Source organism: Pecten maximus, chromosome 2, assembly GCF_902652985.1.
Source record: "Pecten maximus chromosome 2, xPecMax1.1, whole genome shotgun sequence".
NCBI lineage: Eukaryota > Metazoa > Mollusca > Bivalvia > Pectinida > Pectinidae > Pecten > Pecten maximus.
In genome coordinates, this window is record NC_047016.1 from 25,219,570 (window position 1) to 25,363,748 (window position 144,179).

The window sequence follows — 144,179 nt, forward strand, 5'->3', positions numbered from 1 at the left end:
GTCCCTCTGTCCGTAAACAATGCTTGTTATCGCTATTTCTGAGAAAGTACTGATGGGATCTTTCTCAAATTTCATATGTAGGTTCCCCTTGGTGCCTAGTTGTGCATATTGCATTTTGGGACCGATCGGAAAACAACATGGCCGACAGGCAGCCATCTTGGATTTTGACAATTGAAGTTTGTTATCTCTATTTCTGAGAAAGTATTGAAGAAATCTTTCTCAAATTTCATATGTAGGTTCCCCTTGGTGCCTTGTTATGCATATTGCATTTTGGGACCGATCAGAAAACAACATGGCCGACAGGCAGCCATCTTGGATTTTGACATTTGGAGTTTGTTATCGCTATTTCTGAGGAAGTACTGAAGGGATCTTTCTCAAATTTCATAAGTAGGTTCCCTTTGGTGCCTAGTTATGCATATTGCATTTTGGGACCAATCGGAAAACAACATGGCCGACAGGCAGCCATCTTGGATTTTGACAATTTGAGTTTGTTATCGCTATTTCTGAGGAAGTACTGAAGGGATCTTTCTCAAATTTCATATATAGGTTCCCTTTGGTGCCTAGTTATGCATATTGCATTTTGGGACCAATCGGAAAACAAAATGGCCGACAGGCAGCCATCTTGGATTTTGACAATTGAAGTTTGTTATCGCTATTTCTGTGAAAGTACTGAAGGGATCTTTCTCAAATTTCATATGCAGGTTCCTCTTTGTTCCTGGTTATGCATATTGCATTTTGAGACTAATTAGAAAACAACATGGCCGACAGGCAGCCATCTTGGATTCTGACAATTAAAGTTTGTTATCGCTATTTCTGTGAAAGTAATGAAGGGATCTTTCTGAAATTTCATATGCACGTTCCCCTCAGTGCCTAGTTATGCATATTGCATTTTGAGACCAATCGGAAAACAACATGGCCGACAGGCAGCCATCTTGGATTTTGACAATTGAAATTTGTTATCGCTTTTTCTGTGAAAGAACTGAAGGGATCTTTCTCAAATTTCATATGGAGGTTCCCCTTGGTGCCTACTTATGCATATTGCATTTTGAGACCAATCAGAAAACAAAATTGCTGACAGGCAGCCATCTTGGATCTTGGAATACATAGCAGTGTAACACTAAACAGTACTTTTGACCTATTAGCTTTATACATACAACTATAGCACTAAAAGGTACATTCTGCCTATCAGCATTATACATACACCTGTAGTATTAAACCGTACATTTGATCTATTAACACACTCACGGTTTTAGTTGATTGAAAATAGCGTTAAGATACTCGAGCACTAAATGGTATAGATTGTTTGGTACTAAAAGATGCATACCCAACTCGTTTGCTGAAGCGTTAAGAGTACATTCATTCAATCAAAAGATTAATGTTGTAGAGATGAATATATCATTTGTCCTGCAGAAAAAAAAATATATATATATAATAATAACTAGGCCAATAAGCGAATCACCACGAACCCCGATGAAATAAGTTTATAGTAAATCAACCTTTCAAATACATGTTCTCAAATGCGTCTCTCATACCATAATCCAAACATCAAAATAACCACACACTTTGGTATATTACGATTTGTTTATTTTGCTTATCTGCATATCAAAAAGCATAACTTACACATCAGAAATACAAAATACAGACTGAATTTACATTTTTACAAGGAAGGCACTGTGAGCACACATCCTACCACTGCTAATTAACCATTTATAATGTAATAAACAAATTAGAAAACATCTCTCTATTTACAACTTTTTGTCCGTGAAGGTATATATGCAGCTTTAGTATTTTTGGTGTTATTATCTCAGAAAATAATTCTATTGATTTTTCCTTAACACTTTCTCAAACAATTATATATCAGCGAACTTCTTTAAACGTCATTCAGGTAAGATATGTGTTATACATGATTTTGGAAGGCAAGATTAATATTCTTTGAACATAACAACATATGTATGTACAGGCCATAATTAAAATCCATGAAAGACACAGTGCATTTTAACAAATATGGACGATTTACTTGACACCACAATGAAGCAACAAACAACATACATATGACATTTCAAACGAGATCCCAGAGGGATCCTGACACCCACCATCAGTGATCTTTACTAGATCTCTGTAAGACTGATTTTTAGCCCACCATCATCAGATGGTGGGCTATTCAAATCGCCCTGCGTCCGTGGTCCGTCGTCCGTCCGTCCGTCCGTCCGTCCCTCCGTCCGTCCCTCCGTCCGTCCGTAAACAATTCTTGTTATCGCTAATCCTCAGAAAGTACTGAAGGGATCTTTCTCAAATTTCATATGTGGGTTTCCCTTGGTGCCTAGTTATGCATATTGCATTTTGAGACCAATCGGAAAACAACATGGCCGACAGGCAGCCATCTTGGATTTTGACAATTGAAGTTTGTTATCGCTATTTCTGAGAAAGTACTGAAGGGATCTTTCTCAAATTTCATATGTAAGCTCCCCTTGGTGCCTAGTTATGCATATTGCATTTTGAGACCAATCGGAAAACAACATGGCCGACAGGCAGCCATCTTGGATTTTGACAATTGAAGTTTGTTATCGCTATATCTGAGAAAGTACTGAAGGGATCTTTCTCAAATTTCATATGTAGATTCCCCTTGGTGCCTAGTTATGCATATTGCATTTTGAGACCAATCGGAGAACAACATGGCCGACAGGCAGCCATCTTGGATTTTGATAATTGAAGTTTGTTATCGCTATTTATGAGAAAGTACTGAAGGGATCTTTCTCAAATTTCATATGAAGATTCCCCTTGGTGCTTAGTTATGCATATTGCATTTTGAGACCAATCGGAAAATAACATGGCCGACAGGCAGCCATCTTGGATTTTGACAATTGAAGTTTGTTATCGCTATTTCTGAGAAAGTACTGAAGGGATCTTTCTCAAATTTCATATGTAGGTTCCCCTTTGTGCCTAGTTATGCATATTGCATTTTGAGACCTATCGGAAAACAACATGGCCAACAGGCAGCCATCTTGGATTTTGACAATTGAAGTTCTCAGAAAGTACTGAAGGGATCTTTCTCAAACATTTTTGCAAGTTCCCCTTGGTCTGTAGTTCTGCATATTGCATCTAATTCTTGGGACCAATAGGAAAACAACATGGCCGACAGGCAGCCATCTTTGATTTTGACAATTGAAGTTTGTTATCGCTATTTATCAGAAATTGCTGAAGGGATCTTTGTGAAATTTGTAGGTTGCCCTCTGTGCCTAGTTATGCATATTGGATTTTGAGACCAGTCAGAAAACAACCTGCCCAACAGGCAGCCATCTTGTATTTTGACAATTGAAGTTTGTTATCGCTATTTTACAGAAGGTAATGAAGGGATCTTTCTCAAATTTCATATGTAGGTTCCCCTTGGTCCCTGGTGTTGCATTTTGGGACAAATCCGAAAACAACAGACAGCCATTATCGCTAAATCTTAAATTTTATATATAGGTTCCCCTTGTTTGAAAAGTACTAGAGGGCTGTTTCTGAATTTACACAGATTAGTAAGACTTAGAGGAAGGGAAAAGTAGAGAAAAGATCAATCTGACATGGAACCTATAAAGATCATTCAATGGTGGGCGCCAAGATCCCTCTGGGATCTCTTGTTTTTCTCTACTTTTACCTTCTTCTTATTCATTTGAAAACAAGACAAACCTAAATATCAAATCTGAGAATGCTTCCTTATTAACTCCCTTAGAAAACTAAAACAAGCGGAATATAATTAGATCAATGAAATTCAAGAAATATCCATAAAGAACTTTGAGAAACAGTGATAACTTTAATTTCTGTCTGTTGGCTATCTTATTTTCCAATCATTTTCTAAATGGAGTACAATGTACATGTATACTGAACTAGGGGCCAAGGGGATCTTATAAACACAATGTAAAAAAGATCCATGCAATGCTTATGTCAAATAATGATAATAAACTTCAACTGTCAAAATTCACAATGGCCACCTTTCGGCCATCTTTTTTCCCCATTAATCTCAAAATTGGAACATGCACAACTAAGGACCAAAGGGAACTTACGGGTGAAATTTGAGTAAGAGTCCATGAACTTTCTGAGAATCGATAGCAATATCAATCTTCAACATTCAAAATTTAAAATGTCCGTCTGTTCGCTATTAGATCAGTCTCAAAATGAAACATGCACCACTACAGATCAAGCGGAACCTATAAGTGAAATTTGAGAAATATGCATGAAAAATTTCCTTAGAATTAGCGATAACAAACTTCAACCTGTCAAAATTTAAAATAGCAATCTGTCGACCAGTTTGTTTCTATTCAGTTTCAAAATAATTATACACAACTAGGGATTATGGGGAACCTAGAGGTATGTCAGATAGATCCATACTGCCCTTTCTGAGAAATAGCAATAACAAACTTTGCTAAACTTGTCAAATTTAAAATGGCCGTTTCTTGACCTTTTTGATTTTTATCAGTATCTAAATTCAATATGTACAGTTAGGGATCATGGGGAATCTTCAAATAAAATTTAAGAAAGATCCATTCAGTCCTTTATGAGTTGTATAGACGGACGACAGGAAGGCCACGTACGAAAGGCGATTTGAACAGCCCACATCATGAGATGGTAGGCTAATAAAATACATGTATAACACTATCAGGGATACCATGGTACTATAGTTTCTAACATATTTTATACATAAATTCATCTTGCAGGCAGACAGTGATATCATCTGTTTAAAAAAATCATTTATCTAAAATATGCCATGTACACTTCATCTGAACCAATTAGATATTTACCTTTCTTCAACCAATTCAATTGTTCTGGGAATTTGGCCATTGCTAAACATGAAATGTTGACAGTGAAAAAAAAACATTTATTTGTTCTTCTGGCAGGTGAGATATAAAGGTAAGTAAATATTGTCATATTGTCAGAGCGTCAGTTTAAAAGATAGCCACTTACATCTGATATAAAAGATAATATACCATGGTATCTACAATTAAATGATACATTGTGGTCATAATCGTATTCAAACGATTGAGAGATGTGTAATCTCCTGTATATCTACCAGAATTAAACACCTCCAGCCCGACAAGTTTTCCTAAATGTTTGTTGTATAAAATATATCAACAGTTACATAGGGTATAATACAAAGCAATATTTTGTACATGTGACATTGTTTTAGATTTTCTGGACAACAAATTTTGAAAATACTTAGTGTTTCATCAACTTAAGATGCTACATCTGTCTGTGTGAACACATGCTTTAAAATGACTAGTCTTTTTCTTTTTGCATTTTTTGTGAAAACAAAATTATGTCATTGCTATATAATTGGTTAAGAAATTCCCTTGTTTTGAAATTAAACAAGCTTACTGAAATGCTTAACAATTATAATTTTTACATACATGTCAACCTCTGAAACCACCAAACCAGTTTAAGTGAGAATTTTTTTTCAAGCTTCCATATCACTAACAACACTGTTTATCAAAAAAATGAATAAAACTATATTTAGATAATGCCAAATCGTGAAGAAAATTGTATAAACATCCAAAAAATGAACACTTGTGATGCATTCAGTTGCAAACTAAATATACAGGCAGAACAAGAAAGAATTTCTTCCAGATACAATTACATATTTATATTCACAGTTACATTTAAAAGGCAAATATATATATACAGTATATACAACAGCCCTTCCTTGTTTTCAGTCTAGCATAATTTCTCTCTGTACTTATTTCCAAAAACTCCTTGTTATAACTACATTTGTAATTCATAAACTTACTATGCAAAAAACTGAGATCACAAACCCTTATACACACCTCAACAATTTAGCAAGCACCAAAAACAAAACTAAACATAACTTTATCTAATACACACATTTGTAATTTTATTACATCAGTTAGTGAATCACTTAGTGGCTAAGTGATGATACAAATTTTGGTATTGACCAATCAGAATGATGTTTTCTATTTAATGCACTGAAATTTGCCAATTCTATTGGTATATATACAGCTGTATACAGTACAATTTTAAAGAACACTCATTTTATTACAGTTTTTTTTAACAAAAACTAATGATGTAACAACAGAAAAAGCTGAATGCATTCAGCAGCCCATTCAAAATGGCAAAGTTTTTTATTAGTTGATTTTATTACAATAAAACGTTAAATGACATTGATTTCCTGCTCTTTCTTATTTAAAAAATAAATAAATTGAATTTTTTTTTTTTTTAAATCAGACATATTTAGTTTCATTCGTATTACAGTGTACACAAATATTTTTACTGGTGCCTCACACTGAAAAACATAATATTGATATTTGGTCATATTTGTATCTGTTGTAACAGTTGTATCTGTAACAGGAGAGGAGAAAATGCAGCGGCCAGGTAGAGCATCCGGTTAGTGTTCGGAGGTCCCGGGTTCGAACCCCGGTCTGGCTGCTAAATTGTCTCCTCTCCTGTTACATATCACTACACCAAACTGCTATATCATTGAAAATCCATTACATCATTACATTCAACTATGTAATATATTATTACTACATTGATTGTTATTCTTTTACATCTATTTGATATATAATTACATCAGCTTCCTAAATACATTTTAAAAACTAAGCTAACAGTAGCAAAATGTACAACAAAATAAGAAAAAAAATCTTCATCTTCACCAGTATCATTATCCGGCCTCCATTATACTTATAATACTGTACGTGCAAACTTTTATTATGAGTGTGTTAGGAAAAAAACATGGAATGTAAAATTGTCTGGAAATTGCCTGGTAAATGTTCTGAAGTATTTAAAGTTTTATATAATTTGCACATGGGATACTTTCTTTCTTCATTATTACTTTCATTTATTTGTGAAACAGCTCTACGAATACACTTAACAGGTATGTTATGGTATATTATAATTGGCTGTTGGTATTTACAAGTAACCATGGTATCCCTATGATAAGAAGCATCCTTTAGATGTATTTAGGGAGTTTTCTCAAGTAACCATGGTAATATCCCTATGATAAGAAGCATTCTTTAGATGTATTTAGGAAATTTTCTCATAAACATTGAATCTTTAGTTGTGCAGTAATTTAGAAATATAAGTATATGATAGAATGTCAGGCAGCCAATGAATTCAATGCTATATACAAATGTTGGTCATGGAGTCTGCTAAAATGAATTTAAAAGATCTAGATCAAAGGATATATGTCACTTAAGTAATAGGTCAATACTTTATCTGCTATGTGATTTTTAGTATTCTAATTAACAATGCTTACATTCCAGACATAACTGTTGGTTTGTAATGTGAGTACATCAAGTACCTATTACTTTATAAACCTATCTATATATCATGTATTGTATCTATATACATGTATTGTAAACAAACAAAAATCATGAAACTTTTTATATCTACAATGCATAACATAAATACCTTACCATTTAGAATTAAAAACAAAAAACATCTTTATTTTGAAGGTACTAGAATATTTTGTCTAGCCCTTGGTTAAGACAGAAGTAATATGGTATACATTTTTTTATGAAATACTACTCTTCAAAGTCAAAAAAGATTGACAAACAAAAAATAATTCACCGACCCAATATAAAAGTCTATAAAAAAGTCTAAAACAAAAATACTCAAAAGACTCAATATTGGTTTTCAATATTCAAATTTTCATCAATACCATGCCTCTGCTGAACATTTATCTGTCTGCACTGATTTTTATGTTTACGCAATATTATTAAAATAAAAACACATCATCTTGGAAGAAAGTCATACTGGAAAACACAGCTGTCACATACAACTAGACTGCTTTGGATGAACATTGCAGAAAAACAACAGATAAGAGAAAAAAAATGGTGGAACATCTACATTTGTTTACGTAATCTTTATAATCAAATATAAAAATTTTGAATATTAGAATAACACAAAATTATTTCTGCAGAGGGAATACAAATAAATCTAAAGCCCCAATTTCTACTGGAATATATTTCCTGTCAGTGATAACTGCTTTAATATACTTTATATCTTTCTATATTTATACAGAAACATCGTGTCAGATATTTTCCCTATGATTCAAAATAGGACGGAATTAATATACATGTATATACTTTTTAGAAATCATACTCCAATTGAAAGAAGAAATTTTGAAGTGCAGAAAGCTTTCTTGGGGTGCAAAAACAGGATTATATCAATTGAAATCTTCAAAACTGATATGTTTGCCACCAAAAAGAATCATAACGTTAAATATGTCAAGGAATTTGATATTTAGTATTCTTTGTCAGCAGTGTCTGAGTTACCAGTTAGATAACTGACAACCATGGCAAATATTTATGGGGATGATACTTTACACAACATCAATATCTGTGCAGTTTTGTACAAAACATACAAGTTGATCTACATGTAAAACAGCATTATCATACAAAAAATAAATAATGCAAGCATGTTGATATCATAACATTAATACAATCGCAAGCTAGAATATGACATTCCAACACAAGTGAACAGTTGAGTTAAAATATCAGGTAAAAACAACAAAATCCTATCATACAAGCATTAAAAAAACATACAATTACAACTGACAATGGTTCAATGTCTTTAGATAAATTATCTTTGTCGGACATCATTGATGCTTCCTAATGAAACTTGAGGTAACATTCCTTCTTTGTCACTGGTATTTCCAGATGTCATTATATATCTAAATATGTATAATCGTCTTACGATGTCATTGATGTGTCCACGACACTAGATAAATAATGTCTCAGATGACATTGATATTTCCCAATGACACTAGATATACAATCTGCCTCTGATGACATTGATATTTCCCAATGACACTAGATAAATAATGCCTCAGATGACATTGATATTTCCCAATGACACTAGATATACAATCCTCCTCAGATGACACTGATATTTCCCAATGACACTAGATAAATAATGCCTCAGATGACATTGATATTTCCCAATGACACTAGATATATAATCATCCTCAGAAGACATTGATATTTCCCAATGACACTAGATAAATAATGTCTCAGATGTCACTGATATTTCAAAATGACACTAGATATATAATGTCTCAGATGACATTGATATTTCCAAATGACTCTAGATATACAATCCTCCTCAGATGACATTGATATTTCCCAATGACACTAGATAAATAATGCCTCAGATGACATTGATATTTCCCAATGACACTAGATAAATAATGCCTCAGATGACATTGATATTTCAAAATGACACTAGATATATAATGTCTCAGATGACATTGATATTTTCCAATGACACTAGATAAATAATGTCTCAGATGACATTGATATTTCCCAATGACACTAGATAAATAATGTCTCAGATGACATTGATATTTCAAAATGACACTAGATATATAATGTCTCAGATGACATTGATATTTTCCAATGACACTAGATAAATAATGCCTCAGATGACATTGATATTTCCCAATGACACTAGATATACAATCCTTCTCAGATGACATTGATATTTCCTAATGACACTAGATAAATAATGCCTCAGATGACATTGATATTTCCCAATGACACTAGATATACAATCCTTCTCAGATGACATTGATATTTCCTAATGACACTAGATATATAATCATCCTCAGAAGACATTGATATTTCCCAATGACACTAGATAAATAATGTCCTCAGATGACATTGATATTTCCCAATGACACTAGATATACAATCCTCCTCAGATGACATTGATATTTCCCAATGACATCGGATTTATACATTTGATATACAATAGCTGCAACAAAATCTCTAATATACCTAGTAAATTAGCTGTATCACAAACATGCAGCATTGTACTGGAAGAACAGATATAATCATGAATAGTAGAAAAAACGCTAGAGAATACAAAGGTGTCAATGAAACTGTTACCCAAGAGCAAATCATGACCAAAATACAGATTTACAGAGATCCTTGGGAGACCTTGGGAGACCCTTTTAGATGACCTTGGGAGACCCTTTGAAGACCTTGAGAGACACTTTGAAGACCTTGGGAGACCCTTTGGAGACCTTGAGAGACCATTTAAAGACCTTGGGAAACCATTTGAAGACCTTGGGAGACCCTTTAATTTGGAGACCATTAAAAGACCTTGGGAGATCCTTTGAAGACCTTGGAAGACCTTGGAAGACCCTTTGGAAGCCTCTGGAGACCCTTTGAAGACATTGGGAGACCCTTTAAAGACCTTGGGAGACCCTTTGGAGCAAGAATACCCTTGAGAAAAGCCAAATCTTCTGCATCATAATGACACCCATCACCTTAATCTTAGTCACATACTAACATGTTCTCAAAAGAGAGCCACAGTGACATTAAGCACTAGGCAATATGGTCAGCATGTGAATGTGACAAATAAATAGGCTATCAGCCAACTAGAATGCTGCAGAAAATTTGTCATTGGCCTTCAAAATGAAAGGGATCAGATGTAACAAATGGCCATTCAGAATGAAGATGAAGACTCCAGAGAAACCAAAGGTTGATGTGAAGCAAAGTGGAGCAACAATTGGTAAGAATTGGGAGTATACAGTAACCATACTAATAGTGTAGTTCATATATGTATATACATTCAATAATCATTCTACTACAATATGTAGTAAGAGAATACAACCAAAATGTGGTCTTCCGTCTAAGATAACACATAAGCATTTACATTACAGGAAGTATTCATCAGTATAACAGAAAAGATAGATAATACTGAACAGATTTCAGATAATGAATAAAAGGACTAACTTATATTACATATAAAACCGTGATCATAATTATCAAAACCAATAAAAACAACATACTCCATCAATTACAGGACATTTGGTCCCAACAGGGTAGTTTTATGGATTACAGATAATGGTGTCCAATTGTTTCTTAATTCCTATTATTATAGCGATAAAGAACAAATAAACAGGTATACTTTTCTTACCTTTTCAATAACAATGATGTGAACAAAAATCTTGCCAAAGGGAGGATTAACTCCAAAAGGTCTTTGATATACCAACATAAAATTAAATAACCAATATGATTATTATATCCAAATTGTAAGTAAACTTCCAAACTTATTAAGTACTTTGTATACAAAAAAACAGAACGCTTCAAATAAAAGCTCTATCTGTGTGAACCCTAATAGTACAAAAACCGTTTGTTTTATAACAGCAGTGTTTGTCTGATTTATTCATTTGCTACCAAGTCACATTTCTAAAAAAAATTCTCACATAAAGGCAGTGACGGGAATATGAAAGGGATAAACTAACAATTTACTTTAAAAAACTGAATAACTTTCATTAAACTTCTAAGCTTAATAAAATTAGCAAATTTCTTCACAAATTGCATAATTAGATATGGCACCCAACTTGCAGTGTCTGATATCAGACAGGATAGAGAGTAAATATCCATAAAATAACAAATGATACAACAAATTATACTTTATAGAGTACATACCCTATAGGAAGTAGAGGATAATGAATACAACCATCACATGTTAAGAGTAAATTTAACAAATAAAAGTTTTATTGTTTTTTTCTAAATTAAAAACTTGGACCAGAAACTAAAAATGAATAAAATGATAAAGATATCATCAGATTATTTGATTTTAAAATAATAAATATGTGGACTTTTTTCACACAAAAATATTTCAAGATTTTAGAATTTGTCATATTTCCAAATCATTTTTTTAAATGGCAACCTATATATGTATAATTAATGCAGACACTCAGCTACCCAAAGAGACACAAAGTAACAAAGGAAGAAGATACAGTGTACAAAAATATGCATGTACCCTGAAAGTGTACACAATATCTCCGGACAATATGACACAAAGTTAACTAAGGGCCATAACTCTGGTTGTATTGGCTTACCCAACTAAATATCCACAGATGAAATCCGACAGTTACAGATGAAAGACTACTCGAAGAATGTCTCTGACAAGGTGATCCATAGATTGACAAGGAGAAAGGATGAAATGTGGTTCCCTCCTTTAATGTGGTTGGACCAATGTCTGATAGGCTGACTAGAATACTGTTTAATTATAAGTTCAGGAGAGGCAGTAAGGTACCTCATCATATTGTTCCAGACAGGTAGAAAAAAATTTATAGATCTTCTCTAAGAGGAGAATATTTCTGTTTCCCTCGTTTGGACTTTTGTTTTTCATAGAAGTTCATATCTTCAACATGATTTTGAAGGTCGTCTTCAGGAACGGTACTGAAATTGACGCCTTCATGGTCATCCTGAAGCTCAACTGTCCAGAAGGGTTTAGCTGCTGGATGTTCCTTCCATTTCCTGTAAATGATTATTCCTACGATCGCCAAGATGACAAGGACCACTATTACGCACACTAATGCAATCACGAGAGTGTGAGTAGGAGACTTCGGCTTCAGGTCATCTACCCCAGAAAGAAAAATAAAACAAAAATGTATAGACCTCTAAGTACCTTAATCATCTCTGTGCATTTTACTTGATTTATTTGTTACCTACCTTAAAGTTAATACAAACTAGAACTGTCGCCAGGATGGCTGACTAATACCCCCGCAATCTGCACAAGTCAATGGTGAATTGGAACCGTTAATTAGAGGCTTACTAAGATAACCCAGTAATATAGTGACCAGTTGCCAATGCAACCATAATTAAAAAAAAAAAAAAAAGTGGCATGCACATCTACACATGGTCCTCTATATTTGTGTGAAGTTTCATTGAAATTGGCCATTTAGTTTAAGAGGAGTTGTCCGGACAAACTTAAAGTTATGGTTCTTATCAGAAAAACTGTTTATAGTGACCAGTTGCCATAGCAACCATAATTTTGAAAGAAAAGAAAGTGGCATGCACATCTACACATGGTCCTCTATATTTGTGTGAAGTTTCATTGAAATCAGCCCTTCCATTTAGGAGGAGTTGTCAGGACAAACTTAAAGTTCTGGTTCTTATCGGAAAACCTGTTAATAGTGACCAGTTGCCATAGCAACCATAATTTTGAGAAAAATAAAGTGGCATGCACCTCTACACATGATCATTGATATTTGTGTGAAGTTTCATCGGAATTGGCCCATCGGTTTAGGAGGAGTTGTCCGGACAAAATGTGTCTACAAACGGAAGGACGGAGGGACAGACAACCTGATTCCAGTATACCCCCCCCCCCCCCCACTTTGTGAGGGGGTATAATGATCAATTAGAATTATATTAGAATTATATAAATCCCCAGTATTTTCAATAACTAAAATGCCTACAATACTTGATATTAATCAGTACACACATGGCAGATGAAATTTAAACTGTTTTACTACAATGTTTGCTCTGTAGCTCATGCAGAAGTTTAGAAACAGGTATCAAAGGAGTAGTCTATATAATGGGAGACAAGGCCAACAGAAAAGTTTATTTTGGAATACCAGGTGAGGCGAGATCAAGATTTAAATATGTATTGAACATATTAGTATGTACCAGGTTTTTCCCTTTTTCACTTTGACAACACATCAGAGAGCAGGAGTTTTCTTTTTCCTTTTACACTTTGACAACACATCATGGAGTGTTGCCTTGTCCTTCTGATGACCAATAAGGTAAAAGCATTAAACTGATATAATAAAAGTATTGATAACAAATACACAATACATAACTTTTGCCTACATAATATAGAAAAAACAAGAGGCCCAGGGGCCTTAACGGTCATCTGACTCTAAATTAAAACCCTTATATTATTGTAGTATGCATTCTCAGTAGCAAGTATATAGTGGCACTGTTGGCCATGGTGGCCATCTTGGATTTCTGAACAACCCAATAAATAACAACACTTGGTGTGGACCATCTCAGGATCATTTCTGGTAAGTTAGAGCTGAATCCCACCGGTGGAATTTGAGAAAAAGTTTGAAATAGGTGTTGTTCAGGAAAACCATGATTGCGCAATCATGTTACAAAATGGCCGCCATTGCTGCCATGTCAAAGTTTTTACGAGGCCAAAAAAATAACAACACTTTGTTGGCCCTGCTTCCTTAACATCTTCACCAATTTCCAGCTCAATGGCACCAGTGGAACTGGAGAAGAAGTATAAAATGTGTTTTTCAAGATGGCTGTCATGGCAGCCATCTTGGATTTCTGGCCGACCCGATAAATAGCTACACTTGGTAAGGACCATCTCAGGATCATTTCTGGTAAGTTAGAGCTGAATTCCACCAGTGGAATTTGAGAAGAAGTTTGAAATAGGTGTTGTTCAGGAAAACCATGATTGCGCAATCTTGTTACAAAATGGCCGCCATATTGCTGCCATGTCAAAGTTTTTACGAGGCCAAAAAAAAAACACTATGTTGGCTCGCCTTCCTTGACATCCTAATCCATTCCCAGCTCAAAGGCACCAATGAACCTGGAGAAGAAGTTTAAAATGTGTTTTTCAAGATGGTGGTTATGGTGGCCATCTTGGATTTCGGACCGACCCGAAAAATAACGAAAAATAACAACACTTGGTCGGGATCATATCAGGATCATCTCAGGCAAGTTTCAGCTCAACAGCACTGATGGAACTTGAGAAGAAGTTTAAAATGTGTTTTTCAAGATGGCGGCCATCTTGGATTTCGGACCGACCCGAAAATAACAACACTTGGTCGAGATCATATCAGGATCATTTCAGGCAGGTTTCAGCTCAATAGCACTGGTAGAACTTGAGAAGAAGTTTAAAATGTGTTTTTCAAGATGGCGACCTCAGCGGCCATCTTGGATTACGGACCGACCCGAAAAATAACAACACTTGGTTGGGATCATATAAGGATCATCTCAGGCAAGTTTCAGCTCAAAAGCACTGGTGGAAGTTGAGAAGAAGTTTAAAATGTGTTTTTCAAGATGGCGGCTATGGCGGCCATCTTGGATTTCGGACTGATCTAAAAAATAACAACACTTGGTCGGGATCATATCAGGATCATTTCAGGCAAGTTTCAGCTCAATAGCACTGGTGAAACTTGAGAAGAAGCTTTAAATGTGTTTTTCAAGATGGCGGCTATGGCGGCCATCTTGGATTTCGGACCGACCCGAAAAATAACAACACTTGGTCGGGATCATATCAGGATCATCTCAGGCAAGTTTCAACTCAAAAGTACTGGTGGAACTTGAAAAGAAGTTTAAAATGTGTTTTTCAAGATGGCGGCTATGGCGGCCATCTTGGATTTCGGACCGACCCGAAAAATAACAACACTTGGTCGGGATCATATCAGGATCATTTCAGGCAAGTTTCAGCTCAATAGCACTGGTGGAAGTTGAGAAGAAGTTTAAAATGTGGTTTTCAAGATGGCGGCTATGGCGGCCATCTTGGATTTTGGACTGATCTAAAAAATAACAACACTTGGTCGGGATCATATCAGGATCATTTCAGGCAAGTTTCAGCTCAATAGCACTGGTGAAACTTGAGAAGAAGTTTTAAATGTGTTTTTCAAGATGGCGGCTATGGCGGCCATCTTGGATTTCAGACCGACCCGAAAAATAACAACACTTTGTCGGGATCATCTCAGGATCATTTCTGGCAAGTTTCAGCCCAACAGCAGTGGTGGAACTTGAGAAGAAGTTTAAAATGTGTTTTCAAAATGGCGGCTATGGCGGCCATCTTGGATTTCGGACCAACCCGAAAAATAACAACACTTGGTCAGGACCATCTCAGGATCATTTCTGGCAAGTTTCATGTGAATCCCACTGGTGGAACTTGAGAAGAAGATTGAAATGTGAAAAGTTTACGGACGGCGCACGGCGCACGGCGGACGACGACGGACGAAGCACGATGGCTATAGGTCATCCTGACCCTTCGGGTCAGATGACCTAATAAAAATTACCATCACTTCAACTGCCCTGCAGGTAGGGCGTAAGAATTGTACCTGCTGCCCCCATTGCATGATCGTAAGAGGCGACTAAACTTGGGATCTTATCTTTTCTCTTCTTTCTTGATAACTTTCTTCTTCCTAATGTCTCCCTTGACAATGCCTCACTTTTGGCCTTTAGTTGAGCGTTCGCCGCTGTGAGGAAGGTTTTGGGTTCTGTCCCCTAGCCGAGACATACCAGAGTCTTTAAAAATGGTAGTTGCTACTCCTGCTTAGCGCTCAGCATATTTGGAGTGGGACGACTGGTTGGCCCGTTGTCAGTATAATGTGACCGGGTGGGGTGTGCTGCTGGGTGTCTTCGGCAGTATGCTTCAGTGAGATAGCACTTTAAATCGGCAAAAGTTCCGGCCTATCACAAGGAGACTTAACACGAACATACCGCAGCCTCCCAAAACACACATACGCACTCACCACACTCATACATGTCGCACGCACGGGAGGCCGTCCTTAAATGACCTTAGATGTTAATAGGACGTTAAACAAAATAAACCAAACCAAACCAAACCATCACTTCAATATTTATATAAAGCTGGCATTTAATCCTCGTCTCATAGTTAATCTATTGGTATTTACCTTTGTGTGTGCAGTTTTTGAAAATAGCAGGATCCCCTTGATAGTCTTTCTTACACTTATCGCAGGAAAATCCTGTTGTGTTATGTCGGCAGTCAATGCACTCTCCTAAAGTAAAAACCATTTTGATTAATAATAATCCTTTTTAAAATCAAATTACATGACAAGTTTTTCTTTTCTTTTCTATTTCAAAGATTATCCTTCCTTACATTGTCTGTAAACATTATCTCTAATTAATACTGTATCCTTTGTGTATGTATCATTTTACCTGTATACTAGCTGTTCATATCATTTTACCTGTACATAGTTTGTACATTTTTAACAGCATACAGGTTGAACATTATTGTCTTAATAACTGTAAACAGGTTGTACATAATTATCTTACCTGTGTAAAGGTATAAAGGGCGCACATATAATCTTACCTGTTTACATGTTGGAGTTACAGATAGTTACATGCATACATACTCAGATTGTACATGTCTTCTCATCTGACTACAGATACATATCATCTTATATGGAGATTTGGGGCCGCGGTGGCCAAGTGGTTAAGGTGTCCCGACACTTTAACACTAGCCCTCCACCTCTGGGTTGCGAGTTCGAAACCTAAGTGGGGCAGTTGTCAGGTACTGACCGCAGGCCGGTGGTTTTTCTCCGGGTACTCCGGCTTTCCTCCACCTCCACATCCTGGCACGTCCTTAAATGACCCTGGCTGTTAATAGGACGTTAAACAAAAACAAGGGCCCAATGGGCCCAAATCGCTCACCTGCAATGCAGTGATCTTTTCATATATGGATCCTGCAGTTATTTGAAAGCATGCTACAGGACCAATATAATGTCTCTCTGCACTTTGGCTTTTCACTAAAAGTCATTTAAAGATTTAAGCATACTTGATTGACGTGACCTTGAATGAAGGTCAAGGTCATTCATTTGAACAAACTTGGTAGCCCTTCACCCCAGCATGCTACAGACCCAATATCAACTCCCTGGGACTCTTGGTTATTGAGAAGAAGTTGTTTAAAGATTTTAGCCTTTTTGACCCCTGTGACCTTGAATGAAGGTCAAGGTCATTCATTTGAACAAACTTGGTAGCCCTTTTCCCCAGCATGCTACAGACCCAATATCAACTCTCTGGGACTCTTGGTTATTGAGAAGAAGTCGTTTAAAGATTTTAGCCTTTTTGACTCCTGTGACCTTGAATGAAAGTCAAGGTCATTCATTTGAACAAACTTGGTAGCCCTTCACCCCAGCATGCTACAGGCCAAATATTAGGGTCTCTGGGACTCTTGGTTATTGAGAAGAAGTCGTTTAAAGATTTTAGCCTTTTTGACTCCTGTGACCTTGAATGAAAGTCAAGGTCATTCATTTGAACAAACTTGGTAGCTCTTTACCCCAGCATGCTACAGGCCAAATATTAGGTCTCTGGGACTCTTGGTTATCGAGAAGAAGTCGTTTAAAGATTTTAGCCTTTTTGGCCCCTGTGACCTTGAATGAAGGTCAAGGTCATTCATTTGAACAAACTTGGTAGCCCTTCACCCCAGCATGCTACAGGCCAAATATTAGGTCTCTGGGACTCTTGGTTATTGAGAAGAAGTCGTTTAAAGATTTTAGCCTTTTTGACTCCTGTGACCTTGAATGAAAGTCAAGGTCATTCATTTGAACAAACTTGGTAGCCCTTCACCCCAGCATGCTACAGACCCAATATCAACTCCCTGGGACTCTTGGTTATTGAGAAGAAGTCGTTTAAAGATTTTAGCCTTTTTGACTCCTGTGACCTTGAATGAAGGTCAAGGTCATTCATTTGAACAAAATTGGTAGCCCTTTACCGCAGCATGCTACAGACCCAATATCAACTCCCTGAGACTCTTGGTTATTGAGAAGAAGTCGTTTAAAGATTTTAGCCTTTTTGACTCCTGTGACCTTGAATGAAAGTCAAGGTCATTCATTTGAACAAACTTGGTAGCCCTTTACCCCAGCATGCTACAGGCCAAATATTAGGCCTCTGGGACTCTTGGTTATTGAGAAGAAGTCGTTTAAAGATTTTAGCCTTTTTGACTCCTGTGACCTTGAATGACGGTCAAGGTCATTCATTTGAACAAACTTGGTAGCCCTTCACCCCAGCATGCTACAGACCCAATATCAACTCCCTGGGACTCTTGGTTATTGAGAAGAAGTTGTTTAAAGATTTTAGCCTTTTTGACCCCTGTGACCTTGAATGAAAGTCACGGTCATTCATTTGAACAAACTTGGTAGCCCTTCACCCGAGCATGCTACAGACCCAATATCAACTCCCTGGGACTCTTGGTTATTGAGAAGAAGTCGTTTAAAGATTTTAGCCTTTTTGACTCCTGTGACCTTGAATGAAAGTCAAGGTCATTCATTTGAACAAACTTGGTAGCCCTTCACCCCAGCATGCTACAGACCCAATATCAAGTCCCTGGGACTCTTGGTTATTGAGAAGAAGTCGTTTAAAGATTTTAGCCTTTTTGACTCCTGTGACCTTGAATGAAGGTCAAGGTCATTCATTTGAACAAACTTGGTAGCCCTTCACCCCAGCATGCTACAGACCCAATATCAAGTCCCTGGGTCTTTTGGCTATTTAGAAGAAGTCGTCTAATTTTTTTTTAGCCTTTTTGACTCCTGTGACCTTGAATGAAAGTCAAGGTCATTCATTTGAACAAACTTGGTAGCCCTTTACCCCAGCATGCTACAGACCCAATATCAACTCCCTGGGACTGTTGGTTGTTGAGAAGAAGTCGTTTGAAGATTTTAGCCTTTTTGACTCCTGTGACCTTGAATGAAGGTCAAGGTCATTCATTTGAACAAACTTGGTAGCCCTTCACCCCAGCATGCTACAGGCCCAATATTAGGTCTCTAGGCCTTTTGGTTATTGAGAAGAAGTTGCTTGAATGGAAAGTTGACGCCGGCCGGACGGCCGGACGGCCGGACGGACGACGGACGCCGCGCCACGGCATAAGCTCACTTGCCCTTCGGGCAGGTGAGCTAACAAACCAAACCAAATATGGAGATTTATATATAAATCTTACCTGTATATGGATTGCATTTGTCACTGTTCCCTCTGCAGGCACATGGTCTACATCTGTCTGAGGTTCCATGACGGAAATAACCCGGAGAACACTTGTGACATAGATTCCCAGCATATCCCTGCTTGCATCTATCACAGTACAGGAACTCCTCCTCTGTAAACAATATAGTTAATACATGACAATTCTGTGTATTTTCATGATCAAATATAAGTCAGAAATAGACTGCCAGGACTATATTATCTAGTTATGATATACATTGTTTCAAACTTGTATACTACTTGCACAACTATCATAGTATTGCACTCAGAGAGAAAACAATATTTTTCAAAGTTTATCAAATTATTAATGACAGTACAGTCTTGACACACAACAGAATTTGTTTAATGCAATATAGTAATTATCTGCATGTAGTAATTATCATAAGCTAATATATTTATGGCACAGACATAGATGTAAAATATTATTGATGTTTTCCATAATTCATCATAGCAAGTAAACTCTATTTATTTAATGATTAACATATTTTCAGTTCTCCTGAAACTCCTACTTACTGAAATGACAGGAACTAGTGGAAGCATCCTCATCACAAGGACACTTCCAACAAGGGAGTCCCACAGCATTCCTGTAGTAGCCCACAGCACACTGCTCACAGAACAGGCCCCCAAAACCAGTGCGACATGGGCACCATACCTTTGTGGTGAAGTTACACATAGTGTTTCCAGGTTCTGTTCCAAATGTGTCACATCGACAACCTGTTAAAACACAGATTCTAGATCTGAAATATAGTTCAAGTCAAATACCTAAAACTAAAAAAAAGGTATTCTTTATATTATACATCCAACTGTACAATATCAAGTATTATTTCATACAAGAAAGAGGGAGAAAATTAGAAGACCAATTACGTGAAATTTTAGTTCCACACTATCTGTAAGAAGAGTTGTACTTACGTTTGGTGGTATCATAATTGGTTGTAAAATATGAGGTGTTAGATGTGAGAATCTTTTCCCCAATATAAACAGCAGACACATTGAGTCTGTAGGTAGTGTTAGGGACGAGTCCCTGTAGGTATAGTCCTGTCACAGTCTGATTCACCTCCTGCTCACTATAATTAGCTGAAATGTACAACAGTGTCTGTGTGGCAAATAAACATAATATGTATGTCTGTCATTATGTCTAGCTTCTGAAACAGAATTTCAAGATAGAAAATGTTATGTAACTAATTATAAGAAGATAAAAATTTACAGTCAATATATATGTACAACAAAGAGCTTTTTTATTAATATAAAAAAAGTGAGCGAAAAAAAAAAAATAAAAACTGGTTAGTTGACCTTCAAATCTAAACTGTAATGATAGGTGAATACATTAATCTAGTAATATATATAATATACTAAATTCAAATAAATATGTGACAAAAATGGAAACTATAGTAAACCACAATATATAATACATTGGATTTGGAGGATATGAATTAATATGGGGTTACATGCAACATGTAAAATGGTAATCCAATCAACATTTTGGTCAAGTGATCATGAGCTAAAAATATAGATTATATTAAAACCAAGAAATGTAATATAAACAGATTGAACATTATCACGTTCAAAAAATGAAAACTTACTTGACTGGTCGGGCCACCATTTCACAACGTATCTAATCAAATGACCACTGTGGAAGTCAACAACATCTTTTTCTTTGAGTGGTTGTTTGTTATCGGAGTCATTATACAAGACATATTTAGGTGTCCATGGTGTCCATATGGTAACATTGTGATGATGCTGTGTAGATGTATAGCCTGCTGATGAAGCATTTGTTTGTTGTTCAGAACCAGGTGCTGCAGAATCTACTGAAGGCAATGTTGTGTTTACATCCAGACTAGAACTGGAGTTTCCACTAGACAAGTCTACAATTGAACTGTTTGCAGACAAGGAATCATTGTTTGTCCCTAAAACAGAAATCACATCTGTTGTGTTATCAGAGATCTTGTTGTATGTGTAAGGCACTTCTTTTTGTTTGTCCACAGTGTTGATGTTTGTACCACTGTCTGTTTTACCTGGTGCAGGCTCATTGGGGTCTCCAAATGTGTTATTGATCTTCACATGGATGTATACTGGAGGTGCAAACCAATACACATAAGCATTCTTGTCAGCTACATAGCCAATTGATACATTCATGGGTGGATACAGCGTAACATAGACACCTACAAAGTGTAGAAAAAAAATCAGTTGAAAATAACTACATAAAAGTAATTCAGATTGTTTCCAAAAATATATTCTTTATGTTCAAATACAAGTATAAATACTAAAGAACTATTTTGCTATGAAAAGACGCTAAAATAAATCATGCTTTGGGCAATTAGAGAGAAAAATAATACAGTATTCTGTGATACAATCAGAGGCGATGTAAATGCCATCCTTGACCCCATGTGAAAATTAGATTATTTCTTAATTTAGGAAAATTAAGAAGCATGCTTTTCATCTGGGGTCAAGAACACTAAAGAAGACAATGGTCATTGTAAACTATACATAATATATGAACTCATCAATCCTTAGCATATGTACATTTTCTCAATATCCCGTTGAGTCTATTTTACTGTGAATGGTTCATGTATACGCCATATGGAATATTGCATACTGGAACATATGTTTTATTTATGAATTGTACAAATGAATTCAAATTAATTGGGAGTTTGGAAAATACATCTATTTCAAATAGATGTCGTATTAGGCACGGTATATCACGTCTATTTTGCGTGTTCATACTATTATTATGTCAATGCAGGAAACACATCATATGCATTACATTTACCGTGATCCTGATCATGATATACTACCTGGTTGTCTGTATTATATATATCACCGATGTACAGTTTGTAATCAAAATAAAAGACAAGTCTTTCCAAACATTTTCTTTGGAATGCTGACTTAAATGTATATATTAATTCTAAGTGTGCCCATACAAAATGGAACACAACTGCAACACATTTAAATCCAATTTTATCAGTAAAACATCATAAGTCATCATACACGATGACAATAAACGGATTTCGTGATGTGTATAAATAGGATTGACTAAAAACAAAATCATTGTATATAAGTTAACTTACCCGCATGTTCTCGCTGACATACGGACGGAACGAACAAAGTAACAAAAAAGCCACAAGCTATAGCAAAGATCAGAGGCATTTCGAGGATATGTCAATATTTATCACAATAAAGACAAAATGAAAACAGAGACGGCTGCCCGAAGGTTTTTCTGCATTTTTATCTTCAACATTGAAGAGTTCTACTAAGGATGACAACTCCCAGGACATGCAATTATGACAAATATTGGTTTACTATCGATATGTTGCTTTTATGTCTTGGTTGTTGTCTGGACTTCTGTTATGTAAAGGAACTTGGAAAATAATAGAAAATAAATAGAATCAATCAAAATTATAAGTGTTAAATATTAGGCCTTCTGTACGTAGCCATAACATAATAATCATTATTTTCACAGTACATGTCTAACAGTAATATAATATTTTGATTCAGCATTCAATTTATCTTTAAACAATGTTTCAATGGAATATCATAATCGATATCGATTCTCAAAAAAAGATCAAATAAAAATGTTGTTTTACTATTATATAGCTTTAGTAAGTTTGAGAATGTTACTTGATCTTGAAGTCAAAATAAGTGACGAGACAATTTCAATATGGAAGAATGTTTCATGGTGAGGTTAAATCTTTTTCTGTTACATTATATAATTTATCATTAACATTTCTTTTAAACCATGTCTTACTATTAATATACTATAATAAACGTGTACAGAGAACCTTTTATGGAAGTCATTATCTTGTCCCGAAAGGAGATTTACAAGTATTTTGTTTTAAAGCAATCGATAATTAACGTTCATATACTGTCCAAATGTGTAATCTCCATGCAACATTAAGCATGACTACTAGAAGGTGTGTGCAAAGAATTGTATCAGAACAACTACTGGCCATAAAAACCCATTAAACCACTGTATAATAATACCACAGCTAGTAATGGATTGGCGTGACGTTTCATGACTCACATTCATGAATGCTTACCAATCTGAAGAAAATGTTTCATAATACCCTACCTACCACGAAAGGATGAAGAGCTTAAACTACCATTTTCTAAGATATGGTAGAACCAGACGCGATATGAAGAAGATATAGAAAATGAAGAGAGGAAACAGAGGGTCTGTTACAACGGCAGCAGGACTTCAACTCACGTTCTGCAGGGACATATCCCCGGCCAGAGGATTTGCTCACAGAGAAAAAAAAACTGAAAAAATACACATTTACAGTAAATTTTCTTAATAATGAACCTTTTTAACCAAATATTTTTTGATTACATTGTTTCATTCTCCTTAACAGAATAACACCCAAAAAATGTCTCGGGTGATGAAATCTAGGGTGGGAGAGCTAGGACACCTCCCTTTACCATGGTCATTTCACTATTTTCTTACTAATTAATATTTTTCACCAAATCTTTTTTTTTATTATTACCTTCATTCATTCCTCTTGACACATCAACACACACAAAATGTCTTTGGTCAAGGAAAGGACCTGTTACAGGTTACATTGATTTTTGCCTACGAGCCAATTCAATAATTACCGGGTGATATTTGTAGTACTATATGAGACAACCCATGAACTATGTTTAAACAATTCAAAAGGTCCCAAGGGTCTGTTCTATGACCATTTTAATATCACCCTACATGGGAGTGTGACAGGGTTCCATTTTTAGTGAAAATAACGCACATTTAACTTTTTTTGCTTCAAAAAGTTATCATTTTCTTTAGAGTGATATTTACTGCAAATTATAGATGCATTTATGCAACAAAAAAAATATCTATTAGAAAAATTACACGATCTTAAACCCCCAAAATACCTATATTTTTAAGCCAATGTCAAGCCATGTTCACTTTTTACGGAATTGGTAAAACTACTTCCGGTTCTTGTACACCCAAAATATTTGGCAATTATTTGAACAATTATGTTAAATATCTATGGTAAAAATTGAAAACCGGTAAAATTGTCATATATACAACAATCTGCAGGGAGGTAAATTTTCAAAAAGAATCCAATAACCATGTACATGTGTTATTATAAAATAACTATTCAACTAAACAGACACCATGTAATGTAAATTGCGCATAAATTCTTTCAATCAATCCATTTTTTCCGCATAATGAGGCACATTAATAAGCTAATCTTGATGATAACACAAAAGGAACATTGTCAACATTTTATTGGCAATGTTTCAACTTTGTTTGTTTTTGTTTTGTTGTTGTTTTTTCAATGTCCTTTTTTTCTTATCAAAATATTGACAATGCAAAATAAATAATACAGCTTATATCTAAGTTTGGAAAGGTGGCAAGATGAAATGGACCTCCCTGCATGAAGCCCTCGACAACAAAATATTGTACTTGTGTGAACACTGTTCAGTAGTGTTCGCATTATCAGTTTAGTTATTCAAATTGCACTTGAGAATGAACACATCCTAACAGCAAATCATTAAGATGGATGATACATATATCATGCCTGGTTGTAAGGCAAGGTTTCGGGACATTAAAAAAGATTGCAAAACTGCTAGATCGTTAGACTCTCCACAAAATAATTGGTTGAAGTCTTTACTTCTTGCTGAAGGTCTTTCTGTCGAAAACGGCAGCAGGATGTGCATGAAATGCTATGTTCAACATGTAAGGAAAATACATCATTTAGAAACTCAAGATGAATCCCAGACTGATCAGGACTGGGAGGAGGAAGATGAAGTAATTGACGAACCCCAACCTACTGCGCAACATAGCAGATCTGAAATATCCATCTTCTTCCCATCACAAATGTTCGGTTTGCCTTCAGTACAATGACGTATGTACAATTATTCCAAGACCTCTCTGCTCATTAATAACAGACTTTCGTGTCCTCCTGATGCCCGCATTTGCCCCAAACATCTCATTGGAAGCTTTTTGCATCTAGATACTGAGGTCTCTATGCTTGAGCGAGTAGCATTGCAAAGTAAGCTTGACGAGGACAATGGCTCTGCGGTCGTAAATGACCTGCTTGAGATAATTCACGAAATATCCAAAGAATAGTGCCCCAAAATTAAGGTTAGCCACGCTCTCTGATTCTGACTGCCTCGCATGGACAGGGTGAAATGTAGAGCAATTCAGGGAAATGATTCCTTTTTGCAAACCTGACATGCTAAGTGTCTTGGACGATTTCAGCTCTGAAGACTTGCTTCTTTTCTTCTGGGCAAAATTAAAAACTGGCCTGTAATGGAGGAAATTGTCATATCTGACCACAAAATCCACAGCCTCGCTATCCAGGTAATTCCACAAGGTCATCGAGGCTCTGAACTTTTCCCTTGTGCCAAAACACCTTGGTATAAATCATATAACACGCGAGGAAGCAATGCACCATAACACAGTGTTTACAAAAACGTTTTTAGCGACAAAGTGAGTGTAATCCTAGATAAAACTTACATTTACCTCAACAAAAGTTTCCACCATGCTTTTCAGAGGTCATCATATTGTGGACAGAAAAAAACACATTAACTCAAGTTTATGTCCATTGTTTCTTGCTGAGATGGGGTATGATGCAAAGATGCCATCCTTTCTGCCTGCTGGAAAATCCCAAGTTGATACATTCCAGGCAAATGAAGGCAGAACGTGTACCAAATCTCGTTGGGTTGTCGAGGCATACCATGGTCGTTTGAAGAAATGGATTTTGTTTAAATGTTCTCGTGCCAATTATTGGCAAACTTGTTCGCATTACAACTGCATGTCTACATGCTTTCAGAGGACCAATACAGCGTGACACAAAAATGACCCAACGCATGATTTCAATGTCCAATAGTGACAATGCATGGGCCAAGCGTGTCGCAAATGATTCAACCATGACCCGTAGAGCTAAGAGTGAGTGGCAAAAGCTGGAGGCCTCACAATTTTTTAATTTCCAAGTCTGGACTTAGAGTACCTGGAAACTCTGGCTTGCGGTACATACCAACTGAAGTTTGCACCTGGTTATATCACAGAACATCAGACAAATGATGGTGATTACGAAATGTGGGTATACCAGCATGCTAATGACATCATCAGAGGGCAAATCCACTCTCGTCACCGGTCTCAAACAAAGTCCAATGTTTGGATCCAGTTTGATTGTGATGCATTGGATGATCCTGTCAATGCATACTATTGTGTGTGTCCTGCTAGAAAAAGAACATCAGGGATGTGTGCTCATGTGGCATCTTGTATTACCTTGGATATTATGTCCATTTAACAGATGCAAAAACTCTCCAGCCTTCGGCCCGAAAGTTCAGAGATAGCATTTTGTAATTTCATGAGGGTCGAAACTTGCACAGAGATTTGAAATTCAGAAAACAATACAACATAAACATTGGTATATGAACAACTACATGAAGGTGAAAACATTTTTTTGGATATCGAAGATAACCATTATCATTGATTTGTATAATGATAAGCAGAAGTCAAAACAAATTCGACATGAACATCAAGTAAGGCAGACTATGCGGATTTGGTTTCTTTTTGAAAAATACCTCACTGCAGATTGTTGTATATATGACAACTTTACTGGGTTTCAATTTTTCTATAATTTTCACCATAGATATTTCACATAATGGTCCAAATAATTGCCAAATATTTGGGGTGTACAAGAACCGGAAGTAGTCGCACCAATTCCGTAAAATGTGAACATGGCTTAAAATTGGCTTAAAGATATAGGCATTTTTGGGGTTTTAAATGGTGTAATATTTTTAATAGAAATTTTTTGTATCATAAATGCATCTATGATTTGCAGTAGATACCACTCTAAGGAAATGATAACTTTTTGAAGCTAAAAAAAGTTAAATATGCGTTATTTTGACTAAAACTGGAACCCTGTCACACTCCCATGTAGGGTGATAAATGGTCAAAGAACAGGCCCCTGGAACCTTTTGATTTTTTTAAACATATTTTATGGGTTGTCTCATATAGTACTACAAATATCACCCGGTATTTATTAAGTTGGCTCGTGGCTTTTTTGCTTCAAAAAGTTATCATTTTCTTTAGAGTGATATTTACTGCAAATTATAGATGCATTTATGCAACAAAAAAAATATCTATTAGAAAAATTACACGATCTTAAACCCCCAAAATACCTATATTTTTAAGCCAATGTCAAGCCATGTTCACTTTTTACGGAATTGGTAAAACTACTTCCGGTTCTTGTACACCCAAAATATTTGGCAATTATTTGAACAATTATGTTAAATATCTATGGTAAAAATTGAAAACCGGTAAAATTGTCATATATACAACAATCTGCAGGGAGGTAAATTTTCAAAAAGAATCCAATAACCATGTACATGTGTTATTATAAAATAACTATTCAACTAAACAGACACCATGTAATGTAAATTGCGCATAAATTCTTTCAATCAATCCATTTTTTCCGCATAATGAGGCACATTAATAAGCTAATCTTGATGATAACACAAAAGGAACATTGTCAACATTTTATTGGCAATGTTTCAACTTTGTTTGTTTTTGTTTTGTTGTTGTTTTTTCAATGTCCTTTTTTCTTATAAAAATATTGACAATGCAAAATAAATAATACAGCTTATATCTAAGTTTGGAAAGGTGGCAAGATGAAATGGACCTCCCTGCATGAAGCCCTCGACAACAAAATATTGTACTTGTGTGAACACTGTTCAGTAGTGTTCGCATTATCAGTTTAGTTATTCAAATTGCACTTGAGAATGAACACATCCTAACAGCAAATCATTAAGATGGATGATACATATATCATGCCTGGTTGTAAGGCAAGGTTTCGGGACATTAAAAAAGATTGCAAAACTGCTAGATCGTTAGACTCTCCACAAAATAATTGGTTGAAGTCTTTACTTCTTGCTGAAGGTCTTTCTGTCGAAAACGGCAGCAGGATGTGCATGAAATGCTATGTTCAACATGTAAGGAAAATACATCATTTAGAAACTCAAGACGAATCCCAGACTGATCAGGACTGGGAGGAGGAAGATGAAGTAATTGACGAACCCCAACCTACTGCGCCATTGCCACTGCTTAACATAGCAGATCTGAAATATCCATCTTCTTCCCATCACAAATGTTCGGTTTGCCTTCAGTACAATGACGTATGTACAATTATTCCAAGACCTCTCTGCTCATTAATAACAGACTTTCGTGTCCTCCTGATGCCCGCATTTGCCCCAAACATCTCATTGGAAGCTTTTTGCATCTAGATACTGAGGTCTCTATGCTTGAGCAAGTAGCATTGCAAAGTAAGCTTGACGAGGACAATGGCTCTGCGGTCGTAAATGACCTGCTTGAGATAATTCACGAAATATCCAAAGAATAGTGTCCCAAAATTAAGGTTAGCCACGCTCTCTGATTCTGACTGCCTCGCATGGACAGGGTGAAATGTAGAGCAATTCAGGGAAATGATTCCTTTTTGCAAACCTGACATGCTAAGTGTCTTGGACGATTTCAGCTCTGAAGACTTGCTTCTTTTCTTCTGGGCAAAATTAAAAACTGGCCTGTAATGGAGGAAATTGTCATATCTGACCACAAAATCCACAGTCTCGCTATCCAAGTATTTCCACAAGGTCATCGAGGCTCTGAACATCTCCCTTGTGCCAAACACCTTGGTATAAATCATATAACACGCGAGGAAGCAATGCACCATAACACAGTGTTTATAAAAACATTTTTTTGGCGACAAAGTGAGTGTAATCCTAGATGGAACTTACATTTACCTCAACAAAAGTTCGCACCATGCTTTTCAGAGGTCATCATATTGTGGACAGAAAAAAACACATTAACTCAAGTTTATGTCCATTGTTTCTTGCTGAGATGGGGTATGATGCAAAGATGCCATCCTTTCTGCCTGCTGGAAAATCCCAAGTTGATACATTCCAGGCAAATGAAGGCAGAACGTGTACCAAATCTCGTTGGGTTGTCGAGGCATACCATGGTCGTTTGAAGAAATGGATTTTGTTTAAATGTTCTCGTGCCAATTATTGGCAAACTTGTTCGCATTACAACTGCATGTCTACATGCTTTCAGAGGACCAATACAGCGTGACACAAAAATGACCCAACGCATGATTTCAATGTCCAATAGTGACAATGCATGGGCCAAGCGTGTCGCAAATGATTCAACCATGACCCGTAGAGCTAAGAGTGAGTGGCAAAAGCTGGAGGCCTCACAATTTTTTAATTTCCAAATCTGGACTTAAAGTATCTGGAAACTCTGGCTTGCGGTACATACCAACTGAAGTTTGCACCTGGTTATATCACAGAACATCAGACAAATGATGGTGATTACGAAATGTGGGTATACCAGCATGCTAATGACATCATCAGAGGGCAAATCCACTCTCGTCACCGGTCTCAAACAAAGTCCAATGTTTGGATCCAGTTTGATTGTGATGCATTGGATGATCCTGTCAATGCATACTATTGTGTGTGTCCTGCTAGAAAAAGAACATCAGGGATGTGTGCTCATGTGGCATCTTGTATTACCTTGGATATTATGTCCATTTAACAGATGCAAAAACTCTCCAGCCTTCGGCCCGAAAGTTCAGAGATAGCATTTTGTAATTTCATGAGGGTCGAAACTTGCACAGAGATTTGAAATTCAGAAAACAATACAACATAAACATTGGTATATGAACAACTACATGAAGGTGAAAACATTTTTTTGGATATCGAAGATAACCATTATCATTGATTTGTATAATGATAAGCTGATGTCAAAACAAGTTTGACATGAACATCAGGTAAGGCAGGCTCTGCGGATTTGGTTTCTTTTTGAAAAGTACCTCCCTACAGATTGTTGTATATATGACAACTTTACTGGGTTTCAATTTTTCTATAATTTTCACCATAGATATTTCACATAATGGTCCAAATAATTGCCAAATATTTGGGGTGTACAAAAACCGGAAGTAGTTGTACCAATTCCGTAAAAAGCAAACATGGCTTAAAATTGGCTTAAAAATATAGGTATTTTTGGGGTTTAAGATTGTGTAATTTTTTTTAATAGATATGTTTTTGTTGCATAAAGGCATATATAATTTGCAGTAGATATCACTCTAAAGAAAATGATAATTTTTTGAAGCAAAAAAAAGTTAAATGTGCGTTATTTTGACTAAGAATGGAACCCTGTCACACTCCCATGTAGGGTGATATCAAAATGGTCATAGAATAGGCCCCTGGGACCTTTTAAATTTTCTAAACATATTTCATGGGTTGTCTCATATAGTACTACAAATATCACCCCGGTAATTATTGAATTGGCTCGTGGGCAAAAACCAATGTAACCTGTAACGGGTCCTTTAGGGTGGGGCGGGACAATTCACTTTACCATGGTCATGGTAAAGGGAAGCATTTCCCTATTTTCTTACTAATTAACTTGTTCACCAAACTTTTTCAGATTACTTCAGTTTATTATCGTGCGCCGTGGCAGCAACCTTGAAAAATACATTTTAAACTTCTTCACTTTTAAAAGTTCAATGTAAGAACTAGTGAAATGCTTCATTTTACCATGGCCATTGTAAAGTGAAGCGACCTGAGCCACCCTAATTTGTGTTTTATCAGGTTTTTTTTCTACGTCAATTTTCACCCCATAGCTGCCCTGCAGGTAGGGCGTAAGAATTGTACCTGCTGCCCCCATTGCATGATCGTAAGAGACGACTAAATTTGGGATCTTATCTTTTCTCTTCTTTCTTAACAACTTTTTTCTTCCTAATGTCTTCCTTAACAATGCCTCACTTTTGGCCTTTAGTTGAGCGTTCGCCCCTGTGAGGAAGGCTTTGGGTTCTGTCCCCTGGCCGAGACATACCAGAGTCTTTAAAAATGGTAGTTGCTACTCCTGCTTAGCGCTCAGCATATTTGGAGTGGGACGACTGGTTCGCCCGTTGTCAGTATAATGTGACCGGGTGGGGTGTGCTGCTGGGTGTCTTCGGCAGTATGCTTCAGTGAGGTAGCACTATAAATCGGCAAAAGTTCCGGCCTATCACAAGGAGACTTAACACGACCATACCGCAGCCTCCCAAAACACACATACGCACTCACCACACGCATGCATGTCGCACGCACGGGAGGCCGTCCTTAAATGACCTTAGCTGTTAATAGGACGTTAAACAAAATAAACCAAACCAAACCAATCACCCCATAGATAATTGTCTGTTCCGGTTTAGTCCCGGCGAGGTACATCGGTAGTGTGTGATAGACCCCTTATTCCCGACGAGGTACATTTGTAGTGTGTGATAGACCCTTTATTCCCGGCGAGGTACATTTGTAGTGTGTGATAGACCCCTTATTACCGACGAGGTACATCCGTATTGTGTGATAGACACCTTATTCCCGGCAGGGTACATCAGTAGTGTGTGATAGACCCCTTATTCCCGGCGAGGTACATCAGTAGTGTGTGATAGACCCCTTATTCCCAGCGAGGTACATCAGTAGTGTGTGATAGACCCCTTATTCCCGGCGAGGTACATCAGTAGTGTGTGATAGACCCCTTATTCCCGGCGAGGTACATTGTTTGTGTTTGAGGAACCCCTTATGGGATTGATAGCATTATTGACACCTTTCAGCAGGTAATTGCAAGCTTTGGTTATACAATAGTATTCAACAGGATTATGGCACAGTTTTCCTCCTGGAGCAAAGTTGACTGATTGTTTCCCTTTTTCCTAGTTTATGATTAAGAATTTAAGTGTCTTATCAATGTGGAAGAAGTTGTCAAAATGTCTCCATTTGCCTCTCATCTAGTCACCAAGTGATAAACAGTACTTTTAATGGCGAAGAATTCTCTCTCCGTTGAACAAAAAAAACCTCAAAATTCTTAGGTCTGATGAACGTCACAAAATTTAACCATTGTTTCCCTTGTTGATTAAAGACACTATAAGATATTCTTTCTCGTGACACGTGTACATGGTAGTTACATGGCAAATATTTGAAATATGTGGGGATACATCGTCATGCTTATTATTACAGTCTGTACAGTCAGCTGATCTAACATTGAAGTCATCAGCCAGAATGATATTAGCTTTGCATGCTTTACAGGCTAGTGTAATCATCAGTATAGAGTTAAGATGATATAGGCAGATTACAAACAGTACAGTTATATATACTGTATATATATATCATATATCTATTGATTTCCTAACTTAATCCATAGTCTGTTAACCTATTGAGCTATTTTAGCCACATAGCTTTTTATGTATAAAATATTAACACCACTATGGATCATTGCTCTTCTGTTTCCCCTATGGAATTTGGAAATAGCCTTGTTGCCTGGGTGTGGTAATATTTTGAAGTTATCGCCCGTCCAGGTATTATTCTCAGGTATTGCTCAAAAGTAAAGAAGTATCTGTGTTCGTACCATAATTTTTTTTTCAGAGGAATTTTTTAGTTTTCCGGCTGTGAAAAAATTGTACACATCAGTTGTGAATACATACCGCCCGAAACAACCAATAAGAAATTATATCTTTATAAATAGATTAACACTAGTAAATTTTCAACCTGTCTTCAAAGTATTACACAATGCATACCATAAATAAAGCGAAGTGCTGTGAAATTAACACGTGTTTAAATAAATGTCATCTAAAAATGAGAAAGTTAATTATAATTGTGATTACGACGACAGCGCGCATGTCTCCAAAGACATTCCCTTCTAAATTACACACTATTAATAATTACCACAGGGCGAGAAAGTTGAACTTCGTGTTAATAGCAATCTGTTGTTGACAAAATGATGACAAGTAACCAACCATAGACAGACCCCCGTCTCTAGAATATCATATTTATAAATCATAAATAAGATGGAGCGCTTTATGATTTCGGCCTCGGGGAAGGGGGCAATAAACTAGTGTAAGAATTTTATTGGGTTTTTTTTTTTTTGTTATTTTTACAAAACAAAGGCACTGGTTACAAGTCTACAGAGTAAGATACAAGATTACCTGACCATAAAATATTATAAGCATTACAACAGAATATACGTCCATGAAAAGAATATTTCAATAATAATACATGCTAAATGTCTTGCTTTACTGTCTATTTCAAAAAAGGAATGCGCGTAACACGAATAAAATACTCATTTGTAGATACAGTAATCTCTTCTGATACTATTACGGCATACACAACTGATATCATGTGTTTTATTGTTTGTCATCTATCAATAACAATTACATGCTTCAGTGAAGAGTTGTAATGAAAATACGGCATTAAGGACTTTCACATAAAAATGTACTGAAATAGATACACACACATATATACATATATATATATGCGCGCGTGTGTGTGTATTTACTCGTAGAAATGTCCTAATACACATCTTTCTATACTTCATGTCATATATACAAGCACCATGCATAAAAACGACAATCTATTATTTTATCGCTTATGGCACAGATGCAAACACTTACCTGTCTGTGAAATACGGCCAACGTCGGGGAGGCGTGACATGGGGGCGTGGTCAGGGAGTCGTATTGGTACAAATTCTGGTGTCCTGGCATACCTCTAGCGCTGGTCCACGACGCGACATCTACTCAAAATGGAGAAGATTATTATCGTAAGTATGATGTTAGATCTATAGCATTTTTATCATTGATTTCATAATTGTTCATCAGTTTAATAATATAGTGTTGATATATATAATCACAACCTTGTACCTCGCATGACTCTTTTAGTATAACACTCAACATAAAACTAACGTGGTTTTTATCCTAAAACACTACAAATGTAAGGTACAACTTAGTTTCTCTTATTGTTTAAATCCTGTAGTCCATAAATATAACGGTTATTTTCTCTGTGTGAAAAAATCTACAACCTAATTGGGAAGAGTTTTGGTGCCACGTTCAAGTTACCTGTTGTTTATAATAATATTATTATTCTTATATTCTTATATTCAATCAACCAATTTAGATCAAATAAAATAAACCATACAAACATACATATATGTAACAGCAAACTTAAAAATAACAAAGTCGGGAACAACGTAATACTTTTAAAATGACTTGTAGTTTGCTGGATGTCGAGTATAAAGATTTAAGATTGATTTGGTAAGAATCGAAGAAGGTAAACTGACTAGAATAGTTATCTAATTCATAATTACATCAGTAATCTCTTAATATAAAGACACATGCAAAACAATCAAAAACAAAAGTGGCGGTAATCATGCAATCCTTGTTATGATTGCAGATTGTGGCCCTTGCTATGCCCTATTACTTATTTTGTTTACAGGTTAACAACGGGTTAAAAAAAACTGCCATTAAGTTTTTTTAGTCCAACCACGACGTTTTGACTATCGCCTTAAACCCTTGTTAAGGTGACTTATGTTGGTATATCATTTCGCTGCATCCAACAATTCCATGGTACGCGTCTGATTTGGACAACAATGGTATATCTTATGAAACCCATTGCCGTCATGGCATACTCTATCTAAACATAGCTACTGTACTACGATGTATCCAACAGTAAAGGACGGAAACCGATTTGCTTCTGAATTTCGTCACTTTTTGCCACAAGCAAGTATGGCGAGCCCATGATGTCATTTCTACTATTACTAAATTCATATTGATAGGAGGTGCGACTCATTTATATGCATTTATTTGTATAGTCATTTAATCAATACATTTTCTTGTTTGTACATATCAAGGCTTTTGGGAGTTCCTTCAGGGTAATTTAAAAGCGTGGCCATTGTAATTAACCTTCCATCGGGATAGAATTTCGAAGCATTCTGAAAGCAAACGGTATTTTATAATTATACTGTTCAAATTGTATGGTTTTTTTAAACTTGACAACAAAAGTATGGTGCCATGTTTCAAATTCATAATTTATATTATGAGGGTAGTTTTCTATGCATTGTGCCTTTTAGTGCAAATTATGCATCACGCAAATCTTCAGTTAGACAGCGGAACCGCCCGCCCTTATCATGTTTCAACTTATAAGTCATAAAATCATCTAACCAATTTGCATGCAGATATTCAACATCAGCTTTCAAACATTTTCTTAGTTCTAATCATTATTTGCGCCCTAAATATTTAAAGGTGTAGACAAATCCTAGGGTCGGAAATAAGTTTTACACAATTTCCTTGATATACAAATTTAGATTTGATGAACGAAATTATTTTCGTATATTTGTTCAAAGGTGGTTTAAACATGTTTCCTATTTTCCACTACCTCTAGATATGTTTTCAAGCTTTAATGGTGTGTTTTTCATTCTTGTGATATTTGGTATCGTTGATGAGTATCAAACAGGCTATGACGTGCAGTAAGTGTTAAAATTCCATTTCATTGTTGTCTCACTACTCTATAACATGTGATAGGTTAAGATCTGCAGTTCTTGTTACAATATGGGAAAATATACATCAACCATAAATAGAAAGTACAATTTATTCACTCTCAAATTGAGGCCTTTTCGTCATCTTTTTTATCAATAGACAGAAAAGAATTGTTTCATGCATTTTGTCATCACTTTTGTCACATTATTTTATACTGATTATGCTGCCTTCTATGTAAGTTTTTTTTATGTATAGCTATAGCTAAGCTACATACTTTGTATTCAAGTTATATATATATATACAGTTTGTGTATGTAAGTGTGTGTGAAAGTGTCTTTGTTTCTTTCTTTATTATATAATTACTTTATGTGGAAAATCTTGATAAAAATGTCGAAAGTAGAAAAAAAATATCTGCAGTCCTGTTGAGAAAGGCTTTACTTGGTCAGAATTGTTCTATCCGCGATGTTTTGGTCGTTGGTGTTTTACAGTCGACCCCATCACGTAACATCAGTGAGAATTTTGCTTTTTTGTAGATAATTTGTCACTTACATAAGCCATACCAGACCTGTCACCTACAAAGCTCAAACCGTATTTGGCGTTAGACCTGTAACCTACATCAGACACGTCAGATTTGGCTTTAGACCTGTAACCTACATAGATCATACCGTATTTGGCGTTAGACCTGTAACCTAAATAGCCCATACCGTATTTGGCATACCGGATTTGGCGTTAGACCTGTAACCTACATAATTGTACATAGATCATACCAAATTTGGCGTTAGACCTGTAACCTAAATAGCCCATACCGTATTTGGCGTTAGACCTGTAAGCTACATAGCCCATACCGGATTTGGCGTTAGACCTGTAACCTACATAGCCCATACCGGATTTGGCTTTAGACCTGTAACCTACATAGATCATACCGAATTTGGCGTTAGACCTGTAACCTACATAGATCATACCGAATTTGGCGTTAGACCTGTAACCCACATAAGACACTCCAAATTTTGCGTTAGACCTGTGACCTACAAAAGACATACAGCATTTGAGGTTAGATCTGTAAGTAACATAAGATTTTGGTTAGATTTTGCGTTAGACCTGTAACCTATATCAGACATTCCGTGTTGAAGTAAGGCATGTTACGTACATAAGACTTGGCGTTAGACCAGCAATACCCAATTTGGCGTGAGACGTGCTACCTACATTTGTTGTGGGGAAGGTTGTGGTGTTTTTCGTTGATCTATTTATGTCTCATCTATTTCGTTCTTTTGTGTTAATTTACTGAGATTTCTCCCACTTTTCCATTGAATGTTTACCAATGACACATTTTCTGCTGATAAGACAAATAATGCATGTTTGCTACTATATTCTATATAACATGTAATAATATATCTTATATTTTCTATTGATCAAAACAGTTCACAAGCCAACATGGCTTTATCAATTTTTCACCATATTGTGATGTCAGAACACGCTAACATACATGTACTGTACTAGGTATATTGGCCTGATAGCTATGTCACCGCATAGATTCATAGATTATATATGTTAATGTACTTTGCTACCTTTTTTTATATCCAGACAACCAACTTTCCAGTGATCGATTATATACACCACATGCCAGGAACTGTCGCTTTGCCAAAACTGACCTTAACAATTGGTCTATTTATGGGTATGGTGGCGAGTCCCACGGTTTACAGTATATATAATTAGGATTTGTCTGCAGGTATTATGACAGGTTCCTTGTCTGGATCGGAAACATCTTGTTGGATATCTGAAGTGTTTTGTATGCTCTTGTATCGTTTCCAAGGCTGATAAACAGGTCTCCCTTAAATTAATTAAATCATTTTTATATTTTTTCCGTATGTTGAACTTTCAATACAAATTGAGAATCCGATACATTCGAAATAATTAATTAAACAGAGCATACCGCTGTTTCGTCCTTCTAGGACTTGTCAGTGATGCTAAGGGCTTAAGGTGTTGATACCTATACCTTTTGAAGGCGACTGGAAATTTTAAAAACAAATAGAAATGTTGTGGAAGGGGGTCCTCTTAATTCCTTCATGATTTTCAATACATAAGAACGTATCAAACATGTGTACATTTAAAACCGCGTTACTAATGGACTAAAATGTGACGTACATGTAACTATAAACATCGAGGACTGAAGTCCACAAGCAGTGTCTACCACTTTCAAAGAATTGTACAAAGGCTATAAAAACTATTTTATATGATATATTACAGTCTACTGTCTCCGTTCTTGAAGGACACTTTCCATTAACTGTGCTGACCTTAAGCGTTAGTCGTACTACTTTATTATCTCAACGCACATGAGTTGTACAAACACACAAAAAACATGGCGTCGTCACATTTGGGGCTTTAATAATAACAACAACTATGGCTATGTTGCAGTAGATCCGTTTGGTATGAAGTTTCTTTTGTAAATTCGGAATCAAACAGTATCTATAATTTAGTTACAGTTACTAATAATAGTATCATCACAGTTTTACTCGTGAAATTTAATGTTTGGATTTAGTGTAAAATCAATTTGGTATTTTGTTACTCTGACAAAATGGCTTAAATTTGTACGCTGAATCGACCAATCAGGATAAAAAACTAATGTGAAATTAATATGGCCATATCCAATTTCATAAGTAACATCAGGAGATATTGATAAGCGTTTCCTTATTATTCGTCCTAATAAGAGAAGTCTTGTATATTTTTTTTTATATTTTGGCAAGCTTATAACTTTTTAATAAAACCCTAATTAACAAAATATTTCTGATTTCAGATTGACAATAGTTTGATATCAATTGTCGTTTTTGTTTGGAACGTATAGAAATACCAAAATATTCACTCGACCCGTGAAATAGCAATGCTAATTCATAAACAAACCAATAGTTTTTCCTTTATTCTTGTACTTTGACAGGCCCTTTGTGTCAATACCTGCACTAAACATGAATTTGATAATAAGTGATTATATTATATAAAAAAACAAACTATGAAAATATTGAAATTCAAAGTAAAATGTGTACTATCTTGTTAAAGTATTGTATATTGGTATAGATGTTGTGTAGTAGGAAAGTTAATTACACTGCAGTAACATGGAAATGCGTTTTTCTTTTGATCTATACAGTAAGAATATAGTTATAGGTATGAAAAAGGTTTATTAATTACAGTCGTTATGCGTGTGTCAAGTAACTCTTATTATCTTGCCACACATCATACGTGTGTCAAGTAATTCTTACTCACGATATTCATATATTGCGCATGTACATATTGCTCCGTGGAAGCGTTGAGTGAGTAGTATTGTTGTTTTGCACGTTTGTCGCTAATGAGATGTCAGAATAAGCAGAAGGATTAATTCATTACAGTCGTGATAATTATGACAGAGACAATTATCTCCCGGAAAGGAAGAGATATTTAACAGTTAAACTAACGCCAAAACTATGAAATTGCATTTTACATTTAATGTTATAATAATGTAGCGTTTGGCTCTTTGACCTTTCTATTTTTATGTTAAAGTATTTGTCACTGGTATGGCAAAGCGCACTGCCAGAAGGGGGTTGGTTTATGATACACCGGAAGTTTCGGCGTATACTGATGAGCTGTATTATTGTAAAGGCAATTTGTAAAGCATTTTTTCTAGCCAAAATTTAATGTATTTTTTATTGTTATTCACATTCACATTTCATATGCACACAACTTACAGGGTAATTTGTTGAAATATTGTCGTAACGAAAACACATTTTTCATGAACGAAAGATACGTTATTAAATATAACAATTACGAAGATTCATCTTTTTCCTGGATGTTAAAAAATCCTTTCATACATTCTCCCTCCTCGATTAAATTTAAAAAAGTAAGAAATCTTAATATTTTCTTAAAATGCCAAATGTTAGAATGTTTAAATGAGACAATGGTTTAATTGATTTGTTTCGTTTTATCCTTACAGCTGCTATTAGTAGTAGTCGTGGTGGTTTCTCAGGCTCAATCACAAAAACCGTCGTCTCGTTCAGGTCGGTTACAGCAATCTGGTAGACGGTCCAGTGGAAGAAGTGGTAGGCCATCTCAAGGTGCCGTTCTATCCAAACCGGCTTCTGCCGCTACAGGAAAACCTTCAGGCGCCAAATTAACTGCCAAATTAGTTACTGCCCCAGAAGCAAAATCACGACCCCTTGGCGCAAAACTCAAAGCAGGCAATGCCCAAGTAACAACAAAATCCGCTACTTCCGGGTCACCTAAAACAAAATGTGTTAGTATATTTCTTTATACTATTATTATTTTGCTAAAATTGATAATCTACGGAACAAGGTTGGTTAATCTATGTTTTTGGAACATATAATGTATGTACATATGCTTAACGTACTCGACTAGTTATTTAAAAGGAATTAATTAAAAGAAGAGTGTATGACCAAGATGATATCTCTAAAATTCTGAACTGGTACAATACTGCCAGACAGTAAACTATAAACTTGGAGGACATACATATCGTCAAGCTATAAAATTGTTCATCAAACAGAAACTAATCCTTTTTAGATACATTTCTGCAATAATAACGCACAAAAATAAAATGATCTATTAATTTTGATAAGTTGGAAACAACTTGAGCATTACGTTCTGATTTAATAACATTCAGATAGGTGCTTTATATATATGGCTAGTTGACAATCTCTTTTGTGTGTTCTCTGTTTAAAGAGAGGCTTCATTTGTGTTTCAGAAAGGAAGATGTAAATTCCCAAATGAGGTGTGTGTAAGAAAGGCGAGGTGTGCGGGTCCATCCTGTTTCTTCTGTGCAGGTAAATCAAATAACCACTTTTGCATATTTGGGGTTGTTATCAGTTTGCCAGCGAGGTTAAATTATTCGAAAACGTTTGCTATTGACATATATGACACCTGTTAAACGTTTATTAGAACGACCATATCTTCGGTGCATAAATGCAATAATCAGTGTATGTCTCTTTTACTCTGAACATAATGCTATTCTGACTTCGAATATGTACTATCATAATTACATTGAACACTTTGACAAGATTCTTATGTTTTCACAACTAAAGCGTTACCATCACTGCCTAAAGGTTCGGATCCTGCAGTATGTTACGCGTCACTATTGATCGTTTAGTATGACAAGTATGTTACTAGTTTTTTTAATATTTAATGCAATAGCATTATATATCCTTTGTTATTGACGAATAAAATCTATATAAAAAGAGGCAATTTTGTGCTATACATGATTTACTGATATACAATTAATGCTCAGTTTATGGTATTTATTAATTGAATACTGTAATATATATAACAAGTTTATTTCTATGAATCAAAAGTTTGTGCTATTAATGATAAGAACATATTAATATTACTTATACTGAACTAATTCTATTATCATTGTAATACGATAAAAATCATATTTTGATCTGAGCCTCCCGTTCTGTAAACTACAATCCGCTAGTGATTGTTATCAGTCCTAATTTAGAATAACTTTTTCATTTGATTATTAAATACTCTATCAGACATGATTATATGTAAATGTCATATGTTATCATGTAAAACAATTATAGGAAAACTCAATCGTAAGAGATAATTAATACATCGCTGTAGAAAACATCTTTTTTTGTGTTTCTAGAAACAAACAGCATTCCTAAACTTCCCGGAAAAAAGCCCACGCCGAAACCTGCTGTTGATATGAGCCCGAGGTTCAATAGTATGCCAATGAATGGTATGGGAATGTATGGCATGCAGCAACAGCCTACTGACTTTTTCTCAGATCTTTTCGGTCTCGGTAAGAACAATATATACTTAGTTTCAATATTAATAAGTAACGTTTAAATTTTTAAAATACATATTGTTTGTTTCTTTCACGAAAATTTCCCGCTGTATTCATAAAAAACTGCAATGCGAATTGATGGTTAAATACTGTATGAATATTACCCTGTTCTTGTTTTGCAGGGCCAAGCACAGGAGGATTCGACATTTTGTAAGTTATATCGAAACTTTTTTACCATGTCCGATTACATGACCTAAGTCGAACTGATCACCCATGGCAGTTATCGGTTTTTTTTTTAAATTGCTATCTTGATGATTCTAGTTGCTATCACCTTTTCACTTTTTTGGAAAAATTGCTACCTGCATTCTTTCTGGCCATTTATTCTTCTCACAGAAAACAAAATCAATCACTAAAGCATTTTGAATTTAATTATTTAATTTATTATCTATTATTTTATCGTTTCCAATATCATATAATATATCACAGCTCCGGCGTGGAGGTATCATCTGCCATTGCTGTTACTTACACATACGCGCCAGCTTTACCTACTTCATTATGAATTGAACATTGAATTTAGTGCAGCATGTTTCACGAAACTGGTAAAAAATATATAACATATAGCAAGAATGATTAGAAACAATTGCATTCTCTTGCAACTCTTAGTGTGTGCTAGTCAGCATGGGTGTCACTGTGTCACTGAAACAGTTATTATCATAGCCAGTAGATCAAACATTATATTTACGTTGAACTCCATACATAAAGAGCATTGTCAAGTGCAATGTAAAAAACGGGTTCAATAATTTCACATCCGTTTCGTCGACGTCATCATGTGTTTCAATGCACTTCATATCATTGATAAAAGCGTAAAACGCTATCACGTAACGAAATGATATACGAAAAAATCTTAATGTGAATGTTTAATTTGAGTTATGAAGCCCCTCCGTTTCTTGTGAAGTAAGCCTGACGTGATGTTACTCGATGATATGCTTGGTGTTTCGGTCATTACCCTGATTTTAATTTTGAGGTCTTTGCAAAGTCTGAAAGTGTTTGGTTTCCATGATAGATTGACTTTTCCATATACACCGTTATTGTGTGGAAAGCCCGTTTTGTCTATCTGGATTTACGATTTTGTTTATATATCTTTACCTACCTTAGTGTTCCATTAACACACGGAATTCGTTATTTTTGTAATAAAAATCAGTACCCAGTTAAGTAAAGGTCGTAATTTTACAGGTTGACTTTAACGTAGTCAAACCAGGTACATATATATATCTATATCAAAAATAATTCATCGTCCATATTAGCCACGATGTTTACCGATATGCCCTACTCATATGATAGCAGGCGTTATAAACTTCATCTTCCTATTCCAAATGTGCTGGTAATGAAGGGAAACCATTTAATAGGATAAAGTGTCATATTTGAATTTTATAATTTCCAATAGTATGGTATACAACTGTTTCATTACAAGAATGTGACATTTGATGTGTTTTGTCAATTTTGTCTCAACTAAAATCAAGGAATATATATTCAAGGAATATATACTGAATTTAATTACGAAGAAAACTGCAGATGATACCATAAGAATAAAGGATAGATAAGGTTTTTAGACGTACACTTTGGTTTATTTATCAGCGGAACACGTCAGCAACAGGTAGTCAGACAACCGGTTTCGTCAGGATTTCCGAATAGTTTTTTGTAAGTAATGTTCGGATTATTAACATAACTATGACATGGCTAACATTCATTCAACGGATCATTTTCAGTATATGTGTCAAATTTTATTGATAACGTATTCATGTGGTGTCATAATTTCCTCTCATAACTAAAATGTGTTTCATCATCACAAATCAATTGAAAAAAATAATCCATGTGTTTTATGAAACACCTCCCCCTTTCCAAATGTGTGGTGGTTAACAGACATCCACAGTTGTAGAGACAAGGGGCAGGACACATGTACAAAATTGTTTACAACGTCACGTGGTATTTAATTGTTCTTGTAAACGTTATATTTGGTGCTATATTTATTCGATGGACAATGGAATTGTATATGGATTATATACATAGATATTTATTCAAATTATGGTATTTACTTTAAAATGGTGAAAAACTTAAGCCAGTCAAACCTGGAGAACCAACGTCTATTCATATTTGTTTCAAATACATTTGATGAAAACTGTTTTATTCTATTCTATTCTCAGTGTATGATTACATAGAAGAGTTAATGTTAAGTTATGCTTTATACTCTAGAAATAATGAGCTAGTGTAGATACATGCATGTACTGAACGTATTGATGGTCATCAAAGTACCAAATCTTTCACTATTCGCTTATTTGTTGTCGACATGCGTAGTCCTAGAAACCCACTAACATCTGTCCCGGTAGCTGGAGACTCGCCCTTTAACCAAATGGATTACTCCCAGCCATTGTAAGTAAATCACGTGAATCTAAACTTTATGTTTGCAATTCCAATCATGCAATCAACGAACGCGATTTATCTTCTGTTTTAAACAATCCAAAGTAGCAACAATGAACAGACTTAACTTCTATGTCTACAAATGTTGGTGTTGTACTTTGTGCTTCAATGGAGGAGTTGCACAAATCTTATGTGTAACTGTATCATTGTCACTGTTATCATTACTAAAAAGTATGTACATTGTTATGTCTGGAAGCATCCATGGATAGGTAGATCATGATATAATGTTACATTAACAACTAACAATTAACGTTCTGACCAGTAGCTCTGGAAACTCCCAGTCTGCAGCTGGATCCATGACAAATAGTAACTCTGCTCCATTCCTGTAAGTATATCATTTAGAAGAGCAGAAAATAAACCCTTTATTCTCGTAATTTTACAACTGTGTTTCCCTTGTTGTTATGTCATTTAGAAGAGCTCATTCCAAACATATAAAAAACGTGCATAGAAGTTCATAATGAAAAAATAGGAATAACACATATTTTTGGAGTCGTCGTTAAGTAAAATAACTTTGGTGTACTCCATGTGCCAATAAACTAGTTTTATTAATGTTCTCCTGGTGTTGTCTGTATTCGGGGCTACTGAATGATTCAATGAACACGTCTTTTCTCTTTATATTATGTACATTTGTAGCTGTAAAATTGCTGGCTTAGAACAATTCTACCTTAAAATTAACAAAATGTCTTAAAATAAAGCACGACAAACCAATATCATAAAACATAAGAAATTCTTCTGTAAAAAACCCGATAAGTATTGAAAAACAACACAGGCGAATAATAAACAATAAAGCTAATACTACTACCAAAATAACAAAATGTCTTAAAATTTAGCCCTATAGGCCAAAAATTTAAAAATTAAAAATAAAAAATAATTTTACCGTAATAATGAAAAAGTTTTAGAACTAAACAATTTTGTCGAACAATAAACAATAAAATATAATGTAAATTTTTTTAATACAATAAGGCTGAACATGGCATTCATATCGTAATAGTTTTAATGATTACTTTTTAATGTTTATTTTGGCTTGAATTGGTCATTACTACTATAACGTAGATATATACGGTGCATATTTTACACACTATATATGTCAACAGAGAAACAGCTATAGACACTCGATTGCGTGAGAAACTACTCATTATATTGCTAGGGTGTACATTGGTACTACATTATATTATGCGTAGGTCTTACATGTAATATGCCATTAATGTCCCCTGTGGCTACATCAAACGGCTATATAACCAAGCACCAAGGCCGCTGTGAGCACATCATACGTGGCAGCTTTATGACTTTTGATTTTGACCTACTCCCATAGGTGTACAATACAGTTAACTGGGAGAATATCTGTGTAATATCAACATACTTATCAATATCCTACCTCCTGTATAGGATCAGAATACGCCGCCTTGTCTTTGCACATCAGGAATAGATGGATAACAAAGGACGTATATGACAAGACATAGTATCTCTATATTCGCATACCAAAATCTCTTTTGATATATGTAACATCTGTATATATTCATGCCTACATCTCTGTATATATGATCAACATCTCTATGTCGTTATATAAACATATATACATGTATATAAAACCATAATATCTATATTATTTATACCAACATTTCCTTTAGATATACCCAACATCTCGATAACTTTACCCCAAAAATCCCTTTAGATATATGTAGCATCTATATACATATCCATGCATACATCTTTATAGATATAACTCGTTACACCAACATATATATGTAAAGCCATAATATCCATATATCTGTTCCAACATTTCTTAAGATATAAAATTTACCTAGTATCTCTGTATCTTTGTAGATACATCTATATCTTTATAACACCATCTCTGTAGAAGTACCCTATATATATGTATCTTTGTAGATACATCTATATCTTTATAACACCATCTCTGTAGAAGTACCCTATATATATGTATCTTTGTAGATACATCTATATCTTTATAACACCATCTCTGTAGAAGTACCCTATATATATGTATCTTTGTAGATACATCTATATCTTTATAACACCATCTCTGTAGAAGTACCCTATATATATGTATCTTTGTAGATACATCTATATCTTTATAACACCATCTCTATAGAAGTACCCTATATATCTGTATCTTTATAGATACATCTATATCTTTATAACACCATCTCTATAGAAGTACCCTATATATCTGTATCTTTCCACAACACCTCTATAGCTGTATACCACCATCTCTATAGATATTCCAAATAGTCAATCTTAAATTTCAATATGTACGAATTGTCCTTGGTTGTTAAATAGGTTTATATCTAAGTCTTGCATTCACTTTGGACTACTAAGTATTTCAGAAACAAGAAATGTTGATATTCAATACCTGCACATATTTTTTAATTAAACCTGTTTTAATTAATCTACGTCTCCAGAGTATTATGTAACTGAGAAGATACTAATAGCCCTAGTCTCCATTCCTAATTACTATATAAATATGACTTTATGGAAATAAGGAAAAACTATTTTGGTTTCGGTCTACAACTTTTGAATTATTCTTAAATCATTTGCTCAGACGTGGACCCTCACAGATGACCTCCCCAATGTTACCAACCTTTAACTTAATGCGCGAGAGTCCAGCCATGGACAGAACCTCTGGACTAGCCAATTTGTTGTAAGTTGGGAAAACTCTGGCTATAGCAGTGTATGCACGTAAGAAGACCGCTAAGCAGATCGTTATTGGTGGAACAGTTGTCTTGAGGTGTATTATAACGTAATCGACTGTAATGATTGCTTTCCATTTCAATGATGGATTCGGTTGTATTTATCCATTTACTGAACTGCATTTGTGTCTATAATAACACTCTGATAACCATAGCTTGCTTTGCAGAATGATATCAATTTCACATACGCAAGCTTATATGTAACATATACCCATACGATATCCACAAGTGTTATTCGGTGTACTAACAATACACGAACGCTTCTATACAATAAAATAACACCTTCGTGCTAAGTTTTTCGATAATCAAACGGTACAATTAGCTTCATCAAAAGCTTGGCACCATTTTCCTCAAAATATCACAATGAACATTCTTTATTGATTAGATAATATGTGTTCATTCTATCCTCAAACTCGTCTCATTTATGTTGAGCTGAGCGATTCAAACCAGTATTATCGCGTTGTCATTAGAGCTTTGTATCGTTTCTGCTAACTTTGTGCGTACATTACAAAATTGTTTGGTTTTTTTTATTTATTTATTTTAGAGTTGAGTAACCGTATGCCTGTGCTGCATACGCGTTATCATACAAAAATGTTAATGATTCGTACTGTATTTCAAAATTGTCAACATTTGAAAAAATAACCTTCGATAGTATACCATCATATAAAAAATACACAATGCTTCAAGTTAACAAAGTTTTGCAATGTGCATAACTAAGGTTTGCATAATGTATAACTAGTTGTTAAACGGGACTACTACTTCGCAGTTATCACAGTCAGATCTAGTTCGCGGGTAACAAATATCGCGCGACCAAACTTTGTTAATATTCCGCTGTTAACACTTCTAAACATTTGTTTGTGTAATTGATATTCGCGCAGTATTTATTTTCGCGCTATATCTAATGACAGCGAAAATAGCGAAATTATATCCTACGCGAACATTATTAAGACAGAAGTCCTTCAATGGTGATATCCAATGAAAAGGATTACCTCATTTCAATGACGGTACGTTGTTTCAAACAACTTACTCTTTAATGTTGCATGCTCCTCCATCGTTTATTCTACTTCAGGGGATCGTCTTTTAACTGTATCAAATACCAATACCGTATGATTATTTCTTGTATTTGGAATCCAAGTGATTACAGGTAGATTCCATGTCGATATCTAATATCTAATACTAATAACGCATGATTAGTTGTTAGATTTAGCATCCTCTCGTTTGTAGATTGATTCCAGGTCGATTCTTCATTTTAATGCTATTTCTATAGCATATTTATATAATGAGTATATAACGACGTCAAATAGATCATTATAACCTAAATACATCCAGCATTAATGGTTTATTCGACCAAATACGTCTTCTTTCCTGATAATGAAAGTGATATATATAATAAAAGTTAATAAACAAGTGGCATTAACCGATATAATTTGCATTACATCCGTTATACAAATTTGTATGTTATCAGTGGTGGACTATTTGGGGGAGGTGGATCGGGAGGAATGAGTGGCGGAAATGGAATGAACTTTTTGTAAGTAAAACAAAGTGAATTGTAGTTATGTACTAGCGCATGTTATATTATTATATATCATCGTTTAGAGAACATTTCAATTTGTTTATAAAAAACAATTCATGTTGATCCATTGTTTTTATTAGAGATGCCTGAACTGATATGATCAATTGAATTAGGTCTCTATTTCATAATACATTTACATGCAATTATAAATGAAACCAGTTTAAACAGTATGTCACTCTTCGACTTTTATCCAACTAATATAATTTAATGTTGTAGGTCTATGGGCATGCTCGGGATAGATCCATTCCAGCTATTTTAGATAAAAGAGAATACAAACATCAGCCCGTAAGCTCGCCATTGATCCCCTGGGAAATGTCGACATGGGGTACCTTAGGTGGCACCTTCGACAGTTCACATCGACTCATGTCGTTTTCATCGTAAGAAAGACTAGCACCTTTACAAGATCATGAGAACAGCGCAAAAACGATTCTTTCGCGAAACTTGAGACCATACATGTAATACGTGTAAATGATAGTTAGTATTTAGGATGCCGCACGGTAGAAATGATTCTCATTTTTGTAACTCATGTATTAAGCGTTTTTTTGTAAGAAATAAATCATGTTAATTGAAATGGAAGTTTCCTGTTTTAATGGTAAATTACATTTCATAAACGAATATAAAAAGAGCGTTTCCAGAAGTTGAGCATTTAACCACGAACATCATACTGCCCTAACACCCTCTCTGCAACACCAATGAGGATAAAATACAACAAATAAAGGAGTAAGTTTGTATCCAACAAAGGAATATAAATGTTTAAAATATAATAGTTAAACAGTTAACAAACCTCTATATACATTTACACTAATCAGTTTGTCCAGACATTCTTACTCCTTTATTTACAACTCTCTTCCATACATCTGTCAACTAAGGAATAATACAACCAGAGTGGGAAAAGGAAGATGTAGTTGAAAATATATATTATAGACTAGTGTAAGATATCATGTGAGAAAATCAACTACAAGGCAGAGTACTAATGTAATTAGAGGGACAACAAGGTGGATCTGTGACTTCTGGAGTTCTAGGCACCAGAAAATATTTGTGGAGGGTCTAGCATTATAGACTGTTCCAGTACAATCCTCCATGTCTGCTTGTTAGGACGCATCATGGTCCTAAACAATCTCCCGGGATACGTGAAGTCATCTTCCGTCAGGTAAATTGCAGATAACTGCGTTCTGTATAGGAGATTCCACGATCAATTACAGAGGGAGTTTCAAACAACAAGCGTCAACTATTGTGTATCACAGACGACAAGCGTGTACCAGTACCTGGAGACTATGAAATCCATGGTCACAAGTTGTAAAACGTTATCTCAGCAATAAGTATATAGGAGTCACCATTCATACAATCTAGCTGGAGCATCCATGTATTCATTCAAGATAGGCAATTACACAGCATGTTCCCATTCAGAGGAATCTACACAACTGTTCTAGACGAACAAAAGCCACCCGGAAACTGGAAGCTGTTCAATAAATACCTTTAATGGCGATAGTAATAATACACATAACAAATACCCATTTGTGTTAATGTATAAAAAGGATACATCATTTCTGACACGGCCAATCTGGTGACATTTAAATAAAGTTTAGAGAAAAAACAAAACCCGTTTTCCCAAGAATGTCAAAGCAATTATCTGAATTTCGCCAGGTTAGGCAAATGTGAATGTGACTAACATCTGTTTCATTTCAACGATATACTGACAGCGAAAGATGGCTGTTACATGTATGTTGTCGCTAGCCTTGTTTTGGAGCTCTTTATTATGTCTGGTTCCCTCTTCTCTCCAAGATGGTATGTATGGTACTTAACATGCGCAATATCACACATGATTTTGCGATAAGGTTTTATATGTTATATTTTTTAGCAATGTTAAGGTAGTTGTGTAAGTCAGTGTGTCTCATCTCCTCAGTATCGTAAGACATGGCTAATGGTATTCCCAGTCTGGCTGTGATAAACAACTAAAAGCATGTGCTAAATAGCTGATATCTTAAAAGGTAGAACTGGTTCTCCCGTTGTAAGTGTGATGTGATCAGAGAGATATCTAGCCCGAGTTTCCTCTGGCCCTGTCACCATGTCTGGTGTAGGGCCCCTACACCAGACATGGTGACAGGGCCAGAGGAAACTCGGGCTAAGAGATATCATGGTGTGAAATTTAAGAGTGACAGCACAGTATTCCATGACACCGTCATTCAAACAATTTGTATTGCGTTGATAGTGACATAAAACAACATAAAACCAAATCACAAGCATTTTCGAGGTCAAGGAGGATATCTCAATAATATTACTAGATTAATGCAAACTTGCTTTTATTGATTTACATCGCAAACACTTACGAAAATAGCGCATTTTCAATTGCACTGTGTAAAGGATTAATATTTTTGTTAGTTATCTAAAACAGAAGTCTTTATCATTTATTTATTACAAGGGTCCAATTAAAGAATTGATAACAATGATAAGAAAAGTATAGTAAGCCATCAAAGATAAGAACATACATGGAATGTATAAGATTGATAATAGCATAACGATATGTAATACACAAACATGGATTTATTTAAAACGCACTGCCTTTATACGAGACTTAAAAGAAGTACACTCCAATATACAGTCGAGTGCAATGGCATTTCGGTTAAAAGTTCTTATTACACCATTATACGTACTGAATTTTCTACCATTTATCCTACAATGAGGACAATCAAATTGCAACTGAACAGAGGAACATAAACATTTTCTTGGAGCTAAAATACCAATCTTTTCTGCAAGATATGAACAGTCAAATAGCCCATGAACACATCTTTAAAAGAAACAAAGATCTAAATATTGGCGTCGTCTTTCTAGAGACTACAAATCAAAATGTTTACAAACATCGGAATAGGAAAGGCTATGAAAATCAAAGTTTGCTTTGAAGCATAAGATTTTTTTAATCTGGACAGTTTCAACGTTCTGTATTGAGTGTAGATTGGTACGGTGATCAGATATCGCTTATAGTACTCCAGCTGACTTCAAACTAGACTAATGTACAAGGAACTTATTAAAAAGACGTATGTAACAGAGTTACAGGATGGTTTTAAAAGACCAAGCGTTTTCATAGTCTTCGACACTACCTTTTTAACATGGTAGGAGAAATTCAGGTTTTCAGATAACCAAATTACTAAGTCCTTAACACATGCGACTTTGACTAAAAGTTTGCCACTCATAAAATAAGAAAACTGAAAAGGTTTGCGTTTAATGGAAAAGTTAATGGCATAATAACATTTTCAACATTAACCTGCATACGCCACTTCTTACACCAGTCAAAAACTAATGTCATCCTGTAGTAATTCACAATCTAACAGAGATATTATGTTTTTACAAAATTTACTATCATCAGCGAACATAAGCCTGACAGAATATTTCTAAACTGCAAGCAAGTCATTTATGAAAATGAAAAATAGATTGGGCCCAATTATAGATCCTTGTGGCACACCGGAAGTAACTTTACACCAGGCGGATGTCGCCAAATCAACAATCACTCTTTGCTGTCTCTAACTGCGGTAACTTGTGAACCAGTTTAAAATGTTACCTCTGAAACTATGGACATAAAGTTCCTACAATAACAACTTATAATTTACGACTCACTTTGTCAAAAGCCTTCGAAAAATCAATGTACACAGCATGACCATCGTTCTTTTTATTTAAATTTTCTCACACATAATCAGTAAAGCATGTGACATTTGTTTCAGTAGATTTTTTACGCATAAGAACATGTTGTTCCTTACAAATATGAGGATTTATAAAATATGAAAATTCATTGTCAACAAGTTTTTCAAAAATCCTTAACAATATGGGCAATATAGACAATGGTCAATGGTTTGTAACACTGTTTCTTTAACCAGATTTAAAAAATGGAATCTTGTTTGCCTTTTTCAGACAATCAGGAAAAACACCTTCAAGGAGGGACTTATTAAATAAATTACAAATTGGTACACACAATTCGTGAGCGCATTATTTAAAAACAATGTCAGATATAGTGTCATAAATGCAAGCTTTTGAATCCCAAAAAATATTAGTTTTATCGTTGTAAAGGGATTTTCAAGACAGTGTTAGGCAAAAATATAAGGCGTGTCATTAGATGTAATATCACTGCCACAGGTAAACACGCACTGAAATTTTTTTTTTTAATTTTGCACACTCAAGATTACAAGTAGACTTGTTATAAGAATTTGATATTAAGTCAGGAATTTAACCTTCTTCCTTTTACTATTTACACAACCACCAAAACGCTGAGGGTTACCTTTTATTGAATGTTTTACGTTTGATAGGTCATCGTTTTATAGATTGATAGAACTTTAAAGTCTTTGCGTAGACTGCTAAATGTTTTATATTCCAGATAGTCATTACGTTTTCTGCACCTGGCATATTCATTGTAGACTACTGACTGTACTGGGCCGTGTACCCAAGGACTGGTCTCATTTGGCAAGTTTATATCGCCGAGGTAGCAATCTAAACAAAGCAAGACAAGCGGTTTTTGCAAAATGGACCAAATCGGTTAGGGTAAGACTGTAGGGTAATTGCTGCCATTCACGATTTGGCTTTAAATTGATTGAGCATCAGACTTTCATCTATTTCCAAAACTGAAAACAGCTATTTCAGGCACCCTAACCCTAATCCTAACATGCAGTAGATGACTTTCTGAATAGCCAAGAAAAGGAGTTCTATAACAGAGGCATTGAGGCTCTTAAACACCACTGGCAAAAGTGTAGTATAGATACTGAATGGGATTATGTTGAGAAAAAATACCATATGTCCAACACAATTCAAATTCTTCAATACACTTGTATGAGGCTCACAACTTATCAATCAGCCCTCGTAGTCGTACCACTGAGGTAAAAACCCGTTTTACTCGTATCTTAGGAACACAAGATTTGATCTGAAAAGATACACTTACATTGTTACTATAGATAAAGGGTCATTCGTAGTTATATATTAGTTTACACATAACGGCAAAGTATGCACGCCTGTAGTTGAAAACAGTACGGTCTAGTCAAGTTCTAAGCATCCGGAGCATGGATACAGTATCTCAAGCTTTGTGATTAGCAACGCGTCACTGACCGAGAGTGTTAACATTAATTAACAGGTTAATTATCCACGGACCCAAGTATCCAGTCTAACCTCTGATCGGCTCACGGGCAAACTGGTGTAAATCGTGTTCACAAATTATGTTGAGAACAGCAGTAGAGCGGACACAGTCGTTATTACATTGGGGTATCAGAAATAGTTCATTACCCTCGGTAATCTAGGTAAAGTCAGGAAGGTTGAAATCATCAAAGATGATTACCCCGTAATTGTATGTGATCTATAGAATATAATAAACATTTACTGATTTCCCAAATTCAGATATGAAGTCAATAGGGCAATCAGGTGGCAAGTAATCAGAAGAGAAATACAAATTGCGCTTTGAAAAAAGTCAATTCTACCCATACACCCTTAAAATTGGCCTTTAAATCTGGTCTATGTACACATTGAAAATTGGAGTCCAGGGCAAGCAATATACCTCCACCTTCTGTTTTTGCAGAAATTGACAAATCTCTGTCGTTTCAATATACAATATATATACCAAATCTTAACCGGCAATTTAGATGCTCAAACATTTAAGAAATTCATAATAGTGGCAAGAAGTATCTGTAAGATGTGATGTTTTATGTTATAAACGCCTGTGTCACGCCTTATGGATGTCTATAAATAGAGTTATTGCAGTGGTCATTTAACATTTGAATTCTGGAGTAGGTATATATGGATATTTTGAACGAATGAGAAAGAATGTCTCCACTTTTTGTGATAAACCCTTAAAAGGCGCTTGTAAACTCTAGCCCTTCCGTAACTCCTTGTCTCAGCTGTATGTTCTTTCCAAGGATCCCCTTAAAATAGCTTGCTCTATTGATACTTTTTCCTTGTTCTTTAGCGTTTAACTTCATTGGTATTAGTTATGCACGCCATGATTATAAAACAAGGCGTTCAATACATATTTTTATTCTTAGGCGCAGCAGGAAATATGGACAGAGAATTGCAGCACATTTTACAGAACTATAATAAAGTTCTCAGCCCGGCTACAAGGGACAATCAGACAGTATTGGTTAAACACGGAATCACCGTAACACGGATTGTAGACTTGGTTAGTAGAGGAAGTTTATCCATCTCTATCCAGAGTTATCGTTCCTTATACCCATTATACAAGGAACGACAACTGAAAATTTAGACGATATTTTGGTGTCAAAACATCTGACTTTTCTGACTAATTGTTGAATTATGTTTAATTACAATGGTTTCCTTCATTGAACATGCTATCCCAGCGTTGGCTGTAATACAAAGGTATGGTGGTGCGTAAGGGCCAAACTTATATCAAATATCGCATTCTCGCGTTTTCGACCTAAGGTCGAGAGAGCGAGAATGCGATATTTGAAATTTGATATTTGGCCCTAACGAGTCATCATGCGCTAGGGCTAAATATCCTATCTCGCATTCATGCTCTCTCGACCCTATGTCGAAAACGCGAAATTCGAAAACGCGACGGTGAGGGAGCGAAAACCCGAGAATGAGTTTGTTCGCTCCCTCGCCGTCGTGGCTTTGCATTCTCGCGTTTTCAAACTAAGGTCGAGAGAGCGAGAATGCGAGATATGATATTTGGCCCTAACGAGCCACCATACAAAAGCGACCTGTTTCAGTCAAACTATGGAATTGGATGCCTGAAACATGTTCTGTGCTAATTTCTATTTTACTTAAATTATCAAAAACAGCCATTAATGACCAGTTCAAATATGTATAAGGATAAATCTCAATTTGTTTTCTGTACTTGTCAGGATGGACCACGTAGGTCACTTTGTGAAAGGTTTCTGTGGTCCTTGTTAACTTTTTTTCATGATGATGATGATGATGATGATGGTTTTTCTCCATAGAAAGATGACGTTATGACATTAGACATATGGCAGGATATGGAATGGACTGACGTTCGCCTACGCTGGATGGCTGATGATGTTTTACGTCAAATCAACATCGCCACGGATTTGATTTGGGTGCCCGACATTGTCCTATACAACAGGTAACCAAGCCAAAAACACTGATTCGGTCAGGACACCTCGCCATGCCAACATCTTCCCCCGCTTCTTGAAGAAAAAGAATCTATTTTTTTGTTGGTGTTAAACTTACATGCTTCCAATGATGAACAGGTCCAATCTTTTAAAAGATCGATATATCGATATACAGGTACGAGGGATGATTGATATGTTGTGAGCCTCCTATTTAAGGAGGTACGCAAGGATGTTCTTTTTAAGTTACTATATAGAGCCATGTACCCAAGGACTGGTGTCATTTGGTTAGTTTATATCGACGAGGTAGCACTCTTAAGTAAACAAGACAAGCTGCTTTTGCAAAATGGACAAAATCGATGAAAGAGCAGTGATCCAATATTTGCATAAAAATTGTTTAACACCTAGGGATATCCAAAATGATACGGTAGGGACACTAGGGAAAGATGTCCCTTCATATGTTACAGTGAAAATGTGGTTGGTGGAATTTAAACGGGACTGACAGAGCCTTGAGGATGACCCCGTCCTGGAAGGCCTGTCAATGTTGCAACCCCAGAAATGGTCAATAAAGCTCATGATATTGTCATGACTGACAGACGAGTCATAGAAAGATATATAACCAGTGGAGTTGCCATTTCACAGGAAAGAGTACATTCCATTCTGACCTAGGATCTTGTAATGAGAAAGCTTTCGGCCCAATGGGTACCAAGGCTTCTGATAGTTGATCAGAAGCACACCAGACGCACATTATCGAGTCCTAATCTTAACCTTTTTGAGACGTTCCTACCAACTTTCCTCAGAGATTTGTGATTTGGGATGAAACATGGGTCCATCATTTTACCCCAGAGGCCAAACAACAATTGAAACAATGGAAGAACCCTGGCTCTCCTCTGTCAAAGAAAGCAAAAACTGTTCCATCACCTGGGAAGGTTATTGCCTTGGTTTTCTGGGATGCAGATGGTATTCTGCTGACAGATATCTCCAAAAGGGACAAACAATCAATGACACATACTATGCTTCACTTCTGAGGCAGTTACGAGAAAATATTAAAATTAAGCGCAGCGGAAAGCTCACTAAAAGTGTGTTCTTCCATCAGGACAATGCTCCTGTTCACAAGTCTGTCATTGTTATGGCCGTCATTCGCGAATGTGGCTTTAAATTGATTGAGCATCCGCCTTATTCACCTGATCTCGCTCCATCAGACTTTTATCTATTTCCAAAACTGAAAACAGCTACTTCAGGCACCCACTTTCAGTCCAATGATGACGTCATACATGCAGTGAATGACTTTCTGAACAGCCAAGAAAATGAGATCTATAAAAGTGGCATTGAGGCCTTTAAACACAGCTGGAAAAATGTAGATACTGAAGGGAATTGTGTTGAAAAATAATACAATAAGACAAGCAGCTTTTGCAAAATGGACAAAATTCAGGTAAAAATAGGTGTGGTAAAATTCAAATCCTTCAATATGAGGCTCACAACGTATCAATCAGCCCTCCTAGATCACTCTCATGACGCCTAAAGCACCCCGCTTTATCCAAAAGGGTAGCTAGCCTGCAACTTGTGAAACGTTATTTGGGGTCCTTATTGTTTTTGTTTCCTTTTTTTGTCCACCTGGAAGTTACGAGTCGATTTTGTTTCCACATGGTCAGCTTAAATTCCTTCTCCATTGGATAAATATCAAAAGCTATCATTTATACCGAAACTCCAGTATATAATCAAATTGAATAGGATATCTTATTGTAACCGTTGGTGAAGAATTCAAGGAAACACCAGGTTCAGTAAATTGGTTCTTTATTATGCATAAAGACATACAAAACATATAACATGGACGTAGTACATTGACCGGAACAATTACAATATATTTACGCGACAATAGTACACAACGCGACCACGGTTACAATTATGCAATAGAAATTTACATTTATATAAAATATATATGAAGACAGACTTACCAGGACTAGCTACAATGTTGTCTGCTCTGTCCAATGGCATGATGGAGAATGAACAGGGAGCGGGGGACAGGAAGGATATGTGCAGGGAATAGGACGAAAAGTCCGTGCAACACTCTCATCCAATCGAACCTCTCTCATACGATGACGTTTGAGAAGAGTCCTTACACACACGGGACATACATGTAGTTGACACATGCATGTCCCGAGCGCCCAAGGGCTACATACTCCCCCTCCCTGATGAAATGACTCCTGGCATTACATAAATACCTGCTTAACATATATTACATTGGTTAACAGGTAAACAGATAAATTATTGCACTAGTAACAATAACATATTGTCCTAATACTCACCCTGATACTGTATTGACCACAGGGATACATAACTAGGAAAACATGACCAGAAGTTGCATGGGTACACTACACAGGATATCCGCAAGTTAACCTTCTCAGGTAAAACTATATCCTATATTAAGTTAATAACATGTGTAGTAATGGTGTATGGTATATACGCCTATATATATGACCCAATATATTCTTCCCCTCCCGCAGTATCTATACATACGTAGGTATAATACTATACCCACAATAATGGCACCACTTACATGTTACCATACCTGCTGGACAAGATCCTGGAGGTCGGCAGACACCAAACAAAATAAGCTAGTTTAACCAATTTTTACACTTTTTCAAGTATTGGTCTCCATATTGATCAAATGGGGAGAGCGGTTTGGGCAATCCATACCAACCCCAACCATCGATCAAAGCAGAGATATATGCAAATGATATTTTAAAATTGGTTAATATACAATAATAAAAAGTTTAACAAATAACAATACTAACTTTTGTACAGCCGCCCTGACGGTTGGGCCAATCCCTACCAGCCAGTCTATAGACTGTCACAAACTAGACTGTCACAAACTTAAAAGATATTAATTATTAAAATACAAGTTATAGACTAATACAAATAACAGTGGTGGTATAGAATTGTTACTTGCAATCGAAAGACATGGGTTGTTGTAGACAAGTACACTGGTTAGTTTACGACAGACATGAATGACTCTGTAGGAGGTAAACCCATTGCCCGTATAGATCAGGAGGCTTAGTTGTTCGTGTAGAACGGCGGGGCTGAACCGCTTAAGGGCTCCATTGATCTACCTGTTCTGAGCTCTCCGAGTTCACGAAAGAACCACATTCTGACAAGGGCACATCAACACTTACTTGTATATCCGACTCCGGATCTGGTGTGATGATACTGCCCTCAGGCTCAAACGTGTCTGAACCCTGTTCGATTTCTCTACTGGGCTCAGAACGGTTTTGATTAGAGTCTGATGTCAGATCCTCTCGGTTCGTTCTCCTCCTAGTGGAACGTCTTAGGTGCTTAAGGGGAAGCAACTCGGTCTCCGTATCGGAGTCTGATGAGGATGTTAGGCTAACTAGCTGTTTGGTTGGCCCGATCTTTCGAACAGGCACCTTAGGGGGAACTTCCAATGGAATGGAGTTAAAAGGTAGCAACATGTTACGGTGCAAGGTACGACTCTTACCTCTTGACCCTTCATATGTCACCTTATACACAGGGATATCACTGTTGGGGATATTAATCACCACACAGGGTTCCTGCTCCCACCTGTCAGCTAGTTTGTTTTTCCCTTTCAGACCTACCTTCCTGACAAGGACTCGGTCTCCGACCTCTAACTTAGAATCTCGAACCTTCCGGTCATACCGTACTTTATTCTGTTGAGCATTCTTGTTAGCCTCATTCCGAGCAGCTTTATAAGCTACATCCATCCTATTCCGGAGTTTTCCGATATAGGAGCTCGGATTAACTGCACCCTGCTGACCAGGGTCAGTTCCTAAGAAAGCGTCCACCGATAACCTGGGGTGCCACCCAAACATAAGAAAGTGTGGTGAATACCCCGTGGCATCGTTTCGGGTTGCATTATAGGCCTGGACCATTGGTGCTACATAGGACCTCCAATCCTTTTTCTGGGACTCATCTAGGGTAGCGAGCATCCCTATGAGTGTTTTATTGAACCTCTCAGCTGAACCATTTCCCATGGGATGGTATGGAGTTGTTCTAGTTTTCTTAACCCTGGCCACTTTGCAAAGCTGCTTGATAACGTCGCTTTCAAAGTTACGGCCCTGATCACTATGGAGCCTTTCTGGGAAACTATAGTACACTATGAACTTCTCATAGAGTGCTTTAGCTGTGGTGTAGGCTTTCTGGTTTTTACAGGGTATGGCTAGAGCATACCTAGTAAAGTGATCAGTGATTACTAGAACACTTTCTGACCCATCTGATGACCGTTAAGACTCAGGAAGTCAATACAGACTAACTCCATCGGTCTCGACGTCTGTATAGGCACCAGCTCAGCTGTAGGTTTAGTTGGAGTTTTCCTTCTAATGCAGCGACCACAGGTCTCTACTTTCTTGTTTACATCTTTCTCCATCCCTGGCCAGTAAAAGCGTTGTCTTGCTAACCAAAGTCTTTTTTCTTTCCCCTGATACGTTAAAGAGATATTTCAAATACTTTTCTTTATTAGGTATGTATTGTATATCTGATAAGATGTCATAACAAGAAAATGAGATATCTCAAGAACATCTATGATTTCTTATAAAATGCTAACTTGATTTACCGTGCTATAGAACCCTTATATTGATAATCCCTATTTTCACACCTATTAAAACCAGCAGTTTATTCAGTCTGTGCACATGTTCTTAACAGCGGAGGAATATCGTCTTACCTCCACCCACCAGATACTCGCCAGGCACACGTGTTGTATGACGGAACAGTGTTCGTCAGCTCCGCATTGCGACTCCATGTGTGGTGCGGGAATGCGAATGGCAGTTCACCTGTGGACCAAGATGGTACCTACACGTGCAATCTGAAATTTGGTTCATGGGGGTATGACGGCTTTCGGATGGATTTACATGGCCGTATGGATGACGTCGACCTCAGTTCTCTATCCGAGCACAGGCAGTGGAGAGTGAAAAGCACATCAATGACTAGGAACGTCGTTCTTTATTCCTGCTGTCCGGAACCATTCCTTGACCTCTCGTACACCATACAACTGGAGCCCAAATACGGACCCTGTTAAGCCTTTTGGAATTAGTCCATGCACTCCATACACATTGCACCAAAATACGGTTTGTCCTTGGCTTTTGTGAAGTTTAGTATTGTTCTGAAGCTATATATCATTATAGGACGATGTGGATCATTGGTCAGTCCACACATATTACATTAGAGCGAGTCCTTTTGGCTTTTGTAGAGTAATTAAAAAAAAAAATTTTATCTGTCATATATATTTTTTCTTCTTATTTGTATTGAATGTCAACATGCAGTGGCTCACAACATACATGAACACGTGTAACTGGTAAGTCTTGAGGGACAGTATAGCGGTAACCAATAGCTTCATGGAACGGATGAAGTCACAATTAGAATCAACTTACACATAAACATTAAATGTCTCAATCGCATACAGTTGTTTATAATTAGAAATACCATTTATCGGAAAAGAATCTTATTCTTATTGTTTCAGAAATTATCAAATGCTTCCCTCCGGCTTATAAACACCGTGTACACCCGCTACATTCAGGGGCATGTGTCATAGGAGGCCATTGATGCATGCTTAAGGTGAATGTGTCTAGGGAGGCTGCCGTATGTTCGTGTTGTCGCCTTGTGATCGCGCGGAACTGGTGTCGACTAGGTCAGTTTAAAGTGCCATCTCACTGAAGCATTTTTATAGACTGGTATGTCTCGTCCGGTGGACAGGGGACCCAAAGTCAACCTCACTGGGCAAACGCTCAACTATTGAGATTCTTTTAAGTTATACACATTTGACATGCGACCTTCGAAGCAGGTGAAGGTCATTCATATGTAACGAAACTTTGATGATTTTCCTGGCCAAACATCAGTACCCAGTTGCATAAAGTTTATAAAAGAAGTTAAAAGCCGATGGGAAAAGACCACTTCAGCAACATCACAAGCTCTCAGGCACCAATGGTGTCATGCGATGTGAATATTTACATTTCAATCAATCAAAAACCTCTATAACCATCAGAAAAGGATTTCTTTATGTTTCTATTTTCATACCACTTTTATCCAAATAAGACAAGCTCTAAATTTCAACAAATCGGAAGTCTACATCGAACCATTTTGTGGACAATGTCCAGCTTACAAAGTGTTATATCTATTCCACTAAGGACGAAATAGAACAAATGCAATGGCTCCAAATGCTTAAGTCAAGAAGAATACAGGGGACTTAATATCAAGTAGCAGTTAAAGCCACTTGCTTACTCCCAAATAACCTAATATTCTGGTTACAAAGTTGTAATCCAAGATGCTCATTCAGGCTCTCCTAACATCAAAATGACCACTAGCCTGGACGCTTGACCGGGAGATTCCTTTGAGACATCAGTGTATAAAAATAACTTGCTGGATTTATCTTCATCACAAAATTTGTAATGGAGCCGAGAACCAGTCTAGAACAATGTGCACTGCACATAAACCACACACATGGCTGTTCACATATTGAGTAGATGTGAACTTTGCCTATAATAATGCTTTCATTTAACATATTAACAGAATATTTGCATAATAACTGAACAAAATAAACAAACGCTTATCTAAATACTTAATTGTAAAATGTAGCAGAATTGGTGTTTTGGCAGGCTCACGCATTCAGCCATTTTGTAGGCTAACTACCAGTTGCATTATGGGACTATTTTGCAAAGAAACTTGGGTCTGTCCGACCCACTTGTTATTTTGATAATTTCCCGTAAACTTTCATAAACACATTTTCCTCCAGTTTTTGATTCGCGATAAATTTTAAGGTATATATATCAAGTCTGAAAACTGTTAAGAGCTCAAAATGGAAATGTAAACATTTCTTTGGGAGCATGTGACTTCGAAGAAACAAAATTTGACCATTCACTACATGGTTGCCTGCTTAATTTCTTAATAACTTTGCATTAGAATATAATACATATAGTAACATATCTAACGATTGAGATCAACTTCAATGCCACTTCTTGATGATCCTTTCTAACATTACCATGTTTCATCCAAATATTTGAAGAGGATTGTATAATTATCAAAAAAGCACTTTTTTTTTTATCAGATGTCTGAAAGGCAAATTCAATAATTTCATTTTATAACATATACACGAGATATCATATTATGTCTTAAAATAAACCTTGGTAGAGTGAGGCACAAGCAGTTGTTCAGATGTACAGACAATGCCATATCTTTGAAACTATACCCTCCCAGCTCAAAGTATAACACAACATGTAATCTGGGCATAGACAGATTTATTTATAGTGTTGATAGCACATATCACAGGGGTGAAGTCTAATCGTCGTCTGTCTCCAATGTTTTGAGGAAATGGGCCTTCCTCTGTTTCACACGGTCCTCCCTCTGGAGACGGCTCATCTTGGATCGGTTCCACCTGTAATTACAGAAGCAGATACAACAATGAATGTAGGTAAACATAGAACAAACAAGGATCCTATTGTATTGCCTTTTGTATCAAATATTAGTGTCACATACTAAGTCACAGACAAACGATTTCTAAGGAATGCTAGTTATCATCTGTCATCCATGATAAAAATGCTTTCACTTAACCCCCATTCTCAACCGTTTTATTTTTCCCTGCAAAGTCTCAAAATATCAGAAATCCTGCAACCTATGTTCCCCACCTTCCCTCCTTATTTTACACTTTTGCTGTGCAATCAATTCCAAAATTCAACTGGGTGGCAATTTCCAAGAATGGTCAGGAAAAACACTGGCTCTATATCAAATTTGTGGCCCATTAAAGATCAGGGGTTTTCTTCCTTATGTCTGCATAGCCTAATAAGGAGCATTGCAGAAAACAAAATAAATTTGCAGTCTCTCTCACCTCTTTACTTTGCCAGATGTTGTCTTCTTGGCCTTTGTTGCACGGTCAGGATTGGCTCGGATGGCAGCATGACCTTTCTTGTACATCTCTTCAAGCTATTCAAAAACAAGTTTTACCACATGTTATTAAAATGGTTCAAATAAACAGGAATACTTGCACTATATGACTCACATAATTCAATCCAAACAAACTTTTAAGATAGCTGAAACTTAGGTTATTGAGCATCAGAATCACATAAATCATGTCCCAAAGGTCACAACTGATCACCTTAACTAGCCACTAATAAAACATCAATGGTAGTAAAGTTACCAATGTTTACTCTAGGTCAAATGACACGCATGTTTTCATCATTTTGACTCAACATTATGTCTAATATGAAAAGTTTTGAAAACAAGTGTTTCTAGAACTGCGATTTTCATATGATTCATTACTTTCAGATTTATCATTATTATTTTAACTATGAAATAATTTGATGTACTTTTGCTTTGCATTTGTGTTTTTTCTTAATTGAATAGGAACTACCAACATATGATGACAAAATTCTGACAAAATGTTTACAACTATCATTAGCTAAATATGTATATATTATCAAATGGTTCAAATAAACAGGAATACTTGCACTACATGACTCACATAATTTAATTAAAATCAGACAATTACTTATAAGATACCCTAAACTTTAGTTATTGAGCATCAGAATCACATAAATCATGTCCTAAAGGTCACAACTGATCACCTTAACTAGCCACTAATAAAACATCAATGGTAGTAAAGTTACCAATGTTTACTCTAGGTCAAATGACACGCATGTTTTCATCATTTTGACTCAACATTATGTCTAATATGAAAAGTTTCGAAAAAAAGTGTTTCTAGAACTACAATTTTCATATTATTCATTACCTTCAGATTTATCATTATTATTTTAACTATGAAATAATTTGATGTACTTTTGATCTGCATTTGTGTTTTTTCTTAATTGAATAAGAACTACCAACATATGATGACAAAATTCTGACAAAATGTTTACAACTATCATTAGCTAAATATATATACATTCTATCATTAGCTAAATGTACATACATTTTCTGAGTTGAGGCCATTCTTGATGAACCTAGAGAACTGCCTCTTGTAGGCATCCTCATCCTCTTCCTGAAGGTGGGCCATATATCCAGCTACATGCTTGCCAAATATATGGTTACGGTGAACCTCGGGGTTGAACTCGTTGCTCTCCCCATCGTATCCAGGGAAGCGCTTTGTGCTGTGAATGAATCAATTACAAAATTAAAATCTCTCTTAAGTTAAATTCTCTTTTGATATTGCAAGCATCGATTTAAAAACATTTTTAGTAAAAAGAGTAATCAGATCATCTAAAATCATATCTGAAGGTTAATAACTGGACAAAAACAACAAATGATGACAAAACATCACCATTCATTTCCTGACCAGAACCAACCTCCAGTCAAATGACACGCATGTTTTCATCATACTTACTCTTTACTTTCATAAAACACTGCAAGACATTTGTTTCATCAATCTCGTTGTGTATCCTTATTATTTAACAATTTTGTGAAATTTCTTTTATTCTTTGCATCAACTTTCAAACTTGACATAAGTCAATATCAATAAGGCTTACAAACACTTAAATCTATGTTTTCTTAATTCATTTAATGTTGTCTAACAACTTTTAAATTTTTAACAACTTTGAAATGTGATAGAAAAAAGTCACTCCAAATATTTTGAGTGGGCACTAAAAATGAATGGATGATCAACCAATACTAGGTGACCGTGGGTAATACAAGATTCTTTCTCACTCAGTTTTATTATATTTATACTTCTTTCTATAATCTAATTAATCTTACAAGTGGTCATTCCTACCTTATTACAGTATAATATACAAGCATACACTACATATTATCAGAGGGCGTTACAATGACATTTTATTAGATGTATATATTCATCTGGGCAACTAGTACACTTAAGCTAGTTGGTAGTAACATTTTGTCCCAATAAATCCATATACGGTATGCCTTCTTGACAAAATGTACAAATACACAGAGGTTTTCCGGGATTATTGATACAACAGGACTCTGAAGAGGCAGTTTAATCAGATCATCCTAAATCATATCCTGATACAAATCACTGAACATCAGAATCAGCAGTGATAATACACCACAACTAATGTGAGGACCAGTGTTTACATCAGGTCAAATGACACGCATGTTTTCATCATATTCACCTGCACTCTTAAAAGAAATCTGATTATTTCAAAGATTACAATCTTGTGTTTTCTAGCTTCTCTTTCTATAATGAAACACTGATATTAACAAAGTTTTTAAAAATGTCTAACTTGTCCAAAAATTAAAAAATTAGAGGACCCCACTAACTTTCAGGAAGTCCATTTAAATCATACATAGAGACCATTTACAATCTTGAAAAGACCCAATTCATAAAATATGAATTGCAAACCCTGCTGAAAGCCTTAATTTGAAAATAAAATAAAAACTTTTGACAAAGAAATGCAAAACAAATACAGAAAATAATTTCAGTTTTGAACTTTTGACACATAACAATTTGTCTCACTGAAAATATCATTGCCATGCTGTAATGTAGAAATTATTCTATGCTCAAAAGGCGATTCAGTCTGTTCCCTCCAATCAATATTCGTTAACTATTCCAATGTAATTAAGATATTAACTACATTTACCTGTGGGGGATGTCTAATCCTCCATCTACGGCACCTTTCAATGCACCGAAGACGCGGGCACCAGTAGAAGTGCGGACAAGACCGGCATCAAGGTAACACCTGAAGGCTCCAGCCTCACCGTCCACATCTTCGACATAGTACTCATCACCGTCCACCTCCTCCTGGCCAGCATACACTGTGTCCAGTTTAAACTGCTTCAATAGCTGTAATACAGTGCATTAGAATGACATAAGTCACAGAAGGAGCAGAATAATTTATTGGGAAAACTTAACTATTTCTAATAGATCAAATTCATCCGCTTTAATTTTTTCTTTACTTTCAGTTATTTGTAGACTATCAAGCAGAAGGAAGAAACAAACTTTACTTTATCATATAATTCAATTTAAAAGAAATCAAAGAAACATGACAAAATAATCTAAATGTAAAACTTAAGTTGAACACAATACAGTTCTAACTCAATGAAGGTTTATTTTACTGTTTTGTTTTCCCTCTGCATAAAATATGGGTATACTATAAATTTCTTTTACTTACCCTTCTTGCGAGCAGCAATCCAGTACAGTAAGCAGCAGAATAGTTGGTCAGCCCTACCTTCACGCCGAATTTTGGCAGTTCATGTGAATATGCACTGCAAATAATGTGATCACCTTCGATCCTGGCGTATGCTACCTACAATCACAACAAATATTACTACATCAAGCTTGAATTGTACAAACGTATGCTACCTACAATCACAACAAATATTACATCATTTTGAATTGTACAAACAAGATTTAATACTCCTAGAGCAGAACTCTTGTCATACAGACGGAATTTATCTGTATACCCTTTTCATATGTAAAACTAGTAGCTATGGATAAATATCAGTGAACACTATAGGCAATATCAGCATATAAAGTTAAAGCCAATTGCTTTCACAATATTCCTGCCGACTGCACATTAATCTATGTTTTCCTTTAATCTGAGAGGAGCACATCTGAACAAGGTCCAATGGGCCTGTATTGTTAACCTATCCTATGAAATGAACAGTATTTGTGAAGAATGAATTGGTGATTGTGAAAAATCGTTGATGCCCATATCAATCCATACCCTTTCTTCCCAGATATTCTAACATGTCTAGTATCTTAACCCAGGTATTTGGGTATTCAGGAACAAATATTTTTAGCCGTGTACATTTTACCTGTGACATACAAAATAGAAGATCATACACAAGCACATCAAAAATTAATACATCACAGTGTTTTATATGTCAAAATCAGTATGACATACCACAGATACTTACCTGGCATATGATGTCTTTGTTGGTGAAGCGTACAATAAGCCTGTATTTGGGAGTATTGTACTTGTTTTTCTCTTGGATGACGAGACGTTTCCTAGCAAAGAAATCTGTCTTGCCCTCTAAAAATCAAAGAAAAAGACATTGTTACATACCAATATATCATTCCAAACTAGCTGATCACTATTGTTTGTGTTTTTTCTAAATGCTTTAGAAATGAACTTGTTTTATGCTGTCATATTGACAGGTTGTGAATGGTGGAAAACTGGTGATGGAAATCGGTTTCACTTTCAGAATTGATAATTGGAAACTTGAACAAGATTCTGATTATTATTATAATAAGTTTTCTCTGAAGTACATACATTGTATGTCTCAGCCTTTGCTATCAATATTTTTATTACTGAACACAAAGTATCCAACAGTTGTTAATATATCTAAACTCCTTAATCACTTGTTAATGACCCCATAAATATATCACTAAAATATGAGATCAACTACTTCTTGGTTTAGTAACATTACAAAAATATGTGAAGCTGAAGATTTACGAACACTTTCAGAAACTTAATTGCTTTTTCAAAATTGCCTTCAATTATTTTTTTTACTAACTTTCTATCATCAGACCACCACTATAGAACACCATTTCATATAATTTGGAATGCAACTACAGCAAATCTTATACTCAAGACATATGTATTAAATTCTTAGACAATACATTTCTCATTAATAGAAAAAATAAATCAACTCTGCCCAGGAATCAAGCTTGTTAAATGCATCCCTGTATATTGTCTCAACTTGAACCAAGTAACTTAATAAACAATATATTCCTGAAAGTAAACTTGCTGCTGGGTAATTTCTGGGTAAGTGGCTACTTAATGAGTGATAAACTGCACATTACACACTACCCTGGGGTAAATGGTCTTGTCAAAGGACAAAACTACAACACAGGAAAATCAATGAGCTCAGTACCATACACATGTAGCAGGGTCAATTGTCAACTGAGGTTGCTCCAAGGTAGACGACTCTTGTACTTTCGGATTGTAAGAAAATGCTATGATACCGTATGGAAGGTATGGCTGTAATGCATGCACGGAAATGGTTGATGAAATACAAGGTATTACTAAACTGATAGTTACTCAGTTTGAGTGGGAATTCATATCCTCAGTATTCTTTATGGACTGCTTTGATGTTATGAAAATCATGTTAATTTTCCATTGCAGACGTTCAGCCATAACCCAGCTGAAACCACATTTTTCTTTATCATAATTATGAATGATTAGTTAGATTGCCTTAGCATATTTTAATGGTATAACACCATTTAGATAATTAACTCGTTCATAATTTGTTTTCAACTCCATGTCTATGTACAATGTTTTTTACCTCTGCAACGACATCTTGTCTGGGGTTAACTACCCTGTGCTGGCCTGTAGTCATTTTCCGAAAGTCAATATGGGGGTCGGTATAGATGTTCAGATATGCCTGATACCATATGTATGGTGATGTGGAGTTATCAGAAATAAACTAAAATTGACCCGAAAATGATATTTTAAGAGTTGTTTCCCTTGTTCTATTTTTTACTTTATATTTAGTTGGCATCAGGAGTATAATTTGCTCAGCATAGTATTGTGCATGAACAAATGAAAATCTAGCTAACTGTTCACTTCAGTAACCCATGTATCGTTTCCCAAACCAGATTTCATTGGTGCAATAAATAATTTCTAATTTTAATTGACTCTGCTAACACATGTATATACTTCTCTGGATAGAGATTGAACTACACATCTCATATCTTTGCCACAGGGTGCATTTGCTTTACCAACTCCTACTCACCTCGCCTCCTCCTGAATTTCACTTGAAATCTCTTAAAGTAAGCCTTGTTCTTCACAACTTTAACGAACCCCTGTAAAATAGAAATATTTTATTAATATAAAACCACCACAAATTACAAACAATTATGAACTAGTTATTCTGTAATTAGCACAACGATTATGCTATACTGTCAATATTACACTTTCAAAGACTACTAAGTGTCAATATCATACCATGCATTTCTGATGTAATGTAAATATATATATTATTAATCATCAATATAAGTGTGATTTTGAAAATTGGTTGACAGTTTTCCATGTGAATAATATAAGTTACACGACAACTCCAAAAAAACGGATCCTAATTTCTGACTTCTCACGATTTTTGTATTACAATATATTTTTCACTGGACTCGATATTTGGATGTTATTATGTACCATTAGAATGAATTGTTAGCTATGTATTACAAGGGTTTCTGGTTATTTATGTTTACAAATAGCTGGTAAAATAAAATCTGATTAGTTTTTACTACACATATATACTAGAAATGTCAAATTTATATCTCGGTATCAGCACTACATCAAACGGACTTAGGACCACTTATGTCATCAAAACAGTACTTTGAGAATTTGCGAGTTAATTCATTTTAGCAGGAAGACCATACAGCACGATGTGTCATATTTTGCACAGCCCATAAGCAAATAATTCCTTCACTGTGTACCCAAACACACGTGTGACTTGCCACTTCTCGTTCAAGACGGATACCAACCGCGTTCGCAATCCACTTTAATCAGATTCATGAATAATCATCTGTATGAGTTTTTCACATATTACGGAAAGGAAATTATTAAGGTTTGATTTCATGATGAAACCGAGAGTAAACTCTCACCATGTTTAGGGTATTTCGAAGATAATCTTCGAGTAGCCCTCAGATAGCTTCGGTTGGGGGCCTTTTTAGGCGGAAAAGGAAGTAATCCATGATTCTGCGCATTAAGTAAAATTCTTGGTAACTTGAGCGCTTGCCATGGACTTTCAGTATTTTGGACTTTTCCCTTTGAAGAAAGAATTTTTCAAGTATAAACATATTACTGAAACAGCATAATTCCCGAATAAATATCATTGAATGAGTGTAACTTCAAAATTGTCCCCTCTTGTATACAAAGACAAATTTAAAGTTTTCTGTGCGAAGACTTTTTGTAACCCAGATTAATCTATTTTTAAATCCGCCAATCGCATCACAACGCGGCTGCATCTTCTATTTTCGTTTCTGCCAGAATCACACTTCATGTTGGATGTCAGAGGTAGTTTAAGCTTATGTCACAGTCTGGTCTTTGTATTTTCAACCCGCTTATCTTCCGATAGTAACACAAACTGTTTTTTTGAAATGTGATCGTTTCGGAAATTCGATGTTTACATCTCTCGTTCCAGAGTCACATGTTGCAGCATGTTTTCAACTTCTCTAAAGATAAACATTGCCTCCTCACACCAGGGGCCATGTGTGGACCTGGTTTGAAATGGTCCATTCTAAAGTGAATTAAAGTATACATCGGAAAAATCAAAATGGACGAATGCCAGCCACAAGTTTTGTTGATGCAGAACGTCCAGGATCTAAGAAGAAGACTGCGAGAAACTGAGAAACATCTAAACAAACTATCAAAAATAGAAAGGACAGACGAGTAAGTTTTACGAAGTGTTGAATAGACAACAGATTTGTTATGTTATTATATATCATTGGTAGTCACACACAATTTGCATTATTTTACAAGAATAACGTGAAACATGTAGTCAATGAAACTGTTTTGAATAAATATCCAACATATATAATCTGAGGCATTTAAATAATGTTCTACATTAACCCGGTTAGTCCAGTTTTACTTCATAAATTATTCTTTGTAATCTTTTACTACCTTCAAATATCAGGCGCGTAGGTGCCTTATGCAAGTACGCAGGTGAATCCACTTAATTTTCATAAAAAACTTGTATCAATGTGAAGTGAAATGCACCTTGTATAAGCATAGTAGTAGAAACATATAGTGACACTAGTATTGATACATTGGGAACAGAAATGAAAATTAAAGTTAACTGGGGGTAAAGCCGGACCATCAACTTTGTTCGTGAATCCACTTAATCAAGGGCCCAGCTACGCCTCTGAATATAAAGACAGTTTATATTTACACCTATATAAGTTGTACTGTTCTGGATATGACCTTGTCTCACAAGTTTGAAAAGCTAATTAAAATAAATAATAATAGTTAACCAGACCAGTCTTATGGCATAGAACTAAAGACAACTTATATAATTGATAATAATGAATTTTCATTTCAAAATATTTCATTCAATTAAACATTTGAATTAATTTACATGCAATATTTCATAATAGAGATAGTATCTAGATGTAGCGGAACTGGACCGGGTCGATCATTGGCGACCAGGTAGCTCAATTGGTAGAGCATCCGGCTAGTGTTCGGAGGTCCCGGTTTCGAACCCCGGTCTGGCCGTGCATTTTTCCACTCCTACTACATTTGGTGCCTGTGACCAAACCTTGTTTCAAGTGAGGTGAATACTTGACAAGGGGATACCCGAACCTGGGTTGTGAGTTGTGAAGTCTTCGGGGTCGAAGACTTAAAAAAAAAAAAGGAGGGAAGAGTGTAGCGGAACTGGACCGGGTCGATCATCGGCGACCAGGTAGCTCAATCGGTAGAGCATCCGGCTAATGTTCGGAGGTCCCGGGTTCGAACCCCGGTCTGGCCGTGCATTTTCCCACTCCTACTACATAGATATAGAAAAGGATTGGACAACAGGCTAAGCCTATACCGGTCCTTTCCGTACGTCCGTTATTATAAATACTATAAATAATCTTAATGATATTGTTGTATTTCTAATACATGTATAGATATATAATAATAATGAATTGTTTCTTCAATGTGATGCTCAGAACAAATTTTGGCACTGACAATTTTATATATAATAAATCATATCAATTATCATTTCCATGTGAACATGAGTAAATTAGTCACAACAATATATTAATAACCAGTTTTTTTTGTGTTTGAAGTGATGTTCCCAAAACCAATTATTAATTTTCTATAGGTTTTAGTGTCTGTCTCACTCAATTTGATGTGGATGAAGACTCAATAACAAAAGTAAATTCAATTTACATGTTTATAATTTGCAAATTTTCTTGCAGTGATGACCTTGATTCTGTAACCACAGTGAACAGTATCCCTATGTCAGAAAGACTTCACATGTTTGATCACCTTCAGTTCCCCAATAAGGAAATGATGGATATAGATGATAGGGAAAGTATACAATCAGGACTGGCTACTCTTCCAGATTCTTCCTATGCAGGATTTGAAAGAATACAACCACCATCCAGTACTCCTAATAGACCACAGGTATTTAATTGATTATGCTCTTTGACGTACTCTAAATCCTTAATTCAAACCAAATGTTGTGATTCATGCACTAGTAATTTTCAAAATTTTACACATGTAGCAAATGCTGCTTTATATATGAAATTATAAAGAACAATTTGCTGTTTAATGCTAATATTTTGCAGAGATGCAGAAAGTATTAAATATTCAGTATTCAACATTCAGGACACATAAGATGTGCATTGATACAAAGGTCTGTTGATGATTCTTTTCTCTTTTCCACAGACCTCTAGTAGACCAGACAGAGAATCCCGTCTGAAACAGGACCAGTATCGATCAGAACAAGAGGATGCACGCTACCTCAAGGAGGCAAACAGGAAACTGCTTCAACAGAACCATAAACTTCTAGCAGAGGTAGAGAAGTGTAGCCAAGAGGTCAACAGCAGCAGAGTCAAGGTAGGGATCAAGGCAAAGCAGAATAAAATTGATCAAAATTCTTGTATTCATCTACATAGTCCAAGTTCCTCCTAACTCCCATACACATTTTGATGGAAAGCCTGATGGCAGCATAAAGACATAGCTTGACAGTGGAGAGTCTCATCAGTAGTCATAGGGAAAATCTCTTGTCTAGCATGATAGAAATTGGGAATGACTGCAACAGTGGACAATATGGTTCCTTGCACAGTAGTGGCAACACAGCGTAGTCTATTTTCCAGTCATTTTTCATAGCAAGAGTTTTGCATTGAAGCAATCCCTATAGATTATTGAAACATAAGAAAATAAAAAATGTGTCCACTTATTTTATGCAAAACTATTCTGACACAAATGGGGACCCCATAAAATCTGAACAGGAATCTATTTATATTTACCTTGAACATACGCTGGCAAAATGGAGTAGCTATGTTTTTCTTCATTGAAGATCGAAGAACTGAGTAATGAACTGGATGAGTACCGACAATCCATCCCAGATCTAGAAGACAAGATTGTAGGACTGCAAGCAGAGACAGAGGCACAAGACAATGCTCTAATGTAAGTGTTTAGTTTAAACTGATGCCTTAAAATTCCCAAATATACTAATGTTACAAAGTAAAGTTAATAGGACCAGTATTGAATAGTCAGCCATTTCTGTATCTCTGTAACAATTCAATTAAAATGTATGTCTGATAAGGCATGTAAATTTAATTCAAAAAACCAAGATGAATAGAAATATCAATGGACTATTAAAATGTTGTCCAAGTGTAAGAATCCTAATGATTTGTTTTGCTTTACAAGGAGTGCGGAAGAGAGATATGAGAAATGCCAGAGACAGGCCAATGTTTATCATCAGAAATGCAAACAACTTGAGCAAGAAATGGAGGAAGTAAAGGAAGATATTATACAAGAAAGGAAGAAGAGAAAAGGGTATACAAGCTAGATTTTAAGATATTACAAGGTCTCATGAATCAATCTCATTTTTTCTTCGTAACTACCCTCCCATCACTATTGTTAGTCAAGTTAACACAAAAGTTCTTTGTCTGAAAGGCTATTCTCTTTTCATAACCTTATAACATTTTACTACGTGTAGTGATAAAATATTTATCCTATCTATTAACTCTAAAAATAATTTGTTTTCCCTTCGTCCTTAAATGACCCTGGCTGTTAATAGGACGTTAAACAAAAACAAACAAACAAACAAATCCCTTTGTGATGATCCAAAATATCTTCTACGCACAAGATGCAGAGATGATTGACTCAATACTTAGCATACTGGACTGGTCTTTAGTTGTATCATGTAGCACAGAAATTGCTGAAGTATTGCAGCAACTAGATGAACAAATCTCCTGCTTCCTTGATGATAGCTGTATGAATAAACCTTTTGACTGTGACTTTAAAATTGTTACTGATGAACATAATCTGAATTATAAGTGTGTTGAGGTGTAAGTGTATTTAATTGACAGGTGTAGGATAAATATGTTTACTGTTCAAGAGATATTTACACATTACAGTGATATGTATCTCTAGTATGGTAAATATATCATTCATGAATGTTAAGTCACAGAAAGTTTGTGAACCATTTATTCACTGTGAATTCTTCTTTTAATTGGTGTTATCATATCTGCCATATTTGTAGTCAGTGTATATAAAGGAGAAGTTCAGAGCTGTTGCCTTTCTTCATTGTCTTTATCAATGTCTGCTGCATAACCATTATTTTCAAGTTTAGCAGTATTAACATCTTCACTAGCAACGGGCTGATCATTTTGTATTCTTCCTTAGTGGATTTACCTCCACAAAGCGTGAATACAAAATTATGCGCCATTGCTTAGCGATAGTTTATTAGATACGTAACATCATCAATGTTTATCCTTTAATTCTCTGTTTATGTGAAAGATTATTCATGAATTTTGTTTTCTTTTAAAGAGCTGAAAGCCAGAGAGATGAGGCTTTGTCCAACTTTTTAGAAGCTCAGGAGACTCTGGAGGATTACCAAAAGAAAAGCAAGGAGAGAACAAAAAAGGTAAATCCACCATCCTGCTAAAACACTGAATAATGTTGAGGTAAAATTGACCTTTGAACATGTCTACAGCAGGGCTGTATATTGAAATTATATAGACATGACCTAATTATGTTGGAGTGTAGATAGATGTGACATAATTATTCTGTTGGCATTGAAGATATTGTTGACCTGATTGTATTGATTTTGCAGATAAACAACCTCATTATGTATATATATGTATAGATGCAGGCTAACTTTGTTATTTTGTTCATGTAGATAGAGGTAAACTATTATGTTCAAATCTAATTATGTTCAAATTGTATATAAAAGTGACCAAATTATGTTAAGATTTAAGATAAAGATTACCAATATTACAATTATTGAATTTGACCTAAACAATTGAATCTCCTTTCTTAAGATGGAAGAAACAGAGGATTACCTTAGAGATAGTCTGGCTCACGCGAATCAGGAGCGTGAAGATCTCCTGGAGAGAGTCAACCTCCTTCAGTCCAAGTCCAGATCTCTGACGGAGGAAGTCAGGTAACAGAGTTTGTAGGCTCCATTAAAATAAAACATCCTGTTTATTATGAAGTCAAAATGGCCAGTAACGGTACCAATGTCCTGTGTGATGAAACTGACAAAATCTGCAGGAGATAACATAGGTATTAACCAGGGTATTTTTAACAATGTTACCTTAAGTCATAACTTTTCAAAACATTCAGGTAAGAAATAAAAAAAAAACAATTACAAGGTTGGCGGAAAATACCATTGATTTCAGAGGAATTATTTTATTTTTTATGAGTGTATCATATGTCATTAAATAAGGAGATAGACCATTTATAATTTTGTATCACTTTATCAGGAGACTTGAGACTGTGGAAGAGGTGGAACTGGATAGTCGACAAGATATGGAACAACAAAACATGGATCTTAGGTCACAGCTGGCCAAGGTCACAACTCAACTCAGTAAGTGGATCAAAGAGAATAGGCAATAAGTATAGTTTCACTTTTCCACACTGTGAGAGAGAAATATTTTTGCCACTGTTCTTTGTCATCCCCTGGGGGCCCTGGGGTATCCCTGGTAACTGAAGCTATCTCTCTGGACTTTGTCATCCCCTGGTAACTGAAGCTATCTCTCTTGTCTTTGTCATCCCCTGGTAACTGAAGCTATCTCTCTTGTCTTTATCATCCCCTGGTAACTGAAGCTATCTCTCTTGTCTTTGTCATCCCCTGGAAACTGAAGCTATCTCTCTTGTCTTTGTCATCCCCTGGTAACTGAAGCTATCCCTCTGGTCTTTGTCATCCTCTGGTAACTGAAGCTATCTCTCTCTAGACTTTGTCATCCCCTGGTAACTGAAGCTATCTCTCTGGACTTTATCATCCCCTGGTAACTGAAGCTATCTCTCTAGACTTTGTCATCCCCTGGTAACTGAAGCTATCTCTCTCTAGACTTTGTCATCCCCTGGTAACTGAAGCTATCTCTCTGTTGACTTTGTCATCCCCTGGTAACTGAAGCTATCTCTCTAGACTTTGTCATTCCCTGGTAACTGAAGCTATCCTTCTGGTCTTTGTCATCCCCTGGTAACTGAAGCTATCTGTCTGGTCTTTGTCATCCCCTGGTAACTGAAGCTATCTGTCTGGTCTTTGTCATCCCCTGGTAACTGAAGCTATCTGTCTGGTCTTTGTCATCCCCTGGTAACTTAAGCTATCTGTCTGGTCTTTGTCATCCCCTGGTAACTTAAGCTATCTGTCTGGTCTTTGTCATCCCCTTTGGTAACTGAAGCTATCTCTGTAGACTTTGTCATCCCCTGGTAACTGAAGCTATCTGTCTGGTCTTTGTCATCCCCTGGTAACTTAAGCTATCTGTCTGGTCTTTGTCATCCCCTGGTAACTGAAGCTATCTCTCTAGACTTTGTCATCCCCTGGTAACTGAAGCTATCTCTCTCTAGACTTTGTCATCCCCTGGTAACTGAAGCTATCCCTCTGGTCTTTGTCATCCTCTGGTAACTGAAGCTATCTCTCTAGACTTTGTCATCCCCTGGTAACTGAAGCTATCTGTCTGGTCTTTGTCATCCCCTGGTAACTGAAGCTATCTCTCTAGACTTTGTCATCCCCTGGTAACTGAAGCTATCTCTCTCTAGACTTTGTCATCCTCTGGTAACTTAAGCTATCTCTCTAGACTTTGTCATCCCCTGGTAACTGAAGCTATCTCTCTAGACTTTGTCATCCCCTGGTAACTGAAGCTATCCCTCTGGTCTTTGTCATCCCCTGGTAACTGAAGCTATCCCTCTGGACTTTGTCATCACCTGGTAACTGAAGCTATCTGTCTGGTCTTTGTCATCCCCTGGTAACTGAAGCTATCCCTCTGGACTTTGTCATCCCCTGGTAACTGAAGCTATCCCTCTGGTCTTTGTCATCCCCTGGTAACTGAAGCTATCTGTCTGGTCTTTGTCATCCCCTGGTAACTGAAGCTATCCCTCTGGACTTTGTCATCCCCTGGTAACTGAAGCTATCCCTCTGGACTTTGTCATCCCCTGGTAACTGAAGCTATCCCTCTGGTCTTTGTCATCCCCTGGTAACTGAAGCTATCCCTCTGGACTTTGTCATCCCCTGGTAACTGAAGCTATCCCTCTGGTCTTTGTCATCCTCTGGTCATCCTCTGATACCTAAAGCTATCTCAGTTTTGTGTTCCCCCAGGCACCTAATGCTGTCGCTATCTGTACTTTTGTCTACAGTAATGGTAATTGCAGCCAGACTGACTAATGCTTCATATAGAACTTAGACATTTTCATATACTTCACATTGTTGGAGATTATTTTTCTTAAATTCGACAAAATAAAAAGATACTCCCTTTCATGTACAGATCAACTGGAGGTTGAAGGTATGCACAATGAGAGTATGAAAAGAGAAAATTTCCGCCTAAAAAGCCAGATTGACAGTCAGCAGCAGCAACTGAGTACATGTCAACAAGAGATTGAAGAGAGTCGTACCATGCTGGCTCAACTAGAGCAGCTGGCACAGCAGGTCCAGAACCAGGTCAGTCAAGATCTCATCAGATTAACTTCATCAAACTACGTTTACAAGCTTTCTACGCTAAGTCGTCAATATTATACTGATCCATACTTAGTCAAAGAAAAATGAAAATAGAAATAAGTCTTGCATCTATGATAACTTATTGTATCTTTCTTTTGTGATAGTCCCAGAGAGCCAACACAAGTTTCAATGACAGTGGAATGTTTAGTGTGCAGCCATCTAGTCCCTCCAGTAAAGATAACGCCTCAGCTTCCTTCAGATCTGTTGATAAAAATGGAGCAGCTGGCTCAGCGGTTGGGGCACAGTCAATCCTACAGGACCTGAGGTATGTCTGGAGTACTTCACCGTCATGTGACTGTCACTGTGGCCTATTAATGTAAAGGTCGGTGTTAACGAGAGGATTGTTTATGTGAATACAATCATTCCCAGAGTAGTTGGTCAATTCTATTGATGTGATGTACAATGTACAATTTTAATCATTACATTCATTGCAATTTCAATGGTTATACCAGGTATGTGTGCAGTGGAATTTATTTATCCACCCATAGCTCTTCCCTGTTTCAATGGTTTGATTTCTAGAACTACATGTAGCTTACAGAAAAGAAATATTTGATCCTGAAGCCATCTGCTTGAACATTGGAAAACTGTTAGTGGTCACTGGATATAATGGCCAATGTTAGTGGTCACTGGATATAATGGCCAATGTTAGTGGTCAATGGATATAATGGCCAATGTTAGTGGTCACTGGATATAATGGCCAATATTAGTGGTCACTCAATATAATTGCCAATGTTAGTGGTCAATGGATATAATGGCCAATGTTAGTGGTCACTGGATATAATGGCCAATATTAGTGGTCACTCAATATAATTGCCAATGTTAGTGGTCACTGAAATAATGGTCAATGTTAGTGATCACTGAATATAATGGCCAATGTTAGTGGTCACTCAATATAATAGCCAATATTAGTGGTCACTCAATATAATTGCCAATGTTAGTGCTCACTCAGTATAATGGCCAATGTTAGTCCTCACTCAATATAATGAGACATTTACTTATACAAGGATGAAGCTTGCAATGAAGGATGCTGAGATCCAGCGGCTACAAGCTGACATACAGGCAAAGGAGGTGAGCAGCCAGACCCAGGTGATAGAGAACCTGCATCGAGAACTCACAGCCATGGTACAAAGCAACAAACAAGGTGAGAGATCCCAGTGGGTATATAAAGAAGTCGGATGTTTCAGTCATACAACAGGAAATGGGTATATAGTCAACACAATTGGAATATATCTAGTACCGTGTCAAATTACACACCTTTAAAAAGATGTCTTTTAAACAGAGAAAAGGGTGGTTGGGTGGTATAGTTGTAAGACATTTGCTTTTAACCAATGTGAGTCCCCTCACACATTTCTATCCACCCCATCAAGAGTGATTATAGTTGGTATAACTTATTTTGCAAATGTTGAAAAAAAATCAAGTTTATATAAAAAAAATGTATAAATTAAATTTGAAAATGAATCTTGGAAATGTTTACATGATAAAATAGTTTTGAAGATTGTTGCTATTCCATGACCATTATTAATATGTATAATTTAAGGTGTGACAAAAGCACAGGAACTAGAGGCCGTCATTGGACACATGGAAATGGAGAAAGCCCGACTAACAAAAAAAGTGTCCGACCTTCAGCGTGACCTTGCTGACAAGGATGTACATGTTACATCTATGGAGTCACGCGTCAATCAACACAATGTCCAGCTAATAGATTTACAGGAGCAGATCAATGACAAATGTACAGCAACTACCAACTTAGAGCGTGAGGTATCAATATTAGATACTTAATCATATTAATGTACTTTTTCTCATGGTTATTACACACTGTTGCATTTCTGTACTATAATTTCATGAACTTTCATCAATCAGTATCATTGGGGCTTTTAGCATGGGAGGAATCCAGAGTAATCAGGGAATATGCTTTTTGTCAGGCAGGTCTTTCACTGTTGGTAAGGTGTTGTCAATCTATGGAACAGCTGTTTCGCCTAAAAACTGGAAAAAAATCATAAAAAGGAGTGAACATGTTAAATCACTAGGTCTTTAAGTAACAATTTGAAGCCAAGAATTTATATGCACAAGTATTTTATCTCAACAGCTTCGTAAGAAAACATCCCAGTTAGCGAGCTTAGAAGAACAACTGGATGAAAAAACTTCAAACTTGTCTGGGACTTTGGCCAAACTTAGGGAGTTCGAGGAAGATTGTCGGGAATATCAGGATGAAGCTAGCAAACTTAGGACTGAACTTCATGGCAAAAAAGACTCGCTTCAGCAGACAACAAGTCTGGCTGAGCAAAACCAGCAGATTCACCGGGAACAGTGTCGCGACTATGAAAAACAGGTTGATATAGTAAGTAATGTCAGCTGATCATGTGCTTGGTAATCAACAGAGAAGTATAACTCAGTCTCTCCTTTGTTTTGTTGGCTGATCTTTATTGTCTGTTAAGGTCCACAGACCTCTCCTTCTCTTGATATCTCTGATATCACGTAGATCTGGAGTATCAGATTCTGTTTTGTGGGGGTAATATTTAAACTGAAATAGCCTTTTTGTATTACAAAATGTAAAATGTTGAGATTCTACTGGTATGCATGCATCTAGGCTGTATGGTCCTTTGATAACAGGTTCTACTGTGTAAAGAATTTAGTGATTTGTTTATTGTAATGAAAGATTAGTAAACATTTATCAGTCAGATAATTCGCCTCTGATGATGACAGTTCACGATTGCCAAGATTCTACCGTTAAAGATGTCTAGACTAGGGATTTTTATGGTCCTATGGTAAGGTGCCACTGTCACCATGTCTCTTGAATTTAGTCATTATACCAGCATCGATTTGTTAACATTTATCAAACAAATGTTACAATCTTGCCTTGATGATGACAGCTCACTCAAAAGTTGGAGAAGAAGACAAGTCGCCTTGAGGAGCTTGAGTCACAGCTTGGGCTGTTGAGGAGAGAGACAAAGGAGAAAACACAGCACATACAACAGGTGGAGGAACTGCTCAGACAGAACAGACAGGTAACAAAAATCCAGACATTTTATATTGTTTGATTGAAAAGATTACTTCATCATTATTTATAGGTTCCAACACTTTGTTAAAAAATAACTTTACAATGCATGCTACATCCATCAGGAAACACCTTCATTTAAAATGATTTGCTAAATCTTAAGTATTAACCTAGAATGTGTAAATTGGTATATATTTTAAATTTTCCATACATGTATATGGTTGAATTGAGAAGAAAACTAACTTGCTTTCAACCCCAGGAACTTGATGCAAAGACAAGACAGAGTCAGCGAACCTTGCAGCAATTGGAACTACAGGCAAACGAGGGCACAAGTCAGATTAGAGATCTTGAGTCAGCACTTGTCATGTGTAAAGAAGAAGTTAAAACTTACATTGAGGCCCTGGAGGACTCCAAGGAGCGTTTTGACAAGGAACTCGAGTACAAGGACAAAAAGGTAGCATAAGGGATGGGCCTTTTTTGCCTCATTTTGGGAAGAAAATTGGTGAATTAGGAAGAAATTTTCTGGAATAAACTTGGCAAATACATGTATATGTCCCACTCAGACAACACTATTCCTGTATTGTAATTCCACTCTGACAACACTATTCTGGTATTGTAATTCCACTCTGACAACACTATTCTGGTATTGTAATTCCACTCTGACAACACTATTCTGGTATTGTAATTCCACTCAGACAACACTATTCTTGTATTGTAATTCCACTCTGACAACACTATTCTGGTATTGTAATTCCACTCTGACAACACTATTCTGGTATTGCAATTCCACTCTGACAACACTATTCTGGTATTGTAGTTCCACTCTGACAACCCTATTCTGGTAATGTAATTCCACTCTGACAACACTATTCTGGTATTGTAATTCCACTCAGACAACACTATTCTGGTATTGTAATTCCACTGTGACAGCACTATTCTGGTAATGTAATTCCACTGTGACAGCACTATTCTGGTAATGTAATTCCACTGTGACAACCCTATTCTGGTATTGTAATTCCACTCTGACAACACTATTCTTGTATTGTAATTCCACTCTGACAACACTATTCTTGTATTGTAATTCCACTCAGACAACACTATTCTGGTATTGTAATTCCACTCTGACAACACTATTCTGGTATTGTAATTCCACTCTGACAACACTATTCTGGTATTGTAATTCCAATCTGACAACACTATTCTGGTATTGTAATTCCACTCTGACAACCCTATTCTGATGTTGTAATTCCACTCTGACAACACTATTCTGGTATTGTAATTCCACTCAGACAACACTATTCTTGTATTGTAATTCCACTCTGACAACACTATTCTGGTATTGTAATTCCACTCTGACAACACTATTCTGGTATTGTAATTCCATTCTGACAACACTATTCTTGTATTGTGATTCCACTCTGACAACACTATTCTTGTATTGTGATTCCACTCTGACAACACTATTCTGGTATTGTAATTCCACTCTGACAACACTATTCTGGTATTGTAATTCCACTCTGACAACACTATTCTGGTATTGTAATTCCACTCAGACAACACTATTCTGGTATTGTAATTCCACTCAGACAACACTATTCTGGTATTGTAATTCCACTCAGACAACACTATTCTTGTTTTGTAATTCCACTCTGACAACACTATTCTGGTATTGTAATTCCACTCAGACAACACTATTCTGGTGTTGTAATTCCACTCTGACAACACTATTCTTGTATTGTAAATCCACTCTGACAACACTATTCTGGTATTGTAATTCCACTCTGACAACCCTATTCTGGTAATGTAATTCCACTCTGATAACACTATTCTTGTATTGTAATTCCACTCTGACAATACTATTCTGGTATTGTAATTCCACTCTGACAACACTATTCTGGTATTGTAATTCCACTCTGACAACACTATTCTGGTATTGTAATTCCACTCTGACAACACTATTCTGGTATTGTAATTCCACTCTTGACAACACTATTCTGGTATTGTAATTCCACTCTGACAACACTATTCTGGTATTGTAATTCCACTCTGACAACACTATTCTGGTATTGTAATTCCACTCTGACAACACTATTCTGGTATTGTAATTCCACTCTGACAACACTATTCTGGTATTGTAATTCCACTCAGACAACACTATTCTGGTATTGTAATTCCACTCTGACAACACTATTCTTGTATTGTAATTCCACTCTGACAACACTATTCTGGTATTGTAATTCCACTCTGACAGCACTATTCTGGTATTGTAATTCCACTCTGACAACACTATTCTGGTATTGTAATTCCACTCTGACAACACTATTCTGGTATTGTAGTTCCACTCTGACAACCCTATTCTGGTAATGTAATTCCACTCTGACAACACTATTCTTGTATTGTAATTCCACTCTGACAACACTATTCTGGTATTGTAATTCCACTCTGACAACACTATTCTGGTATTGGTATTCCACTCTGACAACACTATTCTGGTATTGTAATTCCACTCTGACAACACTATTCTGGTATTGTAATTCCACTCTGACAACACTATTCTGGTATTGTAATTCCACTCTGACAACACTATTCTGGTATTGTAATTCCTTCTGGTATTGTAATTCCACTCTGACAACACTATTCTGGTATTGTAATTCCACTCCTGACAACACTATTCTGGTATTGTAATTCCACTCTGACAACACTATTCTTGTATTGTAATTCAACTCTGACAGCACTATTCTGGTATTGTAATTCCACTCTGACAACACTATTCTGGTATTGTAATTCCACTCTGACAACACTATTCTGGTATTGTAATTCCACTCAGACAACACTATTCTGGTATTGTAATTCCACTCTGACAACACTATTCTGGTATTGTAATTCCACTCTGACAACACTATTCTGGTATTGTAATTCCACTCTGACAACACTATTCTGGTATTGGTATTCCACTCTGACAACACTATTCTGGTATTGTAATTCCACTCTGACAACACTATTCTGGTATTGTAATTCCACTTATTCCATTGACATTAATCAACTGAAGTAACAACTCTGTGATAGTCACTCTATATTTGGTTAATGTAGACCATCATGATTATTCCAGGAATTCATGATTCTTAATTGGGACTGACAAACATTAACACTGTCACGTTTGTTGTGTACAGATAGTTGAGTTGGATCAGAGGGCCAGGCAGATGTACAAAGACCTGGAGGAAAAGTTAAAACAGAACACAGATCTGGAGAAGACATTGTTTGAGCACCAGACCATGTTACAACAAAGTACGACCAGAATGTCTGATCTGGAGGACACACAGATCGAACTCAACAGACAGGTACATAGAGAACTTTTTCAACACACAGGTACATAGAGAGTTCAACACACAGGTACATAGAGAGCTCAGCGCACAGGTACATAGAGAGCTCAACACACAGGTACATAGAGAGCTCAAACCACAGGTACATAGAGAGCTCAACACACAGGTACATATAGAGCTCAAAACACAGGTACATAGAGAGCTCAACACACAGGTACATAGAGAGCTCAACACACAGGTACATAGAGAGCTCAACACACAGGTACATAGAGAGCTCAACACACAGGTACATATAGAGCTCAAAACACAGGTACATAGAGAACTCAACACACACGTACATAGAGAATTCTACATACAGGTACATACAGAATTCTACATAAAGGTACATACAGAATTCTACATAAAGGTACTCATAGAATTCAACATACAGGTACATACAAAAATCAACACGCAGGTACATACAAAAATCAACACACAGGTACATACAGAATTCTACACACAGGTACATACAGAATTTTACATAAAGGTACACATAAAACTTAACACATATGCACACAGGTACACAAAACTCTACATATGGATACACACAAATCTCTACATATGGATGTATGCTGAATTCTACATACAGAAGAGAACACAAAGATACACACAGAACTTTGCACACAGATACAATTCAATATACAGGTACACACAGGAACACACAGGTACCCATTGTTAGTATAATGTGACTCAGTGAGGTGTCCTACTGGATGTATTCAGCAGTAAGTTTCAGTGAGGAGCACTCTAAAGTCAACATCATTTTCATGCCATCACAAGGGGACAAAACTGAACATACTACAGCCTCCTGAAACACAAACACTACAAACATGCATCTCGCACATGGGGAGACCACAGCTACAGCTCAATACACAGCTACACACTTGTACAATTCAACACACAGCTACACACTTGTACAATTCAATACACAGCTACACACTTGTACAATTCAATACCCAGCTACACAAACTCCACACACAGCTACAAACTTACAATTCAACACACAGCTTCACACTTGTACAACTCAATACACAGCTACACACTTTTACAATTCAACACACAGCTACACACTTGTACAATTCAACACACAGCTACACAAACTCCACACACAACTACACACTAACAATTCAACACACAGCTTCACACTTGTACAATTCAACACACAGCTACACACTTGTACAATTCAACACACATCTACACACTTGTACAATTCAACACACAGCTACACACTTGTACAATTCAACACAAAGCTTCACTTGTACAATTCAACACACAGCTACACAAACTACACACACAACTACACACTTACAATTCAACACACAGCTTCACACTTGTACAACTCAATACACAGCTTCACACTTGTACAACTCAATACACAGCTACACACTTGTACAATTCAACACACAGCTACACATTTGTACAATTCAACACACAGCTACACAAACTCTACACACTTACAACACAACACACAGCTTCACACTTGTACAATTCAACACCCAGCTACACAAACTACACACACAACTACACAATTACAATTCAACACACAGCTTCACACTTGTACAATTCAACACACAGCTACACACTTGTACAATTCAACACAAAGCTTCACACTTGTACAATTCAACACCCAGCTACACAAACTCCACACACAGCTACACACTTACAATTCAACACACAGCTACACACTTGTACAATTCAACACACAGCTACACAAACTCCACACACAACTACACACTTACAATTCAACACACAGCTTCACACTTGTACAATTCAACACACAGTTACACACTTGTACAATTCAACACACATCTACACACTTGTACAATTCAACACACAGCTACACACTTGTACAATTCAACACAAAGCTTCACACTTGTACAATTCAACACCCAGCTACACAAACTACACACACAACTACACAATTACAATTCAACACACAGCTACACACTTACAATTCAACACACAGTTACACACTTGTACAATTCAACATCCAGCTACACAAACTCCACACACAACTACACACTTACAATTCAACACACAGCTTCACACTTGTACAACTCAATACACAGCTTCACACTTGTACAATTCAACACACATCTACACACTTGTACAATTCAACACACAGCTACACACTTGTACAATTCAACACACAGCTACACAAACTCTACACACTTACAACACAACACACAGCTTCACACTTGTACAATTCAACACCCAGCTACACAAACTCCACACACAACTACACACTTACAATTCAACACACAGTTACACACTTGTACAATTCAACACACATCTACACACTTGTACAATTCAACACAAAGCTTCACACTTGTACAATTCAAAACCCAGCTACACAAACTACACACACAACTACACAATTACAATTCAACACACAGCTTCACACTTGTACAATTCAACACACAGCTACACACTTGTACAATTCAACACAAAGCTTCACACTTGTACAATTCAACATACAGCTACACAAACTACACACACAACTACACAATTACAATTCAACACACAGCTTCACACTTGTACAATTCAACACACAGCTACACACTTGTACAATTCAACACAAAGCTTCACACTTGTACAATTCAACACCCAGCTACACAAACTCCACACACAGCTACACACTTACAATTCAACACACAGTTACACACTTGTACAATTCAACACACAGCTACACAAACTCCACACACAACTACACACTTACAATTCAACACACAGCTTCACACTTGTACAATTCAACACACAGCTACACACTTGTACAATTCAATACACATCTACACACTTGTACTATTCAACACACAGCTTCACACTTGTACACTTCAACACACAGCTACACAAACTACACACACAACTACACACTTACAATTCAACACACAGCTTCACACTTGTACAACTCAATACACAGCTTCACACTTGTACAACTCAATACACAGCTTCACACTTGTACAACTCAATACACAGCTACACACTTGTACAATTCAACACACAGCTACACATTTGTACAATTCAACACACAGCTACACAAACTCTACACACTTACAATACAACACACAGCTTCACACTTGTACAATTCAACACCCAGCTACAAACTCCACACACAGCTACACACTTACAATTCAACACACAGCTACACAAACTCCACACACAACTACACTTACAATTCAACACACAGCTTCACACTTGTACAATTCAACACACAGCTACACACTTGTACAATTCAACATACATCTACACACTTGTACAATTCAACACACAGCTACACAAACTACACACACAACTACACACTTACAATTCAACACACAGCTTCACACTTGTACAACTCAATACACAGCTTCACACTTGTACAACTCAATACACAGCTTCACACTTGTACAACTCAATACACAGCTACACACTTGTACAATTCAACACACAGCTACACATTTGTACAATTCAACACACAGCTACACAAACTCTACACACTTACAATACAACACACAGCTTCACACTTGTACAATTCAACACCCAGCTACACAAACTACACACACAACTACACAATTACAATTCAACACACAGCTTCACACTTGCACAATTCAACACACAGCTACACACTTGTACAATTCAACACAAAGCTTCACACTTGTACAATTCAACACCCAGCTACACAAACTACACACACAACTACACAATTACAATTCAACACACAGCTTCACACTTGTACAATTCAACACCCAGCTACACAAACTCCACACACAGCTACACACTTACAATTCAACACACAGCTACATACTTGTATAATTCAACACACAGCTACACACTTGTACAACTCAATACACAGCTACACACTTGTACAATTCAACATACAGCTACACAAACTCCACACACAGCTACACACTTACAATTCAGCACACAGCTTCACACTTGTACAATTCAACACCCAGCTACACAAACTCCACACACAGCTACACACTTGTACAATTCAACACACAGCTACACAAACTCCACGCACAGCTACACACTTACAATACAACACACAGCTTCACACTTGTACAATTCAACACCCAGCTACACAAACTACACACATAACTACTCACTTACAATTCAACACACAGCTTCACACTTGTACAATTCAACACACAGCTACACACTTGTACAATTCAACACAAAGCTACACACTTGTACAACTCAACACACAGCTACACACTTTTACAATTCAACACACAGCTACACACTTGTACAATTCAACACACAGCTTCACACTTGTACAATTCAACACACAGCTACACACTCGTACAATTCAACACACAGCTACACACTTGTACAATTCAACACACAACTACAAACTTGTACAATTCAACACACAACTACAAACTTGTCCAATTCAACACACAGCTACACAAACTGCACACACAACTACACACTTACAATTCAACACACAACTACACACTTACAATTCAAGACACAGCTACACACTTGTACAATTCAACACACAGTTACACACTTGTACAATTCAACATACAGCTACACAAACTCCACACACAGCTACACACTTACAATTCAACACACAGCTTCACACTTGTACAATTCAACACCCAGCTACACAAACTCCACACACAGCTACACACTTGTACAATTCAACACACAGCTACACACTTGTACAATTCAACACACAGCTACACACTTGTACAATTCAACACACAGCTACACACTTGTACAACTCAATACACAGCTACACACTTGTACAATTCAACACACAGCTACACACTTGTACAATTCAACACACAGCTACACACTTGTACAACTCAATACACAGCTTCACACTTGTACAATTCAACACACAGCTACACACTTGTTCAATTCAACATACAGCTGCACAAACTCCACATACAGTTACACAAACTCCACACACAGCTACACAAATTCCACACACCCTCCAGCCCACACCAGCTTGGTTGTTGATTAATAAGGCTCACTAAATGTGCTTCAGATTTCCCAACTAGAACACCAGATGTTAGAGGACAAAGCTCGTTACATGACAGAAACACAGTCCCTGGAGAAAAAACTTACCCAGACTTGTCAGCGAATTGAGGAACAAACAGCAGAAATCACTCAGCTACAACAAACTATCAAGTAAGGTTTGATGTTGTTATGAGAAGTGAAGGGCCTTAAATCCAAACAATTGTTTTTCAGTGAAGAATTGTCAAGCCTAGCACAAAATATTTGTTTATATCATAGCTAGAATTTATCATGTCATCTTATGTTCAGCTAATTATTCTTTCATAATTTCAATTTCAGAGATTACAAGGAGGAAAAATTACAGCTAAATTCTGACATACGTACCCTGGAAGATCAGCTTCAGGATGAACAGACTGGTAGTGAATGTAAAACTAAACGTGTGTCTAAGCTTGAGAAGGACATCCGTGATCTTAGGGTGGAGTTAGAGAAGAAAATAGAAATTAGTAAGATTTCTCCTTGTCCTGTCAATATTTTAATTCTTTGTACATATGTGAATGTGGAAAGGTGCATTAAAAAGTTCAATTTCAAATGTTGATGGATTTATATAATAAAACTGCATGTACATGTATTATAACTGTATTAAGATTCATTCAAATGTTTATCATCACGTGTTGTGCCTGTATTCCTATTTATTCATTCTACTTCAGTTAATGACTTTGAAGACCAGCTACAACAGAGGGAGGAAGACATGCAGCAACAGATGCAGCTGGTCAGTGAATTGGATGGTGAAATCAAGAGATTACAGGTAATGTGACCAGAGACCATCACACATGTTTGATGTAATAAGCCAAAAGTAAATAAATGTACTTTATTCATATTGTTTTATACCTAGATAGTGACATTCTGTCATATGAAAAAGGTGACCTGAAGCCATGTTCAGAATATGTTTTGTTGGCCTGCTTGATGGGATGTTTAATCTGCTTACTTCAGACTTATTCTATTATGTAGGTGTCCTCAGAGCAGGACCAGAATCGTGCCTCTGATGTAGAGGGACAGCTTCAGAAAATTTTGTATGAACTAAAAGCCAAGCAGGAAATGATTGAAGACATGAAGGAGGCCCATAGAAAAACACAAGAGGAACTCAATGACAGAAAAAGGGAAGTTGGGGAGCTGAGCCATGCCCTCCAAGACCGCCAGAGCGAGCTACAACAACGGATACAGCAGGTAATTAAAAGGGACCATAGCAGATAGGACAGGTGGTAGACGTAACAGTAGATTTATTGGACAGGGCTACAAAATAGTAATATTAGGAAATGAGGCCAGGATATCTAATTAGGGGCAACAAAATAGTAATATTAGGATATGAGTCCAGGATATCATACAAGGGACAACAAAATAGTAATATTAGGATATGAGGCCAGGATATCTAATTAGGGGCAACAAAATAGTAATATTAGGATATGAGTCCAGAATATCCTACTAAGGGCAAAAAATTAGTGATATTAGGAAATGAGTCCAGGATATCTAATTAGGGGCAACAAAATAGTAATATTTGGAAATGATGCTGCCAGGATATCATACTAGGGGCAACAAAATAGTAATATTTGGAAATGATGCCGCCAGGAGGTCATACCTAGGGGCAACCAAATAGTAATATTAGGATTTGAGTCCAGGATATCCTACTAGGGGCAACAAAATAGTAATATTAGGATATGAGTCCAGGAGGTCATACTAGGGGCAACAAAATAGTATCATTAGGATATGAGGCCAAGATATTAATCTTTTTTATCATGCATTGTGATGTTACCAGCTCTATTGTTTTTACAGGTAACACAATTAAACCAGAACATCAAGGAGCTACACAACGAGATGGAACAGAGGATACAGAGATTGGACAGCCAGCTGATTAAGTATGAGAGCGAGATCAAGGAACGCACTAAACAGGTATACAATAGGTTTTTACCTGGGTCTGATATTGCTACAGATCGATTGATATCACCGCTTACTGTATGTGGCGAATCCAAAAGTGAGGGGTTCGCCACGGGGAAATGTGACGACACCGATACACAGGTGAGTTAAAAATCAGTAGCGAGCAGTAAAATGACAGACGCCCGACGTTAGCTCATAATTCCTATTCAGGTTAGGATTAGAACTGGTTAATAAAAACATTACATTGGATTTCGTGTTGTTTTATCAGTGACTGCCAGTGTCAAGTTCGTATAAATTTATACCACAGGAAACGACCTAAATAAACTCGGTTTCTCCGATCTCTGTGCTTTGGTAATTGGAAATAATATGGAATATTTTAAACTTCAAAGCGAACATAAGAATGTCTCTATGATAAACATAAATGATTTTAGATGTAATTGTCGGCGAGTCCTTAGATCGTATGTCAAATTAGGAACACACGGATGAAACAGGGATGTATGACCCCCCGATTTGAGGTGCTACGATTGTACTGTGCCGCGAATAAGAAAATCATTAAGGTTTTGTTATTTTAATACACACATTTTTATACAATTAGTAATAGTAATCTGACAATTTGACATCAGTAAAAGCACAAACAAAAACACCGTTTATTAACAATAATAACGCAAATATTTTCATCCAAAATCGACCCAAGTCTGACTACCATTACGGACCAAATCCAAGATGGCGACGTGCATTTCGGCTTATCGGGTAAGTCGGTTAATAGGGTAAAAAGTTCCCGCAAATAGGCAACCCGATTAAGCGGAATGCACTGTATGTAGTACAGGTGTGACACTAAACAAAATAGACTAAATTGAATGACCATCGTGCATATCTACAGTTTGTTATAAATTGCTATTTGTCTACATATCATTACCACGGGTCTGTTCATTTTGCACAAATCGGTACATCCCTTTTAAAATGTGATGTTTCAGGAAAACATCTTGATGTTGATGGACTTGTAGCTCCTTAATACAGACTTGTCTGAAGGCTTGTCTGAAACAACAAAATCACCAGGTCCTTAATTTTAAAGCGAAAAACACTGGTCTAACCAGTAAACAAAAACGACCCAAGTTCTTCTTTGTCTCTAGTTGTACATGTTCACAATTGAAACTGATCAGTCTAGCCAAGAACCAATAAACATCATACAATGGTGGCACCAAGATCTCTCGGGGATCACCAAGATCTCTCGGGGATCACCAAGATCTCTCGGGAATCTCTTGTTTTACTACACAAGTGTATACATGTACATACTGACTCTACTCTACTCTTGACTGCTTTGAGCCATAAGTTGGATGCCACACTAATCAGAGTTTATATTATGCCTGATATTTTAAATTTTTGCATCCAAATGGATAAATTATTCATTATTTGTTATCATGATCCAATTAATAAAATTTTTACTGTTTCTGATTTTTTATTTTTCCTGGGTTTAGATTTCTGACCTTGATGACAGATTACAGTTGACACAGACCGACCTGAAAGAGAAAGCGCTCCAGTTTCAGCAGGCCGATCAGTTGTCCCAGAGACAGCACATGGAGCTGCAGTCTAAAACCACAACATTGGAGGAGCTTCAGAAAGTAAGCTATCTGTCTTATTTCATCAATTTTCATGACTCTAAAACACTTATGATAATCCACAAGGGCCATGATAGCTCAGTCAATAGAGCATTGGACAGTGTAACCGAAGATGAAGATCTCAGGTAGCACACTACAGTAGGACAGCCTTGCCATGGGCGATTTTTTTGTTAAGCAAATAACTCTTGTACAGTGGACCCGCGATAATCTGGACGCCGATAGTTCGGAAAACTCACAGTCCGGACAGAATAGCACGGGAACGGATTTCCGTAACGTTATTTGTACTCACCAGTCCGGAAATTCGGATTCTGATTCCGGAAGCCCATTTTGGGAACGGAACGTACTTTTTATTAGTAAATTTCCCGCAATAATCCGGACGATTTTTTCACCACGAGGAGAGAAAAATGTCGGGGCAAGTTTCACAGCTCTAAAAATCACAGAAAACATAAGTTTACTTATCCTTCAGAGCTGTATTAAAATTGCAAATGTTGTACAAATTACAAATATATATACTTTATTAGAGGTAATATGTAGGGTTAAATGGCAATGTTTACATATCTAAAACATGTGCCATATTTTTCAGAATTGGGCATTTTTACTGTACACTGCTACCTCAATTGATTGTAAAGTCCATATCTGGACTGTTTTGTGTTTCTCATGGAAACAGATCACAGAATTATCCTAAACTGTGTGTAATTGTGTCCTTAAACAAGATACTTCATCCACATTTGTTGTAGATAGCATGTGACTGGCCTCACATATAGTCACCAGCTACTACAAGGAGATTCTGCTTCAAAATGATATTAGCTGTTCAAATGAACAGACAATCTTCTAACAGCTAGAAATGTATTCTTTTGATGCATCTTAAACAGATTATATGTCTAATAAACAACCATATTTTATGCCCTGCCACAAAGTGGCATAAGTGACACATCTTAATAGTGTTTTTCTTTCCTGTGTACAGACAGTGGAAAAACAGAAGCTTCGATTAGATGAACAGAAAGAGGAAAATGTAGAGATTACACAGGAGCTCAGACTTACCAGGTACGTACATTGTTATACAGGGACTGAACATTGTTGTACAGGGACCGAACATTATTGTACAGGGTACCGGTGCTAAAGCGTTGTAAGTTACAAATTTTCATCAATATCTATCTTTGTAAGTCCGTTTCACAAAGGAGTTGCTAACTTTTTTCGAATCTCACAATAAAATCATATGTTCTCTGAGGAAAATACACAGCTCTCTAACATGTAGTGTAAACAAAGATTACACATTTGAGTGAAAATTCTGTGTCGGTCCTGGACTCATGTCCTGTACACAATGAAGGATTATTGAAAGAAAAGAAAGTTTTCTGTAAAATTTCTATTGGATATCATTTAGCATGCGATAAAACAAACAGTAATAACACAATTTTCATGGATTTTGCTCACTGTGCACGGATATAATGCTGGAGTTCAGTCTTAGACTGACCACTGGGACTGTCCATGAATATGGGTGTAATTAGTTACAGAAGTACCAGAAGTATTTGGCTAGTATGACTCTTTAAAATTAAAAACTTGGCTTCTATTCTTTAAATAATCGCTTACAAGGCGAGAGTCTTTCTCTGATGCTCATCTGTTATTGAGTACAACATCATTTTATGTTCAAAAGAGCATGATGGTGTACAATGTCAAATTGTATTCTTAAGTTATGACATGGTGGATTTGGCGTCAACCTAAACAAGGTTTTGAACGTTACAAAGTTTTGTGAAATTCATAGTAATTTGTAAATCTGACTTGCGCTAAAGTTACAAAAATTCTTACCTTACAAAACTGTGAAACGGCACCCAGGTTTGTAAATCAGGGTATATATAGAGGTTACACAACGAGTGGTTGTTGGATATGGAATTTATTTCACACAAGTAAGTTATTTTTTAAAAGTTACAAAAGACACGAGCTTTAGCGAGTGTTTTTTGCAACTTTTAAAAAATAACTTACTAGTGTGAAATAAATTCCATATCAAACAATTTCGAGTCTTGTGACCTGTTTCTACCACAATAATATCGGCTTGAATCAAAGGGAAACGTGGCCAAGTATAATTTCGTGTATGCAAATAAAGTGTACCGGTGACGTCCGGGACCGGGTGATGTGACGTCATTAAATTATTGATGACGTCAATAACAATTGCAGCTTGGGTCAAAGTTCACCGTGTTAGCCAATCAAAATGCGTACAGAGTTTATACCACGTGTGGTATAAACAGATTGTTAATCAACAGCTGTAATGATTAACTGATGGTCTGAGAGTTGAATAACACAGGGTATTGTGGTAGAAACATAGCTACAACCAAGTCTTCTCAGGTCATCTGTATGTAAGACTTGTTTCTGACTTCAATTCTTATATGGAAATCAGATATGAGACATGTTTATCATATACCTACATAAATATTTCAGTCTGTTTTAGCATGTAAACTTGTGTTTATATTTCAGTATATTTTAGCATGTTAAAATTAACCGGTGTAAATATTTCTTTCTATTAAGCATGTTAACCTGTGTTAATATTTCAGTCTGTTTTAGCATGTTCACCTTTTTAAATATTTCGGTCTATTTAGCATGTTAACAAGTGTTAATATTTCAGTATTATTTCAGTCTGTTTTAGCGTATAAATTTCCGTTAATATTTCAGTCTGTTTTAGCATGTTAACCTGTAATATTTCAGTATGGTTTAGCATGTTAACCTGTGTTAATATTTCAGTATGGTTTAGCATGTTAACCTGTGTTAATATTTCAGTATGTTTTAGCATGCTGACCTGTGTAAATATTTCATTCTATTAAGCATGTTAACCTGTGTAAATATTTTAGATTTCAGTCTGTTTTAGAATGTTAACCTCTGTACAATCACTGTTTTACATTTGCTTGATTATTATTTCAGAGAGCAACTTCAGCAACAACATGCTGAGTTTTTGTCTACAAGAAGACAGCTGTCACAGATGACAAGAGAAAACGAACGGGTAACTCGAGAATTAGAGGAGACACTCGCTCAGCATCAGGTTTGTGTTTCAACATTTTTACACCAGCACTGTCATTAGTATGAAGTGATCTTTGCCTATGTTCTATAAATCCTCAGTAAAAAGGTGGTGTACTGCTTTTGAAGTGAAGTCATAGTGGTTCTCAAACCACGAGATCTATTGTGGCACATACAAATGACCAAATCATTTTGTTCAAAATACAAACAGGTATAATTAATTATCAAATATTAATTCATTTACATGGTCATTAATATAGACACGTGCAAGTGTCAGGGAGCTTGTCTTCTCAGACCACACTGAATGCTGTTAATTCACTAGAGACATGTAGTAAGATTCATTTCTGACATAAAAATAAGATAACAATCTGTTTTGTTCTTTTGGATTCCTATATTTCTTGCGGTTTAAAACAAATGACTGAATATGAATCAGTATGCCTTGGATGTATAATATGTTAAAGGTATATGTTAACTTTTGTACAAAGTCACTGTGTTCTGTTGCAGAGTAAGGAAAACAATAATGCTCGCTTGGCAGAAGAACTCGGGGCCAGTAAGGCACGTGAGGCCAAGGCTGAGGCTAGGGTCACATCTGAGGTTATCAGTCTTCGAGAGGAGCTGGCAGAGACAACAGAAAAATATGAAGACCAGGTAAAGCTATATTACAGGATTAAGAAATGTCTCTTTAATAACTTGTTTTGGTAATATAACATTTACCAAATAAAAACAAAACTGAATACAGATACCATTGTTTAATAGAATATCTGGTAAAATAACATGTACCCAATAAAAACTAAATACAGATACCATTGTTTAATAGAATATCTGGTAAAATAACATGTACCCAATAAAAACTAAATACAGATACCATTGTTTCATCTGTCTTATAAATGTATATGACTTTAAAAAAAAATCTGAGAGAAAAAGAGATTGTCTTCCAAGCTAGATTAGCAATCAAAAAGACAAGAGAGCTTGGATATATAAGTAATTGTGGCACAATATTATTTGTCATTAACCCTGGGGGAAATTACTCTTCCTGATATAATATTTGATCCCCTTATTTCAAGATAACTCCATACCAGATTTGTTTGAAAATATTTATAGCTATATAGAAAATGTAGCATTTCAAAGACACAAAACTAAATATCAGTCTATGCAAAGTCGTGTACTGACTACTGAACTACTTGTCAAATTTCATTTTATAGTTTATCATATATTGACAATGAATCACTGTTTATTGTTTGATGAATATGTCATCATTAAAAAGTGTAAAACAACAACATACTGCTTTCCAAGCAATACAATATATATTCACATTTAACATAAGCATGCTATACACACATTTCAACTGCTGTTTTTCTCCTACATATATTCTATCTTATTAATACTACACAGATACATCAGATGAAAGAAAAGATGAAAGATTTTTCCTCTGACAAAAAGAAATTGATGACAGAACTTGAGGAGAAGTCAACACAGCTGCATGATCTAGAGATTCACTACCAAGAGCAGTTTGAGAAACTCCAGGATGACCTAATTGTTATAAACCAGGAGATGGCTGCTAAGAAAAAAATTGTCAGCGCTGCAAACGAGTCTCTTATTATCAAGGTAATTATGTGGTTGTTTGGAATAACTTATCACACTACCATGGACTTCAGACAGAATTTGTTCAGGCCTTTTATAAATGGAAACAGAGAAGTGGTACAGACCCAATACAATTATTGTTTTCTGATGCTATCCACTGGTTTCCTCAGTTATTTTAATCTGGTTATACATTACTATATAATTTGTTTACTGCCCTGAAATTTTCTAGTTTAATTTTCTTCTTGATTTCCAGGATGCTGAGATTGCTCGATTACAGGCCAGAATCTCTGGGATGGAAAGGTCCCTGGCTGCAGCGAGATCTATAGAGAGTTTCCAAGGTGATAGAGCTAGCTCTGTATATCAGAGTTCAGTGCTCATGTCAAGTTTTTCAGGAAAGTTGGATTCTGAATCAGACGATCTTAATCAGATGAATGCTTTTCTTCATTCTTCTGATCAAACAAAACAAAAACTTCCCATGCGTGGAAATACTGAAGAAGTGGATATTCATCAACATGACCAAGTTATGTCAGACCTTGATGATCCCCCAAGGTCAAAACGTGTGGAAAAAGTGACTACTGTATCCAATAAAAACCAACATACAAAAACTGATGTTGCAGCTCATAGCAACGGCAATGGTGCTATTAGAAATCTAAAATTTGATGATCCTAATAGTGTTCCTCAACACTCCTACAACCAAAACCAGAGATCAAATAATATGTCTCAACGATTCCCTCAAGGTCAGCCTGTTATAAATAATCAACCACAACCACCTCCTGCCAGAAAAGGGAGACAATCTGATCAATTTCCTGGAGAATTTGCACAAGGTCAGTACACACTATTTTTGTTATGTATATATGTACCTAGCTTACATGTATAATAATGATATCATAATTATGTATGATAAAGGATAGTTTTATCATCATTTTTTTTGTTGATTTAAAATCAAAACACATGCACTCATTCACTCCATATCAATTATTAGTCCCCTGCCCTTTGAAAAACGGGGGGACTATAGGTTTACCCTCCATCCGTCGTCCATCCGTCACGCAACAGTTGTCCGGACAACTGCTTCTAAAGCACTACTCCGATTTTAACTGAACTTGGTATACATGATCAGTATAACATGTAGTTGTGCATCTCACTTTTTTTTTTTTGGAAAACCATTTTTCAAAATGGCCGCCGGCTTCTCATTGCTTGAGGATTGTCCGGACAACTCCTCCTAAAGTACTTCTCTGATTTTAACGAAACTTGGTATACATGATCAGTATAACATGTAGTTGTGCATCCCACATTTAAAAGGAAAAAAAAAAACATTTTTCAAAATTGCTGCCGGCTTTTCATTGGTTGAGGCTTGTAGTTGTAGTTTTTTCGGAGTAAAAATTCCGAAATGCAGGTAAAAATGGCTATATCTCGTCACCTGGCCCTTCTAAAGTACTACTTCGTGCACTCCTAGGTCAGGCAGGGGACTTGTATTGCTGTTGCAATACTATCCATCCTTCTTGTTTTTTCAAATACAATGTCAATTCTCAGAATTTTTGTTTAGGATCCCAATACTTTGATGACAGATAAAAACATGTTGCTGATAAATGGGGGGGGGGGGGGGGGGGGGGGACTTTTACTGTTGTATTATTGTACCATGGTGTTGTATTACAGTCAAGTAACACTCGCTGGAGTCTGTGAGGTGGTGACCTATTGTATTACAATAAAGTAGCACTCGCTGGAGTCTGTGAGGTGGTGACCTATTGTAATACAATAAAGTAACACTCGCTGGAGTCTGTGAGATAGTGACCTATTGTATTACAATAAAGTAACACTCGCTGGAGTCTGTGAGGTAGTGACCTATCGTATTACAATAAAGTAACACTCGCTGGAGTCTGTGAGGTAGTGACCTATTGTATTACAATAAAGTAATATCGCTGGAGTCTGTGAGATAGTGACCTATTGTATTACAATAAAGTAACACTCGCTGGAGTCTGTGAGGTAGTGACCTATTGTATTACAGTAAAGTAACACTCGCTGGAGTCTGTGAGGTGGTGACCTATTATATTACAATAAAGTACAGTAACACTCGCTGGAGTCTGTGAGAGTTTGGTTTGTTTGGTTTGTTTTTGTTTAACGTCCTATTAACAGCCAGGGTCATTTAAGGACATGCCAGGTTTAGGAGGTGGAGGAAAGCCGGAGTACCCGGAGAAAAACCATCGGCCTACGATCAGTACCTGGCAACTGCCCCACGTAGGTTTCGAACTCGCAACCCAGAGGTGGAGGGCTAGTGATAAAGTGTCGGTACACCTTAACCACTCGGCCACCGCGGCCCCAGTCTGTGAGAGAGATAGTGACCTATTGTATTACAATAAGGTGATGCTCACTGAAGTCATTGGGACCTCTGTCTTTAGTATGGTAACTGTTGATACCTAACCACTGTTTCAGATCCCACTACAGCCATGATGATGTATGGTCAAAGTCCTGGAGATGACCAGCTCATTATGGAAACAGACTTTAGTGACCAGTACTTTAATGACCAGTCAAAAGGTCAACTGGAACCAGAACAGTGGTATGTCAAAAGATTTCACTTGTTTGATTTGTTTGATATTTGGAAAATAAGTACTGAAGTTAGGTTTATCAACAAAAAATTATTTTCAAGTGAAGCTTGGACCGGCTGTTTTATGTGTTCATTCAATGTCTAAGAGTATTGCATAATAACCAGTACATTGTTTTGTATGTGGTTCACTTCTGATCAGGATGGAATTTGTAAAATTTAATAGTCTAGTGATATTTCGGATTATTTACAAGTGCAATTTGGAAGAAGAAAAAAATGTAATAATTATTTCTCATTTTTCTGATGGCAGCATGCAAGAACTTCAGGAGCGGCTTCGAGCAAATGAAATCCGTCAAAAGTTGATTGACAAACAGCTACAAAGTCTGGATGAATGAAGAAATGACAATGATTGCAGCATATGTATGAATGAGTGCAAGGACGGATGGAAATCAGGACGAATGGCATATATTTTAACTGTTTAAGATTATAAAACTATTAATTTTTACTGATATGTGATTGTAACGAGTGTTTTGGTGGAGGCGCCAAAGTACAATTAAAATAGTACAACTAAAATCATGGATGTAAAGGTTGTCGAATAGTGTACATTATGATGTGATGAACTCTATTGCATCTTTGGTGTGATATAGAAATGAAATTAAGTTACAATAGTTTGGCTTTGGCTTGGGGGGGGGGGGGGGGGGGTGTCAGAAGCAAATTTATATGGTATACAATGTCGTGTTCCGTTATACGATTTGTGTTCAGTCTATTCTATTTCTATTATGTTACGTGGTCAGAACAAGAATTTGGAAACAGCACCTTTCTCTTATTAAATCATCTTTACCAAAAAAATATTTTCCAAAGTTTTCAATTTACAAGCAAGTTGTTTAATTCATAGCATAAAGGACATGTCAGTGATTCCATTTACAAACTCTAGATTTTACCACCTTAGCTCTCTCTCGTGGGACTACAAACATCATGCTAACCTCAGCAATTTTCTTACCCTTGATTAACCTTTGCCTCAAATACTTTTCTTCAACCTCCAAAACCTACTGTAGTAAATGTAGATTCAGCATTACACTAGCATAACAGAATCATGACTTAGTGATAATTTATACATTCCTAAAACTTGCCTCAATATTTTATCTTTATTATTTAATATTGTACCATAAGTTTTCATTATCATAATTAATAAACGTGTTATATATATATGTATTAGTATATTGTAAACACAACAAGCCTTATCCGTCCATTTGACATCAGTATTTGTTTTTACCATCAACATTAATTAGTGCTATGATTTATGGTTGTTCTTCAGGATGAAATAAGGCATTATTTTCTTATATATATTTTGTATTTGTTGTAGTTAAATGTTAATCATCACACATGCTTGTATTGGTTTGAATGGGTAGTGGATGTTAGAACGATAGATGCCAGCATCCAGGGGAAGTAACTCTGCTTAAAATGTACATTAGCCGAGACAAAGCGGAACACTTGTTGTTTTGTTTTGATACATGTACTCGATAACAAATACATCACAATTCTATCTTATAAACTAGTAAAATGCCAACAAATTACGACAGGACTGATTCCATTTGTATGTGTAAGATTTTTTAATTAATAATTCTGAACTCGAGTTGTGTTTTAGTTCTTCACAAGCATAAATATATATATTGTCATTTTTGACACCAAACTCATGGCATCCATAGACATTTCAGTGCAACTTCCATCAAAGTTAAAAATTACAAAAGAGAAAGACATCCTACTTGCACTTTTTTGTGACTTAAAACTCAACAAACCTGTGTAAAATATATCAAAACAAAATCTAACAAGAATTTTTTTTTTAAGATATGGAAACTGTTCACACATAACTTGGAGTTTTGGTTTTGAGCTGACATTCATGGAACAGGGATTCTCATTAAGTGCTTATACAATTACTTTGTTTTGATAAATCAGTTTGAAAAAAAAAAAACACTCAGCATTGGGGGAAAAAAATCATGTATCTGTTTCAACCAGAAACCTCAATACAATATGTTTATAAAATTTTCTTGACAATTTTATTTTTAAAGCAAGACAAATACAGTTTTAGAGGCCATTGCACAGAACTTCATTGTGCATTGCCACTTGTGTTTTCAGTCCCAGATCACTTCATCTTTGTTTTGTAGAGATATGAGTGGAGGTGATGCCAGTATTCCACATAATTCTGATGATATTAAAAAGGCATCCAAGCCTAGATTGATTCACACCCTATGTAAACATTTAAATGTGTTTGGTACCAGTAATGAAACTTACACAGATATGGGATCAATGTCTCTTGTGTTTATATGCTCCAATCTTTATGTATATGCTGGAAGAGAAAGTGTCTGATATTGTTCTGTGATAATGTCATATTTGTTCATGTGCATCTGTCACATTCCCTTTTATTCTGTACGAAAATTTCTACGTCATGGTTTTTCCAGAAGTAGACCACAATTGCTTCTGGTAGTGATATTTCTTGTAAATTTTATGAATCTCGCATCCCAAATTCCTTTAATGTAAGGAAGGTTATTTTTTCTCAACATGTACATGTAATTGTGATATTTATTAAAACTTGATGGAGCCAGGATATACTTCATTCTGTTTTTGTATTTAAATATTGGTACTGGTTCCCAGTATAAGCTGTCTCCAAGTCCTAGGATCTGTCTTGTTTTTTGCCATAATGAATATTTGTGCTACGACTAGCAATACTGCATATGTACATTGTGTTCTTTATCCAATATTAACCTTTAAAACTTCCTCTATTAGCTACATATATAATTCAATGTCAAATTTCCACATGCAACATAAATTAATGAGAAAGCCCACCAAGCTAGTTACTAGTTTATATATGTATATACCATGTTGTTCTTACTATTCAACTATAGATAATTCACTGTTATGTGTGATGAAAATATTTTTAAACAATTTGTATTTACTGTCAAAATATAACAACTGAATAAAAATATTTAATTTTATTTTTTACTGTTGTGCAATTCATTGAAATTTATTGTTGACACCAAAACAAGGATCAAGAATAAGAGTTGTCATTGCTAGCTAAATGGGCGGAAATTCCAAATTACAGGAGTAGGTCCGCAAATGTAGTACCAATAGAAAGGTCTTGTCACAAGAACCAGATGTGCGAATTCTCATCAACACATTTTATAAAACTTTAACCTCGCTGCATGTCTATGAATGACGCGAGTATAGCAATAGCTCTCACAGACACCCATGACACTTTGTCAAATGAGCTAAAAGTTATTTTTACCTAAAGAAGATCATTATCTCACCACTTACATTCAAGAGGTCTTACTTTTAAAACAGCTTCTTTTCTTCGATGATGACCTTGTTCTAATAGTCTTGTTCTGGGCAGCATTTTTGAACAGTTGATGAAGCATTTGCTGTGTAAGTGGAACTGATTAAAGTATGTAGAATCTCTGGGAGCCATGTTGAATTTTGAGACCTGGCTTCTAAAACCTTTGGTATTGATTTAGTCAGCAAATTGCACAGAAACCAAACATGGTGCAAACTCCATGTGGACATTTTGAATTAGGACTTGCTTATAAGCATTCTCTAGTAGGCAGTCCTAATCAAAACCCATCGTACATAGGCTCAAAACTTTCTGAAATCGAAGCATTCACCCAAGATACTTCATTACCAAAAATCCAAAATGGACAATTGCAGCCATATTGAAATTGGTTATGGGTAAAAAATTATTAAACCCTGAAGAGCAATTGATATTGGCATTTTAAGGTCATCGCACACGACCTCATCAACCTGATAAAATCTATATTTTCATTGTAGCGATGAGCTGTGAAAAAAGATTTCAAAGCGCTTTGTACATGTATGTTGCTTTCCATCTTAACCCAATTCTACATTCAGTTTTTTCCCTTAAAACACTTTGTTAAACAAGAGATCCCTGAGGGGATAGGTTCCATGTCAGATTGATCTTCTATTTTTCCCTTCCTCTTACTAATCTGTGTAAATTAAGAAACATCCCTCCAGTACTTTTCAAACAAGGGGAACCTATATATGAAATTTGAGATTAAGTGATAATGGCCATCCATCAGCCAGGTCGTTTTCCGATTGGACCCAAAATTGCTCCCTAAACATGGGACCAAGGAGAACCCACACATGAAATTTGAGAAAGATCCCTTTAGTACCTTCTGTAAAATAGTGATAGCAATTGTCAAAAACCAAGATGGCTGCCTGTAGGCCATGTTGTTTTCCGACTGGTCCGAAAATGAAATGTGCACATCTAGGGACCAAGGGGAAAATACACATGAAATTTGAGAAAAATCCCTTCTTTACCTTGTTAAATAGCGATGAACTTCAATTGTTAAAATCTAAAATGGCTGCCTGTCGGCCTTGTTTTTTAACTGGTCCCAAAAGGAAATACGCATAACAAGTGACCAAGAGGAACCTACATACTAAATTTCAGAAAGATCCCAGAGTACTTTCCAAGAAATAACGATAGAAAGAATTGTTTATGTAGGGATGGACGGACCACGGACGGGCAGGGTGATTGAATAACCCACAACTTGATGATGGTGGGCCAAAAACTGTGACATTAAGTTGGTCAGCGAGGAAGTATCAACTACAAGGAGACCCTGCCTGTTCAAAGGACAATAAACCTACCAAATAAAGTTGTCTGCTATGAAATAAACTGACTGTAACTATATGTAGCTATTTTCAAAGGAAACTTAACTACATTGTACATATACTGTGGATACCAAATTACAAGACTCTGGCAATCTTAATTCATGTTTCCAAAAATGTCAAGATTATCTCCCTTGATTCAAGCGTGATTTTGTCTCTTGTAACAAGTATCCATCGCAATGCCATTTTCACAATATTCCGGAGTTGGCACTCTTCTTTTTATTTTGTTATTTACCTGGATTGTTTAAGAGGCCTCTGTATCTATTATAGATCCTCCTGGAACCAAGCGATGAAACAAAGCATCTTTTTGAACTCTGCAGGACGATGGTTCTTGGAGAATTTTCTCTTCTGATTTTATTTTCACAATCTGTTAGCAATATCCTCGATTCATACCCCATGTCATTTAAAGATTATACAGATTGAACAAATATCAATACAACAATACACATATTTTGATCCCAAGTAGTTTTATTCAATTTTTTTCCACATAACTTCTTTGTGCTATCACAACCCCCCCCAACAAACGCAAAAAGAATTTGTTCAAAAAGTACATATTTTTTGTCTTCCTGGTTTTCCCTTCTTGTTGTAGAAAACCTGGAATTGGTCATCATGATTTCCTCATGTATCACGTTTTCCAGTTTTGAAATCACAGACATGAACGAGGCAGATGAAGACGAGTCACTATGATATGATGAGAAGTGATCACAATGTTTATTTACACTGTACATGGAGAATCCTGCTAAGTCACTCTTTATCTTTGTCACTAGGCTTTCATCGACCCTCAACTGAAAAGAAAATGCATGCTGTGTCAGTAAAGCTACAGGAATACATATCATCCCAACATGTTTGTGTACAGCATAACTAAGTTTATTTGTTATCTAGGCAGGTATACTATTTGTTATCTAGGCAGGTATACTATATCACACTCTTACTGATGAATGTTAACCTTTTGAAGCTGTCACCTCATTTTTTGAAGTTTTCTCCCATTAACTAACATCATATAAGGTTTAATCAAAACAGTATTGCTTCTAGAATTCGAGTTATGTGGGTCAAATAATCCCTTAGATGGAAAGATTTGTAGGCCTTGGCTAGCTTGAAAGCACAGAATATGGTCTGTACCTAGAAAACAAATGATGCATTTTAGTTATCAATGCAACACTTGGTCAGCACAGAATAAAATTTTATGGGGCTTTTCCTTATAAAAGTAGCAGAATTGCTGCTATCCAGCATCCTAGAAGCAACACTGTCAAAATAAGAATTTAAATCAGCCTGGTAGAGCAACTAACAGCTATTTTTTCTGAAAGGTAGCCCTATAAAGGCGGCATTAGACTAGTCCACAATATCGGAAGAAACACATCAAAATACATTGGGCTCGAATACCATAAAAATTCAGCAAACAAGCATCTTGCATACAAGGGAGGCCATCATTAAATGACCCTATCTGTTGATAGGAAGTTAAACAATACAAACCAAACCTGTTCAGATCGACCGATACCATACTATTATACAACATTTCAGACCTTGCCATTTCAACAGTTACTACAAATTATCAACTACTGGTTATCATTAACCAATGATAAGCTGTCATCAAATTTGATATTCTACTTACTATACGAGGAGATGTCAATCTCATCTGGTAGTTCTGTGATGTTGACCTCAAATCGTTCCTGAACATCATTCAACACCTTGGCATCATTCTCATCAGAGACAAATGTGATGGCGAGACCTTTGGTACCAAATCTTCCAGCTCGAGCCACCTGCATAACAACAGGTTATGTTATAATATGGTCATAAAAGTTGGCAGATCAGTTGCCGATTTAATATTTTTAAACTTTAATTTCTTCCCCAGTGTCCCTCTAAAAGCAGAATCAAACTAATAGCCATGATATGTATTACAATTGCTTCAATTTTCAATTGTGAAGTAATTCATTTTCCTACCTCCCCAAATGAACTTTTCAAACACAGCCAGTGATCTCTAGCTATACTACTGTTTAATCATTAATGTTCAAATAAATTTGCATGCCAACAGAGCTCAAGAGCCAAAAACCTTAAAATTTATACATGAAACAATACATTAATATTGTGGACTTACCCTGTGTAAATATGTGTCAGAGTTCTCAGGCATGTCATAGTTAAACACAATGTTTACTCTCTCAATATCCATTCCACGTCCAAACAAATTTGTGGCTACCAGAATTCTTTTCTGGAAATCCTTAAACTGTTGATAACGAGATAATCTGAAAGGAAACAACAAACATTTGATATAAACCAATTTCTAGGTGGACTAACTTGAGAGTGTTAACAAGAGGCCTGCCTAGTTCGCCTGTATCACTCACATGTTTTGTAGATTACAAAGGGAAGAATTGGTAGTGTTACTGCCAGTGCAATGCAAGTGGAAACAGTTGAGGTTGACAAGTTCTCTCAGATGTCCATGGTGTAACTTTAATCAGACAGTATGTACACTAACTAACAGTACCTGACTTTTTATTTCCGACACATTTCGAAAACTGTTGTCAATTGTCGCCAGACTGAACTCATTGATTTCAAATGTTTAACAGCTACTGTATACATGATACAGGTCAATGTCAAGGACACATATCAAGGATATATCGACAAAGCATGTACAAGTTGTCCAGTAAATAACCAGGACAAGGCATTATATAATGTTGTGGAAGTTTCTTAGCATATTTGTGGGACTGAAAGCTGTTCTAGCTGTTCTGTGAATTTATGAAATTTTGCCATTCTTGTGGCCTTCACAGCAGTCTTTTCATTGATAATCAATGACAAACTTGAGCTTATGCCCTGCCTTCTGTCCGAGGTAACAGCCAATGACAAACTATACCAAATTTCTTTTAGCCATCAGAATCGATTACCTTTAAATACTGAGGAAGGAAGTTGTCAACCTAGAATGTTTCCACCGACAGTAATTAATTTGAATATCAAAATCAAGATAGAGGTTGAACTTTTAATTCATACTTTCTTTTCAATTACTGTTGCATGCAGTAGATATAAACCCTCAAATCATTCAGGAACAAGTATTAGAAAATTTCAGCATGGTTTACTCCTTTGTTAAAATGTTTAATAGCTGTTTAAAACAAATCAATTTACATAAATGCTCTCTTGAAATAGTACCTTTCCTCCTGTGTCATAGCTCTATGGATAGCAATAGCTGGGAAGTTCTGTTCCACCAACAACTGTGCTAGGGCCATACATCTCTGGACAGACTTGACAAAGATTATCACCTGTAATCAAAACATCTGTTTAATACACCCATTCCTCTCTGAACAAACTTAAAATGAAGATAAACTTCAAATAAGTGGGATGTCCCGTCACACGAGCTGTTTATAACTGTATACCAAATGATTTCTAAAGAGTGTTCTTACTTCAATGAACTCATCTCAGACAAAAGTGGTATAAATCGTGTCATCCCCATCATTGTGTTAAGAGTGGTGCACGACATTTGTCATCATCGACTTGTTTTAACATTTAACTGCTCTGGTATTAAAAACATTTCTTTTTTTAAACGTCCTATTATTAGCCAGGGTCACTAAAAAAAAAAGTACAATGTATCCATTTCAATTTTTATTGAACGACTTTTTCCTCTTTTTTTTTTTGTCATTACTCTCAAAATTGTTTTGAATTAATTCTGAAAATGTGGAAGAGTCTTAATATGAGATTAGAGTTCATAAATTTTTAATTTGCATGTTCAGAATTTTTTGAAATTATCATTATACCTGTATTTATTACAAACACATTTTCTAACATTTAAATCTCAGACAAAAGTGGTATTAATCGTGTCGTCCCCATTGCCGTGTAAGAGTGGTGCACGACATTTGTCATCATTGACTTGTTTCAACATATGAATGCTCTGGTATAAAAAATAAGTATCCATCTCAAACAAAACATTTAAAAATGATTTTGCCTCCTATTTGTTTTTCCTTTAAAATTGTTTTGAATTAATTCTGAAAATGTGGAAGAGTCTTAATATGAGATTAGAGTTCATAAATTTTTAATTTGCATGTTCAGAATTTTTTGAAATTATCATTATACCTGTATTTATTACAAACACATTTTCTAACATTTAAATCTCAGACAAAAGTGGTATTAATCGTGTCGTCCCCATTGCCGTGTAAGAGTGGTGCACGACATTTGTCATCATTGACTTGTTTCAACATATGAATGCTCTGGTATAAAAAATAAGTATCCATCTCAAACAAAACATTTAAAAATGATTTTGCCTCCTATTTGTTTTCCCTTTAAAATTGTTTTGAATTAATTCTGAAAATGTGGAAGTCTTATTATGGGATTAGGGTTCATGAATTTTTCAATTTATTAATTATACCTGTATTTATAACAAACACATTTTCTAACATTTAAATCTCAGACAAAAGTGGTATTAATCGTGTCGTCCCCATTGCTGTGTAAGAGTGGTGCACGACATTTGTCATCATTGACTTTTTTCAACATTAGAATGCTCTGGTATAAAAAATAAGTATCCATCTCAAAAAAAAAAGTTTTAAAATTATTTTTCCTCCTATCGGTCTTCCCTTTAAAATTGTTTTGAATAAATCCTGAAAGTGTGGAAGTCTTAAATATGGGATTTGAGTTAGTGAATTTCTCAATTTGCCTGTTACGAAATTTTTGAAATTATCATTATACATGTTATTTATTACATACTTTCCAACATATAAATCTCAGACAAAAGTGGTATTAATCGCGTCGTCCCCATTGCTGTGTAAGAGTGGTGCACGACATTTGTCATCATAGGCAAAAGTTGAAATAACTTCACAAGTTGGAATAATACCTGGTACAAAATATAATATGCAATTTTTTTACCAAACAAGAATTTCCTACCATGTAAGTTAATTCAAATTATACTGCAGATTTTTATGCAATAGATTTCAATTTGCAAAGTACATCACATAATAGATGCCTTTTAATTTTGCATAACATTATCCAAGACAGTATTTACTGGAGGAAATTGTGATTTACTGTATGGATATAGTACACTGCAACTCTCTTCCTGATGTCGCCTTAATAGTTTTACATCCTTGGAAAGATTTAGATGGAATCTCATCGTAGTTATGCAAAAAACACATTATCCAAGACAGTATTTACTGGAGGAAATCGTGATTTCTGTATGGATATAGTACACAGCAACACTCTTCCTGATGTCACCTTAATAGTTTTACATCCTTGGAAAGATTTAGATGGAATCTCATCACAGTTATGCAAAAAACGTTAGATCTAGATTTTTTAACATGAAGCAATCGTTTCATACAACACGAAATACTAAAATGTTTATTATTGCTCGTTTATGGAAATCAGATTCAGGAAAAAAAACAGCATATTTATTTTTTATTGGAAACAGGATCACAGAGAAACTGCATGGATTAGAGTTTGAGGATAGATAATTTCATTTAATCCTTAAATAGCTTATTTATAGGCATTTTTAACATTCCAGAACAATGGTAGGACCAATTTTATTTCTTCCATAAATACATTAGGCTCAGAGAGCATGCATTTCAAACCTGGATATTTCAGTAATTATGGCAAAAAACTGAAGTTATATTTCAAACATTTCCCTGCTTTTGAACTAAATCTTTTTTTTTTTGCTTTATTTCTCCTATTGGACCATCCTCCTCCTGCCCCAAGGGTGTCATATCCTTCTTTTATGCAACGTAACACATTGCCACATAATTCTCCAGACCAAATTTCATCAAATTCCATTTGTTTGTTCAGTACTAGCGTTTTAAAAAGATTTTGCCCTTCAGACAAGGCGAGTTAAATTTGTTAATAATAAAATCATTACAAAGAGTAACAACTCGCTTACTGCCGATTGATTTTGGCGACATATGGCTGCATTCAAAGTTTCATCAAACTTGGTTGATATTACTTAGTTATTTTGTTCACAAGGTCCAATAATATCATTATGATTTCCACTGTCAAACTCATCAGAGATCTTGTTGATATATGGTTTCATCAAACTTGATAGATATAAACTAAAGTTGTCATATTCACAAAGTAGTAAATTGTCGACGGACAGATGCCGGACACCACTGTATGGCATAAGCTAACCTTGTTGGTCTTTTGGACAAGAAGAGCTTATAAAGGAACATAATCTGACAGCATGTTTTCTATACAGAAACCACTTAAAATAGTTGAAATATTGCATTTGTTTACAGTTCTACATTCCTGCTCTCAGACAAGGTGGTAATCGTGTTATCCCCACTAATGTGTAAGAGTGGTGCACGACTTTTGTCATCATTGAACGATGTGCTAATATCTCTTGTTACAGATTTCCCCACTCTGAGGAAGTTTTGCAGCCAAAAATATGGGCAACATTCCTAAATCAAATACCCAAAATTTGCATCTTCCCCCACATTAAGGCAAACGGACAACTCCAAACAAGTGAGAAAAAAGCCTGCCATCAAAATTTACTAATTTTTGTCAACAACAGAATAATACCATTTTTGTATTCATAAACAGCAGAATAAAATTCCTCCATTGTTTATAACACATAAGATGCAAAGTTTCACCGAGACTCAAGTCGGAAGCTTCTTTTTCGCAAAAATGTTTTTATCTTCCCTTTCATACAGAGCTTAGCCAATTTGAGAGTAAGGCTCAGTGGCAATTTGAGAGGATAACTTGCTAACATTCTACTCGTATAAACAGAGATTTTAAACTTATGCTGGTTTGACCCTTATACAGATTGAATCCAATGTAATCAATGTTGTCATATACACAATCAATATTTTACTTGAATAAACCTCAGGAAAATTATTAAAGTTTAGTTCAAATAATATTTTTTTATGTTTACTATTTTGTGACCATCTCAGACTAAAGTGGTATTTATCGTGTTATCCCCACTGTAGAGTAAGAGTGGTGCACGACATTTGTCATCATTTGACAGCCATTCACAAAAAATTTCAAATCTTTACAAATACACTAATCTCTATACAAAAGAAAAATCTTCATCCATGAAATCCTTTTGAAACCAGGGTACCCAATATGCATATCTCCGCCCTATTATGAAACTATATATAAAAGTCCACCTTAAACCATCAAAAATTTACAGCAGTTTTATTAATTATACTAACCATTGGAAGTATACAAAATGACTAAGGCTTTAATGCACCTACTTATCAAAGATAGACTGGATGGACCCTATTTAGGCATTAGCATGTTCCAAGATTTGACACCAAGAAATCAAACAGACTGGTATTCAACACATTTCATTTAAAAATACTTACAACTGACAACTTATTGCAACTTTGAAACTATATATATTTTTCATATTTAGTGCTATACCTGGTTGAATTCGAGAACATCAAGAAGCTCAAAAAGCTTTCTGTTCTTCTCATTGTCCTTCAGTTTAACATAGTGCTGCTGTAGACCATGAAGGGTGAGCTTGGAGTCATCATCCACATACACTTCCATAGGCTGAAAATACAATTGTAAGAAACTTCTCCTGCAAAAACATGTTTTGTTAGCTTCAACATTATACAGAATTCTAAATATTTTGGACGATAACAATTATGTATTGTTATATTGACAACCTTCATTCATAACCATGATGGTATTTCAAGAAAGATTCTGTCAAACAAGATTTTGTATCAATGAATTATTGTATATATAACAATTATCTTAAAAACTTTTATGTTTAAAGATCACCAAAATAAATTCTGATCAAAATTTCATATCTTAAATGTATCAATTGAGATATATTTGCTAAATGAAGCAAACATCCTGTCACCCAGCAGGACAAGCTGATACTGGACAAACGGCTAATGCCCACCAACAACTTTGGTACCGTACATCTCGGCTAGATGCAGGCCTGGGTAGCTTGTCTTGGAAGAGGTAGACCCGGTGGAAGGCTACAACCATGGTGAAGGTTAAACTTGACTCATCTCCATGTGTGAAGTCCTCTCTACATCGCCCTACTTGCATTCCTCATTAGCATCTTGACATCAGCGACATAGCTCTAATTCTCGAATAACAAGAGCTTGAAACTGCACGCGTGATTATCCTATCGCGATTCTAACAACTAGGTGAGACACATCTAGCCCGTTGCTTTGAGAGCGCAGGGACTTTGTGTGCCTCTGATGATCTTCTTTCTCTGCTTCCCTAACTCAACGCGTCCTGTTCAAATCCTGGCATTATAACGTCTAATTTAGTATGGTGTATTAGGAAACCTAAAGTATTGTTTTCCATTTAAATCTAGACTTTCAAAATAGTAGATTTTCTTATTTTTAGTAGGTATTTCTGTAAGATTAAAGCATCAAATGAAAGTGAAAAATAGATTTGACAATCGATTCTGTTTTGCGAAAATTGTATCACAAAATTTAGTTGCAAATATTTGCTATAAATTACTCTTAAGACCGTAATATTTTGCCCTTTTTTGTAAGATTTCGCATGATTTTTAACAGCACATCAACCAGCATTAGATGCATTTAAACTGCTAGTTGACATTATTTGAACAGCGCGTCACATTTTTCTCTCTTTAAAAATCGATCTTTTGCTATAAATGCAGACAGCTATTTAGACCCATGTTAAACGACTCAGGAAATGTGTCGACGTAAAGAATTTTGTACGGTAATTACATCTTGCATAAACTTCTTGCAGATTAGTCGGACATCTTTGCTGAGGGTGGCACTAAACATCATGACCTGCTTCTCATGGGGAGTCGCCCTGAATATCTCCTGAACATCTCTTCTCATGTCTGAATAATAAACATTAACAAATTTGGACATGATTGCAACATTACTCGTTTCTGCCACATTAAGTATGTTACACAAACTTTCCAAATAGTTAAATGAATAGTTACAAATGAAAATAGCTGTAGACAAATAAACACATGAAATTTCCTTTGTAATTATGAATATTTTACTTCATATTTTCCTTCTAGATACTCGATAGAATCAACATTTTTATCAATCCTGTTAACAAACCTGTCAACATAACACTTACCAAGTTCTTCTAACATTTTGTCACATTCATCCAATATGAAATGCTTGGCATGCTTCAGGACAAGTTGTTTTGATCTTACAAGGGCCAGGATCCTTCCTGGGGTTCCCACCACAATATGTGGGCAGTTCTTTTTGAGGACCTCTTCATCCTTCTTGATGGACATTCCGCCAAAGAAGACTGCTATCTTTGTGCTGTTCATGTATTTGCTGAACCGTTCATATTCCTTGCTTATCTGGAAAGCTAGTTCCCTGGTATGTGCCAAAACAAGCACCGACACCTAGTAAAAATAATTCAGATAATCATGAAATATGAGCAGTGTCTTTTATAACCAAAATCTGATGACTTGTGTCTGCTTAAACTGGGAAAAATATAATTACTGTAATATTCTTTATTAATTGGGAAGATTTTTGCTGTTCTCTTCATTTTAGTAACAAAAATATTAGCTGGGAACTGGATTAAGACAAGTCTATGGGGAAGGGAAGGGAGTTACGACTGTTGAACAGCCAACTTCTACTGAATATATATAAGTATATTTGTAGTGTACAGTACTGTGTACTGCAGTTTTTTTTATTACAAATTAAAAAATTGTCTAAGTTATTTGTTGACAATTCTTCCATCTGAAGATTTGCGTGCAATCATAATTTTAAACCTTAATTTTTTGTTTGTTTTTTTTTGGTCTTCACAAATGCATGTGTATATCTTAAGAGGGTCTATCAATTAAAGTTTTAATGAAAATATAATACACACCTGGCCATCAACAGGTTCCAGTTGTTGAAGAGTTGCCAATACAAACACAGCTGTCTTTCCCATACCAGATTTTGCTTGACACAGCACATCCATAGACAAAATTGCTTGTGGGATGCATTCGTGCTGAACTGAAATAAACACAAGCAGCCAAATTAAGATTAAAGAAAGGAATAAAGCCAACTAAATAAACTGTTAGCTAAAAGTTAACTAATCATTATATTATGTGTATGTATTGCAGGTGTTGATGGTCTGTGTAACACTTAACAATATTCTAAAATATAAAATATCAAAAAAAATGTTTGGGATGATTTTAGATTACTGACCAAAACTCCAAAATATGCAATATCCCAAATTCTTTTAATCTTTTGGGTTCAAGGACTTTTAGATCTTTTCAAAAACTCAAAACACTGTGTTGGTGTTCAAAGCACCCAAGTGATGATCCCAATCAGCAAATCCGAAAGTAGATTCACATGTATACAGGTGCCATATTACAGATCAATGTGGTAATATGAATCTGTAAATGTATTCATTATATAGAGCAGGGCTTTTTCTCACTGGTTTGGGAAAGAGCTTGTTGGTATCATTTTGGGAAGAAAATTGGTGAATTGGGAAATATTTGTTCAGGAGTAAACAGTAAATTTTGGGAATTTGGCTTAAATAAATATGAAATAATTTCAATTGGGAAAGGGGCTCATAATAATTGGTGAAAGTTGTTTAAATACTGTGTCTGGTATGTACCCGATTTATTTTCGGTGCACATGCGAATTTGTTTATTGGACATGTCAACAGGTTAATTGTCTTGAATTCAGCTATCGATAGAAGCTATGTTTAGCTAGAGTAGCTGAAATCAACTAATTAGCTGAAAATGACAGATTTCCCCAACCTGTATACATCTTTCCATTCTTCTACCATTAATCATTAACCATTATCCAACAATATCCATGTGCGGATCTAATATTGACATTACGTGAGATATGGGTCACATCCTTAACTTAATTTGCTGAACAGAATCATCTCATGTGCTTCAGCTCAACAGGATGTTTTGAGGTTTGGAATTTTGAACAAAAGTATAAAAATCAGAAATCCAAAAAGAAACCTAGTTAAAAACGATTGTGGATATATAAGATTTTTGGTCAAAAATCGAAAAACTCTAAACAGTTTTTGAAAAAATTGATATTCAAGTCTAAGAGAAATGAATAAATAAAGATTATTAAATCTACCTTCTGAAGGATGTTCAAAACCGCAATCAACAATGGCTCGGAGCAACTCGGGTTTCAGAAGAAAGTCTCTGAACCCAGAGCTGTGGATGGACACGTATGTTCCTTTCACATCTTTCTTTATTTGTTGCTGGACATCTCCGGCTCCATCAGCGGTAGCTTCATTCTCTTCTTCTTCATAGTCCAAAAGTTCAGCTTCATTCTCGTTGTCTGCCATTTTTGTTACTTTACTTGGGATCTATTGAAATGAAATGTTTCAAATAATGATTATAATATAACTCCCCTGGAAATTTCACATCTTCCAAATTATTCACTTAGAATACACAATAAACATGCAATTTCTTGAATTGAACAGGAATCAGGACTGGCAAGACATTTCTTTTAAACCTGAACTACAAATAGTAGGCCTACTGGTCTCGGTCTAGCTATGCGTATATTGCCGGTTAGAAATCACATGAATTTTAGAGTTATATGTGCCCTCTCAGTAAGAAATAATTATTTCATAATAAACCAAAAGAGTGTCTTTTTCTAGTCCAATTAAAATTTGGAAATTTAAACGCTCAAGTAACTTGATGATTGCAGATAAAATTTTAACTCACATTTTCTGTTTTAATTTGCTTCAATGGCGTCGTCCTCAAGGATCCTCTGTACGCTAGATGTTTTGATTGGTCGATATTCACAGCTGTAGCCAATCAAAAAACAGCTCTTACAGACCGATCACATGACGTGAAAATGGCCGAAGAAAATAACACGAATGCCGACAACTCCAAGGAGGTTGAGAATACATCACCAATGCAAAACGGTGTCAGTTATAATGAAGACGATGTGGGAATCGGAGAAGTTGAAAGCATTGACACGATAGTTCAAGAATGTAGTATAGGTAAATGACTGTTGGTTCATATTAATTCATATCGCAAGTCGGACAGCGGCTCACAGACCGGCTGTGTAAATAGACTAAATACTATTGAATTGACATATGTTTCCTCTGGCCTGACCACATAATCGCATTCTTTTAAAATTCTTATTGTAAATTGAGATAAGCTGTATTAAATACTAACTGTCATTTATAGGCTGTGAATGTGATATTCATGATGATTCAAAATTTTCTTTTCAATTAGTTATTTGATACGATTTATATATGGAAACTATTTTAAATATATACTTAACATAATTATTTAACATCTTGTAATTATGAATTTTAACAATAAGTCACTATTTTGTTGTTTCTCTGTGATTCTGTGCAAGTAGTGCATGTTGAGCAGACCTCGCTGGTAGGGTGATCCCAACCCTTGGAAAACTCAACCTGAACTACCATTATCAATTCATATTTCAAAAAGTGTTCTTGATACTTACAATCCGTCTTTAGTTTTTAGTTCGTAAGAGTGTAAGTAGTTTTACCACAATATTACTCCACTATCAGGTACTGAAACATAACTTTTTTTGGCTATATTTTTGTTAAATTTTAAATGAATATTTTAAATTAGATTCATTTTACTCGAGGACCCCATTGGAAATATAAGCTGCACTCCAGCTTCCATGGGCAATCCTAGGTAAAGCTTAAAATAGATTGTATTCGAAAATAAGGAAGTGCATTGTATATATGCATGTCAAACTACCAACTGTGATAACATAACATTTATTTGATAATATCAGAGACCTATATTAATTTAGTATATAGGTCTCTGATACTATTTATGATTATTTATCATTATTTAAGAAAATATTAAAAATATTGTGGCAATATAAACTGTACTGAATACTTTGCCTGAATAAATATTATTATTATAAAGTAAGGGTGTTACTATAGAAATAGTAATAGGCCATCTTTAATTATTTTTATTTTAATCGACTGTAAAATTTCAAACACCTGTGCCCTGACATCAGACTTGGATCAGACATATGATGGCCTAATGTCAGGGGAATAAGAAAGAAGAAATTAAGACTATTTATAGCTACTATTATATGTGGATTGTTGTTTTCATTGATCTGTGAGAACTATATTTGAGTCCAGTATCAGGGATCAATAGAGCATGTAGACAAGTAGAGAATCAGATCATAGACTACTTCATTTTTTTTACATTTAAATTAATTACTAATTTTCTTTTCCTAAATTTACTTTAGAGTTTGCAGACCTTGACAAGACATTGGACCAGTTGGACACATGGATGAATAAGCTGGAGGACCAGAATGATAACCTGTATGGTAGAATTGAGGAATTGTTAGAATCTAACAGACAGATCAAAAAAGAGCTTCAAGAACAAAACCAGGAAAGTCAACAACAAGGAGGATCTGACCAAAATTCAGACCCAATGGATCAAGGAGACTCTAAGAGTTAACAGATATAGACTGAGAATTCACATATATACACCTCATTATCGCCATAGCAAAATATATATATATTTATGTATCTTAGTCAGATTACTTAGATCTGAGGTATGACCAATGTAGTTGTCAAAAGTGGAGCACAAACTTGTTTCAGTTGTTGCTGAAACTTAGTCTCTTTTACTAAGGTTAGAACCCTGAGTGTCATAGATGTACAATTTCAAAGTGGGGTTATTGGATGACTACTAATAATATAAAGGTGAAGTGGCTGCATACAGGAGTAAGGTATACCTTTTGGTTTTGTTGAATTTTAACTTTTGTGTGAACTGTTAAAGAAATCTGCATTATGCTGTTAACTTGTCAACATGGCTATGAACATAAACAATTAAAATTGACATATATGTTTTGAGATTGCCCTTAATGTGCACTCCCAAGTCTTGACCATTATTATAGACTCCCAAGTCTTGACCATTATTATAGACTCCCAAGTCTTGACCATTATTATAGACTCCCAAGTCTTGACCATTATTATAGACACCCAAGTCTTGACCATTATTATAGACTCCCAAGTCTTGACCATTATTATAGACTCCCAAGTCTTGACCATTATTATAGACCTAAAAGACATGACTTATGGAAACCTGGTGATTTGGCAGTCCAAGTACAACTGAGAAAATCCAAGGCATATAATCAGAAACTGTTTACTAATTTTTTTTTTTTCAAATTGATGTGTTCTTAGTGAAATTAAATTTGATTATATACAGATCTTCAGAGTGCTTGGTAATGATCAGACTGCTAAGTGATGATCTGTATATGATCTTATTTAGTTGAATTGTATCTTTTTTTTATGTAGAATATTAATAAGATATTTGATGTGATAAATGTAGTGAGTGTCATTTTTTCTCAAAGTGTTAGAAAAAGAGTAAATCGTATTGGTGATCAAGTGTATACTGGAACATAAATACCATTATCCAGGTGTAGAATTGGGGTTTAGAACCTTATCATTTGATATAACTCCAATCAAGATTTCATGTATAATGGTGGGTCTAAGCATCTAGTGAACATAACTCATATTGTCAGTTTTTGTTTTAAAATACAGAACCAAATACCGTAGTAAACTGCAATTCTCAGTTAAAAGAAAAGGTAAATCTGTTTATGTAAACATTTCTTGCCATCAAAGTGACTTTATAAAATACAGAAAACAATACAATTTCATGTTTACCTAAGCTACACAATTCATATCAAAGGCAACCTTATTATAAATTATTTTATACATGTATCAATTACAAAATAGATATTTCAATATATCAAGACAAAAGAAATTTCAAGTCTACTGTGGTACTTGCAACTATGAAAATATTATAACCAGAACAAGTGGCTCTCGTAGAAAAGTTATGTTGTAGAATGTAGATCCAATTGTTCATCATAAATGTATAAGGAATCTGTTCCCATATTATTGGTATTGCTGTATTGTATAAGGATTCTCTCCCCTATTCATATTGCTGTTACTTATAAGAAATACAATTGTCATGTATATCCTTCGATATTGATTTGTTGAAATGAATTGTGATGTATTCCAGAACTGTAAATGTTGAATTTTACAAATACTTGATTGATTGATGATAAATTGTTGTTTTTAATTATTTTAATGACGACAATAAAATTAATGCTAAAACAAAGATGAAGACTTACTCTTTTTTTCCTTTCACGTGTTTTACTTATACCGGGTCTTTCAAAACATTTATTTCAGCTCTCCTATCAGGACATGCCTTTGAAGATGATATTCAATGTATTTGCTTCAACATATTCGTCAAATATTTCTTTTTGGAAAAAAACAAGGCAAAGTCTCTGCTGTGTTAATATATATCACGTTTTAATGTAATTTTTGTACAAATGAACAACATTTTATTTACTTTGTTGGTATATGTGTGTATGCAGGTTATGCATAAAATTATTCTGTGTTCTAAAACTCTGCATTTTGATATTAGATTTTCTCTAGAAGATGAGGTAAAACATTTATATCACTCTGACACACTAACGTGTGTAACAAGAGGTCACATATACATAATAACAATGATACATGGAGTACAGTTACACAATCTTACAACACTAGGCCTATATACAGTATATATTTGTGATAATAAACTAAGAACATTAAAGAATAGAGGAGCACTGCTAAGTTTAAACATATTTTATTGACATACACAAATGACAGGGATTAGTCAGCAAGTTTTACCAACTTATAAACGACTTCTCCCATAATAATAACAAAATAATAAATAATAACATAGTCGCATGATGGCATATACAAATATTCAGAAATTTGATAAAGAGACGAAAATATAATAAGTGACAGAGAGAGAGAGGAGGGAGGAGGAGATAGGTACATATAAAGTTAAATGACTGCATCGGGAAGGATCACGACCTATAAATGTTTGGAATGAATTCAATATACTTAATCAATTAGAATTATATATATATATATATATATTATATGGATAAATGGAACATTTTGGATAAAGTTTGTTTTTATTATAGGAAAATGGCATGAAAAGAAGGGGAGGGTTAGGAAGTGATAATTAGTCGAATCTTCCCGACCTTCTCAAGAAGTTTTGCACAACTTTGGCGATTTTTATATTGTCAGCTTAATGGGGCGCCGTTTTACTATTTATTCCCATTTGGTGATATCACCTATTCAATCAGTGATATCACCAATTCATTTTTCAAATACGTGATATCACCTATTCGAATAGGTGATATCACCAATTCGAATAGGTGATATCATCCATTCGAATAGGTGATATCATTTAATGAAACGAATAGGTGATATCACCAATTCGAATAGGTGATATCACTCATTCGAATAGGTGATATCACCAATTGGAATAGGTGATATCACTTAAAAATATTCTTAAGTGATATCACCTATTCGAATTGGTGATATCACCTATTCGTTTCATTAAGTGATATCACCTATTCGAATGAGTGATATCACCTATTCGAATAGGTGATATCACTTATGAAATTTTATAAGTGATATCACCTATTCGAATTGGTGATATCACCTATTCGAATGAGTGATATCACCTATTCGTTTCATTAAGTGATATCACCTATTCGAATAGGTGATATCACCTATTCGAATTGGTGATATCACCTATTCGAATTGGTGATATCACCTATTCGTTTCATTAAATGATATCACCTATTCGAATGGATGATATCACCTATTCGAATTGGTGATATCACTTATAAAATTTGGAAAACTGTATGCTCCCCAATTTCATCATGTGTAACATGTCTCAGTGAATATAGATATATATATAACAAAAGTTATCGCGTAAGAAACAGGATAATATGTATCTTAAAATATTTTAGACTGTAAATCGTAATTTAAAAAAATGTAAAAAAAATATGACTTTTTTGTAGATAGTCTATATGCATATTAATTGAAACGTTTTATTTTTATAAAAAAAAATCCAACATCTGGCCTGCTCTACAGGGGAGCAGTCGTTTGTATTGATTCTAACGTTAAAGTGATATCACTCATTCGAATAAGTGCTATCACCTATTCGAATTGGTGATATCACATATTCGTTTCATTCGGTGATATCACCTATTCGAATGAGTGATATCACCTATTCGGATAAGTGATATCACCTATTCGTTTCATTAAGTGATATCACCTATTCGAATGGGTGATATCACTTATGAAACGAATAGGTGATATCACTCATTCAAATAGGTGATATCACCAAATGGGAATAAATAGTAAAACGGCGCCCCATAAATATTACAGGTTCGAAATTTACACTTTATTTGTCTATCTTTTTCATTTAGTTGTTACAAGTTCTTTTCTTTGCCAAATTGTGTCTTAAATATAGAAAATGTTTGTCCTCTTGAAGAATCGTCAATATCATGAAATTATTTCTGTAAAAATTGACCCTTCAATCTACTTTTAACTGGACTCTATATTTCATCTTTTGAAAAAGAAAACTTTGATTGATAGATCCAGAAATAGTTTAAGCCAGATTGATTTCAGATTTCAGATTTTATTTTACACTCAGACACATGACAATGTGTTACATGAGGTACATTGAAATACATATCTTTCACGCATGAAAGCCATTTACACGACACGGACCCAGTTTACGGGAAAGTATACATTAATCTATAAATATTACTTGATTGTTCCTAAGTTGTAAATAGCATGCACCTCCCTCCATCCAGTTCATCGGAAAGTTTCCCGAATCCATAGATGAATAGCACGTTTATAAGTCCAAGACCGATTATAGACTAATATATCCCTCTATAGTCGGGCTAGGAGTTATAAACATGCTAAGCACCTATGCCCCATCGTATCCCCTCCCGAAAGCGCGTGAACTTCGGCTTGTCAAATAAAACAAGCACGGGAAGATAAAATCCTAAATTCGTTACCGACGCCAGACCAATATAGATATCGGCTAAACGCCAGAATAACTGGTTAAGTAATATAATTTAAGGTGCCTCAGTACACTTGTGCCGAGTAAGATTTGAGAAATGACCAAACGGTTTGTGATCAATTATGAACCCCTCCAAAAATGTTTTGATGTGGTATATTTGTAATGGGATAGTTAGTTAAATACAAAATTATTTGAATCAGATAGAATTACCTAGTTTATAATTGGAATACAATCAGAAATCTACAGAATTCAGACAGCTTATCTAAAAAAAAAAATTGTGAAACAATTACAATAATATCATTGTATTGGTATTTATCCGTGTTGTGCCAGGCTTGTTTTTGTTTAAATGACGAATAAAGTGTTGTACTGATATTTTCATGATAAAAATAGCGGCTATTTTTATTTATGTAAAAACATATAAACTGTCTAATTTGAGCCTTTGGTATTTTTTAAAAGCCTGACAGGACACAGATAAACACTAATACAATGATATTATTGTAAATGTTTAATTTAAAAAACATTTAAGTAAGCTCTCTGAGTTCTTAAGTTCTTCATTACACACTAGGAAGGCGTGTAAGTTAAATAGATATAGGTATAAGTGTGTGGCTAACCCGTGTAAACTTATTCCAGGTGTGTTTTGACACACATGACAAGGTTACCTGTACACGAGCGTTGTCATTCAGACCAAACGTTCGTCGGCTAGTCAGTTTTGGGATAAATTTCTCAAATTTTCATGTAAATGAATGTAAAAGGTTTTTTTGTCAATTGCTGATCTACACAAGTCATTTATTGATATCAACTAATTGACATACATATAATAATTATACTCTTTTGGTATTCCATTACTTGTATCATATTTGATGGTATTGAATATTTTTGTGATTAACTTTACATATATAGTACGGCGAGACATGGTATAGGCCCAATAACAATACGAAGGATTTTGGAATTACAGTTAATGTAGAGGAAAAGCATACTTGTTCCGGGAAGAAATCATTTATTCAAATGAGGACACAGACAGCAAATGTTCATACTCATCAAATTTAATTACATATACTAGTAAGTATTTAACGTTTAAAATGAATAATCATTTTCAACAGTATATATTTTAGAGAATTCATTTACTGTTAGAGCAAATTTCCAACCAACAAATGTATTCGATACATATATGTGAACCGCGGGTTGAGGACATGTGCAAAGTCACCTTGAATGGAAGTTTTTTTTTTTATATTTCAGAATTACAATTTACATTATTATGTGGCATTCATAGTAATCTTGCATAACAGCATCATAATGTGTATACACTAAGTGTATTACTCTACATAGCAATGGCATACTGTATGTACTACTAAGTATGTAACTTAGTTTACGTAACAATGACATAATGTATGTACTAAGTATATAACTTTACATAAGAATGACATGAGGCATGCACTACTTAACTCTACTATGTATATATAACATCAAACAACATTGACATATTGTATGTACTACTAAGAAATGTATGTACTACTTAGTAAGAATGTACTACTAAATAATGTATGTACTACTAAGTAATGTATGTACTAAGTATGTAACTTTACATCAGAATGACATGAGGTATGTACTACTAATTATGTAGCTTAATTTACATAACAATGACATAATGCATGTACTACTAAGTAATGCATGTACTACTAAGTAATGCATGTACTACTAAGTAATGCATATACTACTAAATAATGTATATACTACTAAATAATGTATATACTACTAAGTAATGCATGTACTACTAAGTAATGTATATACTACTAAGTAATGTATGTACTACTAAGTAATGTATATACTACTAAGTAATGCATGTACTACTAAGTAATGTATATACTACTAAGTAATGCATGTACTACTAAGTAATGTATATACTACTAAGTAATGTATATACTACTAAGTAATGTATATACTACTAAGTAATGCATGTACTACTAAGTAATGTATATACTACTAAGTAATGCATGTACTACTAGTAATGCATGTACTACTAAGTAATGTATATACTACTAAGTAATGCATGTACTACTAAGTATGTAACTTATGTAATAAATGTAACTTAACATAACTATGGCATTATGTATATACTTTATATAAGTTATAGTGATACCTTTATGTATGTAGTACCAAGTGCACCACTTTACGTTCTAATTACATGCACTGCACACGTATTATTCTCATTGTTACTTGCGGTTAACATGTTTTTTATCCAAAGATTACAGATCACTTGCATGGATGTTTCCGGATATCTCACGTTGAACAATGGACAGTTCTTCATTAAATGAATTGCACCCTGAAGCTAAAATCCCAAACAATTTTTCTAGTTTTGTCAGATCTGGTCGTTTTCTATTTAGAACAAATTGCAGTGGATTGAAGCCCCTCTTCATTAATTTACGACACATATACCCCGTTTCATGTTGCTCCAAAAAGGAGACAAATACGAGCTGTGCCGGATACACTTCTGCATGGTATTTCTCGAAGAGGTCTGCGAAATCGCCAACATTTTCTTCTTCGTCGGTCACTATAATGAACGTCTTCACAATTCTCTTTCGTTTGTAAAAAGGTTTCAAGGCTGACGAAGGATTTGTGCTGCCATCCGCCACTGTTTTCATTGCAAGTTTCAGTGCTTCATCGACATTTGTGGGCACAACCTTAGGGCGCTTACACGATCCGTTGAAAACAACAAGGTCCGCAGAACAAATCGAACAGAGGATACCGATAATGACCGAGCTAGTCTTGACCGCGATATCCATGGATGCCGACCTATCTCCGAGCACAGCAACAGGCGCTTCTAACTTCAGTTTGACATCTCGAAGTTTCGATTCAGCAATACTTAGTAACGTGTTCATGAAAGGAATTTTGTATTTTGCTTTCGTTCTCCTGCCACGACAAAACCCGCGCGCCATTTCCTTCAGTGTGAGCAATCGATCCATCAACTTTCCTATCGATAGGTTGGTTGTGTCTCCGGTGTCAAGTCGTTGCATTATAACTTCGTCCACCTGGCGACATTCTAGGTCTTCATAATACCATAACACCGTGTCGAGTTGAGGTTCTGATGTCGCGATTTTAATCTTTGACTCAACATCAAGATATTTCATAAATTTACGGCAATGGGAATATGGAATGTCACACATTTTCAGTTTGTCGTTTATGTTTTTTCCATTCAGGTCCTGACATATGTGCACTACAGTTCCGCTCGGTGGCGGTTTGCCGAAACAGTAAGGAAGAAACCATGGTAAATTAGGAAAGTCCTTAACTGGGTTGAAATGACAGATATCGGCTAGTTTCTTCCACGGTTCTTTGGGCAGATGGAGAGCATATCGTTCAAGTTCCTCCTTCTTTAGAGTTTTTGTCCATTTGCGGACATTTTTACACACCGATAAATTGACAGATCCTTGCATTGGCTGTATTCTCCTCAAATCGCTGATTTTGCACTTCATTTTTTCAATTGTGTGACGAGACACTTTACTTGTGCTCAATTGAAGCCGTTTTAACATTCTTTCTCTCTGTCGGATACGTCTGCCTGAATCCAGAATTTTCAACGCTTTCAGTATCTCAGCAACTCCATATCTGTCACGATCGCGTAAGAAATCTGTAGACAACTTGAAGTCTTTTCTGGCCCAACTTGCAGCTAAAGCACGTACTCGGACTCGTTGATGTAGGTCTACTCCCTTTTGATGTAACAATGTGATGCCTGCAATATATCTGCAACGATTTTGGTTTTGAGCTTTGACATGTTCATCCACCGAAAGGTTGGCAAAGAAAAAATCCTTGACATTTTCATCAATGTCCAAAGTCGTGATTATTGCAGTCGTGCCACTATGTCCCTGACATGAGTTATTTCTATTTTGTTTTTTTGTTCTTCGACGGGTTCTGCGAGCCCGTCCTCGTCTAGAGTGTACTCTGGGAGGAGACCTGCTTCTGCTACGACTCCTATAAGAAGGAGACCTGCTTCTGCTACGACTCCTATAAGAAGGAGAACAAGGAGACCAACTTCTGCTATAGCGTCTTCTGCCTCTAGATCTGCTTCTACTTATATATCTACTTCTGCTCCTAGATCTACTTCTGCTCCTAGATCTACTTCTGCTTCTAGATCTACTTCTGCTTCTAGATCTACTTCTGCTTCTGTAAGTCATTATCTGAGGTGATCGACTTCTACTGCAACTCCTACTGAGAGCGCAACTGGATAGGTCTCCTGGTGAACCGCTAGAATACGAAAGTGATCTACTTCGACTCCATCTGTAAGGCGACCTACTTCTGCTGCGACTCCTGTTAAGTGGCCTATTTCTGCTATGACTCCTTCTGTTAGGCGTCCTACTTCTGCTACGACTCCTTCTGTTAGGCGTCCTACTTCTGCTGCGACTCCTGTTAGGTGTCCTACTTCTGCTATGACTCCTTCTGTTAGGCGTCCTACTTCTGCTACGACTCCTTCTGTTAGGCGTCCTACTTCTGCTACGACTCCTTCTGTTAGGCGTCCTACTTCTGCTATGACTCCTTCTGTTAGGCGTCCTACTTTTGCTACGACTCCTGTTAGGCGTCCTACTTCTGCTACGACTCCTTCTGTTAGGCGTCCTACTTCTGCTGCGACTCCTTCTGTTAGGCGTCCTACTTCTGCTACGACTCCTTCTGTTAGGCGTCCTACTTCTGCTATGACTCCTTCTGTTAGGCGTCTTACTTTTGCTACGACTTCTGTTAGGCGTCCTACTTCTGCTACGACTCCTTCTGTTAGGCGTCCTACTTCTGCTACGACTCCTTCTGTTAGGCGTCTTACTTTTGCTACGACTCCTGTTAAGTGACCTATTTCTGTTACGACTCCTGTTACGTGACCTATTTCTGTTACGACTCCTTCTGTTAGGCGTCCTACTTCTGCTACGACTCCTTCTGTTAGGCGTCCTACTTCTGCTGCGACTCCTGTTAGGCGTCCTACTTCTGCTGCGACTCCTGTTAGGCGACCTACTTTTGCTACGACTCCTTCTCCTAGGCGACCTACTTCTGCTACGACTCCTTCTGCTAGGCGTCTTACTTTTGCTATGACTCCTTCTGTTAGGCGTCCTACTTCTGCTACGGTTCATTCTGCATGGCGATTTACTTTTACTGCTACGGCTTGGTCCTGGAGAAGATGAAGCTGATCTTCGATTAGACCTTCTCCGTCTTGGTGAACATGATCTAGAACATGACCGTCGGTTCGGTAATTTTCTATGCTTTTGTGAACGAGAACCAGGAATTTTGTTTCTGCGTCTTCTCATTTTTACCAGCGAGTAACGATACTAACAAATACTAAGGCGCTTTATGATATTCGTAGTTTATATATATAATGTATATATATAAATCAATACTCCTTAAACTCTTGGGTAAATACAGTTGACAATGGCTTTTGGAAGGTCTCTCGTCCAGTTTTCATTTCCTTGATAATACGCACCGACCGTTATTATCCATATCGCATCTAATGTAGTTCATTAATGCAGATAAATAAAATCTACCACGATAACTAACTTCCGTGTGCTATACTTCATACTTTAAGTAATTCAACAGGTTTTAAAGCTAGTAGAATTTCATGTTCATAATGTACATCATAAAGCACATCGTAAGAAAGTAAAGTAAAAGTTATTACAAAATGTATTTGTTTTCCTGAAATATGATGTGGAATATTGTCAATATAGCTGATCCGATTTTAGCCAGGTAGCACCGCACACACTATCCCGAGTACATACCACACGTGTGACGAACAGAAAATCACTGGACCAATTCAGTAGTCACCAGCAACGTTAAGTCACACAGATATTGGACATTGAAACATCTGTCACTGATCATTTGATGTAAATGAAATTATGGTTGCATTATGTGGCCATTGATCAGCCCCGTCTCTATACATACGTTCACAGTAGTCAAAGCAGCTGAACTAGAGTGACTAGGCAAACCACTGAACACTATATAATATATACACACATAAGAACGTTCGATATACGTATGTTTTATATTTCAGGTGTATGCGCAATGTACCTTTGCCATATTACACTACCGTATACGTGCGCACAGAGATATAGTCCTAGGCTACTATGAGTCAATATTTACCACAACAACGCTTTTCATACGGTATTTATCCTGTAGAATTACACGTATGTATATTTGTATATATGTACATTTTTTTTGCGCTGCGTTAAACAGTGTTATTTACCATGCTGTTCATGTCGTGTCATGTAAAATTGCATTTGTGTTGTGCAATAATCAATGCGAAAAGCCAAGGACACTGTTTAAAAACGCACATATATATAGCTATTGGTAATTCACGGCTATGTATGAAAACTGCAGAGCAATAAAATTATTTCTGAGTAAATTTAACCTCGCGATAAAATGTTTTGCCTTGATTTCTGTATGGTAGTATATTTAGTAGAATTAATAGGGCACCACCGTATCACGTGTATGATAGACGGTTGGAAATAATGAATGCTTACCTGAGTGTATTGGGCAAGCTTTTGTGATTATGATTTACATGATAATTATATGCATATGACGTAGTAAACGTTGCCATGTAACAGCTGATTTTAATGAGATTGACACAATGTACTGTTTATTTTGTTTAGACTTCTAGATTTCATCATTTCCCCTAGCTTTAGTGACGAGTTCAAGAAAGACGAAACTGTAATAACCGTTACACACACGGATAGACACGATTTATGCATGATTATTAGGAAACCGTTTTACTGATCCTTGATCCAGAAATTTTACAAATCATGTATTTCTATTAATAATGTAGAAATATTGAACAATTTGTTTTCATTTAAAAAAAACACTAGTATAAAACGCATGGGATATGCGATATTTCCTCCCAAAAACATTGTATGATTTCATTGATATCAAAAGGATATTGAAAAATCTTTCTGTCAAATGTAGTTGTAATTACGTAAGATATCTGTTAAAATCAACCGTTACGGCGATGAGCATTGTTAACATTGTGGATTTCAGTCCAGGTTTGTGCGCTGCCATAACCATCCATACAAATACAATTTTGTTAATTACAGTGTAGTTAATTAACATTTTTTTGGTTGGATGTTTTTTTGTTTTTTTTTGTTTTTATTTTTTTATGCACGATGTTTATTTATGGAACGCCAAAGCTGCCTAATATGATAAATGTTCATTAGGCCTATATGATTTGATTTCACTTTCACACTGTATATGATATTATATAATGGTGAAATAATATCATATAATGGCGTAGTGTTGTCATATAATCGTTTATTGTCATCATATAACCCCAATTTATTATATTGGTGAAACAATATCATATCATAATAAAATTACAACATATAATGAAAACACCGATCATGTTATGAAAAAAATCATCTTATTATATGAAAAGACGATATCAAATCATAATAATAATGGTAATATCGTATCATATGATAGTAAAATGACGTCATGTAAAGACGAGAACGCATCATATAATGGTGATATCACATATAATCGTAAAATTAAATCATATAATGAACACTAATCCTATAAGGCAGCTTTGGTGTTCCATATTTATTCATTATTCATATTAATCGTGTGTCGTTCTGTAGTATTTATATTTTTATTAGCCCACCGTCGTCCTGGGCTATTCAAAGCACCATGTGTCCTTGGCCCGTGGTCCGTTGTCCGCCCGTCCGTGAACATTCATTGCAATCGCAATTTCTTGAAAAGTACCGAAAGGATTTTTCCAAACTTTACATATGAGTTCCCCGTGGTCCCTACTCGACATGTTGTGCCCGTTTAATTTTGAGTCCGACATCGAAACAACGCAGCAGGCATTTGACGTCAGATTTACGTCAAAAATTGCCGAACAGGACGCATTTTGGGTTTTGAGAATTGAAATTTTTATCACTATTTCTTGAGGAGTACGGTTGTTCAGAATTAAACGAAAAAACCGCTACCCAAAGGACAAGCATAGTGTCAAAGGTCAAGGTCATTTTTTGTATCTTTTCATGGATGAACTTTTTGTTAAGACAAGGTCACTGGGTCAGAGGTCAATGTCACGTTTTGTATCTTTTTACTGATGGAAATTTCATTATGACAAGCTGAAACGAAAATGTTCAGAATTAAACGAAGAGTCATCTGAACGAAGGTCAAGGTCAAATTTTGAATATTTTCACTGATGATTGTTTTGTTAAGGTATTATGAGACAAAGATGGTCAGAATTAAACAAAGAGTCAGCTGACTAAAGGTTATGGTCACTGGTCAGAGGCCAATGTCTCATTTTATATCATTTTACTTATGGACATTTTGTCATGATATGATGAATCAAAGTTGTTTAGAATCAAACAAAGAGACAACATATCAAATGTTTTAAGATGTAGAGGTCAAGATCCCTGGGTCAGAGGCAAAGGTTACATTTTATGTTATCACTGATTAAAATTTTGTAATGAGATTATGGATCAAAGCTGGTTAGAATATAAACAATGAAACTTTTTGCCAAATGTCAAGAAAACTGGGTCAAAGGTCAATTGCATTTTTATATCATCTCATTAATGAGCATTTTGTTAAGACCTTATGAAGCAAAGTTGGTTGGAATTAAACAAGGAATGAACTGTTTAAAGACGACTAAAAGTCACTGGGTAAAAAGTTTTCTTGGTGGGAGACTATCTAGGAATAAGATGCAAGAAATCAAACCGTGACAAGAGATTGATACCGGTATTTCTGTTAGCCCACCAGATATGGAGGCGGATGTGTATGATGTATAAGTTTCTCCTTTGTCATATGATGGTGCCCTAGCTAACATCTCGCTGTTTTAACTTTATATTGTGCTAAATCCAGAAATAAATGACTGACAGTTATTTTTTGTATTGAAATTATATTTACAAAAAGTTCAAAGTAATTCAAAGAAACATCTTCTGTAAGATGTCTTTTATTTCATATTAAGGCGGGCTTCCTTGTTATCAGATGAGTTTAAGTAGCCAAAAGATCATTTAATGGTGGGCGCCAAAATCTCTCTAGGACCTCTTGTTAATAAATATATACCCTATACTAACCTGTGTCACACACCCGTATCGTCCTCCTGGCATCAATAATGTTAACGTTTACAATATTTGGAAATCCATGTATAGGAAGCTCGAAGCATTGAAATTGGCCTAAACCAATGTTGGTATAAAGAAGGAGAAACAACTTGTCAATAAATACATGACAGTTTCTATTCCTGGCTAATGTACTTTTCAGTGAGATTTCACAATCTCGTGACAGTAATTTGTACATACTTTGCATAATCATTTCTTCGTATTAAGATTTTGTAAATGATGGAGTCGGCATCGAAAGCAAACGGATGTGAAATTTTACTAGATTTCTATGTAAAACTTTGCTTATTTGAAGGGTCGTACGTTTCAACTCTTACATTGTATATTAAAGTCTGAAGACATATGTTTATAATAACATTTTATTGATAATGCACTTAGTACAGTTATACAAATGCATTCATGTATATATTTGACGCACAGTATATAGTACAGCACAGATTGACAAAACCTGGATAAGACGACTCTTTTCCTAAAAGGCAGAAACATTGCTAGCATAAATAACTTTGACCGATATAAACAGTTAAGATCTCTGCGAACAGTATTTGATACCAGGTGAGAAATACAAGCCGGTTTGGCCTCTTGTTACAATAAATCATATTACAGTAATTTTACAACTGATTACGTTGTTTTAAATTATTTATTTCTGCTTGTCATTTTATTTGTATTTGTATGAGTACATGTAATATACGAGTATCTGCATTGGAGTATGGCTATTCAGACATGACAAGTACATTTTGTATAATAAGAAAATTTTAAGAAATGATCACGTGAACAATTCCGTCTTGCATCTGATATTTAGTTCACTCTAAGTGATACAAATGTATATGCAAACGAGTGTCATCTAAGGTTGGTGCAATGGTAAGGACAACCTCTTCGATCCCATGTAACATCAGTTTCTACAGATTCGCGGCCATCAAACGTACGCCACCGCCTCTCCGTTCTGATACTCACACAACAACATCGCTCAGGTGGGGTACTGCAACTACTTGAAAGAGAAGACATACTACTTCTCCAGGGTGATGTGCTGCAACTTCTTCGATCAAGCGAGCAACTTGACCAACTCCTACTCCTGTGCCTTCGAAGACACGACCTGCTTCTACTTCGACACCGCCGTAATGGCGATACACTGCAACTTCTTCGATGATTTGACCAACTTCTTCTACCACAACGTCGCGATGGTGATATAGTGCAACCTCTTCGATGATTTGACCAACTTCTTCTACCACAACGTCGCAATGGTGATACACTGCAACTTCTACTACGACAACGTCGTCGTGGTGATACACTGCAACTTCTTCGAGAATATGACCCACTTCTACTTCTTGATCGTCGATAAGAACTGCTTCTACTATAAACCCTATGTCGATGAGGCGATCTACTAGTACTACGTTCCCTGTTCCAATAATAGTTTCTTCTTCCTTGAAATGAAAAGTTCTGGCGGGGGTGTCTATAGCCTCTTCCTCTATTGCAGAAACGTATTCGAGATCTGCTCGTATATCCATGTCTTCGTCCAGGTGATCTAGTCAAACTTCGACTCCTCCGCCGTGGTGATTTGCTAGTGCTACGACTCCTCCGCCGTGGTGATTTGCTAACACTACGACTCCTCCGCCGTGGTGATTTGCTAACACTACGACTCCTCCGCCGTGGTGATTTACTAGCGCTACGACTCCTCCGCCGTGGTGATTTGCTAGTGCTACGACTCCTCCGCCATGGTGATTTGCTAGTGCTACGACTCCTCCGCCGTGGTGATTTGCTAACACTACGACTCCTCCGCCGTGGTGATTTGCTAACACTACGACTCCTCCGCCGTGGTGATTTACTAACACTACGACTCCTCCGCCGTGGTGATTTACTAGCGCTACGACTCCTCCGCCGTGGTGATTTGCTAGTGCTACGACTCCTCCGCCGTGGTGATTTGCTAGCGCTACGACTCCTCCGCCGTGGTGATTTACTAACACTACGACTCCTCCGCCGTGGTGATTTACTAGCGCTACGACTCCTCCGCCGTGGTGATTTACTAGCGCCGCGAATTACTAGTTTTGGTGATCTAACAGTGTTGCAGGATATTTTCTTGGGTGAACCACTGCCATCGATATGTATTTCCAGAGATACCATTGTCAGACTTTATCTTCTCTATATGCAGTAATTGCGTGTAGTATATCCCTCGTACCACATAAGGTCAGATAATTTTCTTCGTATGGCATCCACCTCTTCTTGTTTAAGCCCTATAAAAATAATCGAAAGACTAAAAACTACGGTAATTGTTCCATTCAATGTTTTATGTTTTAACTACTGCTACAGTAAAATCCTTGATATCATGTACATTGTATTTATAACATACCGAAGTGATTTGACAACTATAATGCATGTCAATTATTGGGAGATTCACATAATAATATGTAACACTACGTATACTGCATAGTCTCTATTGATGGTTTGTAAATATTTACCGTTCATTGGATCTACACTGTACAGTGTACCTATATATATATATTCAAATTGAGATACCTGAAGGCTGTATGAACGCGCCACATATTAATCATCAAATTATCTATGCCAGTTTATATCTAACAAATAATTAAGACATTGCTAAACATTACACTGTAAGGGCTGTACACAAGCGTGTTCGTCATTCTAGGACTCGTCGGTGATGCTAGGGGGCCAGAATCAAGGAAATTCAAAAGGGAAGTCAGTGTGAAGTCAAATGGACCTATAAAGAAATGTTAAACACGTACATTTGGGTTTAGTTTGTACTTAAGGTAATCTTGAACCATGAAATACGTGTATATTCTGATCTGGTAACACTATTCAGATCGATATGGTAGATTGATAGCACGTACAGTAGAATTTGTCATGTAGATTACATTAATAAATCAATATCACATTTATAAACTGATTTTACAATGATCAAATAAGGGAATTAATAATCAATTTACAGTTATAATATGACAGATATTCTGCATGATGCCTCCCGTGATAATGTCGGCGTTCATCGTATAGTTTACTTAATCACTCATACCCAATTAGATCTACATAATTCACGAAATACCGAATATAGCGTTTATCGAGTAAAGAGAGAAAACAGAGCGTCTCACCTTTTAGTGGATAGTTCAACACAGAAAATATACAAAGAAATATTTCAGTTTAGTCCTGTCAAAACTACTCAACAAAGTAATGTTATAACTTAGGCGTACAGTTGCTATTCACACAATACACAACTAATCTGTATCTATCGGTGTGGAGGCCACTTATATATATAGTATACTCCTGTAAACGTTCGGGGTACGTTTTATTACGTATATGTACTGTGTAAAATAGTTCCGTTTACTTTACAGTACAGCGTATACGTATCAATACGCCTTGTGGTGAAATACTCTGTGTTGTGCAATCCCACGTGTGGAGTGTGTATTCCACAAAGGTTTTTTTACAATACTTAACAAAGGATCGATATTTAAATGTCTGATAGGGACCAGTCGATCCAACAAGCATAGACAAGAAAAGAAATATTACCACATAATTACTGTAGGCTATAACAAGTTCAAAGACACCCTATGGAATAAAAATTTCACACATGCCATTTTTGTAATTAAATCTAATCAAAATCGGTCACTCAATGATTTTATACTTAGCAGCTATTTAGGTTACAGGCACTTGGGAATTTGTTAGCATATGTGTACTTGGACTGTCTCTAGTGTATATAGTACCTAATCAGACGTTTTAGGGGTTAGATTAACATTAAAATGACACCCCTCATGATCAGCTGCGTTCATTATTGATATATAAGGAACACCGGGGGGTCAGTGGAAAAGAAAGTAAAACAAATACACCTAAACTGAAACCTAGTACAACGGACTTATCGAATTCAAATTAATTTTATTATCTTTTCACATACTGACAAGATGTAGAGAGAAAAAACATATTTACAATATAATACACGTATATACAATTAAAGTAGTGTTCGTAGTTTATACTCGACACTGTTTCACAACAAAACATTTTCATTCTTATCAAGGAGGACAGATCATATTATTAATTAATCTGATAAAAATACACATTTTCATTAGTTTTTTAACATTAGTCATATTCATTAGTTTGTTAAATTTAATAATATTTGGTCTTGACCAATAGTATTTGTCAATATATAAAATTCTGTGAGCAGATAACGCTGTACATTCAAGTAAATAATGAAATTCATCACCAATTTGTTGACCATTACAATGTGGACATTTTCTTTCCTTATACTCAATCTGTTATAACTGATAAGTCAGCCGACTTAAAGTAATAAAGAACTTGAACTTGAACTTGGTGCCATCTGCCAGTTTCAACAATAAATTTGTGATTAGTAGTGCGAAATTTACCCACAAAAATGATTCTATCTTTACCACGTAAAATATCTAAATAGTTTTCAAAATTCTATAACATATAGCCTTTGATGAATTGTGTACATCACTCTGCCATTTCTGTAAGTACTGGTCATGAAGTCTTAACTTAATATCAGAGGGGTATAGTGTACACACAAAGCTAAAAACTGATTTAATGATTGCTATCCGTCAGAAGACATGGCCTTAGTACGCTTGACGGCGCCTGTCAAAAGTTTCTCGCCGTGTTGAACCTCTAACATTGTTGGAGTAAATACACATATGTATATATATACATACAGAGCTCTGCATGATTTTTTTTTTTTTTTTAAATGGACATACAATGTATGATAGATATAATATTGACTTTATTTAATTAGTATAGCTGACAGGAACATTATTAGACAGATACACGTGCAATGTCTTGTTCACCGAACAAAAGAACTTTTTATACAATACATTTCAATGCCAAACAATAGTTTGATCACAGGTACTCGCTTCGTATACAATCGTTTATTTGGTGTACTGACAGACGAAGCGAGTACCTGTGGTTCGATCAGTCACTTTGACCACATGCGTAGGGCACGATAAGGCTAGATTACACTGTATCCTCTCATCTCCGTCTGACACCCAACTACTACATCCCAGCTTTGACAGTTCCTCTCCGGTAGTCTTCCATATCACTTTTTATCTTTCCTTCTGGGTGCCATGTCAGGGCAGTGGTATTATTGATTCGGTTACACTTGATGTTCTTGTTTTACGATGTTGCTCATTGGACACCATGTCTGGCCATCAAACGTTCAGAAGTTGTTTCAGGCATCTTATTCGTGGAAAGTGTGGAACTTCTTATTTTGTTCTGTTATTTCCATGGGTTCACTTCTGTTTCTACGTCTTCCCCACGATATTAACAGGCTCCCTAATGTCGGAGTGAGCCTCATCATGTTCGTTTTATTGGTGGTCAACTTTATTTAACAGAAAAACCTCCCGCTACAAGGAACTGGATGTGTTGAACAAGAGGATCCATACATTGTAAAATAACTCGACTGCCGTTGATGATTGGAATGTATAGGTAAAGGGAAAATCAAACTACCGTTATCGGAATACAAGAGACAAATGACAATGATAAATTGTTTAGTGGTCAATAAAAACAATAGATGAACACAAAGGTGACTCTAATATTACGTAGCTTTTCCACAAGCCATTGCAGGCCAACAGCAGTGGTCCATATATTTGTCACTTGTCACAATGAAGCCGGCCAAAACAAAGTTTATTTGGCGCCTGCATGAAGTGAAACGAGTTAATACTCATAATTCTTACAACTACCAGTGTAGAGCAAGGGTACGTAAATTCACACAGCGTAAATTCACACAGTACGTAAATTCACACAGTACGTAAATTCGCACACCTGACGTTGTTTTTTTTTGCGTTTTTTCTCCCAAGTGGTCGAGGACTGTGCTTTTTTGTTTATATGTTGACTAACGCCAAACTTTTGTGGAACTTTTGCCGTTTTAAATACTTCTTTTCAGATTAAGTTCGTTTTGAAAACAAAATTTAACTGATACGACTCTCCTCCGATAAAATCATTAAATGGATACCGGATGATTAAATATTTTTTTTAATAATCCCAGTTGTTGATTGGGATGTGAATATGCAAATATTTAAGGAAAATATCATTTGATCAGATCATAATCAAAACTGAATACAAACCTACTAAAGTATAACTTATAACAGCGTTGACCTGCAGACACCCCGTCATTTTCGCAGCCCTGTTTACATTACCTCCATAGGGATCCGGAGCGGTCATTATTCAAAGCAAAAATGGCGGTAAATTGACACTTTCCAATTTTACATTATTTTGATTTTAAAGATTATTTTAATCATGGCATTGGGCTTAATCTTAGTTTAGGATGTTTTTTGTCTACAAAATGGCTGAAAACTATTTTTACCAACAAAATTAAAGAAGTTAGATGGGTGTGCGAAATTACGTTCCCGATCGTCTTCAACCCCAGCAATAAACACAAGTTAACAACAGCTCCCATGCGCAGTGATACGTGTGCGCACATCAGGTTAGACACTTGTATGTTCCGAAGCATTTGTACATCTAACAATGTGAGGTATTCTTTCTCGATTTGAAATTAATTTAATGAAAATGTATTTAGATACATACCGAAAGTGTGCGAAATTACGTACCCCCACTCTCTATGTTTAACAGTACGTCGATTGGCCTAATAAAATTTATACATTTTACACCCTTTTCCAGATATATTTGAACTATCTATTATTTCAATACAAAAAAGCTACTCCATATACAAGTATAATGAATATAGTGGTAAATGTATCGGGACTTAAGATACTGTAACAAGGGAGGTAACCCGGGGCTAGAACGGTCAGTCCGTCGTCCAGAGCCTCGTTATCGCAGCTAACCCTGGGCGTACACAGTTATACAAAAATGTTAACCTGGAATAAAATTTGAATTTAACTTTGATATAACAACAAAAACGTATGAAATAAAACAGAACATTCAAATACAGATATAAAGAATTTAATTGTATTGTAAGTGCATATAAAATACGTATGTATATAAGTATATCAATGGTAAACAAATATGAACACTTTTACATGGACAAGTTATATTTCTCTTGTACACATACAATTATTGCTAAGTGGGAATGTTATTTTGGTTTACATCATATGTAATTGGAATAATACAACTATTGCTTACTAGGAATGTTTTATGGAAAACACTGAATAATGACTCTAGAATTCTTTCTCCATGCTAATTAATATTCAATCAAATCAAACCAAATTAAAGCTTCTGTATTACAGATATTAGGAATTTGAATGACAGTTGTACATTGTATATGAATGTCATTTATTAACTGGTAATCATTAGTCATATATAAAGCACATCATATGAGACTTATGAAACACATTATTTTGATCTCTACATTAAAATGTTGTGTTGTTACGATAATATTTCTGACAGTGTGATAGACATCACATAAAACACAAATAAAAATACATCATATTAAAGAGAATACTGATCATTAGTTTATAAAGAGACATGCATACCTTGTACGAGATATAGTATTATAGTAGGGGAGCACATCTCTAATATCACAAGAAGTGTGTGACTGAAAGGCATGCCTAGTCATACATATCAAAATATTATAGTTTTTATTTTGGACAGAAGTAACATCTGGTACATTTGTATACCAGCAGGATCATGAAACTTTAAGACTTAACTTTTTATCTAACTACCATGCGTGTCCTCCATAACATTATCTGTGATTGGCTAAATCAAAACTTAAGGCAATTTCAGAATTTAGTTTGTTTTATGATCCTGTGGCCAGATCTAAAATTGAAAGTACCAGTTTTTTACATTCACATTCATCATATTTCAAATGTCTGCAAAGCAAAAGTTGAACTGGGATGATCACATGATCATATGATCATATTCATATATAATAATCCATCTACTTTAATTTTATGTGATCATATTCATATATAATAATCCATCTACTTTAATTCTATGTGATCATATTCATATATAATAATCCATCTACTTTAATTCTGTCAGATTTAGAACATCCTCACAATATAACTTTTTCATGTTTGTGTTTCCAAAATAAGTACAACTTTTGATGGTGATGACCTCAAGCTTGAAACATCCTCAAGGTCAACAATATTTTCACGGATAGCACTTGCTATATTTCTACGGTAATGACTCCAGATTACCTTGGTACCAATGTCAAATAATGTATTGATGTGCATAGAACAAATAACCTAGGTTCTACCGTTCTACTATAGCTGGGCAAATGTTGAGAGTATATATAAAATATATCACCTAGGTATCACTATAGACAATATATTGGGTACATAATAGATCACCTTGGTACCACTGTAGACAATATAATGGGTACATTAAATAGATTACCTAGGTACCACTGTTGACAATATATTTGGTTCATAAAATAATTTCCCTAGGTACCATTAGACAATACATTGGGTATATACTCAGAAAAATAATTTCTGTAGGTACCACTTGGCAATAAATTGTGTACATAAAAAATGTCCTTGGTACCATTAGACACTATATTGGATAGGTATATAAAATAATTACCCCTGGTACCATCGGACAATATATTGGGTACATGTAATAATTACCCCTGTTACCATTAGACAATATTGGGTACAAGACATAATTTCCTCTGGTACCATTACACAATATATTGGGTAGATCTATATAAAATGCCATGGTAGGTTACCTAGGTACCATTATAGACAATACACCAAATAGCTTATCTGGGTATCACTCAGGTCAGTCATTAATTTTTGGTATAATACATTCAATGTTTCTGTTGATATTAATACTTTCTCTCTCTTAAATTCAATCATAAATGTAAAAATACTCATTCTCTTGTATAAAAATGAAGTGAGATCACAAATGTAACAGTTGCATACTAGAGATACCTTCCATAAACAAGTAATACCATTTTAATAACAGGGAAATTATAAAATATCATAAATACTTGCGAAAATATTATTAAAACCTTGAAGATAAATATCATAAAATTTGTAATAATGAAAATGAAGAAATGATTTAGTCAGGTTCCTTCTGAAGTTAATGTTGATATGATTGTTCACTTTGAACACAAATATAACAAATTTTCTACACATGATCACTCCAATAGGTGACAATGAACAGCAAGAATGAATGCTGCCAATGGCCAACAAGGCTGGTGTCAAGTCATGAACGGTAAAAAATACTCTATTCATCAATATGGAAGGTGATTTTATAAAATATCTCCCACAGTGATGGCAAAGTGAATGTAAAACCAATGTAAAAGATGTAAGTTCTGCTCCATCAATAGAATAAAATCTCCAGTAAAATTGCTGTTATAAAATAAAGTCCTCATTATAAAATTCTATGTTTGTGAAATGTGTAAGTCTCCATTCCTGCGTGATGAAGTCCAAAGTCTAAAAAAAAGTCAAATTTTATGCATTTGACCTCTAATAATGAAAATATAGAAGGGCAATGGGTATGGAGAAAAGGAATCCCACTAGGCAACAGATTGAGCTCTGAACATTTTCCCATAATCATTTTGCAATTTTTTAAATCATATAATATGATATCAAACTATGGTTTTAATATTTTCACTATATCTCCAATAATTTTATATTATAATTTCAGGTTTTCTATCTGGTAAAATTAAATCATTAGATAATGGACTAAAATATATATATATATATATATATATGTTGTAAAGTATTTGATGTTAATTGATGATCATTGTATTTATGGTATAAACAAATCTATCCTATCTATCTACACAATTTCTATTTTTTAAAACATATTTCCACTAATTTAAAGCTACAATGTTGTATTAAGAATTCAATTGCAACTATTCTTAAAATCTGCATGTAAAAGTGATTTATAAGGCCTACAACCTGTACAGCATAAGGAGAGGTAACTCCATCGTGACTTTACAGAATTGTAAGTATAGTGAACACATAGTCACAGGCACAAAGTATTTTACAATATATGTACACAAAATAAAATGTACAAATATGGGCATTATATTGCTGTGGTATAAAACTGGTATACACATAGTGTACACATATTTACAGAATAACGGATTATCTGAAAATAACAGATATGTATATAAGATATAAAATCATTTCAGGTATTACTTGTAATACCTAATAACACCATGCTTATTACAAATTAAAATAACAACCAAAATGAGCGAAAATATCTGTTTTTCTCAATTTTGCCTGAAAAACACACTTGACTTATAAAATTACAAACATTCATATCATGTTCACCAATATTCATGCACAAAACAAAAAATTGGTTGTTCGGATCACTATGCAACATTACTTAAACCGGCCTCACTTCGATACAATGTTGACATTCTCACGGATGGACTTAAAACTGTACCATGATACAGTATAACACTCCACCCTGATGTACTTAAAGCTGTACCGTGATACAGTATAACATTCCACCCTGATGTACTTAAAGCTGTACCATGATACAGTACAACACTCCACTGTGATGGACTTAAAGCTGTACAGTGATACAGTATAACACTCCACCGTGATGGACTTAAAGCTGTACCATGATACAGTACAACACTCCACCGTGATGGACTTAAAGCTGTACTATGATACAGTATAAAACTCCACCGTGATGGACTTAAAAACTGTACAGTGATACAGTATAACACTCCACCGCGATGGACTTAAAGCTGTACCATGATAAAGTATAACACTCCACCGTGATGGACTTAAAGCTGTACCATGATACAGTACAACATTCCACCCTGATGGACTTAATGCTGTACCATGATACAGTATAACACTCCACCCTGATGGACTTAAAGCTGTACCGTGATAAAGTACAACACTCCACCGCGATGGACTTAAAGCTGTACCGTGATAAAGTACAACATTCCATCGTGATGGACTTAAAGCTGTACCATGATACAGTATAACACTCCACCCTGATGGACTTAAAGCTGTAATGTGATACAGTATAACACTCCACCCTGATGGACTTAAAGCTGTACAGTGATACAGTACAACACTCCACCGTGATGGACTTAAAGCTGTACCATGATACGGTACAACATTAATTTTCAGAACATTAGCGACACACAAACAAAACATTTTTCTGCTCTAGTTTCTGAGTCAACCATTTGCACATGTAATTGACAGGCTAGAAATTTTCTTGACAAATAAAGCATTCTTAAAATAAATCCTATTTTATTTGTATTAAAACAGTTCATGTACCAGGTACATGTATTATATATTTTTTGCAGTTTAGACATCTGATGCAATGCCATTCAAAATGGCCATAGTATACAATCATACACAGTTATAAGTTTTAATATGATTGAAAAGTCAATAAATGATTGCTGTTACACAGTTCTACCTCTTTTTAAAAAAAAAACATTTCCTTCAAAATATAACCGTACTGCTCACTCACTATTGTCAATTTTGTATTAATGACAATTATCAGAAAATTTGAAAGTAATAATACATTATACCTGGTACAACAGAAATCTAATTAAATGTTAAAGTGCTTTGGTTACTTTATAGATCGCACCAGTGCCTACAGATGTCATCAACATTTCTTTTAGAAATACCAGACTGATAGTACTTTCATCATGTAAAAGCGTATTTTAGGGGCAGATACATGTACACAGTAAATGCAGATTTTTTCTCTCCAGCTCTTTTTATTTCCATGATAGAAGTTCTAATAGCACTTTGTAGGGTACAAAAGTTGCTGTCAAGCTGACTGGTTTGTTTTCATACTGAAGTCGTGTCCTCATAACTAGCTGATGTTTTTTTACATGAAGGTTGTGTCGTCGTAATTTGTTGGTTTGTTCTGGGATCTTGCCTCAAACAGATCACGGACTAGAGTTGCCTTTTCCTTTTCTAACTTTGAGATCATATCTCCCTTCTGTCCAACTTCCTAGTGATGAGAAAAGAAAACAAATTTTGTAATAACGATTTCATAGTAGTATGTATATCTAACATAATAGACAAGAGGCCCTGGGGGCCTGTATCGCTCACCTGGGGGTTCAGCCCCACCATATGTACAATTTTGGATCCCTACCCCATAAGGATGCTACCAGTCAAATATGAGCGATATCCATTGCTTAGTTTCAGAGCAGAAGTTGTTCATATCAATATAGCCAAAAGTGTGAATATGATTTAAACCTGTGGAGGGGTTCAATAGACATCTTGTAATATAAGTAAGTTTTTTGTCTTAAAATGGTCTTAGAACGAACTTGACCTTTATTGCCATCAAAGTCAGGTACAGTACATGGTATGATGTCTTCACCATTGCATGTTGTCGTATCATTGACCTGACAAACAATGTACATTATGTTCATGTGTATATGTATGACAATGCTTACAGAGTCGGGGAAAGAATCATTATACAGTCAGTCACCTTTGGAACAAGGAGGGGACCTGAACATTCCATAAACCTGGTATTTATTAATTCAATAACACTTCCCCTCACCACTTAGAATATTAAAAATTCAGTTAGTCTATGCTACCTGAGTGAGTTGTCTATTCTGATCCTTCAGCATCTTGATGGTCTCCTCAGGGTACATGGTGTTGTTAGAAGGGCGGACAGCAAGGTTCATGTGCAGTGGAAAACCCTGGTGAAGACAAATTAAAGAGGTGAGGCAAGAACCTAAAACCCCTTTAGTTCAGATAAAGAGAGAAAACCAGACACATTTAGTTCAGATAAAGAGAGAACCTAAATCACTGAATTAAGTTAAATAGAGAACCTAACTCACTGAGTGAAGTTGAATAGAGAATATAACACACCGAGTTAAGTTGAATAGAGAACCTAACTCACTGAGATAAATAGAGAACCTAACTCACTGAGTCAAGTTAAATAGAGAACCTAACTCACTGAGTCAAGTTAAGTAGAGAACCTAACTCACCGAGTTAAGTTGAATAGAGAACCTAAATCACTGAGTTAAGTTAAGT

The 144,179-nt window shown here is 35.7% G+C and overlaps 10 protein-coding genes and 1 non-coding gene across 19 annotated transcripts in view; 5 read left to right on the forward strand and 6 right to left on the reverse strand.

Annotated features, from left to right (window-relative positions):
• Positions 1 to 11,602: 11,602 nt before the first annotated feature.
• On the reverse strand, positions 11,603 to 22,690 carry LOC117321605. Its single transcript, XM_033876082.1, has 7 exons — positions 22,547 to 22,690; positions 21,062 to 21,640; positions 20,391 to 20,555; positions 19,995 to 20,195; positions 19,444 to 19,596; positions 16,403 to 16,507; positions 11,603 to 12,372 (listed from the first exon to the last, which is right to left on the reverse strand). The coding sequence occupies exons 1-7, from the start codon at positions 22,623 to 22,625 to the stop codon at positions 12,080 to 12,082; spliced, it is 1,575 nt and encodes a 524-aa protein (XP_033731973.1). The 5' UTR covers positions 22,626 to 22,690; the 3' UTR covers positions 11,603 to 12,079.
• Positions 22,691 to 33,914: 11,224 nt separating this feature from the next.
• On the forward strand, positions 33,915 to 48,848 carry LOC117321606. 4 transcript variants are annotated; one of them, XM_033876083.1, is made up of 11 exons: positions 33,915 to 34,047; positions 39,713 to 40,012; positions 40,478 to 40,556; positions 41,381 to 41,536; positions 41,704 to 41,731; positions 43,157 to 43,219; positions 43,874 to 43,948; positions 44,259 to 44,321; positions 46,557 to 46,655; positions 48,170 to 48,232; positions 48,494 to 48,848. In XM_033876083.1, exons 1-11 carry the CDS (start codon positions 34,030 to 34,032, stop codon positions 48,534 to 48,536), a joined length of 987 nt encoding a protein of 328 aa, XP_033731974.1. In that variant the 5' UTR covers positions 33,915 to 34,029; the 3' UTR covers positions 48,537 to 48,848. The 4 variants fall into 4 exon arrangements, with proteins under 4 accessions (XP_033731974.1, XP_033731975.1, XP_033731976.1 ...); XM_033876084.1 differs by having other exon boundaries at positions 44,262 to 44,321; XM_033876085.1 differs by lacking the exon at positions 43,874 to 43,948.
• A 1,112-nt stretch (positions 48,849 to 49,960) lies between these two features.
• LOC117321610 (neuronal acetylcholine receptor subunit alpha-2-like) lies at positions 49,961 to 60,580 on the forward strand. Its single transcript, XM_033876090.1, has 4 exons — positions 49,961 to 50,062; positions 54,286 to 54,419; positions 55,201 to 55,343; positions 60,007 to 60,580. Exons 1-4 carry the CDS (start codon positions 49,984 to 49,986, stop codon positions 60,377 to 60,379), a joined length of 729 nt encoding a protein of 242 aa, XP_033731981.1. The 5' UTR covers positions 49,961 to 49,983; the 3' UTR covers positions 60,380 to 60,580.
• Positions 60,581 to 62,574: 1,994 nt separating this feature from the next.
• Positions 62,575 to 69,990, reverse strand: LOC117321609 (60S ribosomal protein L5-B-like). Its single transcript, XM_033876089.1, has 8 exons — positions 69,851 to 69,990; positions 68,983 to 69,052; positions 67,162 to 67,277; positions 66,414 to 66,548; positions 65,883 to 66,085; positions 64,259 to 64,436; positions 63,179 to 63,273; positions 62,575 to 62,728 (listed from the first exon to the last, which is right to left on the reverse strand). The coding sequence occupies exons 1-8, from the start codon at positions 69,851 to 69,853 to the stop codon at positions 62,632 to 62,634; spliced, it is 897 nt and encodes a 298-aa protein (XP_033731980.1). The 5' UTR covers positions 69,854 to 69,990; the 3' UTR covers positions 62,575 to 62,631.
• Positions 69,991 to 70,105: 115 nt separating this feature from the next.
• On the forward strand, positions 70,106 to 101,874 carry LOC117321608 (coiled-coil domain-containing protein 18-like). Of its 2 annotated transcripts, XM_033876087.1 has the most exons (30): positions 70,167 to 70,262; positions 70,390 to 70,637; positions 72,149 to 72,356; positions 72,621 to 72,791; positions 73,255 to 73,364; positions 73,608 to 73,736; positions 74,733 to 74,829; positions 75,227 to 75,348; positions 75,671 to 75,774; positions 77,672 to 77,844; positions 78,006 to 78,166; positions 78,906 to 79,042; positions 79,439 to 79,659; positions 79,988 to 80,239; positions 80,772 to 80,906; positions 81,156 to 81,350; positions 84,067 to 84,234; positions 89,234 to 89,376; positions 89,542 to 89,705; positions 89,910 to 90,007; positions 90,211 to 90,426; positions 91,030 to 91,146; positions 92,607 to 92,750; positions 93,712 to 93,791; positions 95,655 to 95,772; positions 96,252 to 96,395; positions 97,140 to 97,352; positions 97,582 to 98,152; positions 99,756 to 99,879; positions 100,175 to 100,398. In XM_033876087.1, the coding sequence occupies exons 2-30, from the start codon at positions 70,522 to 70,524 to the stop codon at positions 100,257 to 100,259; spliced, it is 4,716 nt and encodes a 1,571-aa protein (XP_033731978.1). In that variant the 5' UTR covers positions 70,167 to 70,262; positions 70,390 to 70,521; the 3' UTR covers positions 100,260 to 100,398. The 2 variants fall into 2 exon arrangements, with proteins under 2 accessions (XP_033731979.1, XP_033731978.1); XM_033876088.1 differs by having other exon boundaries at positions 70,106 to 70,637; positions 100,175 to 101,874.
• Trnai-aau lies at positions 71,641 to 71,712 on the forward strand. The gene has a single exon. It is a non-coding gene; the product is annotated as a tRNA-Ile (tRNA).
• A 3,109-nt stretch (positions 101,875 to 104,983) lies between the features above and the next one.
• On the reverse strand, positions 104,984 to 116,175 carry LOC117321612 (spliceosome RNA helicase DDX39B). The gene is made up of 10 exons (XM_033876093.1): positions 116,069 to 116,175; positions 115,473 to 115,707; positions 114,253 to 114,380; positions 113,506 to 113,782; positions 113,139 to 113,257; positions 111,847 to 111,978; positions 107,668 to 107,777; positions 106,628 to 106,772; positions 106,145 to 106,292; positions 104,984 to 105,320 (listed from the first exon to the last, which is right to left on the reverse strand). The coding sequence occupies exons 2-10, from the start codon at positions 115,684 to 115,686 to the stop codon at positions 105,307 to 105,309; spliced, it is 1,287 nt and encodes a 428-aa protein (XP_033731984.1). The 5' UTR covers positions 115,687 to 115,707; positions 116,069 to 116,175; the 3' UTR covers positions 104,984 to 105,306.
• LOC117321613 (UPF0184 protein-like) lies at positions 116,172 to 119,470 on the forward strand. The gene is made up of 2 exons (XM_033876094.1): positions 116,172 to 116,349; positions 117,591 to 119,470. The coding sequence occupies exons 1-2, from the start codon at positions 116,202 to 116,204 to the stop codon at positions 117,803 to 117,805; spliced, it is 363 nt and encodes a 120-aa protein (XP_033731985.1). The 5' UTR covers positions 116,172 to 116,201; the 3' UTR covers positions 117,806 to 119,470.
• Positions 119,471 to 123,258: 3,788 nt separating this feature from the next.
• Positions 123,259 to 127,962, reverse strand: LOC117321611 (E3 ubiquitin-protein ligase RBBP6-like). 2 transcript variants are annotated; one of them, XM_033876092.1, is made up of 2 exons: positions 126,209 to 127,962; positions 123,259 to 126,175 (listed from the first exon to the last, which is right to left on the reverse strand). In XM_033876092.1, exons 1-2 carry the CDS (start codon positions 127,504 to 127,506, stop codon positions 124,477 to 124,479), a joined length of 2,997 nt encoding a protein of 998 aa, XP_033731983.1. In that variant the 5' UTR covers positions 127,507 to 127,962; the 3' UTR covers positions 123,259 to 124,476. The 2 variants fall into 2 exon arrangements, with proteins under 2 accessions (XP_033731983.1, XP_033731982.1); XM_033876091.1 differs by having other exon boundaries at positions 123,259 to 127,962.
• A 3,693-nt stretch (positions 127,963 to 131,655) lies between these two features.
• LOC117321614 (serine/arginine repetitive matrix protein 2-like) lies at positions 131,656 to 134,622 on the reverse strand. 4 transcript variants are annotated; one of them, XM_033876098.1, is made up of 3 exons: positions 134,400 to 134,622; positions 132,322 to 134,014; positions 131,656 to 132,291 (listed from the first exon to the last, which is right to left on the reverse strand). In XM_033876098.1, exons 2-3 carry the CDS (start codon positions 132,804 to 132,806, stop codon positions 132,252 to 132,254), a joined length of 525 nt encoding a protein of 174 aa, XP_033731989.1. In that variant the 5' UTR covers positions 132,807 to 134,014; positions 134,400 to 134,622; the 3' UTR covers positions 131,656 to 132,251. The 4 variants fall into 4 exon arrangements, with proteins under 4 accessions (XP_033731989.1, XP_033731986.1, XP_033731987.1 ...); XM_033876095.1 differs by having other exon boundaries at positions 131,656 to 133,529; positions 133,905 to 134,014; positions 134,400 to 134,617; XM_033876096.1 differs by having other exon boundaries at positions 131,656 to 133,529; positions 134,400 to 134,617.
• A 3,566-nt stretch (positions 134,623 to 138,188) lies between these two features.
• LOC117321615 (suppressor APC domain-containing protein 2-like) overlaps positions 138,189 to 144,179 on the reverse strand; it is a 16,929-nt gene continuing 10,938 nt past the window's right edge. Inside the window, exons 5-6 of the mRNA XM_033876099.1 lie at positions 143,738 to 143,842; positions 138,189 to 143,145 (exon numbers count right to left, since the gene is read on the reverse strand). Of these exons, the coding sequence (XP_033731990.1) occupies positions 143,020 to 143,145; positions 143,738 to 143,842 (231 nt within the window). The 3' untranslated portion in view covers positions 138,189 to 143,019. The remainder of the gene's footprint in view (positions 143,146 to 143,737; positions 143,843 to 144,179) is intronic.

What these genes read in the sequence shown, in the direction of transcription:
- LOC117321605 (XM_033876082.1), bottom strand. Translation starts at nt 22,625, where the DNA reads ATGCCTCTGATCTTTGCTATAGCTTGTGGCTTTTTTGTTACTTTGTTC. An exon ending in CAATTATGATACCACCAAAC is followed by an intron (nt 20,196 to 20,390) that starts GTAAGTACAACT and finishes GTGTTTTAACAG; the next exon opens with GTTGTCGATGTGACACATTT. An exon ending in CAAAAACTGCACACACAAAG is followed by an intron (nt 12,373 to 16,402) that starts GTAAATACCAAT and finishes TTTCTGGGGTAG; the next exon opens with ATGACCTGAAGCCGAAGTCT.
- LOC117321606 (XM_033876083.1), top strand. An exon ending in ATCCTGTTTCTTCTGTGCAG is followed by an intron (nt 40,557 to 41,380) that starts GTAAATCAAATA and finishes TTGTGTTTCTAG; the next exon opens with AAACAAACAGCATTCCTAAA. An exon ending in GGAAATGGAATGAACTTTTT is followed by an intron (nt 48,233 to 48,493) that starts GTAAGTAAAACA and finishes TTAATGTTGTAG; the next exon opens with GTCTATGGGCATGCTCGGGA.
- LOC117321610 (XM_033876090.1), top strand. Translation starts at nt 49,984, where the DNA reads ATGGCTGTTACATGTATGTTGTCGCTAGCCTTGTTTTGGAGCTCTTTA. An exon ending in TAACACGGATTGTAGACTTG is followed by an intron (nt 54,420 to 55,200) that starts GTTAGTAGAGGA and finishes TTTTCTCCATAG; the next exon opens with AAAGATGACGTTATGACATT. An exon ending in GACATTGTCCTATACAACAG is followed by an intron (nt 55,344 to 60,006) that starts GTAACCAAGCCA and finishes TGTTCTTAACAG; the next exon opens with CGGAGGAATATCGTCTTACC.
- LOC117321609 (XM_033876089.1), bottom strand. An exon ending in GAAATTCAGGAGGAGGCGAG is followed by an intron (nt 67,278 to 68,982) that starts GTGAGTAGGAGT and finishes TTTGATTTTTAG; the next exon opens with AGGGCAAGACAGATTTCTTT. An exon ending in ACAAAGACATCATATGCCAG is followed by an intron (nt 66,549 to 67,161) that starts GTAAGTATCTGT and finishes TTGTGATTGTAG; the next exon opens with GTAGCATACGCCAGGATCGA.
- LOC117321608 (XM_033876088.1), top strand. Translation starts at nt 70,522, where the DNA reads ATGGACGAATGCCAGCCACAAGTTTTGTTGATGCAGAACGTCCAGGAT. An exon ending in CAAGGTCACAACTCAACTCA is followed by an intron (nt 75,775 to 77,671) that starts GTAAGTGGATCA and finishes TTTCATGTACAG; the next exon opens with ATCAACTGGAGGTTGAAGGT. An exon ending in TCGAGTACAAGGACAAAAAG is followed by an intron (nt 81,351 to 84,066) that starts GTAGCATAAGGG and finishes TGTTGTGTACAG; the next exon opens with ATAGTTGAGTTGGATCAGAG.
- LOC117321612 (XM_033876093.1), bottom strand. Translation starts at nt 115,686, where the DNA reads ATGGCAGACAACGAGAATGAAGCTGAACTTTTGGACTATGAAGAAGAA. An exon ending in CAAAATGTTAGAAGAACTTG is followed by an intron (nt 113,258 to 113,505) that starts GTAAGTGTTATG and finishes TTTATTATTCAG; the next exon opens with ACATGAGAAGAGATGTTCAG. An exon ending in GCTATGACACAGGAGGAAAG is followed by an intron (nt 106,773 to 107,667) that starts GTACTATTTCAA and finishes GTTTCCTTTCAG; the next exon opens with ATTATCTCGTTATCAACAGT.
- LOC117321613 (XM_033876094.1), top strand. Translation starts at nt 116,202, where the DNA reads ATGGCCGAAGAAAATAACACGAATGCCGACAACTCCAAGGAGGTTGAG. An exon ending in AGTTCAAGAATGTAGTATAG is followed by an intron (nt 116,350 to 117,590) that starts GTAAATGACTGT and finishes AATTTACTTTAG; the next exon opens with AGTTTGCAGACCTTGACAAG.
- LOC117321611 (XM_033876091.1), bottom strand. Translation starts at nt 127,506, where the DNA reads ATGAGAAGACGCAGAAACAAAATTCCTGGTTCTCGTTCACAAAAGCAT.
- LOC117321614 (XM_033876096.1), bottom strand. Translation starts at nt 133,419, where the DNA reads ATGGTATCTCTGGAAATACATATCGATGGCAGTGGTTCACCCAAGAAA.